The 106,956-nt window shown below is 33.0% G+C and overlaps 1 protein-coding gene across 2 annotated transcripts; it reads right to left on the bottom strand.

Moving 5' to 3' along the window:
* Positions 1-3,602: 3,602 nt before the first annotated feature.
* LOC136979286 (myc box-dependent-interacting protein 1-like) lies at positions 3,603-77,774 on the bottom strand. Of its 2 annotated transcripts, XM_067275231.1 has the most exons (14): positions 77,497-77,774; positions 48,624-48,704; positions 45,299-45,353; positions 41,183-41,277; positions 26,343-26,438; positions 24,719-24,826; positions 22,295-22,380; positions 21,092-21,262; positions 17,509-17,616; positions 15,339-15,466; positions 12,421-12,614; positions 8,430-8,546; positions 6,792-6,893; positions 3,603-4,436 (listed from the first exon to the last, which is right to left on the bottom strand). In XM_067275231.1, exons 1-14 carry the CDS (start codon positions 77,581-77,583, stop codon positions 4,356-4,358), a joined length of 1,509 nt encoding a protein of 502 aa, XP_067131332.1. In that variant the 5' UTR covers positions 77,584-77,774; the 3' UTR covers positions 3,603-4,355. The 2 variants fall into 2 exon arrangements, with proteins under 2 accessions (XP_067131332.1, XP_067131340.1); XM_067275239.1 differs by lacking the exon at positions 17,509-17,616.
* Between the last annotated feature and the right edge of the window lie 29,182 nt (positions 77,775-106,956).

Below are 106,956 nucleotides of genomic sequence, written 5' to 3'. Positions count from 1 at the left end.
TATTAATTATTTTAAAATCATTAGGTTTGTATTAGAATATTTATAAAATAATATCCCAGTTTTAATTTCGGCTTATTAGTCGTCAGCCAGTTATCTCGTGACATGACGTAAAGCAGAGTATCGTGTAGTATCGTGACGTAAAGCAGAGTATCAAGGCGAATATAGAATTATTATGAAAGCTATTTTATTATGAAATTGTTGATGACTGGAAAAAAATGGTAGAACCAGCTTGAAAAATAAAGCACAGTGAAAATATTTAAATAATAAAGGAATCTTGAAAGTTGTAACACAAGAATACTGGAGACATATTTGACAGTAAAACAACGTGTAAATAAAGTGCACATTACAGATTACAATTACAGGAAGTTTTGGATGCACCATGATAATAAACAAGGAAAACAAAAGCATCGTCACAGAAATAAGGTTTCGAGATTTACTTTGTGCCTTAAAATTTTGTTCCTACAATTATTTAGCTGAACATTAGAGCATCTTTGAGCAAAATTAGTGAAGGAACTTTCAGGCACAAAATAAAGCTCGATGCCTTTTTTCTATGACGATGATTTTGTTTTCCTTCTTTATTATCATGGTGCCATTGTTTCATCCAAAACTTCCTGAAATTGTAGTCTATAATGTACACTTTATTTACGTGTTGAATCTTACTGTCAAATATGCATCCGGAATTCTTATTCCCTAACTTTCAAAAGTTTCCTTTATTTACAGTAGATGTTTTCGCTGTTTACAAGTTTGTTTCACCAGTTTTTTTATGGAATATCTGAAAATAGGATGCTTCTTAGATTCAACGTAATACGTCATAATTAGCGACTCTACTGTCATGTGTCTTATCTCTTTCTCACTAATTCTATGGCGTAATTTTAATAACTTTATTAGACAATATCGTAAAATATTTAAGAGGTAAACTTAGCTCAATCTCGTTAGTCTAATACAGGGCTTCTTAAACTTTTTTTATTCACGACCCCATTTATGATTGTGATTTTTTTCGCGACTCCCCCTCCCCCCCCAAAAAATATAAAATAAAGATATTTATATATTTTGCAATATTCATATGAAATACAATGAAAATATACATATATATTGAAGATATATACAAATTTGCATAATCAATAATGGTGTACTACCACAGTTCACTCTTGTGTTACAATGGAACAGAGACAACTGAATACACTGAAAAGCAACAACACTACACTAGTTCACACTACAGTGTTGCTGAATCGTTGTCTCGCTGCACCAGAAGTGACACAAAGTGCAACTCACGAAACCTACGACACAAAGCATGCCATTTTCAAACTCACAAATTATTTTCAATATTGTGCATTAAAATCTCGTGACCCCAAGGTTTCGCTAAGCGACCCCAAATGGGGTCGCGACCCATAGTTTAAGAAGCCCTGGTCTAATACAGTAACATCGTAAGTACTTGGATTAAAAATCCCAGAAAAAGTTGTGCAGCGTTTTTTAAAATTTCAGATGCTTTAAACGGAAATGAGTATGACCGTATGTTAACATCGAATCTAATGTTGATTAGCTTAGTTTTAGCTTATTAAAATTAAAACTAATAATCAGGAACGTGACTAAAACAATGCGAAAGAGCAAATGAAAGGGTTTCCGATTTCGATATCACGGAAGATAATGACATATAATTTACTTTACTTGCAATACTGAACATTTCTTTTGACATAAAATTTGTCAGGAGTTGTCTATTTAAAAGCAAAAAAATCCATGGGTGAGAAATTAAGGTGCGTCTTAAATTCGAATATGGTACTGTTCATTGCCTTCAGAATGAAAACTTACATTAAGGCATATCCTCTGCGTCACCAAGATCTCTTTATAACACGAATGTCTTGTAAAGATAAAATGTTTGTTGCTTGCAGCGCCAAATCTGCCATAGTGGAGAATTCTGGTACTAATTTTTGTACAGAAACGTCACCATACTAATCGTAGTATGGTTGCATTTGGACTGCTAAAAATCTTTAAACGATATTGAATAGGGGTATTTTAATCATGAACATCCTGTATCGAAAATATATTTCGAATGAATTTTCTTTGCTTCATGATTAGAATGGGATTTACTTGAAGCGTAAATCCGGCTTATTTTTGATATTTATAACAAAAGGTGACAAAGTTTACTGCTTTGTCACTTTTTATTATGCATTAGCTATAGGTTGATGACAAAACTTACTGCTTTGTCATCAACCTATAGCTGATACATGCCAATTATTTGTCAGTAGAATCATACAATAATAGTCATTATCAGAAGAGAAAATGCACGAAAAAATTTAAAAAACCAAAATGATCACATCAAACAATTTATTACCAAAATCATAATACAATTTACTATTTCTCTGCAACAATATATTAAAATACAAATAAATTTTTAACTTATAAACTCTATAAATTTTAACTGATTAATTTTTCAATAAATTTCATTTTCATTCTGAAAAATTTAGTTAGAAAAAATAGAGTATTTAAAAGTAATGTTTTCAAAAACTTGTTAATTATTAATATGCAGTTAAAAGTTAAGAAATTTTTACATTTTCACTATTTTTAAAAATAGTATATTACACTTATAAAATTACTAACATGCAGAAAGATACTTTAAAATATCATGAAAACAATTATTAAAACATGATATTTGGATAGCAATTCAACACTAGAATTGCTTTACAATATAATTTAATAATTTTGTATATAATAATACATTACAATGCATTAATGATTAAAAAAAATCATGTATACAATTCATGAATATTTATTATGTTAATTTTGATTTTGTTTTAAGGAAACTTCATAACAAAAATTTCTATCAAAAAGTTAAGAAAAACAGATTTTTTTCAGTAAAGCTTTTATCAAAAAACTTGAAAAAAGTTTTATTCTGATTTTATAAGCTGGTTTTTCAAGATATTAACAATATCTTTCATCTAATTTATATATTTTGACAAGTTTACTTTGTAAATTAATTATAAAATTTATATAGTAGTTTTACATTCTTAAAATTTTTATTACTACATTATTATTATTTTAAAAAATAACTGTAAATTTATTTTATAAAAAGGTGTAAGCTAAACAGTAACTATTTTTGTTTTAAATTTAATTAATAAATTTGATATTTTAAAAAAAATGTTAACAACATTTTTGTGTATAAATAATAAAATATTTATATTAAATTTCATAAAAATTCATTTTTTTCAATATTTAATAATATAAATTATTCAATCTATAATTTTAGAAAACAAACTTTATAAAATTGAAGATTTTCAAACTAATATTAATTAAATTTAAATGCATTATTTGCTATTGTATATTTTAGTATAACTGACTCAAGAATGACTTATCAAATTCAAAAATATTTAACAAAAGAAATCATAAAAAGTTGAAAACACACAAAAAGCCATTTTGTAAACTCAATGAAAAAGAATTCTTGAATTTTATTGGAGAACAGGAGATATGTAATAACAATAATAAAATTTGAATCAAACAAACAAACAAATACACCAAAATCTTTATTGTCATTATCTAAAATAAATATTATGCAAATTATAAATTTCTCTTATATCCATTAAATATTTTTTATGCAAGTTCCTTTTATAATCAATTATAATTTGTTTCTTAAAGAATTGATCCTTATGCATTAGATCATCATTCCAATCAAATTAAGCCTACATAAAGATTCTGGTGTAAATGCCTTAACAATGATTTATCGAAGCACAATATATTAAACAATAATACTTGTATTTTATGTTATAAAATATTAACTATAAGGCATAATGGTGTTGCATATTCTTTTGAATCTTTTCAAAAGTTAATTTTTTAACAAAATTTACTGGAATTATTTTGTGTTACTTTTATCCATAATTATCTAAACAATTGTAAGTCAATGTTAATGTCAAATAAATTTAATTATTAAAAAAACTGTGTGTATTTTAAATTGGTATACAAGTTATATATTAAGGTTCTTATGCTATAATAAAACAAGGATTTTTCCATTGCATTTCTTACCTACAACAAGCTATTCTAAATTGAGGAGAGGTATGGTGACTAGATTATATTTAGCACATTTTCACACACCATTCATTCATTACATGCATACACAATTCATTCTAGACTAGAAAACAATTATTATTAAGTAATATAATAGTTTATTAATTTAGGATAGAAATATGGTTTAATTTTTCTGATAATATTAGGAAATAATTATTCCTGTATATTTTTCAAAAATCAATGATAGGATAATTTGTTTAATATCAAAAAGATATTAAAACCAATAAAAGGAATTTTTGAATTCGAGTAAAATTATTACAATAATCAGTGTTGTGGATGAATAGTGAAAGTAGTTGAGAAGTTTAAATAGGACGTGTGAAGTTAGCTGGAAATAGACCTTTTTCACCAGTTGACTCTTTAATTCCAATAAGCCATCCTTCTTCCTACATAAAATTAATAAATATTTTTTTTAATAAAAATTGTTCTTTTATCAAATTATTTTATAGCTTCTTCTTTAAAAAAAAAGGAAATATTATTTAATAATAATAATAATAATAATAATAATAATTATTATATAGTAAATAAAAAATATAATTTTCTACTAAAAATAAATAAAAAAACTTTAGTCTTAAATTATTACTGAACTATTTTTCCATTTAATTAACACAATTCAATTAAAACCTTAAATTCTTATGATTTTTAATTTATATGTATTTTAAAGTAATTAAAACATTTATTTTTATTTAACTATCCATTATTTCATCAAATCTTAAAACATAATTTATTAAAATAATTAAAAATATACATAAAATAAATTGTAACAAGTAATATTCTAAATGATCTAATTGTCTAAATAATGATGATGATATTGTTATTAATAACTTAATAACATTAAATAAAACGTGCTCAGCAAAAATTATATAAACAAAATCTAACACCTTATCTTCGCTGAGAAAGTTTAATTTTAAACAAACGTTTTCGGCCTATTCTATAGGCCATCCTCAGGCTAAACAAATCGAATAGAACCGTTCCATAAGAACGAATACAAATATTTAAACTTAAAAATTAACAACAGATTAATACAAATATTTAAATTTAAAAATTAACAACGGATTAAAAGATGATACATAATAAACTAATATCGTATAAAATTAAAAAACAAAACTAAAAAACAAAATAAAAAACAAAATAAAAATCAAAAATAAACTCAGAAAAAACTTCTAAACACAAGCATAGAACCATAAAATAAACATGTAAATTAAGAGTTCCTTGCAGAGTTTTTAACCATATACTTCCAGGCCGATGGAAGGCCCTCAGCGTCCCTCGCATTTATACACGCCCCTTCCAGTTTGCTCTTGTAAATCTCTATCTTCTCAGCGGTCCTCGCCAACGTTGGGGAGCTCACGGGTTTTAACATCAGAAAAAGCTCCAACGCCACAGTACTATCCCAAATGGCTCAGACCGAAAGCTCGATAGTTAAATGGGATGAAGCGGACATTATAAAACCCGTGAGCTCCCCAACGTTGGCGAGGACCGCTGAGAAGATAGAGATTTACAAGAGCAAACTGGAAGGGGCGTGTATAAATGCGAGGGACGCTGAGGGCCTTCCATCGGCCTGGAAGTATATGGTTAAAAACTCTGCAAGGAAGTATATGGTTAAAAACTCTGCAAAACTCTGCAACTCTTAATTTACATGTTTATTTTATGGTTCTATGCTTGTGTTTAGAAGTTTTTCTGAGTTTATTTTTGATTTTTATTTTGTTTTTTATTTTGTTTTTTAGTTTTGTTTTTTAATTTTATACAATATTAGTTTATTATGTATCATCTTTTAATCCGTTGTTAATTTTTAAATTTAAATATTTATATTAATCCGTTGTTAATTTTTAAATTTAAATATTTGTATTAATCCGTTGTTAATTTTTAAGTTTAAATATTTGTATTCGTTCTTATGGAACGGTACTATTCGATTTATTTAGCCTGATGATGGCCTATAGAATAGGCCGAAAACGTTTGTTTAAAATTAAACTTTCTCAGTGAAGATAAGGTGTTAGATTTTGTTTATATAACTTAATAACAATATCATTATCATATGTCAGTAAACTGTAATAAATCATAATAAACTATAATAATTACAAAATATCATTATATAGATTTAAATATTTTGATGTATTAGTTCCCAAAATTAACAATTATTTCTACATTAAACAATTTCATATCTCAAAAATTCAAGATAACTTTTTTCAATAGAATGTAATTTTTTCAAGATTGAAATTGTAGAATTCAAATATGCATATAAAAAAAACAGATAATACAATAGTATTTAGGGAAAAAATGTTTTTTTATAATCATGTACTTTTTCTAAAATGATTGATAATTAATTTATGTATAGTATAACCAGGACTGTCTAGAGGGATTGACAGCTGGGGATTTTTCCCAGGGGCTGGAGGAAACTGGGAACCATAATGGTTACTAACCCTGTAAATTAATGTTATTTTTACTAACAAAAAATAGAACCTTTAAGACACTATTTTAAAAAAATTCTACATAATTTATTTGTTCAAAAAGAAAAAAACAATAGCAAAAAGGGACCCACTAAAGAGCAGAGCAGGCCTGTCCTACTTCATATAAGCTCTCAGTGGCCCTGAGTATATCATCATATCTATCCTATAAGTTTTATTAAATAATTGTGTAAATATACTTAATTATTTAAAGTTTTAATAGTAAATGGAGTAATTAAAAATAAATGTTGAAAAACTAAAATAATTTAAAATTACAAACAGAGTTCAAATATTATTTACCTGTTCTTCAGGATCATCAAATTCCACAACACGTATAATTTCTCCACCTTCAAATCCCAATTCATCTACATCTTCGGCTGTGTATTTATATGTTGCTCTTACCTATAAAAATTTTATCTCAAATTATTCTCCATACTTTTGTATATCAATAATTTTTTTGTGTTATAGTACAATCTTGTTTTAATAGATCATGAAACAACAGATGCCCGGACTAGGGTAATATAATATGAATAATAAAAAATTTTTCTCTCTCTCAAGATTTACCTGTTTGCCTTACAATTTTTAATTTTATACGGGTTTGTTTTTAAGTAAACAGATTAAAGTACTGTGAAATTTCTAGCCTCCATATGTCAGAAAAGAGTGGAGATTAATTTTCCGTGTACTAACATATATAGTACAAATAAGAAAAAGGATGAAACAACAGATTTCTCAGAATAATGGATTTTTTTCCCAGGTCAAATTCAATGTAATTTTACCACCTTTTAACAGATCTGTAACTTGAAATAACAGATTTTTCTAGTCCCATTAATTGTAAACTTTGCATTTTTAACATTTAGTTAATATTTGGGTGTTTGAGAATTTGTAAAGATCAATGATACACTTGTTACATCTGAGATATGTACAATTGAAGAATTATACAAAGAGTCAAGCAGGCTGATATGATTGAGAAGGAGCCATCTCATGAACATTCTGACGTGGTCCAAGTCTAGTCCAAAATTTAGCAAGGCCATCAAATCTTTCCAAATTGTGAAGACCTTCCTCGTGAGTTTCAGCATAAACAAATAAAGACTGTACATGACATTGCTAATATCAAGAGGTTGTTGTATTCAATAAGCAGAAAAGCAGCATCAAAACAGACCAAGATGGATGAGTTTCTTTTTTTAACAAATTGTAAAGTCAAGTGAAGTGATAATAAGCATACTTAATTTGCCTATTTTCATGCTTATAGTATAAAAAGTTTTTATCAGGTTTCACATATGGCATAATATGCAACATATTTGTTTCTATAGTCTCTTGAGACCTCTATTCTAAATAAATTGAAGTGCAGGTATTTCTTATTTATAGGGGTTTAAATAACAGATACTTTGCTTGGTGTGTGGGAAATTCATTATTTACAATATAATGGATTCTCAGAACAATGAATGATTTTCAGAGACCCAAGAAATCCATTAAAACAAGATTCTACTATATATATTCTATATGTATATTGAAAGAAAATAATCTAAATAATGTAAAATGTAATAATGTAAAAAAAATATATTTTATAGTTTTAATTCAATTCATATTGATTAATAAAACTGTTCAATTTTAACACTTCTTCATCTTTTATTTTTTTTTATAACATTTCCTTTTTCAAGATTTCTTCAAATTTTTCTTTAATGTAAATAAAAAGTCCACCTTAATAAATGGATTTGTTATTTACAAGTAAGAAAAAAATATTAAGTTAATAAAATTTGTCTCCTATATTTTTGAACATGCCGAATCATAATCAGCACAGATCAATTAATAAAGAACAGTCAAGACATTTAAACTTATTATCATAAATTTAAATGATTATATTGTCCTTCAGATATTTACTACAGTATTAGATATTCAGATATTATCCTACAGAAAATTTATGTAAATATAATAATATACCCTATAAAGAACTCCAGGTGGTAAATCAACAGTTGTTGCACCCACAGGAATATCATATAATTCATCCATTTTCTTTGAACTAGTTGACAGAGGTCGGTCAATATGACTATCATCAAACTGAAATAAAAATGTCATTTCATACATTTCAGCATAACTAATGAAATATGACAATTATATGAAGCTGTTGTTTAAGAAATTCAAAAAAAAAAAAAAACAATTACTTCAAAACTAATAAATATATTTAAATAATTTAGTACAAGTTTATGGAAGATAATATATAGCTTCTTTTATAAATCTAACTATAATAACAACTATATAGATATTTCAAAAAGTAATTAGAAACTATATAATAATAATATTTTGAAGGTAAACAAATAAAATTCTTGTTAAGGAAACTTATAAATATTAAGTTATTTGCAGAGAATATATTAAAAACTATTCTTTTCAGGAAAGAGATAAAAAAATTCATTTTACTTTAAAGAAAAATTTTAGAAAAATAAATAAAATTTAAATATTGCAATTATATTTTCTAAATCTTACTTAGCATCCAATTTAATATTCAATCTGTAGACTAAAACAATTATTATTAAATAATAAACTAGGCTAATATGCAGTATCATTCAGATTCATGAAGAATGACATTAGTAAATTTATTAATAATTTGGATAATATCTAATAATATTTGTTATTGTTGACAAGACTATAACTTGTTTATAAAATCACGATGCCGTCCTGGCTTACCAGCTTAGAGGTATGAAGGAGTACATGTCAGGAGTTGCAATTTGGCACAGAGTATTAGGTGCCTAAATCATGTGCGCATAAAAAAAACCAGACTTGTAGGTAGTCAGGGGACCGAAAACAGTCAAAATAAAATACAAAATGGCAACACTCTTTCTACAAACAGGCAGTAGTGCAAGATTTGTGCATGCATTGCTCGTTCGGAAGTTGGAAATGTGAATGTTGCAAAATTCAATTTTGACAAATGAATCTTTGAAAAACCCATTTACCTGTCCTGTGTTATTCCCAATATATTTCTGGTCCCGACATGCTGACTTTAACCGGTTGACCCAAGATATCTCGTTTCAGCATCAAAACATTTTTGAAACTAGATGGCACTAGTCGTTATAGTTTCATATTAAAACTAACTTCCAAAATATAAATTTCTTTTTTTTTACATTTATTAATATATTTATTTTGTTTGTGCAAAATAAAAAAGTAATTTCAGACAATACAATATCCATGATTATTTTTTTCAAAAATGGAAAATTTTTGTTAGGCATCGACAAAAATTCAACCTGGGGTGACATGCAACAGAGAAATTTCAACATTGGATAGGTTAATTTCACCAAAAATGCATCATGGACGACCTAGTGGTCATGGCTGTGGCATGGCCAAGGTGGCAAAGTTTGAACAATCATGCTCAAAACCAGCAATATCAAAGATTGGAGAATGAAAACAAGACCCACTGTGAGTGTTGAAGTGATCCCCTGCTTAGTAGTGAGTCTCCGAAACATAGTCTTGTCCCAAATATGGCCTTGCCATTTTACATGTTTAATATTTATACTGGGGATATAGCCAGAAACTTTTGAGTATGGAAACCTGGACAACCTGTCAGAGAATTAATGCTACACCTTTTACATTTTAAAAAGTAAGGTTTTTCTGCAAAATTCTAGTGCTATGTCCCCTGAACTAAGCTTTACTTCAGGGTTGTAGAGAGGAAAATTAATTACTCTGAATTAATAATCAAACTAGAATTTGGCAATAAATCCAATTGTTATAATAAAATAGTACAAACATGAAAAATTTTGCAACAAATTTTCCAAAAAACACCACAAAATTTGCAATTGCTCTCTACTGATATTAAGGCAAAATGCATTTTATATGAAAAAGTGTCAATAGGACTGCACTACATTTTCAGAAATTTGTAAATCTATGTACAGGAGTACTCCAGGTTATGTACAGTACATAATGCATTTCATGAAATAGTAGTTGTATTGTGCATTGCCATTTCCCACACATTTTTTTTATTATTTAAAGAAACTTTCACTTCTTGGAACGTTTTCAAGCAATGACCAATATGGTTTCATGCTCCAGCATTCTGCAGAGGAGCTTTTGTTAAATTGTGTAATACTGTAAAGCAAGGAAAGAAGAGATTGATGTCTTAATATTTTTAGATATCAGACAAATTTAACAATGCATAATGGCCCCCAATTTTAAAACTTATCAGAAATACAAAAGTACCATAAAATATTTTCTACTTGCTCAAGGATTTCTTAAAAAACAGAACAGCTGAGTTTAAGTTGAGTTTTGTTCAAAAAATCTGCTCCCTAAAGGCTATCCTCAAGATTCAGTACCTGGACCCCTACTCTGGAATGTTATTATAAATGACTTGCTAACTACAGAATAGTTTCTGCTCATCAGTAATAAAAATCAACTATATCATTAAAAAAATAATTATTGATGATTTGCCAAATTTTCTTAAAGACATTTTTGGTCTTTTCCCGGACACCTGAAAACACAATGCAAAAACCAGACATTTGGCAACACTTGGAATGAACCAAGCATCATATTTATGGGGATAGCTAAATCAGATCATCATAAGGGTAGAAATATATGACAGTTGTATCTGCAGTTTGTTTTATCACGAGATGGTCATAACTTGGGATATGTCTATATATATAAAAATGAATTCATATCTGTCAGTCTGAGTATCATGTGAAAATGGCTGAACTGATTTCTATGAAATTTTGTTCATGTATTCAGGACAGTCCTGAAAACGAAGGACAGCCTACACTTTCAGTTTCAAAAATCATTTCATTTTATAAATTTGGAAATAATTATGATATCATTTATAGTAAATAGTTCTTATCTGTCCTTATCAGGTCTTTCATATGAATAGGACATTTTGCTCTGAAGCTATGGGCATGAAATGAATCATGAAATTCGAATACAATATGCTAATGTTGTCATTAATAAGCATAAGTGCATATCAGTGAAAGCTCGTCAAATAAAATTGATTGGTCAGCCTGTTATTTGAGCATGTATGCAATATTGAAATATAACTATTGCCATCTTTACCTGTGTCAGACTATCTCTAGAATTGAATTTCTTTTGATGTAAAATTGTTTTTGGTTAGATTACACTGTATTGAATTTTTAGTTTATATCAGTTTGTTTTCTAAACTGAATATTAAATATTTATTTCTTAGTTTACCTAAAATGTTCTGGATACATAGATTTTGCTTTCCGGTACACAGTATCTCAATTTGGAGCTTAACTTGGACAAATGTAAAAAGTTATTAGATGAATGCACCACCATTGTAGTAATAAACATTGTATAGGAAATGCCATTGACTTCCAGAAAAAATTGACATTTTGGAATTACAATACCTGCAGTGAGTGGCATTTTACTCACATGAAAGAAGTGAGAGTTACAGAATTTGACTGACTTAGAGAATTGGATTTTCTAACTCATTCTCCAATCCACATTGCTAAATCTGTTATAACAACATTTTTGATTTAAATATCATACTTCATATATTACTGTACTTTAGGCATATAATAAGTATAGGCATAAAACACCCTCATTTCATCACAGAATATTTAGGAAAAGTTATTCAGTGAGAGATTTTAGGGTTAAGTGCCTCCTTTGGCACTGAGAAATTTCTCAGAAAAAGGAATACTAGATTCTTGGTGTTCCTCTTTCTCCTTTAAGTTTTGTTCCACAGATGCAACTTTTTGAAGCTTTACATTTACATATATCTCTTCCTGTACTTTTTCTAAATCATAGACAGCAGGTCTTAACAAGCTCAAAGAAAAAAGTTTTGCTTCAAAATAAATTTTTATATTTTATATTTATTATTATGATGGTCAGTACCTCTATATAGTTTAAATTGCAAATGAGACAATGAAAACTATGATTTTGCAAAGATTAAATATTTTAAATCTAATTTCAAATAACTGAAAACTTATTAAAATTAAAAATAAAATACCTGACTTCCATCAACTGGTTCATATTCTTTTTCATCTTTATGCTGTAAAGGTGCCCTAGAGAAAGGAATATCATCATGATAAGGATCTTTTTTTAATGAGGCAGTACTTCTAGTAACAACTGGAGAACTTCTATTATCCCTAAAATCAGAACTACTTCTTGTGATTAGTGGAGAAGCTCGACCATCTTGGTAGTCTGAAAAATTAGTTTATATTTAGATTCTTTTACTAACATTTTTTACATTCTAATCCACATATGAAAGTAATAATAATATACAGTCAAACCTGTTTTTGTGCGGTCTTTTTCTGTGCGATTTTTATTTGTGCGATTTGTTTTGTGTGGTATATGAAAATTTCAATCAAATTGGAACATAATTGACTCCTGTAAAATTTTTAAAAACTCTATTGGTTGTTTTCTATGACATCAGCAGGTTTTTTCATTTTTTATTCAGTAAAATTTTTTTCTCATACATTTATTCATTTCGGTCCTCTCTTATTTTAATAGCATAAAAACCATAAATATTATGTTATATTTGAACAGATGCAGTAAGTTAGCTCCCCTCCAGCTTTAGACTGCAGGTGTGAAATTTCACACCTTGTTAAATGAAATAACACTTCCTGCAGCTATATTTATCAAATAAAATCATTATTTAACGATTATTTTTAACTTTTTAATGTTAGATTCCTATTTAAGTGGAAATAATTAATTAATATAAAAATTAAAATTCTTAGAGGATTTTTTTCCTCCATTAGGTGTTGCAGAAAAAGGCCCAAGGAGTTAAGCATTCTTTCCAACACTGATGCTCTATCAGGAGAAAGTGCCCGGCATAAAATTGATCCTCTCATTCATGGGAACGGGATTTTCGATGCTGATTTCACTAATTTGGCTATTCTCGGATATTTATCATTATCAGAAACTGTTTATTTTTTAATGCTTCGAGATGTATAAATATTGATTTCCAAATAAAATAATAAATCTGAAATAAATATACTCCAAATAATATAAGTAAAATAATATTTTATTAATGATTTCATAAATAACAAAAAACTTTTTCCTGCAGATGAATAAAAACCAATATCGTTGCAAAGTTGTTAACCTTTGGGAAGCCTGTGAAAATCTTTCTCACAAGCAATTACGTGTTGTACTTTTTACAACACTTCGAATATTTTAATTTATTTGGTAAATTTTATATGTAAATATGAATTTACATTTTCGTTTACTTTTTTAGTCTCTCAATTAATGCACAATTATAATCGGCATAAGAGAAGATTAAAAAATGGATATTTCACAAGCAAAGTAATCACACATTTTATGAAAATAACACTTACTATATGGAATAATTATACTTGTAGTCAATTTAAACATACATTTATGGGAAGATGTAGATGTGATTTAACGTTAACAATATGCTATGAAATCATTAAAGTAATTTTATTAAACTCAAGTTTATGAAATTATTTAAAGCTAAATCAAGTAAAAAAATATTTTTGTAAACGACAACTCCATAACACGATTGTTAATTAAAACCAAATAATCTGCCAAATTATTGGGCAATAACCAGGATAACTAAATGGTCAGAAACGAAATCTTTTTTAGTGGTAGGAGGTTACGCTACTATCTCGTGTTAATTTTAATAATTATATATTTTGAATTTAAAAGCGGCAGCAGTGTTGTCAGCTTGAGAGATTAATCCCTCTGCGTAATGTGCTTTCCCCTGCAAAAGGACTTTAGTGATTTTCTTAGAAAACAGCCAAAACTGCAGGGATGCTTAGAATACTTATTTTTAAACTCTGTAGAAGGAAATGCAATTCGGATAAGGTAGATTTTGGCGAATAATGAAAATATGGCATGAGTACATAACTTTACTCAACACTGGCTTCTGAATTTGTAATGAGAGGGATTTTTTAAGTGCATAAAAGATTTTTTTAAATACGTTAAATAAATTTTTGTTTTCTATAACCTAACGACACTGAGCGGGCAGTTGCAATTTTGAGTCTGCTCAGGGCCGCGTATTTTCTTCTAAAAAATTCTATTCTGATAGTCCGATAATTCGGCAATTCGTTTGGCTTTAAAATTATTTTTGGTTTGCCCCACATCTTAATTAAGCACGTGAAAATGACCAAAAAAGTGAGAAAAGTGAGAAAATGACCTGAAAAGTGAGAAAAGTGAGGATACTTCAGAAAAGTGAGTACAAGTGAGAAAAGTGAGCGACTCCGAGGCCTGTCCTTATTATGTATGCCTTAATTGTCAATCTGAAACATATAAAGAGAGTAAGGATGCCAAATATGCAAATTAGCCTAACCTATATATATTTTGATTTATAGATCTTACTTGGTTTAAGTTAACTTTTATTATTCTTACTTTTCATAGTTTACCATATTCTCAGTTTATTATTAGCAAATTCTTATTTTATAACAGCAGTATTATGAAAACTTTGTATATATATTATAACAGGAAAAACATTCCAAATAAATTCAGAATGGGTTTATATTCATGTGAGTACTTTTTATCTGTCTACAAGTGAAAGCCTTTTCCTATTATTGTTTTATTCTTTAGACTTTGCAAACCTTTTTCATTATTGTCACTTCTTGCCCCATGCGTGTCACAACATTCCCTGTGGTTGGGGCATATTGTGATAAGTCATACACTTGTGGAACATAATAAATTATTTAGAACTATTTAAAATATGCTTAAAGGTTTTATGCTTATATAATGAGAGAACAATAAGGTATGCAATGTATATAATTTTGTTTTAAAAGTGCAGCTAGTTTACACATTATATAGAAAAAAAGTAAAAACTGTCAACTAACCCCACCCTCCCCTACATATTATACAATTTACGATGATACCTGATTATAATAGGAAAATTCTACTGTATATCAAAATCAATAAAAAGAAAAAAAAATTAATATATTTTACCTTTCTTAATTGGTGTAGGTGATCTTCGAATATCAGTAGTTGGCACTGGAATTGATATATTGTTAAATTTAGCTTTTTCAAGTGTTCCTCTTTTAAATTCGATTTCTTCGTAATGTCGTGCATCATCACTATTTTAAACAAAAAATCAATTCAATGTTTCAAAATTAAAAATAATGTCGATAATTTTAATAATTTATTTCAAACTAATACATAAAATGGAAAAACTATTCAAACCAAACTCATGCATAATTTTAAATTCTTAAAGGTAAACAAGCATTAAAGTTAAATCTTATTTTTTATTTATTTATATATTTATTATTTATATATTTACTTATTTATTATTTATATAGATTCCATATTGCATTTGTTTAACTAATGTTTAAAAGTTTTCCATTCTAGTAAGTTTTATTTATAAACTTTGAAGCGTCATATAATTATAAAACTTAGTTTAAAAAAAATTTCTGGTTTTATAAACAGAAGTTTTCTTCTTATGGAAAGATTATTATTTTATAAGCAGAAAAGAATGTAACTTGGATAAGTTTGTAAAGTACAAAAAACAAATTCCTAATCTTAAACTATTAAACCATTTTTTTCCTGTCTTGAAAAAGTTCAGAAATGTACTATTTTTTTTAATCAAAGCTGTTGCATTTTTAATTTATGAAATATTTCTTTCAACTTATAAAGAAAGTAATGTATCATCTGTTAATATACAGGGTGGTTCATTTTAATCAAGTCATTAAAATAATTTTTAAAAAAAAATATGCATCCATCACATACACAAAAAATCATTACACCAAAAATATTGAACTTGAAGAAAGCCATAAGGTGGGTCTATCAATTTTATCATAGATGGCACTACAATTGGTGAAAATTAGAGGTTTCCATTTTTTAGAAAATGAAGTTGACCAATTTTTATTGCATATTATGATTATACATCAAAAATAAACTTTAATCTAAAACATTTTCTCAAAAGATGCACTTATCAGAGGTTATGAGTGTCTGAAGTCATACGATTCTGTGGATATCTGTGAAGTTCATTGAAAAAGAAGAAAAATGCTTACAGAAGCATTAGAAAACTATTATTATTTGGTGAAATCATTGATTTTCTTCAAATAAATTGATACAAAAATTAGTGTCACAGTGTATTAAAGTCACCAAGCTTGTGGTAAAGACTAGACATTATTACCAGGTATTTGGTGGAATCAAATACCTGGTAATAATGTTTCCTAATGATTCTTTAATATTTTTCTTCCTTTTTTCAACGAACTTCAGATATCCACAGACTCGTGTGTACTGTTTGATAAGTGCATCTTTCGAGAAAATGTTTTTAGATAAAAGTTTGTTTTTGATGTAGAATCATAATATGCAATAAAAAATGGAGATTTCCATTTATGAAAATGAAGCTGACCTATTTCACCAATTTTGGCACCATCTAAAATAAAATTAATAAGTTCTGGAGGGCAACAATATTTTCGGTGCAATGATTTTTTTGTAGTATGTATATTTTGCAAGTTATTTCAATAGATTGATTAAAGTGGGTCACCCTGTATAACACGAGTTATATGAATTCACACTAAAAAACATATTCTGACAATCAGTAATTCAATTTTTCAAAAAACAAAAAATTCTGCAGATATTTTAATTATTACTAAAATTTATATATCATAAATTGAATTTCCATTCATATTTCCTATATTTAAATTTTAAATGCATGTTTTTAAATATTTCATATAAAAAAAGTTTTAAAAAATTTACAAATTGATATTTAAACATATTTCAAAAATCTACATTTTATGGTGTTAACAGTTTAGTATATAAATTATTTTCAAAAACTAAAATATATCTGAGATTATAATTATTTTTAAATGTTATTCTAATTTTTAAAATGTTCTGAAGCTTAGAATTTTTTTTTATATTAAATAAAAATTCTAAATTAATTTATTATAGATTTTAGAAATTTAAAACATATTAATAGAAAAATATCATGCTATTAATTATGAAAACAATACTGTTAAATATAGAACAACTAATCGTTATTAAGATAAATTTCAACAACAAAAATTATATAAGCATTTATTTGTTATTTTAAAAATAAAAATAATAATAATAAAATCATACAAAATGCACATTTCAGGAGTGCACACCAAGCATAATAATTGCTTGCACTCACGACTTTGCTCGTCCATGCTGTCTTTGAAGAGTACTAATACGTTGTTCATGATGGGATGGCAATGTTGAGTAATGTGGCTTCACCCTGACGTACCATGACATTGTTTCACTAAGAAACAAAAATCAGGCAAACTTGAACTGGCAACCAGGAGAAGGAGTCATGCAGGATGGAGCTCCTGCAGTTATTAATGAACACATACAGTAAAGGATAATTAGGCAGGCATAACAAATGGTTAGTTAAGCACAACTGTTATAACTTAAACTAAGATAATATTCTGTGAAGGAGAACAAAATTAATTAATCATTCTTTACATATCATGCATTTATTTCATTTTTCTTACTCAATTTTCTTGTAAATATATATATACTGAAATTAAACAGTAAGATTCTTTTGATTCAGTAAAAATTACTTCATAAGATAAATATTTTCAACAAATTGTGATCCTTTAGATCTAATAATGATTACATAATCTCAAGAAATTGATGATATACACAAATCAAAAGCATCTCTCAGCAAATAATTCTGCCAAAATTAAAAATATCTTACTGTTTAATAATTCAGATACATCTATTTTGTTATATAATTAAATTATTGAATCCTTAATCAGATCATTACTGAAAAAATATTGCTGATATGAAATTGTGAAAATATTAAATTATATATTTATAAAACTGTAACACTTCCAAGTTTTCCTATGTTATCTTCAAGAGTACAAATTTAGCCACAATATGGTTAAACAGGCAAATAATGACAAAATTTCTTTTGCCATAAATTCCCAAATTCAAAAATAACAAAATTATACATAAAGAAATGTGGATTTATTTGGTTTCTGCTTAAAAATTGAACATTTATATACAAAAAAAATTATTATAATAATAATTTTTCTTCTTTCAGTTTTTGAATATATATGTTATCAATTTTATTAAAAAAATCTACTCTGAAGCCAGTAAAGTTCAAAAGTATTATTGTTTTTGAAGTTTAAAGAAATAAGTATTCCAATAAAACAAATTTTTTGCTGTCTAATTTGGAACACAATGTATCTTAAATAAAAAAAATATTTTGTATATATATATTATTATGTTATTTAATAAAGCATCAATATGTTTAATAACAATAAAGTTTCTGGTTACTTAATGTTTGATTACTTATCATAAATCTCTAAATATTTTTATGTAAGCCATGCAATGTAACACATTACAGATTTATATATAATTAAATAAAATATCAATTATTATTTGAAAACACTTATTCTAACTTATGTATTTATGTGTATTTATTTAAATATTAATCTGCAAAATTTTTTTATTTAATGTAATATTTTTACAGATGATAGTAAATAACCTGTGTGATCATTTTTAATTTTAATCCTTCAACTAAATACTGAAAATAAATTGAATTTTAAAATCATCAATGTAAAATTAATTCAATATCACTTTTTAAATTATTAATTTTTACTATTATTTTTAATGTTTCTTTATAATTTTTGATCTCTGTCATTCTTCATTTTATAATCTTTTTTTCTAATAACTAGATAAACTAATCAGATATTTTTTTGGAATTTAATCTTTCATGCACTTTTGGTAAATTCAAATATGTTTGATAAAATACATTTTAGAAATATTGAACGAGTAAATAACATGCCTATTAAAGATATGAATAAAAATTAATTGTAATAAATTGAAATTGAAGTTCATATATTGTTAAATTACTTAAATCTCTCAACTGTTTTATGATGTGCATGGAACAAAAATTGTTAACTACAAAACAATGATCTGAATATAAAAATTTATAATTTTTGTAAATTGTACATCTGTACCAGCTTAAAAATATTTTACAAAAATTTATCTTAATAAATTTAATAAATATTAACTCTAAACAAATTTTAATGACAATGAATATTATATAAAGAAATTTCTTTCATAAATAGTTCTATCACTGATGAAATAATTATTAGTAAAGCACATAAATAGTAATTTTTATAAAGCAACATAAAGTTTACATAAGTTCGTATATATCTATTTAATTACATTTTTATTTATTCTGAAACTGAAAACAACAAACCTCTGAACATGTTTAACCAATTAAACCTACTAGAACAAAACAGTTTTTTGATTTAAAAACAAATCAAATAAAGTTGTGTGTATAAATTTTGTTGAGCTTAGTTATTTCTCAATAATTGATATTTACAATACTTAAACTTTTTTATCACAAAATCCTGTCATCAATTATAGTTTTTGTTACAATTATTTGAAAATTTTGATCCACAAAGACAATCTCTAAGTTATTATAATATATTAATTTATATTATAATTTATAATTAATATTGAGAAAATAAGTAGCTCATAAAATTCCTTCACAGATTTGATTTTAGTGTTATAATAATAAAATTACATTTTATAAATGTTGCTAAAAATTTTGTTTTAAATATATTATAAAATTCAATATCACTAAATTTAAGCATAATACATACATAGCATTAATAATTATCCATTTATTCTGCTATAAGTATTTATATTACTCTACTAGCTTTGCTTTTAATGTTTTGTCATTTGAATTATGAGATTAACACAAGCAAGGGGACTGATACAAAATCCAAAATTTAATTTTGATTAAAAAGATATTATTTATATTAATTAATTCATCTTTCTAGACAGCTGACAATTATTTAGCATTGGAAATACATTTCATACTTTCATTTATAATTGAAAAACAATATCTCAACATTTAATCAAACAATTACTTCTAAATTTATAATGAAACTTAAGTTCAATGCATAGCAATGATGAAATTACAAACAGATTTGTAACTGAATTTTTTCTGTTTATTGTTAAACTTAAATATTTCAATCAATTCATGTATACAATAATAAATCATAGCTGAGATATTTAATTACATTATTATTATTAGCAAAGCAGCTAAACTGTAAGAAAAAAAATTTGTTTAATCATACCTATCTTAATATGACAGCTTATAAATTTCTTTTTAGTTCTCTGGGAATAGAATGTTCTTCATGACATACAATTCTATTGCTCAATCTTTAGATATTCAACTGTCATACACATTTTTAGAAACATATCCAAAAGGTTTGCCTGTATTGCTTAGTTTCACTACCAAGTTAGAATAACTTATGTAAAAGTATCTCAAATTCTAACTATTTAGTATCTGTATTCAATCTGTTCTTAAAATATTATAAAAGTGCAGTTATATTTATAAAAATAATGCTTCACTATATATTGTGAAACATTTTTTTCAGTAATACTTGAAAATTTTTAATATTTAAAAATTGAAAAATAATTATTTAATTTAGTTAACTTCAAAATCTAAAGTAAACTAATAATTTCATATTGAACAAATTAATGGCTTCATTAATTTGAATTTTTAATCCAATGCTATTATTGAAAACAACTGTCTAGTCAATGATATATTCATTTCTCATAATACAATATTGAAAACATTAAAGAACATAATTATCATCATTTTCTTAAGTTCTAATATTTAGATTTAAAAGAAAATATTAAATATTTTTACATTTTAATAACTTCATACTTTAAATAAAAATATTTTCTTACAAAAACTTACTTACCCTCTTCTTTGATGAAGAATTTGCCTATTTGTGTAACTACCTTTTTGACTTTCAATAGACAATTTTTCCATTATATCAGTTAGATGTGTATAAATATTTGATTTTTCTGCATGAAACAAAGCTTCTGCTGAAAATAGGGTTTGAAGATTTGACACAAGGAATGGAATCCGGCTAAATTAAGAATAAATATTTTTAAATTTAAATTTTTTTTAAAATTAAATCTTTATTGAATATAAAAATGTATTATATTTCCAAACTAGATCTTTTGATAAATAAATAAAAAATCCAACTGATATCATTTTAATTACTTAAAAAATTTTAAATAATAATCATTCTACTATGCAATTTCAGGTGATATCAAATATCTTTACTGGAGTTCAATCCAGTGAAAAGAAAAATACCACAATATTTTTTAAAAATTTATGTTATAAAATATAAAACTTAAATACATATCATTATGTGGTGATGCTTGCCATAAACTATTTTTTATTTTTCATTATAAAATAAAGATAAACTTAATAAATAATAAAAACTTTTATAAGTATTAAATCATTTTAAAAAAATGGAAATTTTTATAATTATTTCTTATAAAACAGCTAGTGTAATTAAATTTTTGATTTTGATCATTCAAGAGAACATTAAAAGGCATAAATGATGTTAAATTTCAAATTCTCATATTTTGCCACAAAACATTTATCATTCAGCAAAATCTCTAAAAGTACTTAATATTAATTTTTTTAATCAAAATCTGACATTTAAAATTGACTACTGAATTTAAGAAATGATTTCAAAATTTTACAAATGTAATAGCAAGTATTTTCTCTGAATTTATTGAAAAAGTTATCAGAAGCATATGAAAGTATTTTTAAAAATATTTTGAAGCATATCAAAAACACCTTTTAATTGCTAAATTGAAAGTAATAAAATGAAAAATCATCATCAGATCAAATTAATTTCAATCTTTTTGAATCAAAATCAAATTTCAGTTCTCAATTCTGGTTTCAATATATATATATATATATATAATGAAATAATTCTTCTTTTCTTCATCTTAATTAGTAATAATTTACAAAAGATACATTTTGATAATCAAAGTCTTTGTATGTTTAAATACAAAAATTCCTTCTCTAAGCATAATTATAATTTATAGAACTTTTAACTAACAAAAATTTTTTAGCTTTTAATATAAAATATTTTTATTACCTATCATAAAGTGCAGGCAATTCATCCAGAAGTTCGTTATTGATCACTTCATAAAGACGTTTGGATGCATCCAATTGTTCTTTAGCCTGATATATAAAAGAAATATTACAAAAACTACTTACAAAATTTTTAGAAATAAGTTAGATGTTTTCATTTGATTCAAATGGAAATTTTCATTTTAAAAATTTTTAATGAATAAATAATGAAAAAAGTTATTTAAGAAATTTAAATATATTTTTTTGGAAGATATGACGACATTATGTAAAATTGAAAAATAGTATTACCTAAAATTAATTTACCACTACAAAAATGGAAAAACTTTATAATTTTATAACTATTAAAACAAAAAAATCAAAATATATTATAAGATTTAACTATTTTATTCTAGAAAACAATAAAATTTGTTATGTGATTCTATGTAAAACTATAACAATTATAATTTTATCAAAGAAAAATAAAATTATAATTATTATTTTTTAAATTAAAATGAAACTATTACAGAGAAACAATTATGAAATATTGCTTATGTTTTACTTTTCTGGCTGTTATAGAATATAACATAAGGAAAGTATGATGATCAGTCTGATTTTGGTGACTCTTTTTTTTTTGCATTTCTGAAAGTTTTGACACTCCACAAACCCATAAATGTACAAAAAAAATCTAGTAACAAGAGTTGCATAACTTCTCCATCTGTTATAGAAGTTTTATTAAATAAAAATCCATATTACTAAGCAAACAATAAAATAGTGTGTGTTGCTACTGTGAAGCCCGAGCAATACTCGAGCTCATGTGTTTTTGATATCATAAAAATGTCAAATCAAGGGAACAAGCTTTTGATTCTGATGCTCGTAGAAATTGGAAGGATACTTTAAATCGGGAAATATTAAAACTATTAATCGAGAGAAAAATGTTCTTTTTTTAACCTTAAAAGGAGATGCAGCGCTGATATTATGTATCAGACTTATAAGAATTCGAAACAATTGAATACGAGCAGAGATTTCAAGTTGCGATTAAATTCCCTTGATCGGAATAAAACACAGTGTCGAATTTAAACCTTTCATAGCTCGAAACGGTCGGTCGTCTGCCTAGAGACAGGAAACCGACCAATCAGGAGCTGGAGATCCAGGGGAGAAAGATCTTATAAAAACCTGGATCTCAAGGGCAAAGCAGACTTTTCTCTGCCTCCCCTTGTGAAGACTTCTCCCAGCTTCTGTCCGTGTCAACCACTGTTCAGACTTTCCCCAGCTAACAACTATAATCAACTGTCCAGACTTTTCCCTGCCTCTACAAGTGGACACCATCCGATTGAACTTTGGGCTTTCACCATTCGTCACAACCTCCCACGGTCGAGCATCAACTGTCTGCCCCGGGGCCAACAACCAAACCATCAAGAGCCACCAGAAGACAAGACACGCAAGACACACTAGATTGTAAGACTTAGTGTAAATAAACAGGTTTGTTTGTCACTGCAGCTATTTGCCTCACTTTCCTTCACCCCACATACGATAAGTCCTGACATTTGGAAATCTCAAATTCGGCAACCTCACACTACCTGTTATCAGATTTTGTTATAAAAACTTCTTATATTTTTAATTACTATAAAATGACAAAAAGCTTAATTTTGAGGGTAGGGGTGAGTTTTATAGAAGAATGTAAATGTTAATAATGAATAAAACCTTCATTAAGTCCTACCCCTCTCAAGATATGTGACCCCCTATCTCCCCACCTTCTCAATCTTTCACCATCAAAATTTAATAGCATCAATGCCCCTCATATACAAGCCACAATAACAATCTTAATCTTTACTCCATCTTGAAATATTAAGTAAGATAAATGCCAAAACATACACATACAGAATTTGTTTGCTTTTTTTTTTTTACCTTTTTTGGATTCAGGTCTCAAAATGTGGAGATTTGCAAAAACCTCAGAGGGTCAAATTTGACATGATTCCAATACTTTATACATTAATTAACTACTTTCTTATTAAGTAACTACTCTTGTTATCTACATTAATTTACTACTCTTGTTAAGCTATACAATATAAATAAATTTTAATTTCATTATAAGAAAAACTTTTTAAATTCAACTGAAAGATATTTGTAAAATATTGTTAGAAAAAGTATAGGCATGTAAACATTATTTACTGCAGTTTGATTTGTCTCTCTCTTAAGTTTACACATTAGTAGCCAACATTACATGGACTAAAAAAATAATACAAACATGTGTAAAAATATGCTTTATAAAGTTTTACTTATTTATATCAAGATTTATATTATAAAGATAACATTATTTCAAAATTGAATAACCATGCCTATTTGAAATTTTATTGTATTTTCTAAAGACAGTTTTATAATTAGATCTGAACAAAATCTTTATAAAAACTTATGTTATATTGCTATAGTTAATTTAATAAAAGAGACTTACTCTTCCTATTTTCATTTCATCTCGTTTCCTAGTATTTTGTAATGATTGTAAATTGTGCCTACACCCATCAAAGTCAACAAGTTTTCTTTTCCGTTTTGCAATTTTTAACTGGAATAATAATAAAAAAATTATAAATTTCATTAAACATAAGAATGTCTAAAATAATCCAAAAATAACACACAGATTGAAATAAAAAGTTAAAAAGTTCATGTACATTTTACATATTCTAAAAAGTAAATATGAAATTGATGAATCTTATCTTATATTTTGCTCCTCTTAACTAAATATAGATTCTTAAACCTTAAATCACAGTTATCCTAATGTCCGGAATGGTCATGAACTGACATGTTCCAGCAAAATAATATTTAATTTTAAAAAAAATGCTTTTGGCCTTTCTCAGGGACTTTCTTCAGCATCAATCATTACATAACCAACATTATTGAGATTCTCAGCTAACATTGGCTCTGTAACAATTTATGTCTGAAAGCTATATTTGCTATATATCTTTATAATTTTGCTTCACTTTTTGATATAGATCAGTTAGCGATGCCTGAAGACTATGAAAAAGAGGGATACATGCTATAAAAAAAAGGACATTGTATATTATGCAAAAAGTTTCAAACATATAGGATTTATCATCTTTATTTAATTACAAAATAACAAAACTATTTTGATTTAAAGTCTGTTCAAAGTAACATTTTTCACATTTTAACTCCTACATGCTAATACTAATCTGCATCTTCTATGTACAGTACATTCCAACAATTTATGATTTCATCTGTACTGATTTCTTCTTTTATATGAATGTTCAAGAGGACTAATCCCAATAGTATGTCTTCTGAAAGTGCTACATAGCCAGTTTTTCAACTTCTGCAAGGAACTGAAAGTTCTATCTTATGTGACAATGGATACTGGCAGTGTCAGTACAGTAGAATTTGAAATATTCTTCTGATATTAGAAAATCTTTGTTGATTAGTGTTCATGTATAGCTTCATTTAGTGTCACTGCTAACTTCTGGCTTGGCCACAAATTATATTAACCTTATTAAGTAGCAAAATATACAAATTATAGTACTGATTTCAATACTTACATGTAATTGTAAATTACAATAAACATTGAAAAGGGAAAGTAATAAAAAACAGCCAGCAAGTAGCTCAGAGTGAAATACTTATACCAGAGGAGGCATTTCCATTTCCCTCTACGATCAGTGTAGCAATAATACTTCTCTGATTCAATGTCAGATCAATGCTCCCACAAAGTGGTGCTAGTTGCACTCAAGATTAACATTCCTTGTTTTTGAAAACAAGGAATGTGGTTTTGGACAAAATACAATGAACAAATAACTACATAAAAATAGATGCAATGGACAATGGACAAATATCATTTATTAGTTTTTTTTTACATTTGCAGAATAAGCTAGAAGTCATGAATTTTCTGTTGTTTGTTGATCATGGAATTTGGAGCCCTCTTGGGGATTAGGAAAAAAGACAACACAGATGAAAAGGGGGAAAGTACCCCAAATGTATGAGTGTACTGATCACAAATTTATACAGAACGAATCATCATTTTTTGAATCACTATATTTAACAATGTTTTTTATATTGTTGTAAAAATGTTAACTCACCCGAATTTCATTGAATTGATTCACATATGCTGTCATAGGAATAGCAACTTGATCATTAACTTTATGGCAAAAATCATCCCAAAGCATTTCTAAAGTCTAAAAAAAAGTTTAAAAATTATTATTAACTAATTAATTAATTATTACTGTCATGAAAAATATTAAAATTATTGAATATAAATAATTTTTAGTATTAAGATAACTGTTTTAAATACATAAAATAAGTTTTAGAAAGTTTCTATAATTTTCTACATATAACCAACAGGTTATCTATGTTTAAGGTCAATTTGAATGCAGTGTATACTGCTTTTGTATTTGCAAAGAACACACTATGTGCATCATCAGCCTGTATACCATGTCATGTTTGTATAAAAATATTTATTGTAATCTTTTACAATTTTCTGAAGAAAATTTTTTAAAAATTTATTCTAAAAGGAATAAATTAAGAACCAAAATATTGCCAGTATCACTTTACAAATTTCAATATTCTCAGATAATTAAAATAAAAAATACATTATTTAAGAGATAATTAGTAAAATTTATATATGTATTTCAAAATGTTTCTATTCTCTAATTGAATAAATTACATAAACTTGTTTTAACTTCCAATTAATAAATCACTATTAAATATTGACTTACAATAATATTTTACAATTTTAATTCAAATAAAGCTCAAAACATGGAGTAAATAAATAACCTCTTTAAACACTTTATAATATTCTTTTAAGCAATTATATTTATACATTAATAATTCTGATTTAATTAAAATCAGCTAATATTATGGTTTAGCCAACATTGTTAATCTAATTAAAAGATTATAAATAAAAACTTAGCTGTGTAATAACTATTCAATAAAATTTTTATCATCATCTTTCCAGTCTTTTCATATTTACGTTACCTTTTGTTAGTAAATAAAAAATAATAAATCTTTTATTTTTTAATTAATTATCTATATTGCATTATTTTATATAAATCTACTGAAAAAAAAGCTATCAAATAGTGACAAAACTTTGTGAAAACTTGGCAGTATAATATTCTTTGCATTGGATCTTCTAAAACTTGTTTTAAATTATTTTGAATAGATTCTAGTCTTCTGAAAAAAAGGAACTATTTGACATAAATCAGATATATTTTGCCATACCTGCATTTTCAGGTCCAGGAAGGCAAATAATATATTAACTGGGTCTCTGCTGTATTTTTAAAAATGATATGAATGTTTTTCATTTTTTCAAGCAAAAAACATTTTCAAAACCAGATATATGTTTGTTACAGAAGGAATGAGTTCTTTCATAATAAAATTTTATTATTTTAAAAGTTATAGAGATCTTTCATTATCAAATTATAATAACTCTAACATTACAACTATCAATACTACTTATGAACTTAAATTTTATATTTCTTTCTATCAAATTTTTCTTTCATACATTATATTTTTTGTTCAATATTAAAAATATACATTAAATTAAATTCACTAGATTCTATTTTTACATAGTTTTTTTTACACAAATTAGTTTAGATTTAATATTTAAATAGAGATTTAAAGACAAATTTATTGAATGTTAATTGTAAGAAAAAATATTCACATTTTCTTTTTTTAGAAAGTTGCTCTTTTAAAAAAATTCTTAAAATTTGCATTTTTTAAAAATTCTTTCCATCTTGTGATCACTAAGCCGACCTTTTTTCATAACCATCATAGGTTTGACCAGGCCCTGGCTCATCAGATGAGGGACAGGAACATCTGGGATAGACTGCCCATGAAAAATTCCTGGGATTTGCCCAGATTCAATTCCAGGTTCCTAGGATTGGATTGTTAGAATAAGGCCACTCTGAGGACCTGGGATCAAATCCAGATGGGTCGAAATAATCCAGGAATTTTTCAGGAGTGGTTCCATCCAGATATGTCTCTCTGGCCTTGTCCCTCACCACCCAGCTGCCCCATTGTGGACTCGGCCAAACCCATAATGGGCTTGCTAACTTAGGTCCTTTTAGTGCCCACAGGATGGAAAGAATTTTAAAAAAAAAATCTGTTGGAGAGAGACAAACTCACAACCAACTACTAGTATTCAATGGTTTTAATCACTTGGTTACTATGGGTGGGTCCCAAGAGCAGTATTTTGATGTCTTAACCACCTCAGCAATTGTGAGGTACTGATCAGACCTTACACTTATCATTGTTACACATGCTAAAGTTAATTTTAAGACTTGGCTGTTTTTACAACTTATTTGAAGATGTGTAGTGACAATCAGTCTTTCATTCCAAAACTTTATCCCATGATTGAATTAAATTTTTTTCTGGACTTCTTCAAAAGTTTAACTAATGCCTAGTTCGGAATGCCACACAGAGATGTTTTTGTTCTTTCTTTAGAGAACAGCATCTTTGAAAAAAAGGAATATTGCCATTATAAGAATTGCATCAGATCAAATAATATATGTAATTGTGGATGTTTAGTTATAGTTATAACAAAATGGAAACAAATAATGTATATTAATATTTTACATGGAAACTAAAAATACAATGTGTAGTTATAATTAAAAAAAAAAATCACGTAGATGAAGACTAGGGCAGTTTATATTCTGAGTTAACCCATTAAACTATTAAACTTTGCTAATGTGAAATCGGGGGGTGTCGAATAAGTCGAACCCCTCTCGATTGTCACCAATGTGTGAGATCCCGGGGGGGTAAGAGTTTGTCGTACCTCTTTTTCCGGCGTCTCACTTGTCAAGGATGGCTGTTACGTTGTCGGCGCGTTACGCGTTACGCGAGTGGATGAGGAGGAAGATTGGGGCCGACGATAAGGCGAAGCAGACAGTCAAGAAAGACACCATTTTATAACAAAACAAGATTTATTAAACTCGAAACGAACAAAACTACACGTCTACCCTCATAAACAAAAGGGGGATTTGAGAGAGAGAGTTTACAAATATATGCTTATACCTCTTAACGAGTCCGTAATAGACAGAGTCCGGTGAAAGTCCCGGTAGGTTGATATTCACTCAGAAGTGACGATAAAGTTTGGCTGATGGAGAGTCCGTTAATGGGCCGATGGCACGTAGAGCTTTAGAATTTGTAGACAGGGCAATGGCACTTAAAGAACTTAGAAACTTTTTGAGAGTCCGGCGGATGGCGTAGTGCACGTCGTAAAAGCGAGACGAAGGAGAGCCCTTTTGGGGGGGAAGGAAGCGTCTTTTATAAGTTTTGGATGGGAAAACATGTCACGTGATCGAAAACGAATCACTATTAGGGCCATAGGTGTTCCCGGGATATTAAATAAACGACTAGTTCGGACGCTAACTATAAACCATCGTGCAAGATGATCTACCTGCTCCGAAGGAATAACGGTTTGTTGATAGTTAGGGGACAATCGTTGCCATTCGAGGGTCAATAATTTCCCGGGTATGGAATGTTGTTGATTAAGTTGTTTATAACTGGAGTGAACAAATTCAGAAATTTCTAGGTTTTTAACTTCCAGATTTCACATTCACTCCATGCTTTCTTTAAAATCATCACTTAGTTAGTGTGATTTTAAAAGATTTGATTCATAAGCAGGGGGTTAGAGGTATGTTTACATTTTAGATAGATGAGTTACTCTCTCTCGCAAATGATTAGGTCAATAGGTGACACCGTTGCGTTCATACATAATATAGAGGTTGTTTACACGATATATATCCCGACGCGTTTAGACGCGTGACAATGTTTATTACTCGAGGTTAGGAGAGGGTCTGGAGTTCTTGGAAGTGGTTGGGTGGGTGGATGATGTCATCGTTGACCTAGGGTCGAGACTGCAGTTCAAAGTTCACATGAGTTGAGACTGTTTGGTGGAATTTCTTTGTTCGCTGGAGTTGGGTGGTGTGTAGTACACTATCACCTTCTTGGATGCTTGGATATAAATTGTTCTGGATGGGCAAGAATCGTAGATGAGTTGATAGAGTTGTCCGTCCATGTGGATAAATTAAATTCGGGTGAATAGTTTTTTTGTTTGGTGGATCGGTTGTAAAGTTGCGTGAGTCAGCCATCTTCGGTAAAGGTGATGAAGACACTGTTCTTGGATTTAAAATAAATGTTAATAAGAAGTTAATTGGAGTAAATAATCCTTGAATCTCGGATAGAGGTATGCAAGGTTACATAAAAGGTTATTTTACTCTCTCTCTCGTTAAAATAAGATTCAATATATATCTAGGTTAGTATGAGAAAAAAAAATCCCGTTAAAGAGAGTTAATCTACAATTCTAGGATACGAACTAAATATTAGAATCGTTCGCGACAAATCTATGAATATAGGTATAAACGTTAGTACGTTAAAATGAGGAATAAAAGGGAAAATGGCGGTGTGGGGATGACCTTGTTAATAGGATTGAACAATAGATTTTTGTTTTCGTGGAGTCGGATTGCCTCGGGGGTTTTCTTCGTGGGAAGTACCCGGTGGAGTGCTAGGTACGGGCGGATTTCCGTCTCCGTTGAAGGCGGTTTCTTCGTGTTCCTCTTCCGGCGGAGGTCGGTGACTAGTCGCACGGGTCTTCTTGCATCGTGAGTACTTCTGGCATCGTGAGTAATTGCGATAACGGTACCGCGATAACTATAACATAAACAAAGTCCCATGAGGATAACGCCAAGACAACCAGCAATAATGGTTATTATTAAAGATGGGTAAGTTATGGGAGATGATTTTGTTGGCTCCCGTAACAGGTGATTTAGGTCGTATTGGACGTTGTTCAAAGAACGGTCTGCTAATCGAATATCATAGTCCGATGTGAGTTTCGGGAGGTCAGGATCCTTAAGGCGTTTTTGCAGCAACAGGATCTCAGATTTGTTGACGATTTGTTCTAGCTGTGGCACTATTAATTGTTGTGCTATCTCCAATTGTATGGTGGTCTGCATTTGGAACGGCGAAGTAAGGACGAATCCAGGTACATAGCCGGTGCATGCGTTTGGGAGATGGAGTATTCCCGTTTTGTTTAATTTATAAGTAGTGGATGAAAATGGAGATTGTTGATGTCGAGTGGGACATCTAATAGTTAGGGTGAGAGGATTTGGAATAGAATAAATCCATGATCCTAGTTGATCAATCCTCTTAAAAATGGGCGGAAATTGTGGAACGATTTGACGGGTGCAAAGGTCTTTGACCGCGACTTCGTTGCCACTAAATAATGCATATTCGCAACTTTGTTGAGGGAAACGTTGAATAGGTCCGTCTACGGAACAAATAGGAAAGTGATCCATTTTGCAAATTATTAATTCGTAGTGTTGTAATAACATATAGGACTGTCTGTCCATGGATAAGGCGACTATAGGATAATTAGTCTGGATTTGGACGAATGTATTTAGATCAGGTATGTATGTGGGAAATTTGATAATTTCGTACATGTCGAAGTATCCACTAGGGGTGATTAATGGGATCTTAGCAAAGATTCTCAACTTGCCAGGTACCGCTACAGCCAGGGTGGTAATACACTGGTAGTATTTAAATAGCGTGTCAGGTCTTATAGGTTCGACCATTGCGTAACCTTCCGGAAGCTGCAGTTGAATGTCTCGGAGGGTACGGAACATGATTTCTCGTGATACGAAATAGGTGCTTAGTTGACCTTTTTCTAGTATATCAATCGCCTCTCGTAAGGCTACTAGTTGGAGATGGAACTCTTGAATAGAGAATTCGAGTATCCGACTAATTATTTCAAACGCAAGTTCGTAACTATAGCGATTCAATAGCTCTTTAAATGATTCTTGCCGTTTGAATAACACGTAGATTTGGTGTCGATTATTTTTGCTGATATTTAGAGTATCATTCAACAAGGTGGCTTGTGAGCGCAGTAAATGAATAATTCTCTTGTTTTGTTCATTGATGTTAGAGATTTCGGCATTTAAGGTTGTAATATCTTCGGAAGTAGCTGTTCCGAAGAGGAATTTTAGAATTTTTCCTCCGCCGTCTATTAAACCTCGCTTGGTTTTTGGGATTAAAGGCAATGTGATTAAAGTGGCGAGCTCTTGATATTCTTTATGATGGTTAAGAAATGAAGCTCGCAGCAACTTCGAAGCCTTTGTTAGGAACATGTTCTTGGGATTGAAGCTTCGTGTCTAAATACTCCAGAGATTGGGAGATGAATTGAATTTGGCGCTCTAAATGTTCGAAGGAGAGTTCGGTGACCAAAGTCCAGTGACTGGCGGTCATTAAGAAATTCCCTCGATGTAGGAAGACAACTCCTTTGGTGAATTCCTGTTGTTCTGAATACAAGATCATTGTCGTGAGACGGAAACTTTGAAGAAGGAAATAAGCATGGAGGAAAAGCATGTTGAATTTGTTGCTGAGGTGCGTTTTATATCCACTTTCTGGGGTTTGTATTTCTTCCCCTGTAACAGGGAAAGGGTGTTAGTAATAATTGATCCCTGTGCCTTTTATAATGAATTAGATTTTCTTATTGAACAAATAATGATAATTTCAAATGATGAGGTTCCGTTAGGTCGAAACGGGAAAAATGGAGCGCTAAAAGAGGGGTTTACGGAGATAGGTCGATTATCTAGTCGCGGAGGTCGCGTCAAACGAAAAAAAAAATTGACACGCATTCTGGCATAATAAAAAAAACTATTTTATTAAGAGAGTACACCTATTTATGAAAATATTAATTATATATATATTGGGCGTATATATGTCATACATGGTTACACGGTTACAAGTATTATGATACATTAAGTGATGAGACTACAATTGCGAAAAGGTAGCGGAGAGGAATATAGATAGCTAATTAGAGATGTTGGTGGCGCTGGGCCGATCTTGCGGCCCGTGACGGTCGGAAAGGGAAAAAGAAAGACCAATAAGACACCGACAAGACGATACGGGTTTTAATTAAGATATCTCTACCGTAAGTCAAAAAGGAGAACAAAAGAGGTAGGATTGTGGGTTAAGGAGAAGACGATCGACTGGTCGCGGGGGAAATAAAACGCGGGATGCGGCTGCGAGTGGGTCTCGGAAGCACCCACGGCTGGTCGGGCACGGGCCCTTGACTCCGAAGGGCATAGGGAGGAGTGGTCTCTTGCTCTTCCGGTTCAGATGAAGTAACTTCGCTCTCTAACTCAGGTTCTTCGCTCTCACTTTCACTCTCACTTCCGCTCTCACTTTCGAATTCAGGTTGTTCTTCCGGTTGCGGAGTGGGAATAGAGGTCAAGATAAATTCGTCCCAAGGGTCAATGGAAATATTAGTTTGGGGCGCCGCCGTAACTGTTTCTTGTGTCGGCGGTAAACTGGACTGATCGGCCGTCATATCAGTTTCTAGATTAATCTCCTTACGAGCAGTTGTAGGTTTAATTCTGTCAGCATGAACATGTAGTGTTCTTTTGGTTTGGATATTTTCTATTTTGAAATTGACGGGTCCTAAAATTTCGACAATACGATAAGGTCCTGTCCACCGGGGAGCTAATTTTCGCTTTAGGCCTTTAGGCGTGACGACTTCCTTTAGTAGTATTCTATCTCCCACTCTATAGAGGGGTGGCTTATTTTGTCGGCGGTGTAGTTCCTGCCTCGTCTCGGCGGCTTGTTCGGCATATAGTTGAGCTGTTTGATGAGCGTGTCTCATTCGTTGACGTAATTCCGAAGCGAAATTGTCTTCTACGTCATAGGAGACCGTGGCAGGGCTTGTAACTAGATCAAAAGGGTAGGTTGGATCTCTCCCATATAGTAGGAAAAATGGGCTGTCATTAGTAGACGTATGCACGGAGGTGTTATATGCGAATAAGGCATAAGGGATCCACTCGTCCCAGTCTCGTTGATCTTGCGAGACATAATGAGATAGTATATCAACTAGAGTTTTATTAAATCTCTCCACCACACCATTGCAGGCTGGATGGTAGGCGGTAGTAAGGAGCCGCTTTATGTGTAGCAATTCACACACTTCTGCGAACATCTTAGAAATTAGGTTCGGCGCTCTATCAGTTAATAATTGCCTAGGAGTAGAGTGTCGCAATATGATGTGAGTGACAAAGGCCTTAGCAATTGTTTTACTACTTACATCCGGTAGTGGAATTGCTTCCGCATATCGAGTAAAATGGTCAACAAATACTAGGATATATTTGTTGCCGTTTGTCGTAAGAGGGAGTGGACCGACAATGTCCATTGCTGCTCGTTCAAATACATGAGAAAGGGGGGCAAACAGTTGCAATTCGGCTGCTGTCCGTCGACCCGGTCGTCGGTGCTTGGCACAGCTCTGACAACTTAGGCAATAATTCCTGATTTCCTTTGCCATTTCGGGCCAATAGAACGAGTTTGCGATTTTAGTACGCATTTTTAATTCTCCTAGGTGACCGGCTAGTGGATTATCATGGTAGGTAAACAGGATATATTCCTTTAAGGCGGTAGGTATAACAATTTGTTCCCACCAATCCACACGTTTTTTATTCCTGCCCTTGTGGCAGAGGGCACCCTCCTCGTTGATATAATAATCCTCTAGGTTAAGATTATTATAGGTTCCTGTAGTTACACCATCCTTTAAGGTTTGGATAAGGGGTCTCCATCGATCATCACGTTGTTGCGCATTTATTAATTGTGGCACGGAGAAGATGGGTTCAACCTCTGTTATTTGACGTATTGGGATACGACTAAGGGCGTCCGCATTTCTATGTGAAATTCCGGCCTTGTAGATAATATCAAAATCGAATTCTTGAAGGAAAATGATCCATCTCGATAATCTAGAATTAGTAGTAGAATCCTTACAATCTAATAACCATCTCAAAGGTCTATGATCTGTGACAATAGTAAATTTTTTTCCATAAAGATAGGGTTTAAAATACCTCACTGCCCACACGGTGGCTAAGCATTCTTTCTCAGTAGTGCTGTAATTAAGTTCGGGTTTCCTTAATAATCGGCTCGCATAGGCAATCGGCTTCTCCTGGCCGTTTTCTTCCTGAGATAATATCGCTCCCAGGGCGAAATTTGACGCATCGGTCGCCAAAATAAAAGGTTTTGTAAAGTCAGGGGACTTCAATAATGGTGCCGACGTCAAAATTTGTTTAAGAGTTTCGAAGCTTTCCTGTTGCTTAAGGCCCCATTCAAACGGCACATCTTTCCGTAATAAATCAGTCAAGGGTTTAGCGATCGTGGCATAAGAGTTTATGTGCCGCCGATAATAGCCAGTGAGTCCTAGGAAAGAGCGGACTTCTCGCTCGGATTCAGGTCTCGGGAATTCTAGAACACATTTTATTTTGTCGGGATCGGGTTTTATACCCTGTTCTGAAATTTCGTGACCCAGAAATTTTATCTGGCGTTGCAGGAAATGGCATTTCTTAGGTTTTAATTTTATGCCTGCTTCTCCGAGTCTCTGAAATATTTGTTCAAGTCGTTTTAGGTGACTAGGGAAGTCTGGACTAAATGTTAGTATATCGTCCATGTATACAAGACATGTCTTTCCTTTGAGACCATGTAAGATGAAATCCATCGACCTTTCAAAAACCGCAGGACTTGTTTTAAGACCCATCGGAACCCTATTCCATTGATAGTGGCCGTCTGGCGTAGAGAATGCGGTCTTTTCCTTATCACCTACTCCTAATTGCCAAAATCCTGAAATCGTATCCATCGTCGAAAAGTATTTCGCTTGTCCCATTAGGCTTAGGGATTCCTGCACTAAAGGCAGAGGATACGGGTCTACTTTAGTGATTTTATTTAGTTTACGATAGTCTATTACTAAGCGTAACGATCCGTCCTTTTTCTTAACTAGGAGAGCAGCCGAACTCCAAGGGGACGTAGAATGTTCGATAATATTATGGGCCAAGAGGTCATCTATGATATCGTTTAATTGTTGGCGTTGGGCGTAGGGAATGCGATAAGGAGGCGAATAGATAGGTGCCGCATCGCCAGTATTTATTGTATGTTGCACAATATTACAGTAGCCAAGGTCATAGTCATTCACGGCAAAGACATGCCTATATTTATATAGTAAATTTAAGAGATCTCGTTTCTCGTTCCGGGGGACGCCAGTCCAATCAAAAAGGTGGCTCAATTCTGCTTTCGATAGGTTCGCGGATGCCCCTTCCTTTATAGTATCTGCGGGCTCACTTTCTTCGATAGCCTCAAAGAAGGTGCCAACCTTACCATCTTTCTCTAACTTAATTGTCTTACGAGTGTCATTACGAAGACGTACGGGAACTTGTCCCTTTTTATTTGGGGTCACCAACAAATTGACTCCTGAAACTCCTTCCTGAGCGAAGGAAGCAGTTTCGATTACTCCGACTTTACTAGGTCGCTTATCGCCAACAATTCTAGCAGTAACTATGTTCTCTGTCATAGGGGGAAGTTGACAGGATTCAATTAACACTACTCCTTTTCCTTCCTCCCGATCTGTTGACCGGTACGACCTTTTCGCTGAGCCGACATTTTCCTCTAGTGGAGGAGCCTCTGTTCTCTTTCGTTTTCTATTATCTCTATTCGGGCCTCTTTCCCTTTGTTGGTTCTGTTGAATCCTTCCCGCTCTTTTATTATTCCCTGAGGTTTGAATAGGTATCACTGTCTGCGGAGGGATAGTTAATTCTCGGCCCTTTAAATCAATACAGAATCCCTTGTCGGTTATCATATCCCGGCCTATGATGCCGTCACAGGGAGAGGTGACATCGTGATCAACTAGGCAACAGGCAAAGGGGAAGCGCAGATTTCCTATCTGGAAAGTAGGGCTAATAATACCGTAGGTCTGAATTACATGTCCCGTAGCGCTTCTAAGGTCTGTGTCTTTGTTATGATCTATATGTACTCTTTCTTTCATAGAGTTAGCGAAAACCTTTGATAAAAGTGAGACCTTCGCACCAGTATCTATCTGCACTATAGCGGGATTGCCACCTATGTAACAGTCAAATGTAGCTTCGCTAGGTGCGGAAGTATAATTAGTGATTCGTACTGAGGAGGTTCTTCGATTTCGCTTCGAAGGAGTCCTATAAGGCGGACATTCTAAGTCAAAGTTTGAGCCTCGGATCTCTCGAGAGGAAAAAGGAGGGGTCCTAGAGGCTTTACTAGAGTTAGATCGAGGTCGTCGTCCTTCTACACTACGTACATTGCCCTTCCATTTGCCTCGATTTTCTTCAGTAGGCTGCGATCGAAATCTGACCCTATTCCTCTCCCCTTCGGGTTCACGTCGCCTGGGTGAATCGTTTCGCATAAAGCGGTCGCTAGGATTGCCGTTTCGGCAAGCGGGCGAGCGTTGGTTCGGGGTTTGATTGAGATTCCATTTTGACTGACCGAAAGGGCGGTCACCTCGGCGATTAGGGGAGTTCGACCGATTTGCGTTACGCCTAAAATGCGGATTATTATTGGGATTGTTATTGTAGGAGTTAGGAGTATAGCCTCCTCGATGATTTCGGCGAGATATAGGATCTCTAGAGCCGAAACGAGGAGAGTTTCGGATTAGTCCGTCCATTCTAGCCTTTAAGTCCTCCATCGCTGACGTTACTTGCGCTAACTCCTCCTGAGCTGAGGTTTTATCGCTTTCCCTTACTGTTCGCATGATTCCTCTTGGATGCGCGGTGAGACTTTCGATTGTTTCCTCACTGATCGCGGCTTTTAGAGCCTCATCGAATGTCTCAGCCTCACGGCTCATTACGCGCTGCCGGATTCTTATGTCTATTCCGTTCAAAAATTGCGCTTTAAGCCTTTCATCTAACTCCTTCCTCTGAACTCGTTCAATAATCGCGGTCTCGGCGGCAGTCGCGCCAGGCTCCGGCGTAATTTCTATCTCCATCGCCAGTGCTTGGAGTCTAGCAGCATAAGTCTGTACGTCCTCGTCTCTTTTCTGCACGCACGCATAAAATTTAGATAATCGAAAGGAAAATGGCTCCCGTTCAAAACGCGCTATCATCAACCGCTTGAATTCGTCGAAGTCATCCACTTCTTTTATTCTTCGGTCCTTTCGGACGAATTCTCTCGCGATACCCGTAAGTTTTAATTTTGCCACTGCCAGCATCTGGGCCTTGGACCATGCCGCTACCTTAGTAACATCGGCTAACGAATCAAAAAAGTCCGTTACCCGAGGGCCTCCTGCTTCTCCCGAGAATACGGGTAATAGGGGTATTATTCCGCCTAAACCTCCCAATGTAAGGGGATTCGGTGCCGGATTAGGATTTGGGTGGGCAGGCCCAGCCGCATCGCGGGGATCGTCTTCCATTATGGTTTTCGTTAGTTCTTACAACTAGGTCAGAGATTCTAATACGACCCTACTCCTATGATTCCTAATTCAACTCAATTCGACCTCTCTCCCGACTGTGGCTGTTTTTCGCCTTATCGATTTTTCGAAAAAGTCGAGACCCCACTCCTGCAAACCAATATGTGAAATCGGGGGGTGCCGAATAAGTCGGACCCCTCTCGATTGTCACCAATGTGTGAGATCCCGGGGGGGTAAGAGTTTGTCGTACCTCTTTTTCCGGTGTCTCACTTGTCAAGGATGGCTGTTACGTTGTCGGCGCGTTACGCGTTACGCGAGTGGATGAGGAGGAAGATTGGGGCCGACGATAAGGCGAAGCCGACAGTCAAGAAAGACACCATTTTATAACAAAACAAGATTTATTAAACTCGAAACGAACAAAACTACACGTCTACCCTCATAAACAAAAGGGGGATTTGAGAGAGAGAGTTTACAAATATATGCTTATACCTCTTAACGAGTCCGTAATAGACAGAGTCCGGTGAAAGTCCCGGTAGGTTGATATTCACTCAGAAGTGACGATAAAGTTTGGCTGATGGAGAGTCCGTTAATGGGCCGATGGCACGTAGAGCTTTAGAATTTGTAGACAGGGCAATGGCACTTAAAGAACTTAGAAACTTTTTGAGAGTCCGGCGGATGGCGTAGTGCACGTCGTAAAAGCGAGACGAAGGAGAGCCCTTTTGGGGGGGAAGGAAGCGTCTTTTATAAGTTTTGGATGGGAAAACATGTCACGTGATCGAAAACGAATCACTATTAGGGCCATAGGTGTTCCCGGGATATTAAATAAACGACTAGTTCGGACGCTAACTATAAACCATCGTGCAAGATGATCTACCTGCTCCGAAGGAATAACGGTTTGTTGATAGTTAGGGGACAATCGTTGCCATTCGAGGGTCAATAATTTCCCGGGTATGGAATGTTGTTGATTAAGTTGTTTATAACTGGAGTGAACAAATTCAGAAATTTCTAGGTTTTTAACTTCCAGATTTCACACTAATAATTTAACTATCAAAGATGTGTAGTGTGGTTAAATGCCATTATTGTACAGTTGTATTTAATTTTATATTAGAATATATTTCCCTTTTCTTTCTTCTTCCTATTACTACTATCTCCCCTTCCTGGAATTTTCTCCCAAATGGTGTTTAATGACATAACAGCAGGTGGTCTCTTAAGGACAATAGGCCGGTATGCGGCCCTCAGGGTAGAACAGGGAACAAGAGGTCATTCTTTGGATAGGACTGGGCAAGGAAAGACATGCAAAAGGGAGCTCTCCATCACGTTTTTGGAACTGCGTGAGGACAACAGAGGTCTGAGAAAAAGGAGTGAAAATCCCGTTAGTGAAAACGTACAAGAATATTTTTTTTGTCCAAGTCTGTTAAGTAATCCACATTTTAGAGAAAAAGTTAACATTCTTCATGAATAGGAAGTGATCTGTCCAACTTATATATATCACACCGTGAATAATACCAAAATTCTTGGGTACCCCTTTCTTTTTTCTTTCTATTCCTTACTTTATTGTTCTAAATTTATCTATCGTCCTACATTAATTATAATTAGTTATAAGTTTAGTAGTAAGATGTACATATATTTTAATTACTCTTAGTAGACTAGTTATCTTTGTAAAGAAAGAATCATCGCAAGATTTAAACTTATGTAGGTATTCTCTTTATATTGTCGGTCACTATACTAATATATATACTTGTTGAGGATAGCGATTTTATAGCTGGCATCCCACAAAATTTCCTGTATCCTGTTACGCAAATTAAAGATTCTGATTTTAAAAATTTTTAGTTTCTTTGTATATTGTATTCGCACACTTAACAATAGTTTAGGTATGTATAAGAAGACCACCTCATGTATAAAGTTAAAATTACACAACCAAAACTCTGATAATTAAATTATTAGCAAAGTTTAATAAGGTCAACTCAGAACATGGCCTGCCATAGTCCCTATTTACATGTCTTTCATTATGGTCACATATCATACTTCTTGTTTTCATGTAAAATATTAATATATGTCACTTATTTATTTCCACTTTGTTATAGCCTAATATCCATGATTACATATGCTGTTCAATCTGTTACAATTTCTTAAAATAGCTGATATTCTTTTTTCAAAGATGAGCCAAGGTTTTTCTCTAAACAGATCAAAAACATTTCTATATAAAAATCTTTTTGGTATCTTAAACTGAGCATTTGTCTCTCTCTTTTTTATAAGATTATGATAAAATTTACTTGACAACTTTGTAACTAATTGTTTGTATGATTGCATTTCTTCAGATTTCTTTCAATGTGGAATAGTTTTTGTACATCATTTAGTGTTTAATCGTAAAAATTGAAAAAAATCTGTGCCTGTAACAAATTTAAATTTTGCTAATAAGTAAATTACATTTGTCCCTTCTCTAATTTTTTAACTAAAATTGAAATATTTTGTTTGATTCATAAAGTAACTCTACAGTGTATCATTATACAACGATCTGTTTAAACACATCTTAGTATATTAATTGATTTTATTTTGCTATCTTTGGTACCAGACCTTAAAAACCAGTAATCTTCCTTTTTTTTTCATATGGACTATCTTTTTTACACAAATTTTACACAAAATTTCCATATCTACCATGTAAAAACATAATTGAATATAATTAAATCAAATAAAAATAATATTAAAAAATTATAAACTCACCTGTGATCTTGCATGAATTTGGTCATAGCCTACCCAGTCTGATTCATAATTTTGACTCAATGCATCAATCAAACCTTTACTGGCAGCTTGCATAGCTGAAAAATTACATAAACTTGAACTTTATTAAATAACTTTTAAAATAAATCACATATTAATTGATATTATTAATTTTTAAAAAATATTCAAATACAGTAAAACACAATTTGGATTCAGATAATTCATATAATTCAAAAGTATGTACAGTAATACCTCAGTTTTCATTGACTTTGGTTATCGTTGGTTTCCATCAATTTTTTCGCGAAAAACTTGTCTCAGTTTTTGTCAATTGCCTCAGATTTCATCAGTGTGCTCAAGTGACCTAGCTGCTAATTTCGTGAAAACAAATGGCGACCCATGCATTTCCCAGCACAGTGTAGCGTTATTTCTTGTTGTGTGAACATTACCCTGCGACAGCCCACCATCCGCCAATGGTTCCGTTCCCTGAATACTTGGAGTTCGGTCATGGATTCGCACTTCACCAGAGCGGTCTGGCTATGTGAATTTTCTGGATTTTCTCCACGTCTGTAATGCCTGAATAGGGACCAGTTACCCTTAAACAGATTTCCCAAAAGGCATTATTCCCCTCAATACGACTATCATAAACGCATACAACTACTATTACATGACAATTATGTCACACTTTACCATGGGGCGATATAGGCTAGAAGCTCGTGTCCAACTAGCTTCTACAAAATAAGACATTACCCCACATGTCTAGCCGAACAATTCCATTGCTTTCATCTTAATGCTAATTATCTTATCTTTAATCTTAATGCTTTTATCTTTATGCTGATTAGTCTTTTATGTTAATTTCTTATTGCTTTTAGTATTTAACACTATATTAATTCTCTATAAAATGTGTTTTTGGTATGTATTTTGGAGTGTCTAGAATGAATTAATTGGATTTACATTGATTCATATAGAAATATAGTAGAGCATCGATTATCGACTCAATTGGGGACTGGGGTTAGTCAAATAACTGAAAAAACAGATAACTGAAAAGTATGAAAAAATACATTATTAGTATAGTATATTAGTATATCGCTATTAACCTACTTCGCGTTGAATTTTCACCAACATTAAACCTAACAAAATTTTTTTTTTAAATAATAATCGTCGCTATTGTATCGTTAAAAATTATTTCTTTATTTTGCACAAAATAAATACAAAAATAAAGTAAAATAGAAAATTAAGCCTGGTTTAAGTACTGGCCTCCCTTTCATGGTTGAGCCAGTGTTGCCAGCTAAAACATTTTCGATTTTCATCAGTTTCGGATTTCGCCGATTGTTTTCAGATGGATTATCAATGAAAACCAAGGTATCACTGTATTCTAAAAATATAGATTTATATAATTTATCCAGTTAGTTAACAAGTAAAGTTAACAAAGTTAGTGTTATATATGTTATAATAAAGTAAATCAAAATTATTTTTATACATAAATGTTTAATGATAAACTTTATATTAATAGATTTTTTAATATTCTATTTTGTGTTCATATAGAATTTTTAAAATTCTTATTAACTACTAGATATATTTATTTATAAAATTCAGAATAAATATTTATTCCGGTGACATTTCATATTAATTAATTAAAAATTGAAGACAAAGGACATTGAAACAGTCATCTTTTATTCACTTTCATGTTCCAGAATATGTTTGTTTCCATTCTAGCTTTAGAAAATGTTTTAATTTTTAATTGAATACTTCATGTTTTAAGGAAACTTTTTAAACTTTGGTGACCAAGTAGCCTAAAAGAAAAGGTCAGGTCAACATGGACTTATTCCAAAATATAAAAGTGTATAAAAGGTGACTGTTTCAACAGCTTTGTCTTCAATTTTAATTAATTAATTGATATAAGATATTTATTATTAATGACTCATTTCTAACAGTTCAGTCATCCTGTATTATCTTCTAATTATGTCTATGCTAATGATTTGCATATATATAAAACAAAAGATTGAACATAAAAAATAAGTTGTTTGGGAAATTATTGTGATGGGAAACAGGAACAAGGAATTGGGATGAAATCTTTGCAACAAGATTAGTTACAAATATAAATGGTTTTTACAGGTTTCTATTTCAGTTCATTTGTTCAGTCACAGTAAGACATGGGCAATCTGCCAAAGGGGATAATTCCTAGAAGAACTTTTATAAGAAACTGACCCTATTTCAATATCAATCACAAAGAAAACCCATAAAACTTTGTGTAGACAGACACAAAAAATGCTAATCAATATTTGCTACCATCACCTGGATAAAATTTCAGAATTTAAGTCTTTGCCAGACAGATGTGCATCTTCTAACAAGGCAAAGAGATCCATGAAATACTAGGACAATACATCTTAGTTTCTTTCATTGTAACTTCATCCAATTAGTTTAGTTGAATCCATTTTTCCAACAGTTATGATCATCCAAATCTTATATAATTGTATTGTAGAAAAATACACCAAAATTCAAATATTCTTTATTTTCTGACTTATGGAGGATAAACAACTTCTAAAACATTAATTTTATCTCATTATTAATGTAATGAGATAAAATTAATGTTTTATAATTTGGAAGATTTTTTTAAATTATGGATGACAGATGGATGGATGGATGAAAAAGACAAATCAAATGAAATGAAAACAATCTCATATTCTTGAAGAGGCAACATTTTCACCTGTCTGCCTTGAATCATCAAGGTCAATAACCTAGATTCCCAGGTGTCAAAAACCTCCTGGCACTCCATTCATTCACATAAATTTTTTTTCATTTTTGAGGAAGAACACTATCATTTGTATCCACTTTTCTTGCCATGGTAGATGTAACTTTAATTTCTCTGGTACAAGCTATAAAAAAATTATATAATTTACATCATCTACTTCTTAGAATAGAAAATTCACTACCTATAATTCTTCATGGATGTTACTCATACCAGGAAAAAAAAACCATCTCATCTGAATACATTCACTCTTCTTTCTTCTGTTCTAAATTTAGCTTGATTTGCCATTCCAATGCAAATGTGCACATTCCAAATGTGCACATTCCAATGCAATTCTGTCTGCTCCATCTGTGCAAATGTGAGCTTATCCTAAGATCAAACACAAGCAATTCTTTGCTGACAACAGAAAAACCTGACTAACCTTTGCATTACCCTTCTTTTCCACAATAATGTGGATTTACTGTGACCATGGAAGATTCTGTGGAGTAAAAACACATTTTTACTTCAGTGGAACAGTGAACACATGTAACTGTCATATTTGAGTCATGAGAAAAATCTGTCTTCCAGCAGAGTCTATTGTACTTGCATAAAATTAGTCTAGTAGAGATTCATGGGCACATTTTTCCTTGTATCATTCTTTATAAAAAAAAAAGTAAGCCCCAATGGGCCCGTAACATGCTTTATGATGGCTCAGAGATAAAGAAATGTTCAATACTTGTCATACTCCAATTGCAATAGCAATAATGCTTTTTGTCAATCACTTTCATGCAAGATAAAGCATCTCCACATATCTGCATACAGCAGTTTCTACATAAATAACAAAATAAGTCATGTGTTTCCTACTAACTAATCACCTCTGGATCTTAATCTATGCGATTTTTGATTGTAGACACTCTTAAAAAGTGTGATTTATTGAGGATATGTTACAAATTTTGGCAGCATTAAAAAACAGTAATCACACTGCTCATGAGAAGTATCACAGAGGATCACCTAGGATCAGATCTATATAGTGGAACCATATAGTGATGCAGGCGATACCACTCAGATTTCTGTTAGCATGAGTGTTTTGTACAAATAAAATGCTTGTTATCTGCAGTATCAAAAGTGTCATACTAGTGAGTTTTGATACTAATTCTTTTTATGGCAATGTCTTCCATATATTCTGAAATGTTACCATACCAAACTTTGTTGCATTTAGACTGCTAATATACATACTTTTCTAAGCAATAATACACAACAGCACTTAACCGGAATCACTCAATACATAAGAATTATATAAATTAAAAAAGATAATATTTTAAGATTTGATGACTAAACTCATTTTTTTCTTCCTTTAACACTTTTTTTCTAAAAAAAGTTATTTAAAAACTTACCTCTAGCACAAGACACAAAATTTTTGAACTCTTTATGTAACTTCATTGCTGCTGCCTAAATAAAGATAGATATAAAATTTTTTTATTTTCTGCTAAATATGTGTAAATACAATAGAGCCTGCTTACTGTATATCTTGGATATTGTTATCAGTTACTAATGTTACCAGAATTAGAATATTGCAAAACATGAGTTAAACTTGATTATAGCCATCATTATCTACAATAAATAAGCATTTTTGAATCATCTTTACAAGCCGTCAGAGTCAACACATGATAACAATTTCACATTATCAACAATATTAATTAGTTACATTAAAAAAACCTGTTCATACTGTAGTAGTTGAAACTGCTGGTATTTCTTACTTTAATTATACATCAGATGAATTAATAGTAATTAATTGTTTTAATATGTCCTTTTAATGTGAGTCAATAAAACCAGAATTTATATTAATTTTAGTCTTATCTACTTACGTACTTACTGTTTAACAGTTATTATAATCAATATAGGTAAGTCTCAAATTGATTACAGTAAGCAGTGTCTATGATAATATACTTATTACAAAAATTATTTAAATTATTCAAGTGAAAAAGCAGTTTTAAATTTTCTTTAATAAATAAATAAATACAATAATTATTATTATTATTAAAATATTACCCATACCGCTTTTTAAGGTTATTATTATTATTATTTTTTTTTTTTTAAACTTTCAGCATGTTTTCAGCCATCTTCAGTTAAGAACAATTTTAAACTTTAAGAATAGCTTAGATAAAACAGAACAATCAGCTTTTGAATTAAAAAGAACAAACTATTTAAATTATGTTCTGGAATAACAAGCTTTGACAGACTAACAATAATTTAGTTACTAAAAGAGAAACACTAAATCAGAAAAGTGCAGACAAAAAATACACACGAAAAGTGGCATACATACAAAAAAAATTTGGAAAGTACCTTAAATACTACAATATAAATGTTTACATTTATAAAAAAGAAAATAAATAATTAGTAGTATTAAACAAATGTCTTTTAGTTACTTTGTTTTTAGTCACAAAGTTTATATGAATGTAAGAAAGCCGACTTTTAGGGGGGAGTCAATTTATTCTGTGTCAGGATGTACACCTATGGGATGTTCATATGTGGGTTCTGGCGGAGGAGACGAATGATGACAAGGTCTTACAAAGTTAAAAAGTTGTTTATTTTGTCAAATTTATGCTTACATCGATAATTAGCATCCCAAATCTTGGTGTTCCTTTGAAGCGGCAGAGTTTTGGTCTTTCGGTCATAACCCCGGGGCAGACGATAAGGGTTTGTTGGATGGGTGCAGATGATCGGTGATGATGCAGCAGCGTCCTATGTGGTTGATGGCAACACAACACAACTTAATGAGCACGACTTTGGGCTTAATCCAGAGGAAGACAGTCCTTCGATCTTGAATTAACAATTTTTATAGTTTTTCTCCCGCTACCTGCATTTCTGATTGGCTCCACATCCCATTCCTCACTTCCCAATTGGTCTCTCCTTTGTTTCCAGGTGAAAACTGGACTTGATCGGGTCATAAGAAAGGTCCGATTCAAGGCATCTATTCGACACCTTTTCGTCGACTACACCCGGAGATTGTTGATAGAACCATAAAACCTTGTGCTAATAATTTAGCCCATTGTTTGTGATTTCTGTCGTCTTAGAACTTTAACAATCATAAGCAATGTTTTTCTATCCATCAAATCTTTCTCCTTTATTGACCTTTTAACCTAGATCGATTGTTTATGAGCGCCCATATCAGAGTTTTATCTTCTCCGGCCAACATTTCACCTAATCCATTATGTCAGTCGTCTTCGCATTTGTTTTAAAAACTAGTTTTTTTCTCTACTCTCTCTTACATAACTAACACTTTAGTCCAACTCAACAAAGGCACTTTTGCTTTTAATTACAGTAGAGAGTCGTTAATCTGAACCCCAGTAATCGGAATCGCTGGTAATCGGAACGATTTTCAGTCAGACTGTCGTGCCGAATCGAACGTTTTTGATACTAGATTTACTTCTAAAGTATAATTTTCATGTTTTTATATTCTTCAATATATTTATTTTGTTTGTACAAAATGTAGAAATAATTTTTAATGATATGATAGCCTCGATTATTATAAAAATTTTCGTTAGGCTTAAAATCGATGAAAATTCAACACAAAGTGACACGCAACGGAGAAAAATTCAACACGAAGCGACACGCAATGGAGAAAAATTTCAACATCGGACAGGTTAATATATTTTTTTGTACATAATCGGTAATCTGAACAAATCACTAATCTGAACAACCCCAGTCCCCAATTGATTCCGATTAACGACTCACTACTGTAATTTGAAATTAAATTTTTGTTTCGACCCCTTTCTGGAACCACATATGAACAATAATTTTCTTAGGAAAAAAGGAGTACCAATTACACTAATGTCAAATTACAACAGCTGAATTATTATTTTGCTTGTAATTAAATCCAGAGTAAACTGTTTAAGTACTGTTAAACAAAACCTATCAATAAAAATTTCATAAAATGTACAAATATCAAAATCATACATGTATGGTTTTACATTATTTTTCTATAAAATCATAAATATAGACATCCATTTTAATGCATCCCACATGACTGTTAATCATTAAAGTCAGCTGACAAATACTATATGCGTGTACTAAATACATGTATGCATGTTAAAAAACACACTGAAATACAGAGTGCATGCTTACAGAGTGCCTACAAGCACTCTAACATTGTTACATCATAATGTACTGTACACATTGAAATTTGGAATGCTATTTATCTCAATTTCATCCTATTCAGCTTTCCCCCTCAATGTCATACACAAAGAAAATTGTCCAAAAATCATCATTAACTTTTTTTAATTAAAAAATGTTTTGTGATTAATAAATCGAATGCTGGAGCGAGTACTGAGATTCCTGTGTTAGTTATGATTATGGAATATGACAAAAAAAAATTATAAAAACAATAGGCAATAGAAGAATGGTTGTGAAAATAGCTCTTAGTATGATAAATAATCATTCAATACATGAAAAAAATACAAAAAATTTATTTAGATGTTAATCCTCTGTATTTCTGGTTTACAAAATCATTTTACCTTTTACTTTAAAAAATATGAATAGTATGAAAAAGTAATGATATAAATAAAATTCACAGTTCAAAATGTTAGAAATTTTATTAAAAATTTTATAATTTATAATAAATAAAAAATATTTATACTATTAAGTGAAATGAATGAATACAGAATTTATTTCATCCATTTTCCTTTTAAAATACTGGTAATTGTTTTTATAATCTATTACCTGTTGTTTGTTGAAATCTTTTAGATATATTTCAAAAACTTCATCTCTTGTTCTATCTGCTTTTCCAAGATTTTGTAGTAACTAAAATATAAAACAACAAAAAATCAGCAATTTTTTATAAAATTAAAAAAACTTTTTAAATTTTTATAAAAATCAATTTAAAAACTAATTAAGTACAATAGAATAAATTTAAAAAAGCTAATTTAACATTAATTTCATAAAACAATTATGATTTCCTAACTTATAAAACTAACAGGTATTTTTATTAACAACTTACCAAAAAGCATGAGAGATAAATGTTTCTAATGTTATCATTCTTGCCTTATTATAATTTCTAATAATTATGTAAAGAATTGAATTTGAAAATATCATCATATCTACCAAATTCAAAATACAAGTTATTACTTATTATTTTGGTTTATCATGCTATTATCAACACACATTACAATTAATATTTTGACTATCAATATAAATGCCACAACTTTAGAAAATATTTTGCAAAATTATTGATTAAAGCACTACAATTACTGACTTTAGCAGCACCATCACTGTTATAACTATATAGAAAATAAAATCACTTTACCACCTCCAAAAAGTCTAAATTAAATAATTAAGATAAATATGTTTCAGAAATCTATATTCTGTCTTCCTGAATGGTATGAAGTGATTTATTTTCCAAATAGCATGTAAAATACATAATATTTACAATAATGTATACACTAAAAAGATAATTATATACAGGTACTCCTCACTTTACGACCGAGTTCCATTCCGATGACTACGTCGTTAAGCGAATTGGTCGATAAGCGAGGAGCTAACGCCGGGAATATAGGATCGTTGTAAAAATTATACAAATTATGCAACAAACTTCAAATGTATTCATAAAAAGACTATTATAGTATGCTATTAGCCTATTATAGTACTATAAGACAATTATAGTACACACAAGCCTATTATAGTACGCTTAGTGCGCATGTCACCATTCGCCACTGATTGACACTCAAGCTGAGAAAGGGGATTCACCGAATTGCAGGTCGAAACTCAATTGGTCGTAAGTGCGAGTGGTCGTTAAGCAGATAGGTCATAAAGTGAGGAGTACCTGTAATCAATAGATGATCTTTAAGGTTTATTATTAACAATTAGATCATTATATGTGCATTCAAAAAATTGTATCATTCATTACTAAAATTTAAAAAAAAAAAAAAAATACATTTATTATTTTATTTTTACAGATATGTTAACAAACAAATTTAAAATATTATAATAATACCAGAAATTCCTCCGTCAAGCACGATGGAATACTTTTTATGAGAAAGTAGAGAAAGTAGAGATTAAAGAATGAGAAGAGCAGAGATTTCAAGTTTCTACTTATTAAGGCCCTTGACAAACCATTCTTATTCAATGTTGCTCAAGTCAGACTTCATGGCTTTCAGGGGTCTCAGTTGTTAAACATTTTTTTTTTTTTGAACAAAATAGCAAATCTTTTTAATTCCACATTGATTACATACAATTCATCTTTGTTTTGAGTATGTTAGTTATATGAGCAATAAAGCAATAACACTTTTTAAATAATGGGATCATTAAATCATTACTTTAGATTGTATAATTTATACTGTAGACTATTGTAAAAATTAATAGAGTAATACAATACACTAGACTAGGAGGAACTGAACAGAAACAATAATAAAACAGTACAATATATAGCTTATGTTTAATACAATAACATTTTTTGTTTGAATTGCCAAATAGGTAAGTTACCACCCCAAGAATCACCCATGTGTACCTTTGAAACTTAGTTATTAACTAAGCTTAAACAATAAAAAAAAAATATTCTATCTAATTATAAATCAAAAAATTTTTAGTGAGATTAGATCAGTAATAATTCCATAATTAACGCATCTCTAAAAAATATACATACAATCATATCTCAAAATCAAGTAATCATGCAAACAAATGTCATTAACTAAGGCAAGAATTGCAGAAGCAGTACATTAAATAATTATTATTAAAATATTTCAATTCAGCAAAACTATGTTTAAAATACATAAATATATATAAAATATGCTAATTTATCACTATTAAGATTAATTAATTTTAAAAGAAAATATTTTCCCTCTATTTTGCAAGAATCGCATACCAATATGAATTTATTTGACAAATATCTGATATCATACAAGTGATACTGGTACTGACTGAATCAACTATGATTCAAACCAAACATATGGCACAGCCAATACATCAATACATTGAGATTTCGTAGTTCTTGTTCCCAACAATGAAGCAGTTTGTTGTAGAAACTGTTCATGGATACTCAAACATGTCAAACTAAAATTTTATGAAGGATTGCTTACAAAAAGATTATAATAATTTTTAATTTGAATGAATATTTTGATGTTAGATAATCAGCTTAGGAAAAAAACACCAAATCATACATACTCCAGCAGAGAAATTTTAATGTAGCAAACATTTTCAGCCATATTTATGGGCCTTCATCAGGTGAGAGAGCCATTCTATAGAATTTATATATTTGCTTACATTAAAATTAGCATGCTGGAGTATGTACAGTTGGTGTGTTTTTGCTTTTGATCAATAGTTCCAGCTTTTGTATGAGTTTAAAATCAGCTTAGAAAAATAGAAAAAAATTGAAATCGAATAAAAACATCATAAAAAAATTAATATATTTTTATTTTCTGATACTAATGCCAAAATAAATTGAATTGCTATCTTCTATTAATGTGTTATATTTTCATTCACTCAATTTTTAAATTGAACAATTCACTTGTGTGAAAAGACAAACTAACAGTGAAATATAATAATAAACACTGTCTACTTGTCAAATTACATAATTTTGAAAAAATTACAATAATAAATAAATTTGTTTAATAAATATTAATTTATCATTAATACATCTGTAATGTCAATCTTAGTTTCATCAATAATAATGATCTGAATTAATTTTGAAACATTTTGAAGTTTCATGTCATCATCAATAACAACATTGATGATGACACGAAACTTCACAATGTTCCTTAGATAATTTATTTGTGTAATCCATGCTAAAACATTTTAAAATGATTAAATCAGTAATTTCACGTTATTAAGAACATGATTTTGAATAAGACAAAATATGTATATAAATAGATTAGGCAATCAGAACAAGACTACATGCTTATATTTCAATAATAAACAAAATTTCTGAATAGCATCATTAACATATGTTCTTAAAAATTCTACAAATTTTTTCATTATATTTTTTAAAAACTTTCCTAATCAACAAAATATTTTTTATAAACTTATGTATGTAAAGTCAAAAATTTCTATTTCAGATAATAAACATTTTGATTATATTGTCTGATCTAGGAACTATAAAGATATCCATTTTGAACTTTTGTTAATGAAAAATATTTTCTAAAGATTTATTAACAAAAAATATCAAGAACGAATACTCTCTTTCAAATTGTTCTATCAAATTCTATTTATTGAGAATTAAATTAGATAATTTCTAATGATTATTATTTAATTATGTAATACTATAGTTTTAAAAGAAATTATAATAATTTGCTTAAATTAGTAAATACATTCTTAGTTTTAAAATATCTTCTTATGTTAAATATTATGGAATATCATTATATTTTAAAATGTTCACAGATCATGAATAAACTGTTCAATGTACATTGTTTTCATTGACCTAAATTTTTTGAATTAAATGAGTGCACATGTATGAAAGGCAAATTGCCAGATTTCAGATTTAACTTGCTATTTTAGGATGTGGCTATAGGGTTAGACAGTGATGAGTATCAAACTGAAGATATTTTAGACAGTGAATTCACACATGCACTAGGAAACAATTTCTTTTGAAGTCGCTGATCATATAAAAGGATACTGGTATAAATGAATGACATTGACCTTTCCCTGTTCAAAAAGATTTTCAATAATCATCAATTTTTTCATTTTTTGAATTTGAATTATTACTGAGTAACTTAATTTTAGTAATTAAAATTGATGTCTCTGCTAATTAGCAGAGACATCAATTGGTAGTTTAATTCAACAACTTTTTCATGGTTGCTTTATCAATTGCATAAAAGTAAATCATCATTGAGTTGAATTGAATCATTATTTAATAATAATGAAAAAGCAATTTTTGTAGAATTATAATTATAATTAAGAATAATAATCATCTAATTTACTAGTTATTACATCTCAATACTGATCATTTCAAATAATCTTAATGTAAAACAATAAAAGACTAACATATATTTGTAAATGTATATCATTCAATTATTTTTCAACAAACTATTTTTACAATTGATTATCACCTCTACGATCAAAACGGCCAATAATCTTGAAAACAGCAATCAAAACTTGCCAATTTAAATTTGAAGAGCCTATTTCAATTCTGCAACTTAAATGCTAAACTGTATACTTTTTGTTGTTCAAACTATACAACTTATAACATATGTATAATTTCAAAAATTATTTCATTAAATGTTGCCAAATATTAATTGATTCATACTCAGCTATATTTAAAATATATGTATAAATATGAATAATGAAACATATCTACTTTACTTGAAAATATATAAATTATTTAGCAGTTAAAAATATTATAAAATAAAAGTAGTACTAATTTAAAACAAAAAGCTAATTACACATGTAAATGCTACACAAAAAATTCAATAAGCAGTCTCTTTTTTGAAATAAAAAGTTTAAATGATTACTTTGAATAAGAAATTTTAAGTATATAGATTAATAAAATAGAGTAAAATTGTTTTGAATTATTAATTTTATAAATCTAATAAATGTTTGTATTATTATACAACCACACTTTTTGAAAGAAAATTTTATTGTTGTTATACAAATTTTATTAAAAAAAGTTTGTGATTAAGACTAAAATAAAATAAGATCTTAAAAATAAATAAAATAAGCTCTTCTTTAAAGTTTTAAAGAAACTTAAAAACAATGATTATAAATTTTATAATATATTTTTGAATTATACTATAATCATGTTCTCTGATGGTCCTATATATTGGAATGGTATCTATTTAGGTCAAATGTACAGAGTAGAAAAACAAATTCTGTAGATATATGAGGACTATATAACCTTGGTAAAAAAAATAAATAAATAAACCAACAACAACTGCATGTTTATAAGCCAATGAATTTTAAGAATTTAAGTATTTATTTAAATTATTAAACACATTTCAATATATTTTGGAATGAACAAAACATTATAAATTAAAAATTAATTTACTTTATAAAATTTTTAAATAAGTTTGATATCAGGAAAAGAATATATCTTTTGGTATCATATATTGAAAAAACAAAAATATTTTCAACTAAACCCTTGTAAAAACATCAATTGACATCATTTGAAATAGTTTAACTGATTTTAATTGTGCTAATTGAAATGATCTGATGTCAGAATGAGATTAAGATAACTAAAACGATGTCAACGGATGTTAAATTATATCAATCATTATCCTTTAAAATATTGTCAATTTATGGCATTTAATATGAATTGTTTTGTATATTTCAAAGTCTGAAATATACAAAACAATTGTAAAGGAAATGTTAATGTTATTAGCTTAAATTGATATTCAAATTATTACTATTATTACTAATATAAATCAATTCATTTTATTTATATTGGCAAATTTCAAAGCATCAGCATCAATCTGTATGTATATTGAGAAGAGTTCGTTCAGTGACAATGAGCAAGAAAAATTTCTCATTGTTGAGTTTTGAGTGGTTACAAAAATAAGTCATGTACAGTATTTTTCTGCTAATAATTTTTATAGTATGGTATAAAATAAAAATACATTGGAAATAATTGCCAGCACCAAAATATTAGGAAGATATGTCTCCCCTGTACCTTAAGGATCAATGCCACGTTTCAAAGTATTAAAGAAATACATATAACATATATATTTTAACAAATTTGGCTGTGTGTTATGAATCATTTATGGACACAGAATATTTTTAGTTCTGAAAATATCAATGATTAAATATTAATATATATTAAAGCTGCAAAACATGTTATGCATCAGGTTACTTCTAATTTTTATTAAAATATTTTGATCATTAATTATATGTCAAATACAGTATTAAAAATTCTATGTCGACATCACATTTTGTACTCTTATCATACTTAAATATAAAATATTCAAAAAATTCTTATTGCATAAACAATGTAATATTTTTAAACAAGTCAGTTAAACAATTATTATTAAATAAGGAGAAATATGCATTGAATAATATAATCAATAAATTTTGATTAGAGGAATATAAGTTTTTATAATAACATTATAATTTCTGAAAATCAAGTTTGCATCAAAATAGAGAAAGACATAATAGAGAGAGATTTAAAATTTTGCTATAACAGTTTCCCTGAACAATTGTGCATTTTATTTTATAATCAATTTATAAAAATTTTATCCATAAAGAATCAAACATTAATCACATAAAATAAAACTTTCAAAAGCATCCTATGATTTCAGTAATATTTATTGTCAAATGAGAAATATATTTATATATTTTGTTTCATCCATATTATTTTAATTTTTTAAAATATTATTTGGCAGTATCTTAATTAGCAAACTACATCAATTTTATATCTCTCTAATTTCCAAACTTGGTACAGGTTCCAAATGTTTAATACCATTGCATTATATAGAATACAAACCTATTTTATATTATCTTTGCAATGTCTGTATAATGGAAATGGAAGAGAATTATGTAAAGCTTTAGACAATTAAATTGACGATTAAGTTGTACTCATTAAAATGTACTTATATTAATCTATACAGATTTGAATATTTCAAATGATTTAGTTAACTCTATTACATTTAAAATTAAATGAGTTGAATGAATTTATAAAAAGGAATTAATTTAAATGTTCTATTAACAAATCCATCCATATCATCTGACATCAAATCCTATTATTTTGCATCATTTTAAATATGTCAAATGATGTCAATTGATATTTTTACTAAGAAGCACTTTCATTATATTATTGTCATACTTTCAAGACTATAATATAGTTATAACTGCTTCATAATAAAATTCATTCTGTGGCAGTATATATTAAAATAATAACATATTATAGCAAATCATATATGCACTAACTATAAGTAGGTTTGCCATAAATGTGATAAAGAAATTGAAATCGTGGTCATTAGACTGATTGTGCATAGAAGCTAAATGATTGCCATAATGCATCAGGCTATTTTTTTCTGCTGCTAATAATTAAACTTTAAGTAATTTGTTACTAGAGATAGGTATTAGGCACCATCTCTTATTAAATTTAATAATTATTTCATATATATAATTGTACCTTTGCATTTGTGTGTTTTTATATTTACCAACTGATCTAAAACAAAACTGAAGAAATGAGAAAATAAATTCCCAGTCACAAAAATGAGTCACTAGTCATTTTGTGTGCAGAATTGCAAGATTATTTTTAAGGAAAATTGCAAAATTTCTGCCCAAAAATAGTAAAACTATACAAAAGAGAAGCCTAGTGTTTATACCATTATCACAAAATAAGAATTAATATGGTATATTTTGTAAAAAAGAGAGGTCAGCAAGCAACCATTAACCTTATCAGAACAGTTTGTGGTTATGTATTTTACTAAACCAAATGGCAATAGCACAAAAGTCAAAATTCTCTATTTTTCACCTAATCTGATACATTCAATAGAATTGTGTGCCAACAATCACACCTAAATGCAAAATTTTTAGCAAAAACACCCAAAGTCAATATTCAAACGTTTTTGGCCATTACTTTATCCTCTTCAGGAACATATACAGTTCCAGTTTTCTGGTAAAGTAGTTGTTTATTATGTGCTATCATTCACTTTTTCTGAAGAAAAATAAGTGCACACTATCCATCAAATATCTTTGAATAAATATACTGAAGACATAAAATCATTCCTCTAAGTACTTCATTAATAATAAATTTTGGAATCCCATATATTTGGTATTTCTTAGGCAGACTGATTCAAAATGTATGGCAAATATAATTATAAACCACCATTAAAAAAATTTAGACAAAAATTTATAATTTATGATTTATTTTAAAGAAGTTATCACAAATTATGAGGTAAAATATTGTTTATTCCTGAAGACATTATCTTCAAAAAAGATATTTATATATCTTTTTACATAACATAATGAAATAGAATTTAAAAAAATGTATGATTTTTAGTTATAAAAATACAATTAAAATATAACAGAATGAAAAAGTAAAACAAAATTAATTTAAAACATTTTAAATATTAAAATGTGTAAAATTTTTAAATTGAATATTCTAAAATTCAAATTTGTTTAAAATTTTTTAAATGTTTAATATTAAAAAAAAGCATTAAAAAAATCTGATCCAAAAGCATACATCACACATATGCTTTCATCTAAATGTAATTGGAAAAATGAACTTATTTTCAGAAAACCATAATAAATTTAAGCTTCATTTTTTTCTACAATAGCAATAAGTGAGTTTTGGTCATTAAAACCTATATATATTTTCAAAATCTAAAACTATTTTTTTTTTTATTCAAACATTATGTTAACCCTTTAATTTCATTTATAAAATATTTAAGACATGGCAAGGAACTACAAGTGAATGCAGACTTGGCTTTGAGATCCAATTGTTTTTTTTTTTTCCTTCTTTATTTAATATGGTCAAGAACCTCTGACTATTATGATAATGCAATTAAATTTAGAAATTCTTATCTCAAACTTTATATAAAGCACTAATAATATCCTAAAATATATCAAATTTAAAATTTTATCTGTTCAATTATGATTATTTTTAAAAAACATGTTGAGATTAATTCTTTTTTTACAATAAATTAAATTGTGGCACTATAAATCTAGCACACTTTAATTTATTTGATTCATAATTATATTTAGCATTTATACTTTTAATTTAAACATTTAACTTATAATTTAAAAATTATTATTATTCCTTAAATTTTTTGATATAATAGAAAGTTCTGAATTCTTGACTTGACTTAAAATTTATAATAAAATGTCATGTTTAATCAGGGTAAGTGTAATTTTAGAGAAAAAAAAAAGTCAATTTTTTAAAATATTGAAACATTTGAACAATATAAAATACTTTAAAAATCTAAAATTATTTAATAGTAGTAAGTAAATTCTAAAAACAATTTACTGCTATTTCCTATAAAAAGAAAAAGTTAATATTAACATTTCTTTGGATAAATTTGACTTTCTATTCTTTAAATTAAGAAGAAAAACATTTGCTTATTTTCTTTTTATAAAAGTCAAAAATTTATTACTAAATTAAATCATTTTTAGAGCTTCTCTTCCACAAATGAACAATATTACCTTTTAACATTCCATGGATTTTAAATTCATATATTTTTGTATTCAGATGTGAAGACTGAGCTGAGCAGCTCTGAAATACATTTAATCCAGTAATAAATTTTAACTTCTATAAAAAAAAAAAACTTATAAATAAAAACATTTGCTTAATATTAAAAAAGATTATTACATGTAAATCTATAAAATAAACTTTTTGTATATATAGAAGATAATATTTGTATAGATTAATGGACAATTATTTCTAATATAGTAAAACTTATAATCTTGAACCCCTCTCTTTTCCTCAAATTCCTCTAAGTTGAATTGTTGGTTCCAGCAAAACATCCTATATAAAATAATGAAAATTTGGAGTCACTTTGGAGTTAAAAAATAAATATATATTTCAAAATTATCCCTCCTTAAGTCAAATTCAGCATGTGCAATTCAACTGTGTGTAGATTTAAATTCCATAAATCCTTTCAGCATGTTTCCTGGTAAAGCAGCCTTAACCTGCCATTACTTGAGGGTGAGTGCTGTGCTAACCTTTTATTTTCAAATGCTTGTAACTTGGGCTTCTTGGAAGTTTTGTGGCCAATCTCTAGTATACCTTCCTTCCCAAGTATCCCCTTCTACAGGATACCAAAACTGGAAATAATAGTCATTGCTAACGCTTTTGGTGCAGCCTTTGTTTCAGTCATATTGGACAAGTTAGCACAGTGCTCACCTACAAGAAATCCCTTTTTTTCCACATTTGAAGTGGTATGATTCTAATTGTAAAGTGATATTGCATACATACTATCATAAAACATGATAAAATGTTTCTGAAATGACTTGATGAGGAGTTTGAAAAAGAAAATGTAGGCTACTTTCTCAGACAATGAGAGTGAGGATCTCCATATGAAAATCTTGGAAGTGTTGAAAAAGAAACCAGATCCTCCACAGGCAACATCAGTATCAAGAGAAAAGTGTGCATATTGACCAAAAAAGAATAGGAAAACAGCATCCAAGAGCATAACATGTAGCCTACTGAACTGATCTGCAAACACTCCATAACAATCTCCAAACAATGTCATTTTAAAAATCCAGACTAAACAGATTCAGAACTTGAATAAAAATTATAATTAAGTTCAACAATAATTTCAGATATTGTATTTCTGTTTTCATCAATCTGATCAGATATAAATTTTCTGTTTCTATATCAAAATTTCTTTTGATGTATTCTAACTGAAGTAAAGTAAGATAAACATTAAACTATATGTATTATTCATAAGAAAACTTCCTGATCTAAGTAAAATTTCTCAAGACAAATCATTGAGAATATGAAAAAATGTAGGGTGAGCATGACACTCACCCTGAAGTAACAGTGTTACAAATCTAACCACAAATAGTGCTGGGTTAATACAGTTTTAAGCAAGCAAATAATAGTCCATTTCAAAATGAAACAGATTCATCATTGGCTTGCTTAGCCAGATGTATTAAAAACCACTTTATGAGATGATGCACCCTTTTTTCATGAGCAGAGTTGCCAGTTTATTTCTGCAAGATCTGGTGAATTTCCACTATTGAAATTTAGTGAAAACTGTTATATAAATAAATTGTTTCCCATCAAACAGTTTATGATATATTAATTTCATTAATGCATTCATCTTCCTCTGTCAAATGATAAAGCAAAAATCTCAAGGTAGAACAATAGCAAAAGGAGAACATATAGGCTAAAGTATTGTAAATACTAAAAAACTGTTCTTGAACTGAAAGGTAAGTTCCAACAAGCAATTATTTTATTGTGACATTGTCACAATGCCAGGCTGCAATTTATAATCATATTTTTAATTTATTTAATTTAAAGTATATGCTCTCCACCTCAAATTAGTACTGTAGTGTCTCTGTACATCATACTTTTCCAATAGAGTCCTGTTGGTCATCTATCTAGCATCTTTCAGGGGAAAATTTTTAAATTGAAACATGACTTTGTTTGCATAAAAAGTTTCTATATAGTCAATTGGAGCCTCCTGCCCCTAAGGTTTCCATATCTGGTCTCATCTTTCATCTATCTAAATCCATTCTCAAGATTAAGAAAAGACAGATGACAGTGGGCATTTATGGGTATGTAATTTTTTCAAATTGCAACCCAAAAAAGATAACTGTTACAAAAACAGGTTTTGTAAAAAAGTCAAAACTTGTTAGCAAAAATACAGTATTGAAAACAAGAACTACATGTTTTTCTCAAATTATCTATAAATACTCTGATATTGGCCTGAATAATTATTAATTCCTGTGACTCATTTTTACTAGAAATGTTATGTTTCATTAATGCTATACATTAAACATTTAAATTAGCACAATGAAATTACATTGAAAAATAAAAACACCTTTATTATTAACAATTACTGCATATACCTATGTGGAACACTCCATAACTTAAACTGGCTATTTTTTGATCCCTTCAAATTCCAGATTTATAAGTTTATAAATGTTACTATCAAAACCCATTTCTAGTTAGAACACGTTTTAACTACTTGAAACTAGTTTATACTGGATGTCTTTGTTAAAACCCGTTTTGTCTAGTTAAAACTAGTTTTAACTCAAATTCATTTTTGACTAGCAGTAAATTCTAGTTTTAACTAGATAAAATGGGTTTTGTCTAGTTAATTTACTACTGTACATGTTTTGATTTTAGTTAAAACTAATTTTAGCTACATAAATATGTTGGGGGAAATAAATAAAGTTATGTATAGTGATTCGGGGAAAGATGCCTAACATTTTGCTTATGAAGAAAATTATAGCGATAATTTGGGTTTTGGAGGCCTCTAACAAAAATATCATATTCTTGTGCATGTTTTTCAAATAAAAGTTTGGAGTATATGAAAAATAATTGTTTATTGTGTTTGCAATGACGACTTTTTTACTGTCTGGCATTTTAGGCATTTTAGACTTTTCAGTCCAAAAACCTTTTTGAGAAGTCCTTATATAATTTCTATGCATATCCTGAAATAAAACGAGAAAACAAAAATTTATTAAAAATAGGCATATTGGAATTCAATTAACAAAAAATAGGCATGTTACCCCAAGAAAAATGTAGCATCTTTCCCATTTGTCGGGGTAAGATGCCTGGCGGAGTCGCATGTTCTAGCATGTCCGATCGGGATCGGCGTTAGCTCACAATGGAAACTTTAGAACCTTAACTACATCACTCATTAATTCCGCAATTTTTAATAAATTCTATTTTAACTTTTAGTTTTAAAATGATTCTAGAAACATTTCACAACAAAAACTTTGTTCTTATTTTGCTTTTATTCTTCTTCACGGATGTAGAAAATGAGGTAACGGTAGCCAACTACAGCTTTCCGCACTCAATATTGGCCCAACGATTCATCATACAAACACATGACAATATCTGACGTCACCGTTTGAAAATATCAAAAAGTAGGCATCTTCCCCTGCTTACCATCTTACCCCGAATCACTATATGTTGCAGTCAAAACCAGTTTTTAGTTAGAACGCGTTTTAACTAGTTGAAACTAGTTTATACTGGATGTCTTTGTTATAACTAGAATTTACTGCTAGTCAAAAATGAATTTCAGTTAAAACTAGTTTTAACTAGACAAAACGGGTTTTAACAAAGACATCCAGTATAAACTAGTTTCAACTAGTTAAAACGCATTTAACTAAAAACGGGTTTTGACTGTAACATAAATAATGACTTACCAAACATTTTTGCTACAAACTTAGAAATATAGTATTTTTATTAAAAATTTTATTAAATAAAAATTATTTGTTTTTAATAAATATGTTGCTTATTGATTAGTTATTTAAGTTTATATAATTTTGATTATTATCTCTAAGCAAAATATAATGCAAGGTCATTGGTAATTTCCCAAATATAACTCAAATGAAATAGCAACAAAATATTTATCATTGTAATTCAATAATTTGTGCTTTTGGATACGAAAAATTTATTTATTTATCTATGGTGTAAAGGTCCGCTTTTAGCGTAGCAGGTCGAAAAGTCACGCGACCGGGATAATTGGTCCCACCTGGCGTCGGGGCTATAAACGGCCGGGAAGAACAAAGGGATAGCGTCTCCGTTTATGGGTACACGTCAATGTGTTTGCCACATGTTGGTCGACTTGAAAAACGTAAACAAGGGACGGACGCGACTGTAAGCTGCGTCGTCGGGAGGAGGGCGGACGTCTTTGGAAGCTCCCAGGGGAAAGAAGAACCCGATTGGTCGCAAGTTGTCGCCATGGAACTCTTTTAAATTGTAAGAGGGCGAGAGGAATGGAGAGAAGGGCAAGAGATCGGATACGTGGTAGTCTCTGACACTTAGGAAGCCCATGAGGTGTAGAGAGAGTGTTCTCCTCTTAGGAATTCCTCTGAGAAGGGTTAGTGTAGAGACCGGACAACCACACGGTTGAGCCAACTCCACAAACCGACCGGAGTTTTCCCCAGAGTCTAATAGTCCCCAACAGACAAGCTGACATGAGACACCACACCTTTGTTGCATAGTGTATGTAATGTTGTCAAACTTGTACATCCTGTAAATATTTGTTTTGTAAATTGTAAGGTATGGAATCGCCTAGGCGCGCGATTCTCGCCCTGGTTTAAGTTAACGAACTTTCGTAACGGGAAAACCGTTAGAAACGATCGTTAGAAAGATTCGTTAGAAAGATCTGTTGAGTTTTAGATCGACGATTGACGGACGATTGGCTGGCGGCAAGTGACCGTTGGCCGGACGTTGTGGAAACTTTCGAATTTGATTGGCGGAGGGTTCGAACGTTGGACACTATTTAAGAAGTAGTTTCGGCGGGAACGGTGGTTCGTATCGGGATCGGCTGGGCTTGTATCGGGAGGATCGGATCAGACAGAGATTGTCGTTATCGAAGTGCTAACTAACTCTCTCGTTGGATGCTACGGAAATCTGGGGAAGGTAAACTCCAGTGTTTTAGTACGAACTTGTTCCTGACTCGGAGGTGCTGTTAAGTATAAGTCTGTTTGTGGAGGTCGTAAGGAGTTTCTTTCGACGAACGTGTACGAGTATAGTCGGTTGTTGTTTGGACTAGTGTTTGTGCATATTTAATTGTAACTCTAATTTGTAGTACTTTGTACAGTTGTATTATAAATATAAACTTTGTGTTTCGTTAAACCGACTGAGTGGTTATTTTGAACATTACTTAAATAAACTGTAAATATTCACTGGACTGAGTGTGGAGGTGTAGCTTTCCTCAAACCATTGTACAGACATTCTCGAGTCATAAGAACCAACTCGAGACGGATCATCGTAAAGATCGTAATGGATTACGTAAGGATCCTCACTTATGGGATGATCAGACATATTACATTTGGGAGTACATCACTGCTTTTTAATAGTTAGTTCTGAAAAATATTATGTACTGCATATTATGTAGAAACAAAAAACAAGACAATTTATTCAAAGTTACAAAATGCTTTCACCATATTTTGTCAAAAGACAGCCAAGATGTTGATAAATCAACTATCAAATAATTTCATAGTTTTGATATTAGTTTAAAGTAATAATTTAACTTTTAAATAATTATTATAACTTTATAAATTTTAACTTTAAAAGTTAAATATAGACTGTATCTAAAGATGATACCAGACAATACTTAACATTTTATTAAACTGACTTTTCAGACTTTGCCAACTTTTTCATTTAGATTTTGCAAGAGTTGTAGATTTAAATTTCTTAACAGATGGCAACAAGGCTACTTGTAATGTTTAATTCTTAAAAATAATTAGGAATTTTAACTTAAATTCAACCAAAATTATTATTGTTTTATTTGGACTCATTGGGAATTTATTCATTTTAATTTTATAGTTAGTATAGTTTAATCTTAATAAAAATTAGCTTTTTGTTTTTAGTTTAAACAGATAATGGAAAAACAATATTTAACTTTTAAAAAAAAAGGCAACTAACTACCAATTTATAAACTTATTAATTACATCATTTAATATTTAATTTTAAAATATTTTTTCTAAATTTGATATTTTTTTATCAAATTTTAAGTTATCAAAATAGATACATCATAGATTTTAACTGAAACTCATAACTTTTTATACATAAATATAAATTAAAGACTCAAATTTTGAATTAATTCCAATTCAAAATTTGAGTCTATGTATTATGTAATTACTGAGTTCTAACAATAATTTTTATTGTTAACACTGCTGTACTGATATTATCATTCAATTTATGATGTTTTCTAAATGATGTAAATTCAAATGTTTTCTAAAACAAAAATATTCAAAATATAAATTCATATTTACTTAAAACATTAACATTTATATAATTATTGATTTTTAAATTTAACAATCTAAAAATAAATATGAAAATATTTATTTCTAGATTTAAATTACAATATTTCAGATTCAATAAATATTTTTCCTTTCGCTAGTTTTTACATTAGCAATTAAAAATAAAATAATTAAAATGGATTTCTAAAAAGCATAAAACAATATAAATAAACTAATGCTTTCAATTTCTTCCTGGATTAGCTCCAACTTACAAGCTCGTGTTTGGAACTTTTAAAAATACAAAAATATAATTATATTTTAAGTATTTTTTTAAATATTCTATTCTAAATGTTTAAAAGCTGAAATTTGTCCAAGAAAGGGTCAAAAACACACATCTTATTAAAGTTTACTTGATTCCTGACAGAATACAAATCAAAATAATTTTGTTTATAATCATCACAGATTTTTATATTAACAAAACAATTAAAAATCAGCTTCCAAATTGCAAATCATCAAACCTTCACCAAAGAGCCAAAAATTGTTTATACCAGAACATTTTCAGGACATATAAGGAACAGATGTAAGTTTAAATTGCTGATATTTGAAAAACCAAACTTCTATTATTAAAGAAACACATTCAAAAATCAGACATTTGACAGTTATATATTTGAAAAAATATATATACAGTATATTCCAATTAAATTCAAAATTACCAAAAACTTTTTTATGTTATATATTATATAAATTTTCAGCATTTGTGCTATTATAAAAAATCCAGCAATGAGTTGCTTAACTTTCCCGACAACATTTGGTGGTGCCATCTGTTATATTTTTTAATAAAAATTTTTATACTGTATTTTTAAACTATTATAAAATGGCAAAAAGCTTAATTTTGAGACTAGGGCTGAGTTTTATAAAATATTGTAAATGCTAATAACAAGTGAAATCATTATTAAGTCCAACCCTACTAGAGATAAAGGGCTGTGTATCTCCCCACCCCCTCAACCTTTAATCACCAAAATTTAATAGCATCAATCCCCCTAATAAACAAATCTCCCTGCAAAATTTCAGATATTTTAAACAAGAAGCACAGGAGTTATTAAGCTTCAAAGAGGATAAACAAAATTGTGCTCCATAAACACACGCAGAAATTACCCCTGAATTTTTTTGCATTTCTTGATGTTGCAAGGTCCCAAGTCTTGGGGGTCATTTCTTGACCAATCACCATACCTTCTCTCTGTTATATATAACAGCTGAGAAAGCAAAAATACAATGTTATTTTTTTATAATTTCTATTAGAGGTGGAGGTTAGGCTATTTCACTCCTTTGTATTTTTCCTTTAACACTTCCTCTAAGTACATTCAAGATTGGGAACTAGGAGGGGGTGATTAAACAAACTAGGCAGACATGTAGTTTTTATAATATATGCATGCTCATGTAGAATTTTCCTTTGCATATCAGCTCTACTTTCAGTTGTTTTTGTGTAGTGTGGCTTTATTAAGCCTTGTTATTTATTTTTCTTTTCTTTATTTTCCTTATACCATCTTCCTGCGGTAAAACTGTACTTCCAGCTTCTGTTTCCCTAACCACACTGTAGTTAGTTGACCCATGTGGTATTATCTGTTATAAAACAAAAGGGGGTGACACCTGTTTGGTCGAGAGGTTGCTGGCAGAGGACGGAGGGAGATTCGAATGGAACAAAGGAAGGCACTTTTGGAGAAAGAGAGGAAAACAGGACAGAGGATACATGAGGATGAGTACATAAAGAAGACAATTACTAAGGAACGGATCCGAGGTTTTTTCTTTTATTATTGCCAGTCACCTCTTTGAACCTTTCATTCTGTATAATTCTATGACTCTTATATCTTACTCTAAATTTTGGGCCCGATATTAGTATAATTTAGTTAAGTTAAACCTAAGCTATAGTAAGCCCATTTGTTTGTCAGTACTTGGGAACAGAGTCGTAACTAGTCTTTTATGTGCCCGGTGCGAGCTTCTGTAACTACTCCCCAAAACTATGATATAAAACTTGGTCCAGGTCATTTATACACCCCCCAGGGACTGCACCTTGTGCCTGAGCACCACTGGCACCCCCCTAGTTATGGCACTGCTTGGGAACCTGTCAGTTGTATTGTAACGACTGGTTCCAGTTAATTTGTATATCATAGTTTGTAAGCGTTAATATTTGTATATTCAGGATTTGGAATAATTTTGAAGCCATTAAATTTTTATCAATGTCAAGCAATTCTCCGGATTCAGTTATTTATTATTCGGCTACAGTAGTCTTTACAAAGAATGCAAAACAATATCTAGTGTGAGGACCCAAACGAGATCCGAAAAATGCAGAATTCTTTGGTGTAAAAATAACGATAAATTATATGAGAGAGAGAGAAAGAAAAAACTCTTGATCAAAACAATGTGACGCAAAATGTAAACAACGAGTCTCGGGACAACGCCAACACGTGTTAAACGACCTGTTAATGTTCAATCCAAAGGTAGAACTCTGACACACACGCTCATAAATAGGTATAAGTTTGACACAAGTACTCAAAGAAAAAAATTCAACTTAGGAAAACAATTTCAGAAAAAGGAAAAAATTGGAGGGGTAGAAAAATATCGTGTGATCGTTAGAATTCCAAAATGACATCAATTATAAACAACGGATTAAATTATGAGTGCAGGTGTTGTGGTTCTATCAGCAATCTCTGAGCATAGTCGACAAAGGGTGTCAAATAGACACCTCGAACCGGACCTCTCCCGCAACCCAACATGGTTTCGTTTTGCACTTGGAAACAAAGGGAAGCGAGGAAAGGGATGAGGGACCAATCCGAAAGGTGGATAGTACATGAGAAAAAAGTATAAAAACTGGGACTTCAAGGTCAAAGGGGGAGTCTCTTCCGAATTAAGAACGGTCTCCTATAGATTAAGCCGACGGTGTGTATTGTGCCATCGCCCAGAACATCTCTGTGTATCTCCGCTCGTCCCCATCACTCGAGACATCTCTGGGTATCTCCGATCGTCCCCATCGCCCAACAGTCTTTCTCATCCGCCCAGGACTGGATTACGATCAACCAACCAAACTCTCACGTTTCGGAAGATCGTCGAGATTTGGAATAGTCTACTCGATGTAAGCATGAATTCATCCAAATAAATGGTTTTTCGCATGTAAACACTTGTTATCATTTGTCTCCTTCGCAACCGCCCACATACACGGTATCCCTTGGGCTAGTTCTGACGCGGGATTAATGGCAAAACCCCCTTTAAAGTTGGCAAATCTTACACTAGACATCTTCGAGCAGATGAAATACCAGAAGTGCTAAAAAAAGTGAAATGGTTGACATTAAAAATGTCCATTTTATTTGCAAATTTCATATTGTAAAGTGTGAAGCGCGATAGGAATACACAGACACGTGAATTCAATTAAAACAAATTTAATTTCGCGATTAATAATATATACAAAAAGTTCTTTGTGGATTCCCTCAGTCCAACTTCTCTTGTTGTCCGATTGTAACAATAAAACCCGCGCGATTCTTAACTAACTTAAACCTAAAAGGATAGAAAAGTATAAAAGTAGGAAGTGAGAAGAATTGATAGGATAGTGGGGTACCCTTGTTCTCGCTGAACTCCGATTCCGGCTGGTGGTTTATTCTGCGTATCTCTGGGTTCGTCAACGTTGTAAAAATACCTTTTAGGATAATTTCTTGTCAGTGTCTTTGACTCTACGGTCCGGATCCTCACCTCACGGCTCTCTATTCGGCCCTCGTAGAATTCCGTCTCACGAGCTCGCCGTTCTCGTCCGTGCTTCCTCGTGTCCGGCCGGAGAAAAAGTGACTCTTCGATGACCCAGATTTTACTCGTCCTCCACTCGAACTCTTTGTTCCACACGACCCCCTGGTGGGTGGGGAGTGGGAAGCCCGCGTTCCCAGAAGCCAGAACAATGGACAAAGGAAATTAGAAAGAAGGGTTAAGAAGGAGAGAAAATTATTAAAACTAATTAAATCTAAAATTCATATGTACAAAAATATGGCGTACAGCCACATACGCCCCATCGGAAAGGCTCAAAGTCCATGATGGAGTTTGTAGTAATCTACTCTCCTTTTCCGAAGGTGGTATCGACCCTCGCTTGCGGGAACAGCTTGATGCTCGTCATCCGATTCAAGGGGATTCTCTGGTGATGCATCGTCTTCTTGCCGCCTGATAGGTATCATCGGCTGTCTCCTGTACTGTAATGCAATCTCATCACCTCCATCATCATCAGACATATCCGGGGAATCATTGTTGTTGGGTCGGTAATGGTTTCGACCTTTATATACAGCATATGAATAATATGGTTTCAAACGATCGAAATGCACAATACAATTTTTCTTTCCATCACTACCACCCAACTCTGCGGTTACTGGACCTAAAATTCTCGTAATACGGAAAGGACCCGAATACTTAGGGGAAAATTTTCCGAACTTCCTACCCTGGTGCTTGCGTAACAGCCACACTCTCTCACCAACACTAAAGCCACGCCCTTTCCTTTTTATATTGCACCGCTCCCTATTCTTTAAGTTGTTTTGCCTGCTCCGTGAATAAGCCAAGTTACGAACAGTGTTCAATTTTTCTAACAGCTCCCTCCGATAATCATGCAAATTATGGTGGGCCGGCACGCCCGTCGGAAAGACCTGAGGTAACCTGGGGTCAAAACCGAAGAGAAGGAAGGCAGGGGATTCGCCGGTGGATGCATGAGTGGCGTTATTATAAGCAAACACTGCCTGAGCAAGATGCTCATCCCACTTCCCATTACTTCCTCTGGAGATCCGAGCTATAATACTACATATAGACTTATTAAACCGCTCACAAACCGAGTTCGCACACGGACGGTAAGCAGTAGTGATTTTATGTTTGATACGGAGTATGCCACATAATTCCTGAAACGTGGAAGAAGTGAAATTAGCCCCCCGGTCTGAGATAATAATTTCGGGGCAACCGTAACGGCATATCACATGCTGGAATATGGCGTCTGCTACGTTCTTTGCAGTCTGGTCCTTAATAGGAATTGCTTCAGAATACCTGGTGAAAACGTCAATGATAGATAGAATGTACCGATTTCCGCTGGGAGTAACCATGAGTGGGCCGACTATATCTATAGCTACCTTCTGAAAAGGGAAGCCAGCTAACTCTGTTTCTTGGAACGGCTCCTTTCCCTTGTGTAAATTAAACCTCTGACATGTCCTACACACCCTCACTACCGATCGGACTACCGATTGTAGACCCCGTATGTAGTAATGCCTGTCAACGGTATTACAAGTCTTCTCTATGCCCAAGTGCCCCCCAAGGCCCGACTCATGGAACGCTCTAACAACCTCTTCACCCATTTTCTGACCTACACATATCCGCTTCCAGTTATATAGTCCATATCTTCCCGGTTTAATGTGGACCAACACACCTCCTTCCAACTGGAATTCTGGCTGGACACCCTTTCCGGCAAGACCCTGATGCATGTTCCTTTGAGCCTTCGCAAGACCTAGTTTCATTTTTTTTAAAAAATCGTCTTCCATTTGTGATTCCACTACTCTATGGTGGAAACTGGGACTATGCACATCTAAACACTGGTTGACCAAGTTAGGTCTCTCTCCGCAACATATCGGGCGTGACAAAAGGTCGGCCACCGGATTGTGTTTACCCCTAACATGAGCTATCGTAACATCGTAATTCGTCAATTCTAAGGCCCATCTCATTAATCTGTCGTTGTGATTATTCATACTCCTCAAGTAAGATAAGGGCTTATGATCCGAATATACAGAAACTTCGTGACCTAGAACTATCGATTTGAAGTGCCGGAGAGAGAGAATAATCGCAAGGCACTCCTTCTCGATCGTTGAATACCTCAATTCCGGTCCCCTAAACTTCCTGCTATAATATCCGAGTGGGACCACGCCTTCATCCCGTTGCTGTCCCAAAACGGCACCTAGCCAACTATCAGAGGCATCGGTATATAGCACAAATGGAGAAGAGAAATCTGGGTGTGCCAAAAGGGGGGGGTTTGATAAAACTTCCTTGAACCTCATAAACTTGGACTGACAATTACTGTCCCAAACAAAATGTTTCCCTTTTTTTGTTAGTTCAGTCATGGGCAGCGCCATCTCGGAAAAATTGGGGATGAAATTGCGGAAAAAACCGACCATTCCGAGGAAACTGCGAACCTCTTTGACATTACGCGGGGTTCTACATTCCTTAATTGCTTCGACGTTGCCTGGGTCAGGGTATATACCATCACTACTAATGATGTGACCTAAATATTTAATTTCTCTAACACAAAATTTGCTTTTGGTAGGGTGGAGCTTCAGATTTGCCTTATGTAAGATCCCTATCACTTGATCAAGAAGTTTTAAATGCTCCTCCAGAGAAGGGGAAAAAAGGATGATATCATCCTGAAATACATAACATTTGTTTCCGATGAAGGGGGCGAGGAGACGTGACATACAATATTGAAAGAACCGACCGCTGTTCTTCCCCCCTTGTGGGATACGCGTTAATTGATATTTGGACCAAGGGGTAGTGAATGCAAATATATGCCTAACCTTGGGGTCAAGCGGGATCTGGAAGTAACCGGATTTGAGGTCTATTACGGAAAAGTATTTGCTACCATGGAAGGTCGTGAGTATTTCGTCCACCCTACTTAGCGGGAACACCTGTGGTTTCGTTATGTCATTAATCCTACGTAAGTCCAAAGTCATTCTGATTTCACCCGAGGTTTTCTTCACAATATGGATGGGGGAATTCCATTCCGAATGGCTTTCCTCTATGATGCCTGCCTTAAGATATGCATCAGTCAATTTTTTTAACTCGGCAAGGTAGCAATTCGGAATACGGTATTGACGGGTATTGATTACCCGGTTAGTGTCTATTTCAGGGCTGTGCATAAAAAGATCGGTGCCTTTCAAATCTTCGACCCCCTCCGAAAACAAACCGGGATACTTATCGAGGACGCGAGTCACCTGATTTTCGTCATTCGTTTTTGTAGTTCCTGGAGTTATGGCGGTGCCAACCAGAGTACTACTTAAGCAATCGAAATACATGATCGATGGGCGAGGACTATGGTTCAATACTCTAGCTTCACGACTGATGAATGTACATCCATCAATTATCAATGACGGGATTGAGTTGATGACATCCATCCCCAAGATCCCTTGGTATTCTAGCCTATCCGGGAATTCCATACAACAAAGGGAAGCGGGTATTATCTCATCCTTGTAGCTTATCGATCCCTTTAGGACTTCCTTACATGTGGAGCTTGTGCCGTTGATACCTCTGATATGGGTGATCTCACCCCTTCTTGCAACCTGGAAGGACTTAGCCAATTTCGCGTTTTGAGTCAGCGCTATATCAACTAAAGACCTTTCCGCACCAGAGTCAATTAAGAATTTAATCTCTACCCCCACTACCCTGCCACATATTAATGGGAGTCCCCTCTCCGAACGTGAAAATTCGGTCAGTTTAAAGATGAGGATGGGAACACGACACTGACCCTGATCAGGTTCCCGGACTAGTTTAAATCCTGACTATTTCTTTTGGGGCATTTCCTAGCCAAGTGATTTGGGCTATTGCAAACGAAACAAAGTCTGCTGTTAATATTAGGCGACTTAGTAGTCTGGGTCGAGTTTTCGGCCATCTTGGAAACTATTTCGAACAGGGTTTTCAACCCTTTTTCTAAATTGGCTAACCGATCCTCATCTTTTGGAGTCTTGTCAGGGTTTACTTCAGGACTAGTACATTCAGCACCCACTTCGCTTTGGGAGTTATAACAGACCGTTTTGAGGTCTCTAGGATTACTACATTCCTTTTCTAGCTCTTCCTCCCTTTCAGCGCATTCGAAAGCTTTCTCTAAGGTAGCAGGTTCCCTGCGACATACGTGACTTCGGATACTTATGTCTAATCCCCTGATGAACCTCTCCTTGATAATCTCATCTTTGAATGTCACGATATTTGGGTTACTCCGGATAGCCCTAGACATTATGGTTTTAGTCCTAATGATATACTCACTGACTAATTCCTTTCCTCCTTGCCTCAAATTTAGTAATTGATCGAGTAAGCCCCTTCCTTTCCCTTCGTGCTTCTGGAAACATTTAATTAGATCTTGCTCAATTTCCTTAAACGTTGGTGCAGGCGATTGCTCCAATAAACAAAAGAAAGTGTTTAATGGTTCACCTTTTAGTTTAGCTTGCAACGCAGCCACCTTAACCTCGTCCCCCCATTGGGCTAACTTAGCCACATTATCAATGGTTCTAAATAGTTGATTTATATTTACCGTGTCGTTAGGCGAATTTGAGAAAGTGGGGATCATCCCTAAGAATCCAGTAACCACGAGTGGGGGGTTCTCACTGTGGCTTTCTGCCACCAAACTCATACTGGGAGTACCTTTGTCCTCCATATAACTTACAACGATGGCTGATAATCAGTACAGCTATACAGAGAATTGGATCAACGAGGAGGGAATCCTGTCGCGGACGCCAATGTAAAGTGTGAAGCGCGATAGGAATACACAGACACGTGAATTCAATTAAAACAAATTTAATTTCGCGATTAATAATATATACAAAAAGTTCTTTGTGGATTCCCTCAGTCCAACTTCTCTTGTTGTCCGATTGTAACAATAAAACCCGCGCGATTCTTAACTAACTTAAACCTAAAAGGATAGAAAAGTATAAAAGTAGGAAGTGAGAAGAATTGATAGGATAGTGGGGTACCCTTGTTCTCGCTGAACTCCGATTCCGGCTGGTGGTTTATTCTGCGTATCTCTGGGTTCGTCAACGTTGTAAAAATACCTTTTAGGATAATTTCTTGTCAGTGTCTTTGACTCTACGGTCCGGATCCTCACCTCACGGCTCTCTATTCGGCCCTCGTAGAATTCCGTCTCACGAGCTCGCCGTTCTCGTCCGTGCTTCCTCGTGTCCGGCCGGAGAAAAAGTGACTCTTCGATGACCCAGATTTTACTCGTCCTCCACTCGAACTCTTTGTTCCACACGACCCCCTGGTGGGTGGGGAGTGGGAAGCCCGCGTTCCCAGAAGCCAGAACAATGGACAAAGGAAATTAGAAAGAAGGGTTAAGAAGGAGAGAAAATTATTAAAACTAATTAAATCTAAAATTCATATGTACAAAAATATGGCGTACAGCCACAATATAATCATACAAATTTTGTGCAATTTGGGTTTGTAAAGTAGATGCTGATGTTGGTGATCTTCATAGATGTTTGCATTTCTCAACTTAATCATCCTTCAAGAAAAGAATTTAGAGCATTGAGGAAGTGATTGGAATAGGTACAGAGAACTCAAGTATGATCATCAAATTGAAGCATTTTACATATCATTTAATTTAAGGTGCATTGCAAAAATATAAGACCATCCCAACTTTTTGGAATAATAAATTTTTATCACACGTAAGCATAAAACTAATGACAACAATAAATGTAGATGTAAAAGAATTAGTTATTCTATTTACAAAATCAAAAATAAAAATGTAAATGATTTTTTGAATAAAAAAATTTATAAAAATAATGATGTTGCAAAAATATAAGGCCAATTGCATTTTTAAGTGATTACCAAAAAAATTCACAAAAAAATTCTATAGGAATAACAGGTGTAAAGAAAAATTCACAACAATCTGATATTCTGAATTTATAAAGATTTAGAATTGAGAATATGTAAATCCTTTTTTTTTCTATAATATAGTTCTATGTGATCTTATTGCATAAACATTTGAAAATAAACAAAGTGGAATTTACTTTTTTCCTTTATCATCATCACATTGAAAGCTAATGTTTCTTATTGAAAGCTTTCCTTCTATTAAACTTCTTCCTATTTTTTCTATCTATCTATCTTCATATTACATACTACAACTATACTTCTCTAGCATGTTTCATATCACTACCATTCCTTCCTCCTCCTAACTTCATTTAGCCTAATCTCTTATATTTCTCTTCTTTTCTCCTTATAGTTTTCACTATTCTTCTTGATATTGCTTCTCTACTAAATTGTTTCTATGTATTTTTATAGCATGCAAACAAAATTTCCATGATATTTTTTAAAAAGTAGGGTTTATTTTATTTATATCATTATTGTTTCAGTTTATTTAATATATTTTATATTATTATTTATTTGTTAATTTATCTAATATTTTCATTTTAAATTTAAATGTTTACAAATGTTTTCAGCCTAATACAATAGGCCATCTTCAGGTGTAACTGATTTCAAATGCTTTTTCAAAAATTTAACATTTTAACAATAGAATGTCCAAACATTTAAATTTAAAATATTAGATAAGATTAACAAAGAAATCATAATATAAAATTTAGATTCTTTTGCTGAGAAATGTTTTTTAAACACTTCTCAGCAACAGGTGTATTGATAGTTCATTAAGTAGGGTCTATATTTACAAAGGATAAAAACAAAATTCTATATAACAATATATTTTATAATGTAAACTATGTAGTATTTAATATATAAAACTGATACAAATAAAATTCATAGCAATGCTTTCTAGAAAATAAAAAGCATTTGAAAAATTTCTTAAAATATAGTTCTATGCACTGTAAGCTAGAACTTCTAGATAATAATAATAATAATAATAAACACCTTTTTTCACTTTTTCTAGCAAGTTTTAATAAAATGAACTAACATTTTCAGCTATTTTGAATAGCCTTCCTCAGGTTTAACATTATTCCAAACATCATTTTATTAAAACTTACCTTTCACTTTTTCTAGCATTTTTATTTTTATTGTTAAAATATACATTAATAAACACTGCAATAACCTAATAAACCAGCATTAATAACCTAATAAACAATATTTTAAACAAAAAATATTGTTGCTGGTTTATTAGGTTATTATAGTATTTATTAATTTATTGTTAAAATATATTTTTTTGAGAAAAAAAATTGCTAAAAAAAAATCTTCCATTTTTAAGAAAAAGCTCTTAAATATTTTCTTTGTTGTCTATCCTAGTAATTAATCATGCATTTAGGTATAATGTTTTCACTCTTTTTTTTTAAATCAAATGCATTACAAACTAATATTTAGAATTCACATAGACAATTAAAATTTAATAATTACAGTAAATACAATCTGGGCTAAAAGGGAGTAAAGATTGTCCAAACTTACAAAGATCTGAATTAGTGGGGTGTTATTTCCGACAAGGTTGAAAAAAGGAGGTAGATAAACAGCAGTAATTTATTACAATCAACTCTATACAAAAGTTTTAGTGAACTTTAGTTGGTTATACTGCTAGATGATTTTAATTACTAAACAAACACTTACATCTTCAAATACAAACTTTACGAGTCTAGCCTTTACGTAAAGTTATATCTTTATCAATATCATGGAAATTGTTAAAAAGTTTGAACTTGAAAAGTTGCATTTGAACAAGTAAAAGTAATAAAATTCCACACCTTATTCCCCAACAAAGTTTTATTCTTACATGCAAATCTTTTCAAATATATTAAATGTCCACTGTCTTCAGATGCTGGAGAAATAAGGTTTGGAATTTTATTATTTGAATGATAACCAGTTTGATTTTTGTAATTAAAAAATATTTGCTTAATAAAATTTAAAAGTTCACATATGAATATAAAATATTTGAAATTTTCTGAACTGAGTAATTTTCTAATATATTACAAAACACCTATAAATTGTGACATATTTCTTATCATCATAAATTCAAGTACTCCAACTGGCTATATGTAAATAAGCACTATACAGAGAACCAATATTCAGCAAGAAAATACAAAACTAAATAAAAACTAAACATTTTCATCAGTGTTGAATGGTCAATGGTTGTCATCAGGCTAATTGACCTTCATAGTTTGAACAGAAAAGTTACTTGGATCAGATGATTGCTATCCATCATGATTGGTTTTCATGTTGTTTCGTGTTTTCTTGCTGAATGTTGGTTCTATGTAATGCCTAATATTACATGCTGTATTTAAATGTGAAACATTTAAGTACAGCATGTAATATTCAAACACTAATTGAAATAATGTTATTTATCAATCATGTTTTTTTTTATAAATTTAAAATTATCAAATTTATTAATTTATAATTTAATTTTGTAATAAGATTTATTCATCTAATTTAAAAAATACATATAGCTGATGATTAATATAATTATAAAATGTTTTTTGTCGTTAATATTAAAATGAGTTCTATGACTTCTTCAGGACTTCCTCAAAAGGTTGCTTTGATCTTTTAAATTAACAGTCAAAAGAGGATATCAATGATTAATTATCTTAGCAAATAGAATTCATTTGATGAAAAATTTGCAAGCAAGCATAATGAAGACAAATATACATAGTCTACATGATAAGCAAATGCTATATCAAACTCATTTTGTACAGATCAGTTATAACTGATCCCTACAAAGTGAATTTGTTATAGCATCGTCTATAAGCTTGCCAACTCCTCAAAGAGTTGATGTAGGAGATTTTCATTTCAAGAATAAAAGATTTTGGGAGATTTTAAATTTTTTACTCTCAGCAATATAAAATGCTACCATCTATTTTTTTAATTCATTTTAATACATATATCTCAGAAGTCGATTATCTTGTTGGATAAATACAGGAGGAATAGACCAAAATTCAGGAATTTAAAAAAACTTTCTGCTAAGTTTCAGTCCCCAGTGAGTTCAGGAGAGTTGCAACCCTATTTGCTTATTATAAGTATGCACATTTTATATTTTTAAATTACTTTTGTGTAATCAAGTACTATGCTTGATTTTAGTTAATATAATTGTACTAAATCTGAAACCTAATTAGTTTGAATTTGGTGTTAAAACTACTTAACATATTTTAAGTCAATTCATCTTAAGAGAAACATTTGTAATGTATGCAATATTAAAAAAATTTATTATAAAATTTTACAAATTCAAATATTATGTCATTCATGTAAACAAATCATGAAAATTTAGTTCATAAATATAAATAATTAATTATATCTTAATTAACTAATAATAAATATACTTTTTATTAGCATTACTCATATAAATTTACTTCATTGCTCAAATATATTATAAAACTCGAATTTACAACTTTGTTAAACATGAATCTGGAAAATAACACTTTTGCTACTTATTAAGTAATTCTGCAGCAGTAATAAAATACGAAATGATTCACAATTCTATTTTAAGTAATATATCCAACTGCAAACTAGCTTTCATCACTCAGCATATTTTAATTAATTCTTAAAATAATTCTTTTTTTTATTTATTAGAGTAAATGTTTAACGATTTTAAATAATATTAAGTATAATTAACAGCACTTACCCTTTCTTTGGCTCGTCCCGCATGCTTTTGCATGACCCTCGTAAAGTTTCCTGCTTTAGTATCAGCCATAATCTTTTGAAGTTTCATTTGAATATATCAATGAAATTTCGAAAGCAAAATAATGTTTTGAATTAAATCTACTAATTTACAAAAGAAGAATTATTTGGAGTTTATTAAAACCATTGCCATTCCAAGGATCAAATCTTGCGAAGAATGATGATCAGCGATGTGAATAGAGATGCGCTCGGGAGCGATCTGGATGTTGCGGATAAATTCAGAGATGCTCCTGCTAAATATAGTAGCGGCAATTAGTGGGAAACATCTCAATCATAAAATCAAGAATGTTTCCGGCGAAATTTGCTTTTATTCGATAATTAATACACTAAATGTTTAATTAAAATTATTTTAAATAATAAATTAAAAATCGAGATGCTATAAATGTATCATATAAATATGAATAAATTCTTTAAAAATAATATTGAAACTGATGAATATAATAAATTAATACTTGTATATTTCACTCATACGATGATGACACGTGGTTTTTGAGATAAACAATGAATAAAATTGAATTAATTCTATTCTATTCGTGAATATTTTCTCTCTGTTTAATGGCGGGAAAAGTAAAATATTTTATACTTTAGAATTATAATAATATCAAGAATCCATTTTAAAAAAATCATTTGCAATATCTGTATTTTTGATATTATTACAATTTTAAATTATGAAATTTTTACTATGCATAATTGGTCCATTGTGTATCAAACTCGCAACGAACGAAATTGAAGACTGGATTTGTTCGATTGGTTAGGATAGTCTACATTTTTACGTCAATTTGACGTCATTGCTTTAGTTTTAGAAGAAGAAATTCTAAAGAATGACGTCAAATTTACATAAAAATGTGCACAACCCTAACTAATCGAACAGACCTTTAATTTCACACATTACTAGTTGGCTTAGCATGCAATGGACGAATTATTAAGAGTAGGAAATGGCTTTTGACCTATTAAAAACGTCAGGATTCGGATTACTAAAGCAGATTAGAATATTATGTATAAAGGTGTTTCCATTGAAAGTAATATTACCAACGGCCGGATGCCCGAGAGATTTTTTAACTCTTTCGGCACTAAGAGGGTCTCTTTTTAGCAGGCCCATTATGGGTTCGGCCAGGCCCACAATGGGACGGCCGGATGGTGAGGGGCGGGGCCCGACATATCCGGACAGACCACTCCCGAAAAATTTCTGGGGATTTTTCGACCTGTCCGGATACGTTCCGGGGTCACCCAGAGGGGAAGGCTGCCACTTTAACCGCTCGGCCATTCGGCCTATGCCCGAGGCCTATTGCGGCCTATTCATGATTTGTTTACGAGAGCCAGTCGGCCTATTTTTTTAATCTTTCCATCTTGTGGCAACTAAATGGGCTTTTTTAATCAAGACCGATGTTGGTTCGGCTAGGCCAAGGCTCAAACAGGGAGGTGAGGGGATGGGCCCGACATATCCTAAGAAAACCATTCTCCAAGAAATGTCTGGGGTTTTTTGATCCATCGGGATTCGATTCCGAGTTTCCCAGAGCGGTAAGCTATTACGCTCGGCCAAACAGCAATCAAACTTTGGGAGACCTGAGAAGAATCCGGTTGGGTCGAAAAATTTTTTCGAGTGGTCCTTCTAGAGTGGCCAGACGTCCGGTTTTTCGCCGGATTGTCAGGCATTTGACTACTCTGGCATCACCTTGCTCTGGATATTGATTTGTCTTCCTTTTTGGGGTGTGATGAACAATATGTACAAAAATACTTCAGTTGTCACTTTGAATGAATTGACGAAGCTGGTTAACGTTTGCAGATGGCCCACACCACTTTGATCTACTGGAACTTCGGCCATTTTCTTCGTTAAGAAGGCAAAGAATTTCACAAGTGTTTACAAATGGTCACAAATGTTTATTGGACGAGGGCACGGCAGGGATAAAAGGTCTAACCAATCATCTTCGAACTTCTGCAGAATTTTCCTTTTAACTGGACGGAAGTTGCATGTGTAGCTGGCGAGATGGAAAAGGTTGGAGTTATTAAAATTTAGAAGCAGACTGTTGCTGGCCCCCTAGAAGAAGAGACGTTTTCTTTGCAGATTGCTTCTACCGGACGGCTGGATGGTCGAGCGGTTAAAGTGGTAACCTACTACTCTGGGGGATCCCGGATCGTATCCGGACGGGTCGAAAAATCCCCAGGGATTTTTCGGGGGTGGTCTGTCCGGATATGTCGACCCGCCCCTCACCGCCCGGCCGTTCCATTGTGGGCCTGGACAAACCAATAACAGACTTGCTAAAAAGAGGCCCTCTTAGTGTCCACAGGGCGGAAAGAGTAAAATAAAATTCAATATCGCAAAACTAACGTAAGTCATGTGTAAATTAGAACGATTGACGTACTTCATTACACACAAGCTATCATAGGCCCCCCATATTAAGCACATCACTGACAGAACAGCGATGATTTTCAATGACCTTGCAAAACATGCCAAGTGCAATTGGGAGCTTACAAGTGAAACCCTGGATGTGATCTATGAGAGTTTCTTTTTGCCCATCATCAGCTATGCCTCGGCTGTCTTCATAGAAGACATTAATAAGGTGCACATCAGAAGGCGACTGATGACCGCCCAAAGGAAGGCCTTGCTCATTATTTCCAGAACCACAGGATGACTGCAAACACAGCCCTACAGGTGATTACAGGCAAGCAGCCAATCTACCTGACCATCAAGACTATTGCCTGGACACAACTCGCCTCACATGGCAATATCACCAACCACCTGCTAGGAAACAACACAGTGGAGGAAAACGTCAGAATTGGGAACCCTCCATCTACCTACATGTGGCCTATCTTGTCTGATGTTCCATTCAGTGACAGTGACATTTGTGTTTATACTGATGGATCTAAGCTAAACGACAAGGTGGGAGTATGCATTTGTGGTGTACAAAAGTGGTGAGGAAATTTTTCACAAGCAGTGCCATCTAAACAACAATTGCACTGTCCTGCAGGCAAAGATGTGTGCTATCTATCAGTCCCTGGCCTGGTGCAATGACAATCTTAACCGTCAAGCTATCGATATATATACTGACTCAGCCTCCTCTACTCACATCATCCAGGATATCAAATGTACTCTAAGTACTGTCAGCAAAATTAATCATTTCACGTTGGAGAGTAACAACAGCTACGCCCTTCCCTGGATTAGAGGGCACCAGGGCCTGCTTGGGAATGACAGAGCAGATGCTCTGGCCAGTCAGGCTGCTGAGGACAGTAAAGGTGTTTATGCTCACAATGCAATAACAAAGAATAGTGCTAGAGCTATTTTCAGGAGAGAGTGTAACCGCATTTGGGAACACAACTGGAACAGCGAAAACACAAGCGCAACTACTTGCCTTTTTTCCCCCAAGTATCTTCGACAACATAGCCCAAAATAGATGCTTTTTCACCCATGAGGAAGCCCAGTTTCTGACTGGACATGGGTTGTTTGCCTGCTACTTGCGAAGATTCAAAATTCAAGAAGAAGGTAACTGCACCATTTGCAATATGGATGATGGGCCACTGCGCTACATCAACCAGTGCCCAGTGATTGAAAGCAATAGGTTGAAGCTACGACTTCTTACTGGCGTGGCTGGCTTACACTGGCCTTGCCCTCCACATGAGTTCATAAGGAATGACACTTTGTTTCAGGAACTCATAAGCCTCATCAAAGACTATTTTAACCGTATGGGCAATAATAGAAGGCCTGTATAAGGTGCTGTGTTTTCTAGCGTTATCACATTGTCAAGGGTATATATGTAATCTGTATGTTTTGTTAGTAGCACCGTAGTGCTACCTTCATCTATATGTGTACTTATTTATTGTCATATCGATAGCCACGTGTGTTATTCTTTATCCTAATGTCACTCACTAATTAATTCGAAAGATTATTATTGTATTTCTATGCTTCCGTGCTTCGTCTTTTACTCCTAGGTTATGCAGCGTATTATGTGCCTTGTCATGTACAGTACGTACTTTACCTGTTAATTCTTATGTTTTACAATTCACCGCGCCCATTACGGTATTTTGGTAAATTTACCTCTCCTGTGTAAGTATATTTTATTTTGCTAGTAGTATTGTTTTGTATCAGTTGTGTATATAGTGCGCTGTGATTAATCCTGTATATATATATATATATATATATATATATATATATATTCTATTTTATAACTGTATTTATGTATCAGTAATTATGTAACCCTTTTGTTTTATTATCTCATTTATAGTTGTATTTTAACTTCTGCGGTGCTCTGCGGGGCAGAGGTCTTTGTAAATAAAGGTATTATGAAATATGAAAAAATGACGTACTTCATTTTTTTTCTAATAATAGTCAATTCTATTTTAACAAGTTATTACTTAAATTACGTATTTATGCCAAATTAATTTGCTAGAATAATGTAAATTTTTTATTTCTGAAACTGTTATTGCTTCATTTTACTCGAATTTCTTCATAATTGATGAAGAATATGATAAACGATAACTGAAGCGACAAAGATAATAACAATCTACAGCTCTGAGGATCTGGATTCGATTTCGAGCCAATTTTCAATAATTTTTCATGGATGATTCGTTCCGGATACACCAGGGCCCAGTTTTTATCATCCGATCCCTTTGAACACGGCTAAATCCTAATAAATATATTAAAATACTCAAATCGATATTTAAAAAAATAAAAATAAACTCAAAGCCGACGCAAGAGTGTCTGATTTCTGATACCCCTAGGCAAAGAAAATTTAGGCGCTCCTATATATACTGTATAACTGTTTAAGTTACATGTAGGCTCTATGTACTGTGCATATAGATAAATAGATACTGTATATATTTTATCATATATAAGCACACATATTGTATTTATGTAAATACTTATAAAAATAGTATCAATATAAACATTTAAAAAATTTATTAATTAACACTAATTAACGATCTATCTTTTCTTTGCTTATGAATAAGGCGATGCTACGTATCTTAACTCAGGCAGTTGCGGATCAATCGTTTAGTGGGCTCCAAGCGCAAGCTGATTTTGACGCTTCTTTGTTCTAAATACTAAGTAACGCTATCCAATCAATTTATAACTTAATAAAAAAAATATTCAGCTGCGAAACTTTCCGAGCAAAAGGTTAAAATTGTGTAGCCATCTGTTATGAGATTAATTTTTAAATATTTTTATGTTATTAATTATTGTAAGGTGGTAAAAGGCTTTATTTTGAAAATAGTTTTATAGGAAAAAAAACTGTAAATGCTAATAATGAGTAAAATCTTCATTTAAGTACGCAGAATGTACTATATCCTCTGTTAATTTTCGAAAGCCCCTGGCAATCGAAGACCCCAAGTGGGAGCTTCTTGCCCCTGTGCGATGATTCGTTTAAACATCCGAAGAAAACTTTGGAAACTTCTTGCGCTCAGTTTGTTGGTGAGGCAGGAATCCATGATCAACTATCAGTGTTCAGTGGTTTTACGCACTTTGAAAGTCAAAAATAAAAAGAAAAAAGTCGAACCCTTCGTGGATTTGTATAGGTTCACAATGGAAGAGTCCGGATGGTGAAGAACAACGAGGGCCTACTCGACTAGAAAAATAGAATTAAATGAATGTACTAAACTAAATCGTTTTACTAAACTACTCGACTAAACTTCTCTGTCCGTACATGATACATTACTGAATTACTTGCCATTCAATTAAAGTACTAAATGTATCTGAATTAGCCTATAGGTTAGCTTCTGCGGTTTATTCAAGCCGGTTTTACTATTAACATCTAAATAGAAGCCAGGTTCCATAAAAAGTTCTCCCGAAAGTCATCCCACTTTGGCAGATTGCCATTACATAACGACGCTCCTGACTTATATGTGGACAGAATATTCACCGTAATCATTGGTGAAAATCGGCTCGCACATTTAATTTTGGCACTTTATTTCTCGTTAATTAATACCCATTAGTACAAACCCTCAGACACATTTCTGTTTATTTTTTATGTAGAATAACATATAATCCAGCAGTGGCGTGCCGTCATTGGAAGCGGTGGAAGCGCCGCTTCCCTTGTATTTTCTAAAATATAAATTTTCATATTTTAACGTTGTTTGAATTAATTAAAATTAATATTTTATTATAATTGCATTATGTATCTTATTACAAATTTCTATATTATATGTGAAATAAACTATAAGATTGCTATTGTATATTCGAATATCAGTGGAGGAATGGAAGCGCTGTATTGTCGAAACCGGGTCAGCTTCCAAGCAGTCAAATTATGCGCATTCGCCCATGCGCTTTACAAAGCACCAACCTCACACGGTTTAGCTTGTGGAAGCTACACACGTATAACGCTTCCAATGTTTCTATCCACGGGACCTGTTCTGAGTTGTATCGTTAAACCAACGAATACGATAAAAACCAGTTTCTATCGAAACCACGTGATTGGCATTTAATCAACTGTGAAAATGCTATTCTGAGTCGTACCGTACGTTTCGTTTTCGGTTCCTATAGCCACGTGCGATGACTAAGCTTTTCTTATCGATCACTCTCGAGGTGCCGTTTTTAGGAACGTAACGAAAGTAAAAAGAACATGGCGACTTTAGGTGTAAGGATGATATTACTTCACGAGCAATTGGAGATAGAGAAAATTAGCATTGGACGTCATGAATCTTGGTTTTTCGTCTTCGAGATAATGCTTTTCGGCTGAATGATACAAGCTTTAAAAAACTTTGTCGTTTTTCGAAGCCATTACTATTACATTTATGCAATGAATTACGAAAAAAGCTAGAGCTAGGGCCGAATTTACAAGTAAGCTATGTAACCTATGGCTTAGGACTTCGCGTTTCAAAAGAGCTCAAAAATTTCTACAAAAATAAAAAGTCAAATTTTGTAATTTGTTTTTTACAAACCAACAAAATATACGTTACTTTTTATTTTGTGTAGTATTTAATTATATTAATAACCAATATTGTTTATATTTCTAGTAATCCCATCTTTTTAATATAAAATTTATTTAATTTTTATAGGTAAATTTTCTTTTATAGGTAAATTTTCTTTTTTAGCAGCTTTTTTGTCATCGAAAAGCGACGAAAACGAATTTAGTGTTTTCCTTTTTGATTGTACCTTATTTTCTAATATGTTGCAAATACTTTTTAACAATAAAACATTTATGATTAAAATTAATATGTTTATGTTAATTATCTTTTTTGTGTGATCGACTTCTAAAATTGTAAAGGGTCTCACACGGTTTCGAGAGCCTCGAAATACCTAAATCCGACCCTGGCAAGAACCGAAGTGTTTTAATTAATATCTCGAACTGACAAGTTGTATCAATAGTTCGCTGGCTGTGTTATCCCTTCTTTGATGACATTTTAACAAAATCTTAGGCTACAGAATACTAAAAACTTTGAAAATGGCGGGTTCCAGTCACGTAGCAAAAATACAATGTTAACTAAACTGTGATTGGTTTTTTTTTTTTTTGTAACTCTTTTCGCCCAGTAGGCACTAAGAGGGCCTCTTATAGCAAGCCCATTATGGGTTCGGCCAGGCCCACAATGGGGCGGCCGGGTGGTGAGGGACGGGGACCTGACATATCCGAACGGACCACCCCCGATAAATTCTTGGGGATTTTTCGATCCGTCCGGATTCGATCCCGGGGCCCCCAGGGCTGCAGGCTGCTAACCTTGACCGCTCGGCCATCCGGCCGCAACTGTGATTGGTTAAAGCGTAATGGCTATCGATAACATGGAACCCAGATGCATTACGACTGACTACCCGTAGCGAAACTCACTTAACGTGGAGCATAGAATAGCGATTTGTCTAAGGTTTGTTAACTGCCTTTCGCTACGGGGACTTATCGAATGTCCCGTGTATCGCTCTTGTTGAGTTATCGGAAGAGCTCAGCATAGGTCCCCTGGGGACCTATTCTGAGCTCTTCCGATATAACTACATAATTTATATTTGAAACAAAATTTCATAGATATTTTTGTAATTTTCTATAATGCATACGATTTTCCACGATTCACCACTCACACTGACATTTTTTCGCAAATTTATTACTATCTTCCAATTACAACCTCTTCTCAAGTACAATCTCTTTATGCTTTCTATCGGACAATATGTGTACCACGACGTGTGTTACAGGACGACATTTTGTCACACTGCTATTTCGAAACCTTAGTCACAGTGACATATTTTCCGAAAACTTTCGAACTCCGAACAGTCCGACGCCAACAATTTGTTTTTCTTTTTTTTTTTCGTTTTTGATAACATTCTGAAACAAATTACGCTTTTATTGCCTTTGACCGGTGCATTCCCTACAAGTTTTTAACAGAAGGGACGTAAAATTACCGTTACGCTATTCCTTACGACGTTACGAACTGTAAACATGATTGAAATGTCGTGCACAGATAATCCCTGGTATCTGAATTATACGAAATTGAAAGCTTATTGAATATTTGTAGTAATGACTTAAATGATTTATCGTAGAAATTTCGACGTAATAAGTGACGCGCTTGATGCGACGTAATACTCGATTAACAATACTTTACAATTGTTGTTTTTCATATTGTTTGTAGCCGAAATAAATATGATTTTTATTGTTATTTCTTTTCAGAAACTTTTCGGCAAAATTCTGTTTCGGCAAGTCTTACGGAAGTAACTAATCCTTTGTTTTTGTTTATGTAATTAATATTGAGTATAAATTCTAATAGAGCATCGACCCGAAACATATTTATGTCTTGAAGTTAAGATATTTATACAAATTATTGTTGAATTAAATTAGCGAGATTGATTTATAGACAGATTTTTGTTAGGCTCGAGCTTCTTTTCGTTCAAATTGAGATAATTACCCTCAAATTATTAAAATGAAGGTGCGGTAAATGTGCAATAGTTTAGACAGAAATCAGTTGAAAAAATAATCTTAGTTTTCTTAACATATTTTATGTACTGTACGTTATAATTTTCTATGCAGTGTAGTTTGATTCCGAGACTTCTAAGCTATATTTCGGGTTTGATTAACACTACGAAGTATTGATTAACATATTGTTCGTATTGTTAATTAAATCATTCGTATTGTTAATCAAACACGAAACAGAAAATAAAAGAAAGCGTCTTCTGTAGCAACGTCTTGATTATATAATCGTGTATGATCGTGTAGAATCAATTGTGTAAGTTATCATCTTTTGTCTTATAAAACTTTTTTCAAATGTTTACAAGAATATTACTTTCAGGTTAACGACGTTCAACTTAGAATTTTACTTGGACATTTTTCTTCCCGACGCCAGACAGTAGAATCAGGATGAGTAGCATAATTTCTACACCTTCTTTTCATTTAATATCGTAATATTTAATTTAAAGTTTTTAGTAAGTAATAATCGGGTTTTTTCCAGTGGCGTGCCGTGACATTTGATGATAGGGAAGCTGTGTTTCTGTAAGCAGCCGACTTCCAGGGGCAATCAGTTAATAGAGGTTTCATGTCGACATCACGAGTGACGTCATGAGCATGCGCAATTGTCCAGCGCCATCTTTGTGACTTGTTTACGTTTTGTGTGTGTTCACGTACGCTTTAACTGGAGTTCGTGTTGTTTTTTTTTTTTTCGTCGCGAATATCACTACGGTGATTTGTTGTGTAATTGGGTGTAATGCTAGTTCACTCAAGAACAAAGGAACATCATTTTTTAAAATTCCCGGCATCATTTGTCATCAAGGATCCCAAACTGAGGAGCTTTCACGACGAAGGCAAACTGCATGGCTCTCGAGAATTAACCGGAAAAATTTCGTTACGTATGAAGTGAATATCAATACAAGAGTTTGTCAGAAACATTTCATTTCAATATTTACGTTAATAAACACTAAGTTATATTTTAAAACCTAAAAGAGTTTACTGATTTGCTTATATTAATTTATCTCGGTATAGTGCATTTATAAACGAATAACTAATGTAATTTCAGGCTTTAGCTGGTGCAAACTTATAAACATTACACGTTAAAACTAAAAGCAAGTAGGCTTATTATATGCTAGTTTCAACTAGAAAATAAAGGTACTGAACAATTTGAATTAAAAAATTTCCACAGCTGTTTTTAATTAGACTTTTACTTTCAGACAAAAATTCTTAGTTAAGAAATACGTAAAAACACGAGTTTAAACAAACAAAAGAAAACATATCTTTCCGAGCAATATTACTTCGTGTTATTCATTACTTTTACTTTTATATCAGGAGAAACCCAGCCACTTGTTAAATAGTTATGGGCCTCTAAAGATTTATAAGCTTTCATTTGTGACAGGGTGTAGAAATTTGTTGTCAAAACCAAATAGTTTATAATGTCACCAAATTCTACTTTCGGCTACAACTCTTGATCTACGACGAAGTCTGATAAACTGGCTTCGTATGGATCGCCTTGAAATAACGAAATTTTCTCTTCGTACAGAGCTGCATTTCGTCCTGTTAGACTGCTAGAATAGCCCGCAAGAAAAGAATCTTTTTTAACTTAATCCATGATAATAGAACTGCAGTATTTTTGTACGTTTAAACTAAAAAAAGACGTCTAATAACAGACCACGTGCAAGCTAAGCGAGCGAAAACTACCACAAAAATGACGAATGGACGGAGCAAACGTGTGTTTTATCACGTGACATGCGACCTTGAAACCTCTCTATTGCGCGTCAGTGATGGCCTAAGATCCATTCGTACGTGCGTGGTAGCGGAGGAGACGTATATGACAAAAACCGACAAAAAAGAAACATAAAATAAACATATACTATGTACAAAATAGTTTGCTTTAGGACAATCAGCCGTTCGGACATCCTATGCTCGATGTGGTTCTTCGATGGTCGATCGAAGGTGGTCCCAGGACAATGGCGTTTACAAGTCTGTAGGGTACGGGGAGACTTCCTCTGTTTGCGTCTGGGACACGGTCTAAATCCGAAGTGGCACGGGTGACAGGTTGGCACAATAGACTTGTTTTTTTTTCTTTGCGCGTTGACACACGGCGTTTTGGTTATTCGGAACGTTAACCGAGTGCCAGGTGTCCTCGATTGTCGGAGATTATATCATTCTCCGTTCTTTCTTTTATCCATTTTGATTGGTCGTTCTCCCTCAATCACCTTCCCGAGTGGTTGGTCCCTCGTTAGAGCCGCCGCAAACTACAGGAAGCAAGAGCTAGCGTACTCTCGGTCGCGCTCCTAAGTCCCGCCTTTTTTCCCATGATGCTATGGGTCATTTTTGCTAGGTAAGCTACTCGAGCACGAAGCAGCCGCAAACTACACAACGTTTGCTCGCGTAACTAGTCCACGTGACGTGGAATCCAGATGTGGATTGGCTATAGAACAAAGATTTTATTATAACCTACACTTGTCAGTTTTCGTTCCGAACTTTGAAACAGAATGGGAAAAATATGCCTATTAGTTAAGCCTAAGTAGGCTTAAGCCTATTTATAAATAACTATTTTAATATACAATGTTTATACCATTTTCTTTTCAATACTGAATGTATTAATCATGTAATTTACGTACATCGATAAAATTCTATTACAGTAGAGCGTCGAAAAGTTGAACCAATTGGGGACTGGGGTCCTTCCAGTTAATGATTTGTTCCAGTTTCCGACTTTGTACGAAAAAATACATTAACCTGTCCGATGTTCAAATTTTTCTCCGTTGCGTATCGCTTCCTGTTGAATTTTTCTCCGTTGCGTATCGCTTCGTGTTAAATTTCGTCGATTTTAAGCCTAACGAAAATTTTTATAATAATCATCGAGGCTATCGTATCGTTAAAAATTATTTCTGCATTTTGTACAAACAAAATAAATATATTAAAGAATATAAAAAACATGAAAATTATACTTTAGAAGTAAATTTAGTATCAAAAGCATTCGATTCAGCACGACACAGTCCGACTGAAAATCGTTCCACTTTCCGGCTATTCCACTTACCGACGTTCCACTTATCGAGCCTCTACTGTATTTCTTTTTCGACGTGTGGCATGTTTATGTAGTTATCCATTTTCCGCTGCTCTCTATTGCTAGCGTAATGCTCTCGTTGTTGAATTCTGTGAACAGCGAGAGTACTCTCGTATCGCTGCTCTACCAAAGGAAAAATCACGTGAGCAAAAAGAGAGAAGCGGAGCCTTTGACGTCATCGGTTGTGCTAGGGCACGTTTGCTAGCATTTTGCTCTCGCAAAGTGCTAGTTTGCGGCGGCTCTTACTGAGCGTAACGAGACTCTTGCCTGGAGCGCGAGAAAAGTCAAAATCGAAGACGAATTCGATCTTTCACCGATCATAGGACGACTTCCTTCCACAATTTATGGTTTCTGCCTGGCAGTTTGATATAAACAATGGGTGTTCGACTACGAACGACTTTTACCTATGTTTTTTTAAACTAATAAATTTTTCTCTAAATTAACCGTTTTTTCGCGTCTTTCGTGACGGGTCACACCTGCCCGGTACATGACATTTCCATAGAAGTTTTAAACAAATACTAGAAATGACAAAACTAAACAATTTATGTATTTTAGTTCTAAAATACAAATAATGCATACGTAATACAAATTGATACGATACAAACAATGATAGAAAAACTTGTTTTTTTAATTTTTTATAAACTAACTCTATTCGGCGATTTTTTCCGCAAAGTCGTTAATTACTTTATCATAAAAGTCGCTGGTCGTCGACTCCATCAACGTAATTAAAAGCACTTTTTCTATCGAAAGCAACGCTAGCGACGACAATTTTTCCTCCCACCGAGTGTTCCTGGCCATGTATAAATTCGCTCCGTGGTCCAAAAACTGCGCTCAACAGACGCACTGGTAGATGGAACCGTAAAAATTAAAGATATTAAATCGTATAATTCTTTTAGTACGTCTTTGTTCGGATCGACATTAATTATAATATGTTTTATGTTTAAGAGTTACTTGTCAATATAGTCCGGACACGAATATAAATATTGCGATTTACTACGTAATTTAGATAAATCAAAAAATTTCCCATAAAATTTACTTAATTTAAAGAATTAAAACACGCTTGGAAAAATTGTTAATAATTTTAATATTATGAAAAACATCTAAAAATGATAAAAATTCTAAAGATTTTATGTCTGGAAATCTGTCAATATAATTATAATTTTCTTTTAATTATACTGTAATTAAATATAACTTTGCAAAAACACGTACATAAAAATAACATTGAATACTCTTAGTAAGCTAGCTCCCTACCCAGTGGCTAAGGGATAGAATCGTTGGAAGCGTTACACGTGTGTAGTTTCCACCAGCTAAACCGGCTGAGGTTGGTGCTCTGTAAAGCGCATGCGCCAATGCCCTCTGGCTGCTTTAAACCATTCAGTTATTCTCGCCGTGAAAGCTGTCTCGTAAGCGCTTCCATTTCGCCACTGATATTCGAATATACAATAGGAATCTTGTCGTTTTTTTCATATGTAGTATAGAAATTTGTAATAAGATACATAATGCGGTTATAATAAAATATTAATTTTAATTAATTCAAAGTATTGTACGTTAAAATATAAAAATTTACATTTTATAAACTACAAGGGAAGGTCATTGGAAGGTGGAAGCAGCGCTTCCACCGCTTCCAATGACGGCACGCCACTGGTTTTTTCAATTCCAATTACTGTAGTATAAAAGCTTCTAATTTCATAAAACATTTTCACATTATTGAAAGCTCTAGCCAGTCGTTAAGTAAGGCATGGCGCCTTTGCATCATATGCACTACCTCGTGCATCACGTTCTGTACGCTACGCACTTTGGTTCTTTTCTGTACTAAAAAGGCAAATAATTCTCAACCTTAACCTATTTGCTACCAACGACTCACATGTCTCAGACACTGGTAAATCTTACTAGGACGCACAAAGGTTGAAAATTTTAGATATACTGTATATTTATCTATTAATTCTATAGAGGTTTCACCACTAATGCAACTGTCATAGTTGAATTACTTATTGTTTTTGTCTGAATATGCATTTTTAGTTTTTTCTGCGATAATTAAAAGTGTTTTTCGTACCGTTAGAATTTCGTATTGATATTTCTGAGTTCGCTTGTGACGAGAATTCTTCGTAATCTGAAATCCATGGTAAGAAAATAATACACTTTATTTCACATCTGTGATAAATGTTTCGCATTAACATTTCAAAGCGGAACATACTTATCACGATGTTCTGATAATACTTTGTTTATAATGTCAATTCGAACTTATTTTTAGACTAAACATTTTTTCAAGATCAAAAAAATAAAATGTTATTATCTGAAACCATTTTGCTACCAGAAAGTACTCCCGAAACTGTTTTCTACTATAAACAGCGCCGGATTAAGCCTCTAGCGGGCCCTAGACAAAATTTAAATTGGGGCCCCATTTAAATAAGTTGCATCTAAACAAATCTTATATAATGTGATATTAGCGTAGCTAGCATCAGTGACACCCGGTGCGGATATCGTAGTGTCACCCATAACTTATTTAACTCTTTTATAAAACACTATTGAATTGTAATATCTTCGCACTCGAGCAACTTGAACGCTATATCGAATATGTGATGTCGCGACGTATAAGTGTAGATTTAGAAAATAAATCATAACCATCCATACATCAGTACTACCACGAGACGCGGCCCTAGAAATATTTCTAGATGGCGCGAGAGATCCCGTGGCGTACATTACTTCTGACGCACGGGTAGCTGTTGACCTTTTTTTTTTTTTTTAGGTAATGGCTAGTCGAGCGGAGCTTAGTAAGAATTGTTAAATACAGCCTCTCCTGTCCTATCGAATTTCGATTTGAGTTTCGAAATCGGAACAGAGAAATCTTCTGCACTGAAGCCGGGCCCCTCCGGATTACGGGCCCTAGACATTTGTCTACTTTGCCTATTCGATAATCCGGCCCTGACTATAAACAGTCCTGATGTATTCTCAGAGTTCGACAGTTTTCTACAACTGCAATGTTGACGTATACAATAAGATTTCCTGCTGCTAGCATTTTTATGAATAACCGAAAAATGATGCCGAAACTTGTAAGCAAACTTAAAAGAAAGAATTTGAATTTTTGTATAATGATGCAAGAATATTAGCATTTCGATGGATGAACAGTAAGAAGGTCGTATTATTCAGCAATTGCCACAATCCAGAAAGTACATCTGTAAGTAGGAGTCAAAAAATTGCTGAAAACGTTTACGTAGCCTGTCCAAAGGCAATTGCATTTTTATAATCAATTAATGAGTTAGGAGTGGATTTGTCTGACCAATGTGTCAGTGTCTATAACTTCGATTGTAAGGTCAAAATTTATGGGAAAAAGATATTTTATGAACTGCTTATGATAGCAGTATTAAACACATGGATCCTTTGCAAACAGACCAGTCGTAACTAAGTTATGCCTTTGTTGAGACATTTCGTTTTTTTTGGAATATAATCTAATGGCTGTAGGAAAAGTTGAACGTATGAAATGTTCTGTGCAGTTTTCTTAATTAAGGAAAACAATGGGCAAAATATGAGATCACATTCAGTTGAAGGAAACATCAGAAGAAAGTGTGCAAGACGTTTAGAACAAAAAATTGAAAAAGAACAGCTAAATTGTGTACAATGTGTAATAACCCTTTGTATAAAATATGTTCTGCACCATATTATTCATAAGTCTTTTTTTTATCTTAAATAAATTTGAATTTGATTCATTTGTGTGTTCGTTCTCGTTCTCGATAGTGTATTGCTTTTAGCGATGTGACTAAAATCCGTCGGCATGTTTCGGTAGAATTGGTTCGAGTTTGGTCCTACCTTGGATGATGATCGCTTCGATCTCGACGGCGCGTCCTTTGCTCGCCTGTGAGGATTAATGGAGACACTGATCCTCGCGAAGTATCTTATTTTATTTGTCACATTTGCTAGATATATACAGTAGTATCATTCACTATTAAGAAGTATTTACAGTAGGTTAGGTCGGCACGGAACAAAAAGAAAAACATCTCTCCTTGACAGCGTCCAAGAACCAAGTTCGGTCAGCGCGCCAAAATCGCGGTGGCGCCCTCTGCCCTACACACTCCCCAGTGGGCGAACGTATCACATCCAGGAGTCGGATAGCGCGCCCTGATGAGGTTTGTCTTCCGGTCGTCTTGGCGGGTGATGTTGTATGTTGGCAGTCTGATGGTGTCTCCGTGCTTGTAGGATAAGTTCCAGTAGCGGTGTCTTCGCTTAGAAGGAATGCGGGTTTCAGTCTATCTGCCGAAACCCGTTTAGGAGAGCCCGCAACGTCGATATCGAAAAACTTTTCGAAGCGGCAGCGTACACGGTGCGGGCCAAGTAGGCTGGACGAAGAAAAGGGTGTGCGGCTGGATTGAGCACAAAGACATGCGAACAGTCTGATAGCCGTTTAGAAACAAAAGTTGTTTGCTTCCCATGTTGAGATGTTGGAGACGGCCTTAGTGTGCGGAGAAATTGTTGCAGCTGTCGCATGAATTCTGTCTTCTCTACCACTGAGAAATCCACCAGAAGTTCGCCTGGCAGCCGTAATGGAGTGCCATACAGCAGCTCGGCTGGGAATGCTCCAATATCCTCTTTGATGGCCGAGCGTAAGCCTAGGAAGACGAGCGGTAAGGCCGCCGTCCAAGGGGTTGACCGTTGCAGATGCGCTGACAGGGCTGCCTTCAGAGTGCGATGTTGTCTCTCGATCAGCCCGTTGGCCTGGGGTGGTAGGCAGTGGTATGGTTGATTTGGAAGCCTAGGTAGTTGCTTAGAGATCTGAGCAACTGGCTTTCAAATTGTCTGCCCTGATCCGTTGTAATCGTTGTAGGGACGCCGAAACGTGCAAACCATGTGTGGATCAGTGCCTTGGCGACTGTGTCCGCCGTCTGGTCAGGTAAGGGTGTTGCCTCCACCCACCTAGAAAATCGGTCGACTGCAGTGAGAAGGTATCGCGATCCTTCTGAGAGTGGTGACGGACCGACTAAGTCGATGTTGATGTGTTCGAATCGTGAATTTGGAACAAGAAACTTCGACAGAGGTGCACGTGTATGTTGGTGGATTTTCGCCTTTTGGCAGGCCATGCAAGATCGTGCCCATGTCTGACAGTCTTTGTTTATATTTGGCCAGATGTATCTCTGAGTGACCAGCTTGGATGTTGCACGGGCTCCTGGGTGTGATAAGTTGTGAGTGGCCGAAAACACTTCCCGTCGGAAAGAAGGGGGAATATACGGTCTACAGTGACCGGTAGAGACGTCGCAGTACAGGGGTTTTGATGAGCTTGGGAGGTGCATCGTTACTATTTTTAGACTTGGGTTTTGTTGCAATTCGGACAGTTCATCGTTCTGCTGTGCGTCTGCGATGGCGTCGTAGTTTATGGATGGTGTGCCAATCGTGTTTATGCGGGACAGAGAATCTGCTACGACGTTGTCCCTGCCGGATATATGGTGTAAGTCGGTTGAAAACTGCGATATATAGTCCAATTGACAGAGTTGACGTGGTGACGCTTTGGCCAAATCTTGGAGGAAGACGAACGTGAGGGGTTTGTGATCTGTGTAGATAATGAATTGCCTCCCCTCCACAAGGTGTCGAAAATGCTTGACAGCAGAGTAGATGGCTAGCAGTTCTCGGTCGTATGCGTTGTATTTCATTTGAGACTTGGTGAAGGTTCTGGAGAAGAAACTAAGGAGTTGTTTAACGCCGTCGAGCTCTTGGTGTAAGACGGCTCCCATGGCAACATCTGATGCGTCTGTGGTTAAGGAAATTCTGGCCTCCAGTGCTGGGTGGGCGAGAAGAGCGGCTCTGCTTAAGGCGTCCTTCATGTTGTTGAAGGCGCTGTTTGCTTCTTCCGACCAGACGAGAGGTTTAGTGCTGCTTTTGGTATGGCCGATTAACATGTCGTTAAGAAAAACCTGCAACGTAGCGCATACTGGGATAAACCTATGATGAAAGTTTATCATTCCAAGGAATCGTCGCAGTGCTGTAGCTGTCTCTGGTCGAGGGAAATTTTGAATGCAGTCCACTTTCGATTGTAGAGGACGCAGGCCTTCTGGCGTTATCATGTATCCTAGGAATTGTATAGATGTGGCACCAAAGGTACACTTAGCAGGGTTGATACACAGCCCGTACTCGTTTAATCTGCTAAAGAGAGTGCGAACATGTCGTTGATGCGTTTCTTCATCCGGCGAAGCGACAAGAATGTCGTCTAGATAACAGAAAATGAAGTCAAGACCGGTGAGCACCATGTTCATGAACCGCTGAAAGGTTTGAGCTGCATTTCGTAGTCCGAAAGTCATGAAGGGAAATTCGAACAGGCCAAAGGGAGTAATGATATAGGTTTTAGGAATGTCGGGTTCATGTACGGGTATCTGCTGGTAAGCACGTACCAGATCTATCGATGAAAAGATCTTAATAGTATGTAGAATGTGGTTGCAATCTGTAATGAATGGAATTGGATATCTATCCGGAATGGTAACGCTGTTGAGTGCCCTCTGCCCTACATACTATTCGCTTGTACTCCAGGAGGACAGGAGGGTGATCGCTCAGCGACCGCGTCTGCATAGTCGCACCCTTATAGAGGATCTTGTGAAGGGTCTTGGTCTGGAGCGCTCTGGTTGAACGAAAGAAAATTTAGGATCGGGTATCCTGCAGATGTTCGTGGGCAGACGTATCCGAAAAGGGTGGTGACTTGCAGAGCTTAGGACAGAGATCTGGCGACGACTGACTCTTCGGCCGCCAATTTCGATATCAGTACGATACCGTCCGGCCAAGAGATCAGCAGATCACGGGAATGCGTCGTTTTGCCGTCGAGAAAGTGTAAAAGGAGTCGAATGTAAGAGATTCTCTCAGGTAGTAGATGACAACAACCACTGAGCAAGTATGACGACATCGACGATCGAAATATGGGAAAAGTCGGATTATCACAAAAGTATATGTCAATTACATGTTTTAAAAATGTATAAATACATACGTATATAGTTGATAAGAAATATGCTATACAATATAATCGTGCTAATCCGAATACTTTGTAATCCGAACAGCTTTTACCATTCCGCTAACTAACGGGAACAATCGTCGCGGTCGCAGTCGCCCGCGCGGCTGGAAATCGCAGTGTGACCAGGGCTTAAAATAATGGACTTGCCAACTGTTCAGCTCGTGTAAGCATAAGTCACGTATGAGCATTACTGCTCATTCTTTTTGACACTGTTTAACTTTTTTAAATCGTGCCCTACGCGGGTTTTAATTTGGCGGAATAAACGACCGTCTTCACCCGCAAGAGTGTCTTCAGTCTTCGCCCTACGCGGGCTTTAATCTTGCGGGTAGACGGCCGTCTACGACCCGCAAGTGTGTCTTCCGTCTTCGCCCTACGCGGGCTTTAATCTTGCGAATTAGACGACCGTCTTCGACCCGCAATAATGTGTTTTGTCTTCGCCCTACGCGGTCTTTAATCTTGCGAAGTAAGACGACCGTCTTCACCCGCAAGAGTGTCTTCAGTCTTCGCCCTACGCGGGCTTCAATTTTGCGAGGTAGACGGCCGTCTTCGACCCGCAAGTGTGTCTTCAGTCTTCGCCCTACGCGGGCTTTAATCTTGCGAGGTAGACGGCCGTCTTCGACCCGAGAGTGTGTCTTCAGTCTTCGCCCTACGCGGGCATTAATTTTGCGAGGAAGACGGCCGTTTTCGACCCGCAATAATGTGTTTTGTCTTCGCCCAACGCGGGGTTTAATCTTGCGGGGTAGACGGCCGTCTTCGACCCGCAAGAGTGTCTTGAGTCTTCGCTCTACACGGGCTTTAATTTGACGGGGTAGACGGCCGTCTTCGACCCGCAAGTGTGTCTTGAGTCTTCGCCCTACGCGGGCTTAAAACTTTCGGAGTAGACGGCCGTCTTCGACCCGCAATAATGTGTTTTGTCTTCGCCCTACGCGGGCTTTAATCTTGCGGGTCGTAAACGGCCGTCTTCGACCCGCAAGTGTGTCTTCAGTTTTCGCCCTACGCGGGCTTTAATTTGACGGGGTAGACGGCCGCCTTCGACCCGCAAGTGTGTCTTCAGTCTTCGCCCTATGCGGGCTTTAATTTGCGGGGTAGACGGCCGTCTTCGACCCGCAAGTGTGTCTTCAGTCTTCGCCCTACGCGGGCTTTAATTTGACGGGGTAGACGGCCGTCTTCGACCCGCAAGAGTGTCTTCAGTCTTCGCCCTACGCGGGCTTTAATCTTGCGGGATAGACGGCCGTCTTCGACCCGCAAGTGTGTCTTGAGTCTTCGCCCTACGCGGGCTTAAAACTTTTGGAGTAGACGGCCGTCTTCGACCCGAGAGTGTGTCTTCAGTCTTCGCCATACGCGGGCTTTAATTTTGCGGGGTAGACGGCCGTCTTCGACCCGCAAGAGTGTCTTCAGTCTTCGCCCTACGCGGGCTTTAATTTGACGGGTTAGACGGCCGTCTTCGACCCGCAAAAGTGTCTTCAGTCTTCACCCTACGCGGGCTTTAATCTTGCGAATTAGACGACCGTCTTCGACCCGCAATAATGTGTTTTGTCTTCGCCCTACGCGGGCTTTAATCTTGCGGGGTAGACGGCCGTCTTCGACCCGCAAGTGTGCGGGGTAGACGGCCGTCTTCGACTCGCAAGTGTGCGGGGTAGACTGCCGCCTTTGACCCGCAAGAGTGTCTTCGGTCTCCGCCCTACGCGGGCTTTAATCTTGCGGGTCGTAAACGGCCGTCTTTGACCCGCCAGTGTGTCTTCAGTCTTCGCCCTACGCGGGCTTTAATTTGGCGGGGTAGACGACCGTCTTCGACCCGCAAAGGTGTCTTCGGTCTTCGCCCTACGCAGGCTTTAATCTTGCGGGGTAGACGTCCGTCTTCGACCCGCAAGAATGTGTTTTGTCTTCGCCCTACGCGGGCTTTAATTTTGCAAGGTATACGGCGGTCTTCGACCCGCGTGTCTTCAGTCTTCGCCCTACGCGGGCTTTAATTTGACGGGGTAGACTGCCGTCTTTGACCCGCAAGAGTGTCTTCGGTCTTCGCCCTACGCAGGCTTTAATCTTGCGGGGTAGACGTCCGTCTTCGACCCGCAAGAATGTGTTTTGTCTTCGCCCTACGCGGGCTTTAATCTTGTGGGTCGTAAACGGCCGTCTTTGACCCGCAAGTGTGTCAAAGACGGGGCCTGTCTTCAGTCTTCGCCCTACGCGGGCTTTAATCTTGCGGGGTAGACGGCCGTCTTCGACCCGAGAGTGTGTCTTCAGTCTTCGCCCTACGTGGTCTTTAATCTTGTGAAGTAAGACGGCTGACTTCGACCCGCAAGAGTGTCTTCAGTCTTCGCCCTACGCGGGCTTCAATTTTGCGAGGTAGACGGCCGTCTTCGACCCGCAAGAGTGTCTTCAGTCTTCGCCCTACGCGGGCTTTAATTTGACGGGGTAGACGGCCGTCTTCGACCCGCAAAAGTGTCTTCAGTCTTCACCCTACGCGGGCTTTAATCTTGCGAATTAGACGACCGTCTTCGACTTGCAATAATGTGTTTTGTCTTCGCCCTACGCGGGCTTTAATCTTGCGGGGTAGACGACCGTCTTCGACCCGCAAGTGTGTCTTGAGTCTTTGCCCTACACGGGCTTTAATTTGGCGGGGTAGACTGCTGCCTTTGACCCGCAAGAGTGTCTTCGGTTTTCGCCCTACGCGGGCTTTAATCTTGCGGGGTAGACGGTTGTCTTCGACTCGCAAGAGTCTGTTCTCTCTTTGCCCTACGTGGGCTTTGTATCAAGGGGTTGACGGCTGCATCGGTACCTTGTCAGAATCAAGTAAACACGTCACATCTCATTACCTGGAAGTATCATTTGTTATTTTCAGTTGTTTTCGACATTAATAAATGCTTCGTATATTTTGTAATTTTAATCGGGTAAAGGAAATTTCGTTAGAAAAGAAAATTTTAAAATCGAGTTGTTTAAAATATTCTAAGTATCGAAACAAAGGCTTTATAATCTAAATATATCATTTGTTGTCTGGCCATAAAAATTCAGCGAATGTTGGAATATGAAAAACTTCGTATAGTTGAACTTTTCTATCCGGAAGCTTGCGAGGAAGGAAAGTAAATTCGAGATAAACTGGTTTCGATATATAGAGGTTTATACGTTTGCATATACACGGAATCTAGGAGAAATTGAAGATTATATAGCTACGAAAGAATGGAGAGCGCTGGGGAAAATAGGTCCTAATTAAAATTACTGTCCAGAGATACTATGGAATATCCTCATATTGTGTGACAGGAAGCTGTACACAGCTTCGACTTAACGCAGTTCGTCTTAGTCAGGTTTTACTGTACGTTAAAACGACATTATACGGAAGCAGGAGACAACTTCAACATACATAGAACGTATTGAGTTTATTCATTATAACATTCAAACTGATGTATGACTATTCCCAATCAAATTTTATACGTAATCTGATAAAGTAATTTCCAAAAATCTCACGTTTGAAATGAAATTCGAAATCTTAAACTATAAATTTAACATTTTATCGCCAATAATTCTATTTTGATTTCCTATAAATCATAAATAACAATTTACTTACTTACCGAAGTTCATTTATAATGAAAATTCTTTTGGAAAATCTCATAAAACGCAGGAAAAAACGAGAAAATTTCCATTTAAAGATGGCGACCAACAATAGAAAATTCGAACAATTAGCTTGTTTCGAACGTTCAACATTCGGTAAATACGTCACGCGTTACGTCAAAACATTAATCGATTTGAAATATTTTACAGTAAGACCCCGCTTAACGCTGTTTCGGTATTACGCGGTAGTATTGGAATTACCTGAGATCGCACGCAGTGTTGGGATCAGGGCGTAATATCAAATTTTAAAGCTTATTATCTGCGGCGGACATTCCGACAACTGATTAATAAAACAGATGGAGCAGATAAACAATCAATTAGAGAATTTTGGAAAAACTATAATATCGTGGATGCTGTACACAACATCAATCTTTCCTGGAATGAGGTGACCGAGAAATGTTTGAAAGGAGTATGGAAGAATGTGTGGCCGGAGCTAAGCAAGGATGTTGACACAAGAGAATCCATTGTTGATGCCGACGAAATTGTCAAGCTAGCTAATGAAACAGGATTGGATAATATAAATGCGCAGGATATTGAAGAATTATTGCAAGTTACAACTGGAGAAAGTTTTTCCAACGACGATCTAGAAGAATTAGTAGAACAACAGGTGCACGAAGATGAAGAAATTAGCGTTTCTGAAGATGAGGAACAAAAGGAACTTTCAACGGATTTTCTAAAAATAGTTTAGCCAGTATAACGGAAATAATGGATCAGTTTATACAAAATGATTTCAATTTTGATAGAAGTTCAAAGGCAAGACGAAGTGTCATGGATGTGATGTCTTGCTATCGACAGCTGCTTGCTGAACGAAACAGGAAACGGCAAACGACGTTAGATGACTTCTTCACAAAGAAACAAAAGATGTCAAATGAGGAAGAACCTTCCTCATCACAAACATAACTTCTTTACTCGAACTTTTTTTTTATTTTTATGAATGTTTTATGAATAAATATCGATATTAGTAATAAATAAGTCTATAATTAATGTAATAAAAAAACTATTTAATAATAAATGTTACAAAATAAAACAAAAAAAAACTGATAAATTTTTCTATTCTCTGTTCTGTTTCACGTATCCCCCTTATTTACATGTTAAGATGACCCATTTAACGCTGTTTCGTTTAGCGCTCTGTCATCCCCGCGTTAAGCGGGGTCTTACTGTACTTCGAAAGTTAACATAATTTTGTTTTTATCAGTAAGTACTACGATCCTGTGTTATATTAATATAATAACAAGTTGAAACCAAAACTGAGTATATTATAAATAATCATATTGCTAAGAGTAAAGCTCTTCAACTCGTATTATAAAAAATATTGTTATATTCCGGGTTAAGTACTATTATACATTTACTACTTAAAACTCTGATCTTACCTTCATTATAATAATTAAATAAAATCTACAAAATTGCTAAATTCGAGATGAAACAATCTAGATTTATATCACTTATTTTATTGCCTAAATGTCAAATCTAGGAGCAAACAAAACAATCCAGATTTAGATGGCAGAAATAGATTCTAAAGTGACAATCCTGCCCAACACGTGGTTTAGACTTCAACGTTTTGACTTAAAATAAAATGGCAGTCGATATTACCCGTCATCGACACCAAGAGCGTTGTATCTAAAGTCACAGCCACTCTATAGTATATTCTAGTTCATTGGAAGTGACTTACCGGTAATACGAATTCGTTTAAAATGTCTTCCTTCCATAGTAATTTCTTGTTAGTTTGGCTAATGTCGGCTTCCAAATATTTTATTTCAGTTTCGTTTCCTTTATTGAAATTCGGTTTTTCCGTCTTTCCCACAATTATTCTGCCATTTCTCGGCTCCTCCTTTCTAAAACTAGCAAAAATTTCGGTATTTTTTGGAAAATGCCAGCGATATAAAAATGGCGTCTGGATTCCGACAAACTACAATCGAATTTGTATTGTTGATTCGTTAACAATCAGGAAAAAGCTCGTAACTAATTGTCGTCTACGACGTTGTCGATAGCTTACTTCTGCAAATTAGTAGAATGATTACGATAAATAAATGTTTTGCCACAATTTGTGTTAATTTTGAAATATTTTGGAAGTTTTCATAGTGAACCCATTATGTAAAAGTAAAGATTTATAACAGAAGATTGTAAAAAATGGTCGTTTTAATTAAAATAAAAGTTTCAAAGTCACAAATCAATATTATGATAAAATCTTTAATTGTTAAATATAGTAATTTTAATCTTTCCAACGACTTTTAATGTTCGATATATAATTAAAAAATCTGTCCATAAAAATTATACAATACTGTCCATTGCCACAACCCAAAATATTTGTGAAAATAGAGAAATTCTTATAAATTAAAACCGTGCGGGATATAATGTGTATATGAACCATAGCGGGGAATAACAATTTAATATATTTATTAATTCCCATTTTGCTTTAACAATTCGATTGGACAAAATTTAACAGTAAAAAGAGTGAAAAGTATTTCTCAAAATAAGTGAAAAGGCCCATTCGTCGTCTCTGTGCCAAAACAATCAATTGTTATCTAAATGGAGCTTTGTCGGAAAATCATTGCCACTAATTGTGATATTCGATTTAACAATGTTCAAAAATACATTACCTAAATTTAGAAAGTTCGTGGTCTGAACTTATCGATGAAATCGCTGCAAATGATGCAAAACTCAGAAAACGCTTGAAATAAATCACTTTTAATCGCACGAACAGAAAATCAGACCGCTCGCAACAAATTGTAGGAGATTTATTGTTGCGTGGCCACGAAATTTAATGTAAGACGTTTGGACTTTTCACCGAATTTCGTGATTTTTGCGCCTCCCAGTCGCCGAAGAGACAGATTTTCGCGGATCACTGCTTGCATATACATTCATGTTAACAGTAATATGAATTCAAAAAGCTAATATTCTCGTGTTTCGTGTCTGTATAAATGTGAATAAAAATTTCGACTTTATGATGATCCTTCGAACCGAAAAAAGAATAGATTTGAATTATAGTAACCCCCCTTTTATCTACCAATCTATTAAATCTAAAAGATTCGAATCCGACCATCGAACGACGTGCCGAGATTCTTCAAGTAATATTAACGCAGAAAAAGTTCAAGATTATACGCACGACTAATCAGAATTCGGATAGCTCGCGTTAGATCCTACCGGAAATTGCTAGAACGTTCCGACTGTATTTGCAGTAGAGACGACCGACCCGAAACGAAGAAACTCTCTTACGTGTAATTTGTATTTGTACGACAGTAAATTAAAGACACGCCGCACGTAGCCATGAGAAAAAGGCACTCGAGCCCAAGTCGAAACAAGTGTTTCCTTCTAGAGCGATTTACCCTAACGTGTACGTCACATAAACGCATTTAAAAGAGTTTCGTGCAAAGAAATTGCGAACGAGTCGACCAAAATACAAGACAAACGCACGAAGAAGCGAAACTCGCCATTCGGGACACGAACGTTTAAGTGGCACAAAGCATTGGCAGAGGGTTACGTAAGTGTGGAAGATCGACTGCACTCAGAAAAGACCACCTGGTGAAAAGACAAAGAGCCTAAGGAAAAGATTTCTTTGTGTCCAGCCTGTATAGATAACTGTTAAGTGTATTAGTATTAGATGTGTTTGCAGACAATTTAATTCTGGCAAAATAAGCCATTAAAAAGCGTTGTTACTAATACATAAATTGCATGGAGAAGTCGGAGGTCAAAGGGCAAAATTTTTGACCTGTCCAAGGAACATCCCATGCTTCGGAATACGGTCTCGGTCCATCAATGTTACCAGAGCATATTTTAGTTAAAACTACGATGGAATTCGTATTTCAGTTAGTATTAAATAATTTTTAATTGAATTTCTATAAATAATCCTTATTCTTTGACCGTGTTTATAAAATATAAATGAATTAATTACGAAAATAAACCAATGAGCAAATACTTAATCCGTTTTCGGCGCTTCGGTCACTTTCCAATGTGGCGGTTCGTTTAAAAGTCGTTTCGAATCGTAATTCACAAATTTAAACGCAAATATGTCGGCCGATGTCTCCGAAAGTTGGACTAAACGAAACGAAAATAAAATCTTACAGCTAGCAAAATTCTAATTAAAATCTTACTTGGTGTAATGTCGGAGTCCAAAAGTCTTCTTAAAACCTCGTTCGGGCAGCAAGGAACGCTGAAAAAGGCAAAAAACACAGCGAAAACCAGAGCAAAGAGAGCACACGTCCGTTCGGCAAGTGAAAAACGTGCAAAGTGACGCAAAATCGTGTTGCAACAATACGCGTTTCCATAGAAACGGCAACAATTGCCGTTTCTATGGAGATTAGAAAGCGCGTAACGAATTCGAATGCGATTGACGTAATGGATTCGTTTTGAATTTTAAGGCTAAGTATCTGCATTTTTTACGTTTCTATCCCCTAATGATGACGGATTGGGATCGAGAGACTCCCTACCACCCTCCGCCTTTCCAGTGGCGTAGCGTAGTGGGGGCGGCAGGGGCGGCCCGCCCCGGGCGGCACTTTTAGGGGACGGCAAAATTTCACAATAAATAATAATAATATCTTGTAAAAATTTTTGTAATAAAAATGTGTGATTATCATATTGCAAAACATATATACATGACTTTTTTATTGTAACCTGTACAATACACAATAATGATGATTGTTCTTGCCGAAATGTTCTTTAGAATTACTGTATATTTTAGTCTTTTAAACTGAGATACCTAAATAAGGGGACGGCAAAATTTTCCTCCGCCCCGGGCGTCTGATTTCCACGCTACGCTACTGCGCCTTCCGTTTCCATTCTCCACAAGGAGTTAGAAACAAGATTTTCTACAATCGAACGTCTTCTTTACCTCGCCACCCCAAAACTAGAACAAATCATTCCTCTCGTTCGTCCAGTATTCTCCGATTGACCGACAGCGCAAGTTTTACTAAATTTCGTAATATTTCGTTTATCCGACGCCATTTTAAAAGCGGTTACCTGACGTCATATGAAATATGCGTGCTATAGTTTAGTTACGTAAACGTTAATTAAAGTGACTTATATATTAAATAAGCGAATTTTATAAATTTACCAGCCCCAAAGAAAATATCGTGTACGTATTTTACACCAAGGAATCAAAATACACCTATCCCTCGATTTACACGGAAGATAGGTTCCTGAGAAAAACGTGTAAATCGAATTTGTATCTTTTTGAATGTAAAACCGTGTAAATCGAAAAGTATGCAAAAAACGCATAATTTCGTTGTTTATTAATTATGAATTTTTTCAATTTTTTAGAGGTACATAAATCAAACAAAAATATTGAAAGGCAAAAAAATATTCTTTTATTATTTAAATACAAAGTACAAAGGAACAAAAAATAAAATCTGAAAGATTCATAAAAATGTAATGTAATTGTGTAATGTAATGTAATGTAATGTAATGTAAAAAATGTAATTAAAAATAATGTAATCGTTTATTACTTATGAATATGAAAAATTAAAATTTTCTGGTTTAAAACTATGTGCAATGAATGCAACTTCATGCGTATGGGGGAGTACCCATATCGGTTTATCGGTTACTATTTGACGGATTCAAATAAAACTGTCACCTATTATCCTAAATGTCAACTATAACATATAATTAAGGTGGATTGGAATATAGATGTAGATTAGAGTTAAAAATTGGTCCTTTTGATCATAGCCAGTTTATTTTCTACATTTATTTTTTAAACCGTGTAAAAGCGAAACGTGTAAAAGAAGTACCGTGTAAAACGAGGGATAGGTGTATTATAGTTGTTTTTGTATGGAAATGGAGAAAAGTGATGGGCGTATTGCTCAAAACGAACGATTTAATTTTCTTTTAGTAAGTTTAATAAAGCATTTTTACGAAAAAAATGCTTTATTAAACTAAAAAAAATCGTCATTTCTTAATATAAACCCATAGACTACGTGATGACAGTCGACAGAACATGGCGGCGGTGACTCGTGTGTCGCTACTCTGATATCTAGGTACTCTAGGAAAAACTATTCACATACTTAAGTTGTAGAAAATAACGTTTGAAGTTTTGCTGCATACTTCTTTAAGCTGGGAAATTGATATATTTATTCATATTTTATGCGTCGCGGGCTGCAAAATATATGAATGCGGGCTGCAGGTTGCCCATCCCTGCCCTAGACCATCACTTACGCGCAATTAACTGATTGCCCCTGGAAGTCGGCTTCTTACAGAAACACAGCTTCCCTGGGTCTTAGGTCTTAAGGTTGACGTTGGGCGTCAGTTACTCGGACTATTGCGCCCCGTGGTGGTGAAAGATGACGATACTACAGTATTATTTTCCTCAGTATTTATAAGTCTGCTTATAAACGGTGAAAAAAGTGATCATGCTTTGTATACAAATCTCAATGGGTGTAAAATTTAGACAATCGCTTATCTTGAAGATATTGTAACGTCTGATATTATTGTTGTTAAGAATTTTTTTGCGGACGGGGTCAAATGGTAACATTTATCCAACCGATGTCTCGTAGTGTCTTGTTCTGTCGGGCAGAATCTGCAACGATCAGTATTCATCAGGTTACGTTTGTGAAGAAAGGAATTAGTGATAAGAGAATTGGTTCTGGCCCGATGTATTAGGATCGAATCGAATCGAATCGGATCGAATCAGATCGAATCGACAAGGCTTTCTATTATATCAAAGTTTGTTCCTGATATCGCCCCCAAATAGTGTGATTTTAAACGAGTAGCGTGTCGGCAGGTGTTCTAGGACCGGACCGAATCAGAACAGACCGAATCGAACCGAACCGTTAAAAATTTACTAAAATTAAATTTTTATATTGGATTTCGTCGCAAATTCGAAAGATAACCAGTGATCAAAGAAACTGTAAGTACGAATTTTATGTTAACATCCCCCCGCGGCCGCGGTCGGGAGGAGGAGGAAGAGGAATTCATGGAATC

Source organism: Centruroides vittatus, unplaced genomic scaffold (assembly GCF_030686945.1).
Source record: "Centruroides vittatus isolate TY-2023 unplaced genomic scaffold, ASM3068694v2 contig_1154, whole genome shotgun sequence".
Classification (NCBI taxonomy): Eukaryota; Metazoa; Arthropoda; class Arachnida; order Scorpiones; family Buthidae; genus Centruroides; species Centruroides vittatus.
The sequence above is the reverse complement of the archived record's forward strand: the minus strand, read 5'-3'. Positions and strand labels throughout refer to the sequence as shown.

Coding starts and splice junctions, on each gene's coding strand:
- LOC136979286 (XM_067275231.1), bottom strand. CDS start 77,583: ATGAAACTTCAAAAGATTATGGCTGATACTAAAGCAGGAAACTTTACG. Junction 26,439..41,182: donor AAATTCATGCAAGATCACAG/GTGAGTTTATAA, acceptor ACTTTTTTTTAG/ACTTTAGAAATGCTTTGGGA. Junction 8,547..12,420: donor AACCAGTTGATGGAAGTCAG/GTATTTTATTTT, acceptor TTTTTATTTCAG/TTTGATGATAGTCATATTGA.